Below are 134,130 nucleotides of genomic sequence, written 5' to 3' on the forward strand. Positions count from 1 at the left end.
TCTCGAACATGCTGTGTGGATGATGAAATGTCCTACGGAGGGTAAAATCGTCAGGAACACTCATAAAATAAAATTCATTCTACCAGTTCTTGCAACTGGTCAATTTCGGCCACACTGTGCATTTACCGGGAGCGGTAAAAAGGGACCACCATTCGGGTGACTGACTATCTCTTTTTATCCAATGTAATCTCCGAAATAAGTTCAGGGTAAGGGGAAAGTACATAAATATCATAACCCAGACAAGAGAACAATATTTCGGATGGTCGGAGGCGTCAACTGTGCAATTGAAACATTCCAAGCCCTGAATATTTTTTCGATGTAATGGTGGAGTGGAAACCGTAAACCAAACTCTAAATGTTTTGCATACACAACAATGTGACCGGAAGGACAGTCCAAAGCCGTCTGACCATTACTTGGTAGTCTCAGTTCGTAACCGTCAGGGAGACGGTAGAAGCGTTTGCCATGTTGGCAATAATCTTTTTCGGTGGCTGTCTGCAACCACACCGGATCCACAGTTGACTCAGTTATTTCATAGCTGCCGGGAATTTCTTGAGGTTCTAGATACTTTGGATCATCTTGATCTGAGTCGTATTCCTTGTCGAGACGTTCCTCTTCTGCAATCTAAGCAGCAAGGTTGAAATCTGCAGCAATTTCCTCGTCGGTCTCGCTGTTTTCACCCTCATTATCTTCCCCCTCCCCAACCTCTTCAGACCCATCGGCATCGTCTTCGTTACCGATGCTTTCACCCCCGCTTTCTTGCCGTTCTAGGCTATCTTTGATTGACTGGATATCTTCTTCTCGGATATCCGAAGCTTCAGGCCCAAGGTCAGCCATTTCTTCATCAACGGAAGGTTTACTTCTTTCACCAACCTCACGTTGGTAACTAGTGTGTTTCGTTCTCGGCATCCTGTCAATATTAGTGTCGTATTGATTAAATAAATCCAAATTTGACCTCAAATGATATTGAACGCTAATAGGCTCAACATCGGCAATCTCTATGTCCTCTGGAATATCAGGGTTGGTAGGACGCAAAGCCTTCTCGGCGTCAGCTAGAAACTTATGACGGTAATAAGCTTCTCTTTCTTCTACAAAGGTTAAGGGTGTACAGAGTTCAGCCTCATTGGCTTTACCCATGTTTGCATGCATTCCGGAACCAGATATTCACAAATAATGAAATAAACGCAAAATCTACTAAACCACAAACCAGTGAGAAATCGAAAAGAAAGTTAGGGTTTTTTTACCTCTTTTTCATCTCAACTCTTGAAAGCGTAACTCGGGAATTAAGTGTCCTCCGTTTACAAACACCGTTCACAACACAACTGAACAAACCCTTGACAAATTGAGCCTTGAATCGCAGAAATATAAGCGCAGTACGAGCGAAGTGAAGTAGAAATTTTTTGAAATTTTTTCGCAAAGGAAATGAAGGGTCAAAGTGCAAAAGAAGCTATTTATACTGTCCAAATGAAGCGGTTGATGTGACATTTACTGCATGCCATCCAACGACTGTGATAAACACCTTTTCAAAATTAACCTGCTTTGATGACTGACACGTGCCCCATTACCTTATTACATTTTCTCGCCAAATCCTGGGGGATAAATTTTTAAATAAACAACAAATCGTTTTACCTCCTATTTTCGGTTTCATATTTAATTCACAATAACCATGTTGGCATTTTTTCCATGCTTTATTGACCAAAATTACTACCGTCAATTTGCTCACTTGGGGGCAAATCGTAGATTTTTTCTTGTTGATTTATTTAAATTACTACCGTCAATTTGCTCGCTTGGGGGGCAAATTGTAGATTTTCTGTTTGTTTTCTAAGCATGCTTGTATGCTGCTTTGTACATACCACCACCATGTTCCATCACAAGTGAGCACGTCAGTTTTACTAACGTCCTCACTTGGGGGGCTAGTTGTACGGGATATACCGGTAGTATCATAACATGCCGGTAAAAGAGTGCCTTGCAGTTTAAAGAAATGGTTAATTATTGAATAATTCATGTCCTTACCGGCATTAGTCTCTACCACGTGGAGAGCTGCTTCTCGGAACGTGGCATGTCCCACTGACACGCGGAGGGCTGCTTAGTGCCGCGTAAGCACCTGCTAGTACCAAGGTCGGTGTGCCACCTATCTGTATAGGTGGCACCTGCTTGGTTGCGTTCTTATAAATACCTAAACAAATTCTCATTTCAGAGGTGGAATCTCTCTCTCTCTCTAAAACATTTTCTCTCTCTTCTTTCACTTTCTTCTCACAAAGGTACTAACTTTAGCATCGGAGTGGTTATTCCCGGATAACCCCCGGGTTAGCTAATCTGTATTGCTGTGTAGGTGAGCAATTGGACGGTAAACCATTACTAGCCCTCAGACATTCACGGAATTAGAATCAAGCAGGAACACTATCTCTTCCGAATTGTAAATCTTAATAAAACTTTGCTCGGCATAAAGAGGCCACGCCACCATAGACACTCCAGCATCCAATGGCTCTAAAGTCGAGTTCCACCCACAATGACTTGCACACCCACCGATTCATGACCCAACACTGCAGTCTGTGGGACCTACAACTTATAATTAGCTACATAACCCCTATCCTTAGTTGATCCAATATTTTTTTTGGAAGGTTTGAGTCCTTTGAATCTGGTGGCTTAGAGAACTTGGAACACTTCTCTTCAATATGAGGGGCCTGAACACTGAACACTGCACAAGTGCACATACAAAAATCTTGTTTAAGCCCATTGTAGCCCACTTATGAGTGTCTCACATTAGAGAAAGAGGAGAGATGGTTTCACTTTATAAGGTAGAGGAGTACCTCATACTATTGCCAATTGGTTTTAGTATGGAAGCTCCAAAACCTTATTTGTGGACCAAACTTTCCTCCTCCTTGTTTGGGTTGCCCAGACCCATTTTATATTGTTTCGAAATTTAACAAATCTCACCCCACTCCTCTCTAACCCCAAAAGCTATCTCCAATATTTGCTCAAATTGCTCCTTATAAAACACACCTCTTATTAAAGGTATTGGTTCGACTGTCAACTCAGCAAGGAGTGCGCAGTCAGCAGAATCCAGCTCAGCTACCTAGATTCTGTTATAAAAACCTTCCTGAATTTCAGGATAGTTAGTTATAGATATTTAAAGTTAGATATTTTTATTTTATGTATCTTCTTACTGAAGCTACTAGATTATATGGTGATGTATAAATACTCTTATTTGGCATGTAATAACATCATCTACATCATAATAAAATTTTCCTCATTTTTTCTCTTGTTTTTCTTTCAATTTTTCACAATTTCTCTGAAATTATAACATGTACTTTCAAACTCGGATGATTTACCAAAATATGGTTCATTTGAAACTTATTCACCATTTTGCGTCAATACTAAACTTTTTTACAAAATTGCTATCCACATAGGCTCAGAAATACGTTTGGGTGAATTTAATTATTATTAAAGACAAATTGCTACTTCAGATAGCGGTTTTCCGTAATACTCTACATAACAAGCTGCTCTATTGCAAATACATTTAAAAAAACACACACACACATACTGGCATACACACCACAACAACCCTCTCTATTTCCACTAGACCACCATGCACATCACGTCGCAGATCATCATCCACTTTGCATCCTCCTGCACACCAGCGGCCAACCCATCTAGCGTAGCCACCACCAATTGATGAACATAATGGTTCTTTGATACTTAATTACCCCCAAATTAATAAGGTATTTAGCCCTATTTTTTTCTTCTTAATTCAATTAGTTGTTAAATTTAATTAAGCTATTGTCACATAATGTCAAAATCAATATAATAAACTCAATTTTCTTTGGAAATTAAATTCTGTGTTGTTTGGTTTCGTATACAAGATTGATGGATTTTGCTTTGGTTGCTTTTGAGTATAAGCATTGACTAAAGTAGCAGTTTTAGTACATAAGTTTAGTTTTAGTACAAAAACTGTACCTCTACCTCATGTAGCAGCTTTGAGCTGAATTTTTGTAAAGAAAATAACAAAGTTATCTGAGCCTATGTGGACAACAATTTCGTAAATAAGTTTTATACCAATGCAAAATTATAAATAAGTTTTAAATAAACCATACTATACCCGAAGTACACAACTACATTTATATTTACAACTACATTTAAATTTCGACCATCAACTACATTAATATTTCAACCAATTGTTTAACGTACTACATATGTTTCAATTATTTACAACAATGTGATATTCACCCATATTTAGGTAAATTTGTTTATAAATGATAATGTAGAAAGAAAAATAAAGTTATATGTGATGAAATGCAAGAATTAGAAAGAAATGACATGTAAAAAAGGAAGGACTAATACTCTTTATTTGTTGCAAATAATTTATAAGTAGTATTCATTTATGATAAATGTTGCTAATAAACTAAAACAAAAGTAGTTTAAATCAGATTATTTTCTCCTTTTTTATACCCTTTTAAATCAGATTATTTTCTCCTTTTTTTTATTCCCCCCCCCCCTTTTTTTTTTGAATTTATCTTATTAAAACTTAACTGTAATTATTATTAAATCTAAACGAAAATAAGGTGAATAGGTCGAACAGACCCTATATGATTTTTACTAATAAAATCTTTCAGTAACTATCTTAGCGGTCAAACATTTACAAATGTGTTTGAATGGAAGGAAAAGGGAAAGGAATGAAAGAGATTGAAGGAAGAGAAGGGAGAGAATTCCAATATTGGCAACATCCAAGATCACTCCATTATTTCTAACAATTTGAGAATTCCAGAACAATTGCACAAGTAATTAAGCTTATTAGAGATTCAACAGAAGTAAAGCCTAGAAATTGTAATGTCAGCATAGCAACTTACATAAGACATAACATTGTACAATCTTCAATGTACCCATGATTCCATTAACGTAGTTAATGCAACATTAGACGATTGTCCTTCATTGAGAGCAATCTTACCCTTCTCCCTCATTTCGAGCATTTGTTTTCTTACAACATCTCCTTCCGAGCCTAAAATTTGCTTAACTCGCTTCTCAATCTCACTCGAACTCACAAACCAATCTTCATTTTCATCCATCGGTAAAGCAATCCCTATCTCCTCCACAATCAAAATCTTATTAAACCTTTGCTCGGCATAAAGAGGCCATGCCACCATAGGCGCCCCAGCATCTACTGCCTCTAAAGTCGAGTTCCACCCACAATGACTAAAAAACCCACCCACCGATTCATGACCCAAAATCGCAATTTGCGGGACCCACGACTTAGCTACATGACCCCTATCTTTGGTCCGATCCAAAAACCCTACTGGAAGGATCAAGTCTAGATCCGGATCCGGTGGGTCAGAGAACTTGGCACCCTTTTCTTCACTAGGAGGAGCCCTAACGGTCCACAAAAATCTCACCCCACTCCTTTCTAAACCAAAAGCTATCTCCAATATTTGCTCCTTAGAAAACACACCTCTACTCCCAAACCCCAAGTACACAACACTTTTACTAGGTTGCGAATCAAGCCACTTCAGACATTCATGCCTCTCTTCACCACTGTTCTCTGCACCGCCGCCACGATTAGCAAACAAAGGCCCAATACAATAAACAGGAGGAATTTGTGTACCAGGAAGACAAGTCCCCTGTTTCAAACCTTTAACAGCTTTAACCTCTAATGACTCGAAGCTATTAACAATAATCCCATCAGACTTAAGCATAGTTTCAGCAACTTTAACAAACTCATAATAACTCACACCTCGATCAAGCATAGGCTCGAGCATATGATCAGCAGGAACAGAAAACAACCCTGGAATCTCAAAAGAAGTCTTAAGATTCCTGTAAGAATCAGTGGCTATTTTGTCGAAAACCGGTAAGTTCAGACATAATGCTAGAGCAGAAGCTCCAGAAGTGTAGAAATAGTAAGTGGGTATTTTAAGTGATAGAGAAACTTCAAGAGCAGGGTAACAAAAGAAGTCAAGAATGAAGGCTGAAACAGGGGAAGAGATAGAAATTGATTCAAGAGATTGCTTGACATTGTTGCTATTACTACGAAGAAATTCGAAGATAATTTGTTCAAAATCTTCGTAATTTGATGGATCACCAAGTAGTAGGGGAACAGAAGGCAGAGAAAGGAAGGTGATCGAAGGGAACGAAGCGGAAACAGAGGAAATGTAAGATGAATATGAGCCAGTTAAGAAGGGGAAGTTAACAATGAGAATGGTAATGGAGGAGATAGAAGAAGAGTTAGATAATAGAAGTTTTCCGAGCTCAACCATGGAGATTAAATGGCCGATTCCTGGTGATGGGTAAAGTACTATTTTCTCCATTGTTTTAGGAGTTTGATCTTTGGGGTTTTTTTTTTTTTTAAAGAAGATGAAATGTGAGAATAGAAATAAGAAAACTAAGTGAATTTATACTACTCTCTGAAGCAAATGTGTGATTGTCCAAGGGTTGTGGAAATGTGGACTCGTGGTTGACATTTTATTTTAGTAAATTGAAGTTGATTAATGGATAAGATGTTGAGAGAAAATGCTAGTGATATCTTAGAAAGTGGAATGCTAAATACCCCCGTTTAAATTTATCGCCACCATCATCATTCGAGCAAACTGACAATTTTGCCCTTACTAAACCCAAACCCATCTTTGACCCTTTTTTTTTTCTCTCTCCTCAAACACCAACCACTTACCTTTTTTACCACACAACCACATATTTGGGGTTTACCGGGAAGAAATTGGCGGAGAGCTCATGCAGTGGCGGTGGCGCGATCTCAAGCGGTGGAGGCGGCACAGACTTAGACATCGGCGACGGCGACAGCTACGGCAGAAAGAAGGTAAGTAGTTTCCGATTAGTTTTTTTTTTTTTTTTATGAAATAAGTGGGTGGTAACCGGTTGCCAACACCGGTAACCGGCGACCAAATCCGGTTGACCGCGCCGGTAATCAGTTTTCACCTCCGGTTACCGGTGGTGGGCGACCGGTTTTCACCTCCGGTTACCGGCCACACCATATTAATTTTTTTAAAGAAAATTGAGCAAATTTTGAATTAGGCTCCGATTACCGTCCATGGTAACCGATTTTGGCCTCCGGGTACCGTGGACGGTAACCAGTTTTGACCTCCGGTTGACCATGGTAACTGGAGCCCAAAACCGGTTACCGTGGAGCTCCGATTGATCCTTGATTCTTTTTTCATCAAGCCACCTCGATCACTATCCCTTTCTCGTCGACTTTTGTCGTCGTTGTGGATGTGCAGTGTAGAAGGTGGTGGTTGATACGGTTGTGGTTGATGGACTAATGTTACAAAATGAAAATGGGAAAAAAAATAGTAAAGGCAAGATTGTAATTTACTTGAAATGATGGCGGTGATGATAAATTTGGACGGCGATATTTAACACCCCTAGAAATTGTAGTAGTCAAGATGTGATAATCCAGGACTCTTACAATGAAATCGCGGCCAATCATCATACAATTGCTTTGATATTTTTAGATTGACAAATCAAATTCTTATAAGATTATTCTCTTTGTCCTGCAATCATTGATTGCCAAAATTTAGTGCACATTGCTAATGTACTACTCTGTCTGTCCCTTAATATAAAGCTTTTTTTCTAGTAATTTTATTACTCACATTATAAAAAGAAATATACTTTTAATTTAGGGACAAAAGGTGTACTAGCTTGAGCTTATATGTATATGATATTTTTTTCCCTTAAGGAAATGTATATGATTAGATGTTAAGTGTAAAAAATATACATCATTTATAGGTAAATAATTGATCGTTGAAACTTAACACACATAACAATACACTAGTTTGATCTTGAATGTTACCATAAGTTTTAGATAGGTAACAAATAGTGGAAAGCATTAAACCGTCTAACCAAATACTTAGCAACAATAATTATTTAATTGAATTTGTTTTCAAGGCAAACACATTCTTACTAAGCATGCTCTTAAATTATTAACAAAAACTACTCTTTCTCACATACTATCGCTTTTATGTTTCACTAACATTGCAACATTTTCATATATGCACATGTTTTCTCTTTCTTTCTCCTCATCAGCCCCGTAGCAGGTCCAGGGCGGGTATTAAAGCTTAATTTAGTTATAATCAAGACCCCAAATATATATATATATATATATATATATATATATATATATATATATATATATAAAAGTACTCCATGTTTGAGTAATTCTCAACAGTTTTCAAAGTAGATTAAAGTCATTAAATACATCATTTAGTTTTCTATATTTTAAATTTATTGAATATTTTAAAAATTTAATTTCTGGAGTAATATAGTACTCGTAGTATCTCTTTAAATTAGTTTTTCCAAAAACCTACCCAAAGTCAAAGTAGTCCTTAATAAATATGCTAATTAACTATGAGTATCTCTTAAATTTTCAATGCTGGGCAATATCAATTCTGTTTGGCTTCGACTTTCTATCGTCACTCTCTCATCAATTCAAATTATGTTATATTTTCTAATAGTTCAAGTTTCATGTTCAATTTATCAATTTGTTCATTTTAAAACTTTATCTCTTGTCTTTTTTATATAGTTAATATAATTTGTCAAAAACATAATTAATACTCCGTATAATTTGTGTTTGATGATTTTAATTTAATTTTGTAAGGTTTTTATTCGACAAATTGAATTTAATCAAGAAAAATAAAATAAGCAACAACAATTTGTTTCATTTAGTTTGTTTTCTTTTTCTTTGGCGTGGAATAAAATGATGAATAGAAGTATGGAACAATGACTTCTTATTATTTGCTCTTATAAATAAAACAAATGATACTACAGAGTACTTTGTATCTTTTATTTTTCAGATTTGATATTAGAATTTTGGAGTTAAAATTGAAGTGGCTAGTCTTTTTTCTTCAACAAAAAAAAAAAAAAATTAAAAAAATGAAATTATAAAATACGAGTAATTTTTTTTTGTGCAAATAAAATACGAGTAATTTTCTTTGGGGATTGCCTCTCGTGATCACCAAAAAAAAAAAAAAAAAACCTTATTAATTAGGGCCTCATATCATATATTCGCCCCAGGCCACCAATATCTCAAAAACAGGTCTGCTCCTCATCACATGGTCCCTATATTTAATCCCCTCAATCTCTCCTATTCTTAAAATACATGTCCGACTTAAAAAAAAAAGAAAAAAAAAATGTCCATCCCCATGTTGCAATATTTGGAATTTTGGAGAACGGGAAAATATAACGATTTAACGAATTTCATTAAAGAAAGTATTTCCATGAAAAGTAACTTCTTACTGAGAATATATTCCCATGTAAAACAAATGAGGCCAAAGATACAATAACATACAAGTAATTAAGTTTTGGAAGTGAACAAATTTACAAAGCCGCCCCCAAGGCCCCAACTGTGGCTCCATTAGATCTTGTACAGTTGTACAGTTATTATACATTAAACAAGTCCATTATTCTGAAATACAGGTATGAAATACTTACATTTTTAAAAGTTCCGACTCATTCTTTACCCTCTTGTTTTTAGGATAAGTTTATACGAGTAATTTATAAGGAATTACATTAGGAATTTCCCCTCGTAAGAAGGGCTTTCTAATATTTATTTTTTCTTATCTTCGTCTTTTATAGAATTATACTCCGTTCGTTTTTTTATATGCATCATTTGGGAATGCACATAGTTTTAGGAGATAAATATAATATTGTGAGTGGATGAATAAATAATTATAATAAAAGTATGATGGGAACCATGAAAGAAAAAGTATATAAGAGAATAGATATTTTATTATTTAAGTGGGGACATAGAAGAGAGAGAAATGATAAAATAATTTGAGTGGGGTTTAAAGTAAGAGAGAGAAATAATAAAATATAGTATAATTTTACCAAATATAAAAGTGATGTATATAAAAAAAACACCCATAAAACGAAAGTGATGCATATAAAAAAAACGAAGGGAGTATTATTCTGCAATGACTTTCGTGGCTTACAAAACCATTGATCTTTTAGAGAAACGACAAACCTTAATATCTCTATATTTTGTCGCACTTTAATAGTCATCGGTTCATCACATACTCAGGCCCTAGGGTAAGACCATAAAAACAGACCCTCTACCCATTACCAAGGGAGTATGTAGTTGTAGATTTTCACTTTTGCTAATGTTAAACATGTTTTGGCAATCCTGTAGTCCTGTACCTTTCAATTTTTTGGCAAAGCAGGCCCCGAACACCACACTTCTACTCAATTATTGCCCAAAAACCGCAATATAATTCACAAGTCGCATTTGGTGTACTCAATTATGTGATAAGTCATTTTTTTTATCATTATAAATAAAAGATAATAAAAACTCAAAAATAGCCTCCAATATAGGCAACATCCAAGATCAGTAGACCACTCCATAATTTCAAACAAATTAAGAATTTAAGAACAATTGCACAAGTAATTAAGCTTATTAAAGATTCAAGCTTATTAAAGATTCAACACGAGTAAAGCCTAGAAATTGTATTGTCAGCATAGCAACTTACATAACATTGCACAATCTTCATTCTTCAATGTATCCATGATTCCATTAATGCAGTTAATGCAACATTAGACGACTGTCCTTCATTGAGAGCAATCTTACCCTTCTCCCTCATTTCGAGCATTTGTTTTCTTACAACATCTCCTTCCGAGCCTAAAATTTGCTTGACTCGCTTCTCAATCTCACTCGAACTCACAAACCAATCTTCATTTTCATCCATTGGTAATGCAATCCCTATCTCCTCCACAATTAGAATCTTATTAAACCTTTGCTCGACGTAAAGAGGCCACGCCACCATAGGCACCCCAGCATCCACTGCCTCTAAAAGTCGAGTTCCACCCACAATGACTCACAAACCCACCCACTGACTCATGACCCAACACCGCAATCTGTGGGACCCACGACTTAGCTACATGACCCCTATCTTTAGTCCGATCCAAAAATCCTTCTGGAAGAATCGAATCTAGATCCGGATCCGGTGGCTGAGACAAATTGGCACCCTTCTCTTCACTAGGAGGGGCCCGAACCGTCCACAAAAACCTCACCCCACTCGTTTCTAACCCTAAAGCTATCTCCAAAATTTGTTCCTTAGAAAACATACCTCTACTCCCAAACCCCAAGTATACCACACTTTTACTAGGTTGCGAATCAAGCCACTTCAGACATTCATGCCTCTCTTCACTATTATTCTCCGCACCGCCGCCACGGTTAGCAAACAAAGGCCCAATACAATAAACAGGAGGAATTTGTGTATCAGGAAGACAAGTCCCCTGTTTCAAACCCTTTACAGCTTTAACCTCCAACGACTCGAATGTATTAACGATAATCCCATCGGACTTGGGCATGGTTTCAGCCATTTTAACAAACTCATGATAACTCACACCTCGATCAAGCATAGGCTCGAGCATATGACTAGCAGGAACAGAGAACAATCCAGGAATCTCAAACGAAGCCGAATCCATAAGATTCCTGTAAGAATCAGTGGCAATTTTATCGAAGACCGGGAAATTAAGAAAGAAAGCTAGAGCAGAAGCACCAGAAGTGAAGAAAAAGTAAGTGGGTATTTTAAGTGATTGAGACACTTCAACAGCAGAGTAACAAAAAAAGTCAATAATGAAGGCTGAAACAGGGGAAGAGACAGAAATCGATTCAAGGGATTGTTTGACGTTGTTGCTATTACTCTGAAGAAATTCATAAAGAATATGTTCAAAATTTTCGTAATTTATTGGATCACCAAGTAGTAGAGAAACTGAAGGCAGAGAAAGGAAGTTGATTGAAGGAAAAGAAGCCGAAACAGAGGAGATGTAGGATGAATATGAACTACTAACTGAAGGGAAGTTTGCAATGAGAATAGTAATGGAGATAGAAGAAGAGTGAGATAATAGAAGTTTTCCGAGCTCGACCATGGAGATTAAATGGCCGATTCCTGGTGATGGGTAAAGTACTATTTTCTCCATTGTTGGAAAAACAGAGGAATTTGAAGTTTTGTTTTTTTTAGAAGATGAATGAAAACAAGAAAACTACACAATTGACTGTAATTTAAGCATGTTATTATCTGCTTTTCAAAAAAAAAAAAAAAAAAGCATGTTATTATCTGAACCAAATCGTGAACTCGTGGCTCACGTTTTTTTGTGAATTGAACTTAAATAAATGGAGATTGGAGAAGGTGTACAAGAAAATCTTAGTGAAAATCTTTGAGATTTCAGTAGTTAAGATGGTGATGTAATCCATGACCATTACAATGAAATCGTGGCCAACATACAACTACTTTCCCAATTTTAAATTCACCAGTCACTATTAAACTACTTCCTCTTACTACCAAATAAATGAAACGGACTAGTTAAATTTAACATACATGTGACTCACTAATTTGACGTTAGATATATACCAAACTACATTTAATATACTACCTCCGTAAAGGTTATGTGCAACGATTTGACATAAAACAGAGAGGAAAAATGTCTAATCGTTGCACATAACCTGTAACGGAGACAATTAGTTGTATCATTATAAGGTGTTAAAATAATGTTAACTTTTGATCTAAAGATTAATACTAATAGCTCTTATAATAATTAACAGAAACATCAAGCCTACATCCTCATTTTTTTAATTGATTTATTTGACTTTTAACCTTACTCACACACCTCACTTTGGCCATTATTTACTATTAATGAAAATCATAGCTACGTAACTACGTTGGATCTCGTTAAATGCGTCTTGATATAAATTTTTCAAATATATAATTTTTGAAGTTATAGATCCTTGTATATAAGGTTTTGTATTGAAATATGTGTAAAGTTAAAATGGAACAATTACTAATAAACCAAGTACAGTAGTAATTTTAAATTTTAAGTACCTTACTTGTCCAGCATCTAGAGTGTTATTAAGTACTTGTTACATACTCCGTAGTAAGGATTATGCTAGAGTTAAACTAGGCACTTTGTAAAATTAGTGAGAACAGGTTTTTGATTTTTTTTTTTTTTTTTTTTTTTTTTTTTTAAAAAAGTGTGTTAACTTCAGAAATCAAAGTTCATAAGATAACTTCCTATGCACAAATGATTGTCTAAACAAACACTAAAGACTATTAATTTAAATGCTGGCACAGCTTCTTACATTACACATTAATACAGTACTATCTTCAATGCTTCCATGATTCTATTAATGCAGTTAATGCAACCTCTGACGATTCTCCTTCATTTAGTGCGACCTTAGCCTTATTTCTCAATTCGAGCATACGTTTCCTTACTACATCCCCTTCCTCCGATCCCAAAATTTGCTTGACTCGCTTCTCAACCTCTCACTTGAGCTCACAAACCAATCTTCATTTTCATCCATCGGTAATGCAATCCCTATCTCCTCCACAATCAAAATCTTAATAAATCTTTGCTCGGCATAAAGAGACCACACCACCATAGGCACCCCAGCATTCACCGCCTCTAAAGTCGAGTTCCACCCACAATGACTCACAAACCCACCCACAGATTCATGACCCAACACCGCAATCTGTGGGACCCACGACTTAGCTACATGACCCCTATTTTTAGTACGTTCCAAAAACCCTTCCGGGAGGATTGAGTCCAAATCCGGATCCGGTGGCGGAGTAAACTTAGCACCCTTCTCATTACCAGGAGGGGCCCGAACAGTCCACAGAAATCTCACCCCACTCCTCTCTAACCCAAAAGTTATCTCCCATATTTGCTCCTTAGAAAACACACCTCTACTCCCAAACCCCAAGTACACCACACTCCGACTAGGTTGTGAATCGAGCCATTTCAGACACTCATGTCTCTCTTCACCATTGTTCTCCACACCGCCATCACGATTAGCAAACAAAGGCCCAATACAATAAACAGGAGGAATTTGAGTACCAGGAAGACAAGTCCCCTGTTTCAAACCCTTAACAGCTTTAACTTCTAATGATTCGAAAGTATTAATGATAATCCCATCAGACTTGGGCATAGTTTCAGCCAAATTAATAAACTCATAGTAGCTCACACCTCGATCAAGCATAGGCTCGATCATATGACTAGCAGGAACAGAGAACAACCCAGGAATCTCAAAAGAAGTCGAAGCCTTAAGACTCCCGTAAGAATCAGTGGCAATTTTGTCGAACTCCGGGAAGTTAAGAAAGAACGCTAGAGTAGAAGCACTCGAAGTAAAGAAAAAGTAAGTGGGTATTTTAAGTGATTGAGAAACTTCAACAGCAGGGTAACAAAAGAAGTCAAGAATGAAGGCTGAAACAGGGGAGGATACAGATATCAATTCAAGGAATTGCTGGACATTGTGGTTATTACTACGAAGAGCTTCATACAAGATATGTTCAAAGTCTTCGTAATTTGAAGGTTCACCTAGGAGAAGAGGAACATAAGGAAGAGAAAGGAAGGTGATAGAAGGGAACGAATTTGAAACAGAGGAAATGTATGATGAATATGAGCCAGTTAAGAAGGGGAAGTTGCAATGAGAATGGTAATGGAAGAGATAGAAGATGAGTGAGATAAAAGGAGTTTTCCAAGCTCAACCATGGAGATTAAATGGCCGATTCCTGGTGATGGATAAAGTACTATTTTCTCCATTATTAAAAAAAAAACAGAGGAATTTGAGGTTCTGTTTTGGGAAGATGAAATGAAATGTGTGATTAAAACAAGAAATTGATTGTTTTATAAAGGGAATAATTACAATAATGATAGAATCAAAGAACAACACCTTGCAAAATTAGTGAGATACAACTTATCTTAATTTTTTTTTCTCTTTTTAGTATGTTTAAGACAATTTCAATGCATAAGTTATTATGGCATTATTAGATCGAAAGAATAAAAAACATAAAAATAATTATGATAATTTTCTGTCATGTTCCATCTTAAGGTAAAACAACAGTGACTACAGTGCTACTAATTCTTGACTAACCATTGAGCAAGTGTAAACAAGTAGAAAGTAAACAAATTGGAAAAGTTATACGAAGCATTTCTTTTGATTGTTAAAAGTTATACTTTCCCTAAATACTACTGGTATATGGTTTTTAAATCAATATATCATTGTACTATTGTAGATGTTTATGACTAATTATAAACCACGTTCATTCCCTTCCAAAAAACATAAGTTATGAATGAAGGACACAATATTATTTCCACAATAAATTTAGTTGTTTATAAAAACAATGACCGTTTAAAGGAAATGGCAAACCTTAATACTTAACGCTATGTTGAGAATTTAGAGAGAATATAACTTTAACTTGCTGACAATTAAAGATAACCATTTTCTAGACTAAGCATCTTTGAAATATAAAGATTATCCTCAGCTATTTCACAAAATAACAGACTAAAGGTTTTGAAGCTCAATAATAGCTTTTAACTGAGACAACAAAACAAAATCAAGAGACCTCGACTTCAATGAGTACGATTAGCCACCCAACATGTAGTCTGGAAAAATAAAAGACTATAGCAGGCCAAAAAACTGCACAAGATTAAATGTAAGATAGAAAGACTTAGTATTCCCATTTCTTCATCTCCATGCCATCAGGAGGGGTTCCATCAACCTTCTTTGCGCCCACATCCTTCCAGTTTGTTGACAGCACTGTTCCATTTGACTCCACCTGTGAATGATAGAACAAGCAATCAATTTTCCAGAAACTATAGAATCCATTTGCAGAAGCAAACCACGTCACTCAACAGATCGGAATCAATATTTATAGAAGTTCAAAGTCTTACAAAGGATTTCTGCATAGCTCTTCTAGTGTCCTCATCAGCATCTCGATATATGTCCTGGAAAAATTTGTTCAAAGCTGCATCACCATCCAATTTTTCATCCTTCTCCTGCAAGATGAGACCCAGCTTCTACTAAGTGACAATTCAAGAAAGTATATATATATATATATATATATATATATATATATATATATATATATATATATATATATATATATATATATTGGAATGTAGAGAGAGCCACTAAACTAGTTGGCATCCACAAGTATATCTCTCTTAATAAGGGTACATTTGGTTTAGTTTTTGTGAGGCAACAGAACAGACAAAGAAAATAAATAACACACCAGATAACGCACAGCCGGGTAGCTATTCATACGAGTAGAGAACATGAATACAGGTGGATTCGAATGGAACTCTATTTATTTCCCCAGTTTATGTTTCAATCCACACCTTCACAAAATAATTAAAAAAAGAGAGAGAGCACATGCAAAACGAAAGAGTAAAAAGGTCCCAATTTCTCATTCTTTTTTCCTATTTATCTGTAGAAATCCTTCACAAAGAGCATAGGTGGCCGTACAAAAGCAGATGTTCATTAGGATAATCCAACATTAAGTATGAACTATGAAAACGTACCTCTTTCTTCACCTGAGCTTCCAACTTGTCCCAGTCCACTCCCCTGTGTTTTGAGGATGGGTAAGATGGCCTCTGTGCAGCTGCAATATTTCATAAATTAACATAATTAGAGTTCAGTTACTTGTACACAAACTACTATTAGCAAACGCAAAACATATTTTCTTAGATCAGCAAGTTAAATAGAGTACTATGGCAAGCAGAGAGCATTTCCTTTCTACTCTTCAGATAGTATAAATAACATTCATTCAAATTTGATATTAGCGCATAACTTAATCACAGTCCGGAATAATTTCTAGTAAACCTCACTTTAATCTCCATTTCAATCCTCACCCCAGAAAAACACGGGGGAGTAAGACAGCAGCACTTTCAGCATTCTACAGAAATGCTCCTAACATTATAATGGACTTGAGAAGAGGTTCATCCACAGCACAATTGACACAAAAGGCTGGATCCAGGCAAAGTTTGACTACTAATCAATTCAACCATTGACAGAAATATGATACAGGAACAAAACAACAATATTCTAGAATCTAGATAGCTGCCAAAAATCTGATAAGCAACACTATCCACTTACGAGTTGAAATGTTTATCTTTTGGGGAACAACAACATCCTTGACATATTCCAAAGACGTCCATTGAATTGGTTCAGCTTTTGCAAGACGGATTTCAATTTTTGTGGACAAGACATCATATCTGCATTTGGCGGGAATTATCTGCCAGGATACAACATGCAATACAACCCCAGTTACAATATTTCAATAAGCACATTGCTTAAGATACAATTGCTCAAAAGAAAAGCATTTGTTTCCATCTTTCATCACAGCCATAATTCTAGAAGATTTAAATCGTCCTTGGCCAATAACTTTCCAGAACCTCATATTCTCTGATTTAAGGCAGCATCAAAATCACAAAGAGAAATAAGAAGATAGCTTCAAAGTATGTGATTTACCTTTCCAAATAAGCGAGGTTGAAGATGATATGGTTCTTCACCAGGAAGATCAATGGTAACACTCAGCTGAAATGCAAATGAATATTGTAAAAGTCTCATATAAACACCCCCAAAGAATTACTATGTTTCAATTGAATACAGAAAGACTCACAATTTGTTCACCAAAGTCAACGGCAACATCTTTGGCTGGTATACCCTTTGCAAAAACAGTTACTACTACTTCCTCAGGCTTCTGATAGAATTCATGCCTGTAACATGCAGTTCATAAGGACAACCAAATTACTCTCTAACGTCCAAAAGAATAGTCAATTGGAAGGAAGAAAAATTAAAAATGAATAAATAAATATATAAATCTTGAAAAAGAAAGCTTAAGGAACCAAGAAGGACCTGAATTTTGGTTTTGATACTGGCAATGCAGTTGTTGGACTAGAATGTCCATCAACGGCAGGAGCACTGGCTGCTTGTGCATTGGTAGTATTTTCGACTGAAGGTTTTGAAAAAATGGCATTCTCTTCTGCAAGTAGCCATGAAGCACCCAAGAGTCACAAGACATAACATAGAGGTTTGTAAATTGGCTCTAAAAAAATTACTCATTCTACAAAGTTAGAATATGATATCTAAGCCAGCAGCACCATGCATGGAAACTTTTACGAACTATCAAGACTTGTAATCAAGGAGAAAACATGAGTGGAATAAAGATGTATAAGATAGAAATTTGAAAGGGAAAAAAAAAACAAGAAAAGCAATTCAACAATTTTGCTGAGCAACTTTCATGATCAATAACAGCACAATCACAAAGGGAGGTATTGAGAATTATTAAAAAAAATTGAAGAATAGTAAATACAATTTACCGGGGGAGGGTGGGGGGGGGGGGGTTAAACATAAACAAAATACTTCATACCCACAATTGAAAACATGTGCTTTTGGGAAACAGAATAAACGGGAATGTCAATATTGTAGGGCTGGATTAAGCAGAAATGCAATGCTTTGTTACAGAACCTAGATAAGAAATGCAAAACATATTAGCTATACCTGCAATACACTCATCACATTCCTTGATAAAAATTTTAAATCTTGAATCTTCAGGAGCTAAGCCAGCCCCAGCTTGGAAGGCTGTCTTGGCAGTCTGATATTCCTCAAGCTTCATACACGCAGTTCTGAGAAGATAAGATCAAACCATGAGAATCAAAACACAATATCATAAAAAAATTAGACAGAATTTTCAGGAAAATAATATTAAGTAATCTAATGAATAATACACAGAAACTAATTGTCAGTACTAGCAAGAAACCATTGTCACAATAGAGCCATAACAGTCAAACAATTTTGAAAAAGCCCGACCCCTAATACATCAAAACTCATCTCGTACATCCTATATCTCTCTTAATCTCTTTATGCCGCAATATGGTCTACAAAAAGTATGTCTATGCCCTAACGCGTCAAATTTCTTTAAGTACATGCTGAATCTCTCTTTATGACACAAGACCCAAAATATGTTTTCATGGAAAGTTAATAAGCATCTATAACAATGAAGATAGAAAACAAGAGATAATAAGGTAAAACTGTTGCAATTCAGTAAAAGAAAATCGAGAACGAACCCTTTCCGTAAGTAAGCCTTAGCCATTGAAGAATCCAACTGGATGGCTTTGTTTGCATCAGCAACAGCCTCTGTACATATAAACAATAACCAATTAATCAATTAATAAAAATTAACTAATTTCCAATACATAAAAATAGGCTCAAAGTTTAATTAAATCGCAATCAATATGTACTTTTATAGTATAGTAGTAGTAAGTAAGAATTCAATCATATTCAATAGCAAACCCGGTCAACTAAAAGAATCACATAACACAATCCACATTTTTCGTTTCTGAAAATTGAAGAAAGATATCAGCAAGAAACACAGGTCAATTTGATCATACTAAAATAAGTCAACAATTAACAAGAAAACGGGAACAATTAAGCATTGTAACGAGAAATAAATATCAAAATTCACGAATTAGTACTTTACAACAAAAGTTGACCACAAATTCAAAAATCCAATTAAAAACCCTAGAATTGAACAATTAACCAGCAAAATTCATCAAAATTTTTATAAATCAAAACTTTTTAAATACAGCAACAATACGATGAACAGTAAACACTATACTGTATCACTTAACTGATAATTTTTTAAAAATAAAATTATTCAAACAAAACAATTGAAAACAAATCTGCCATGTATAGACGATGAAATCGAAGAGAGAGAAAAGGCAAACCAGTGAAGTTAGAGAGTTTGATGTTGGCTTGAGCACGGTCGGCAAAAAGTTCGGCGTTATTAGGGTTCAAATCAATGGCTTGAGAGTAGAGTTCGACGGCTAATTCGAAGTGGTCGTCGATGAAAGCTTCCTTAGCCTTGGTCTCGAGATCCGTCGCCATTGTTGAATAGTCTTCGACCTTCGGAACTCTCTGGAAGGTTGAGAGGAGAGGAGAGAGAAAGAAAGAGAAAGAGAGAGTTTGAGAGGCGATTGACTTGACTTAAAATTGTGGATTGATAAATTAAAGAGAGGGTACTATGGGTATTTATAATATTGTAAACCTGCCTTTTGTAAGTTTTTGCCAGGAAATTAGAGGGGATTAACTAATTAATTTTAGGAAATTGCTTTGTTTTGTATAAAAATAAGGAAAGTCTTATGTCTCACGATTAGATAAGAAGTTTGATTAAAGTATTATGTGACCTAATTTGAGTGTAATTATTACTTCTTCCATCCCTTAACTATTAGGACAATTTACTTTTTACGATATGATTTAAAACGAAAATATTACTTTAACGTTGTACTTTAAAACTATGTAAAAAGATGATATTTAAAAGATTGGTGTACCTTGTATACTTTAATCAAATCTAATTCTCCGTAATAGCTTCTTTTAGCACAAATTGTACATGGTTAAGAAAAATGCGTATATCAACTTCTTTTAATGGTTTTGGAGTTTTTGTTAAATTCGTCTCGATATAAAGCATCACAATATCAAATTATAATTCAAAATATTTTTAACTTTTGTGGGTTAAATTGTGTTCTTGAAAGCGTAATATTATAGTTTTCTAATGGGTTTTATAATATAGTATATTAAAGGCATTGTTGGCCTAAAGAGTAGACTACGGAGTACTAAATACCGCCATAAAACCAATGATTATAGTTATAAAATAAATTTTTTATTTTTTTTTAAAAAAAAAAACTAATTTAGAAACCAAATAAATCTCAACTTTGATATGAAAAGGGAAAAAGAAAAAACAATAGGAGTATTTTGAACAAATCAAGATAGATAATAATTATTCCATGATTTGCATCCACCGAGTTTTATGTGGTTTGATCCTTACTAGAGAGTTGCAACCTTTAATTTAGTATTAAAAATCATATTATATGTTGTCTTTTATTCATTTGTTTTTTTGTTAGATGATTTTACAGCAATTGTTTGAAAAATGACTGCCATATTGTTTTAATTGATATATAATATGATCGGTTCATTTTATTTTAGATTTGATTAAAATTTTCAAAATTTATATTACATTGTAGATATTATAAGACTAATTGTGGCTATTTTATAACGATAGATCAAAAATTTGTTGATAATACTATTTAATACCATTAATAAAGTAATATAATTGATTATTTGAAGAAAAAAATATGTCAATTATGAATTATATAATCATTAAAATATTATGATAGTCATATTTCAAACGATTATGGTAAAATTTTCATTTTTGGCTTAAATAAAATTGATTTAAACTATCTTAACTTATCGACATATTAATATTTTCTTAACTTATTTTTAACTGATTTTAGTTTTTCTCTTTAAATGCAACCCGTTAGTACATCAAAGTTAAGAAAGGTAATTTTCCAATCCTTGATCTACATAGTGTATTTTAAACTGTTGATGTTGCATGAGACACGACCAATACTTTGTTTTTCATTTTGATTCTCTGTTTTCCTTTTGAATCTAGGTAGAGTGTTCATAAAATAACTAAGATTTTATTACATGCTTGTTATTTTAAGTAAGAATCTGAAAAAACAAAAAATTATGAAAAGGTAGATACTCTAATGTGACTTTTTAGCTGTAATAAAAAAGAAACGAAATATGCTTTAGAATTGCCATTACAAGCATTCTGATTGCAAGAAAAGTTAAATTCTAGACTTCTACCAATAGCACATAACTTGCCCTCTCTTTTCTCATAACAATTATTCCTTCCCACTTTTATTCATGAAGATCCCAAAGCCCATAAAGAAGTTCTTTGGCCTATCCTTTTAGGAATATAAGAGAGTAAATCATTGTTATACACTTTTATCACATAGATCATGTGATACAATTATATAATTATACAATTATTTTAATGATATTTCAAGATAGAATTATGTAAAAAATTAACATTTGAATATAATCTTATTAGGGAGTTTAAAGTGTTTTATTACTCGTAAGTCTTAAGTCTTACGTGTATTAAAATGTTGTGTTGTTATTGTGTATCCAGTAAATAATAAAAAAGTCTTTAAATAATATAATGAGATTTTATGAGTTTATGATGTTGAACCTTTACTCAAATTTAACATATCCCCTCCTCCTTCACTTCCTTCCATGATGGCTAGTTAGCTATCCAAACCTCTTTTCATCCTTAATTACTTTTTTACTCCCTTAGCTCTTAAATACTGTAAAAAGTTTACTTAGGATACATGTTAGTGCACAAGCTAACTTTGACTATATACGAAGTATATGTACACTGTACACACACACAGTAATGTGTTACAAAAATTATATAAAAATTGAAAATATACATTGAGTTTAACACAACAAATTATTATACATTGTTAACCGATTTTTTTATTTAGTAAACATTTGAGTCAAAAGTTAATACTCTCCATATTCCATAATTAATATAATTTGACTTTCTTACTATTCATATATGGAGCTAGTATGAGCTTTGATTATATGGAGTAGTTTATTTGTACTAATGTACTTTAAAAATAAATGTTAACTACCCTAAAATTCAATAATTATAGATATCACTATCTATTAACAATTTTTGTCAGGTGGCCCTCTTGTTTGAACATCAAACTTTAATTTAACATATTTCATATCCATAGTTCAATTGTAATTTGAATTTTGGTAGCCCTTATAAAACCTTAACATAATCTATTTTTTCTAAAATTTATAAATTTTGAGATTATTTTTCTAGTAATAAGGTAAACAACCAAATCTTTCGTGTTTTAATTATCTTCTCAAATGCAAGCAAACTCTAAAGTCAATACTCTACAAATTCAAGCTACCAAAAGCTCTAAAAATGAGATATATTTACCCCGTAAAACCGAGCTCAAATGGTTAAGTACACCATATTTTATAACTTTCTTCAATTTCTACTAAAACTCCGCACATGGAGAAATTGAAGTATTTAAAAACGAAGGGTGAAACCTGTTCATATATACTGAACTGATTGGAGCTGAAATAAACTAAATTGAATTAAATTGAACTGAGATGAGATGAATATTTTATGAGAGAAGGAAATTAAAAAGCTGAAATGAAATTAAGCTGAAGTGAACTTACTCCTCAATCCATAAAATCGAGCTCAAATAGTTAACGAGCCAATTCGTCTCATAGGCTGCATTTGGACGCATTATACACACACGAAGACCCCTTAGGGTCCTAGACACACATCTTGAGTTCTGCTGGTGCATCACTGCAGTTTCAGTGTCCCTTCCACAAAACCCTCTCATTTCCAACTTCGAAGCATCCAACCACATTTTCTTTACAAACGCCACCATTTTGGAAATTTAGGGCACTGAAATCGACGAGAAACTGCTGAAGAACATCACCTTATCTAGGTAACAAGCTCAATCTCTCTCATATTCCAAAACCCCAATTTCATCAAATTGCCACCATTTTGATATTTGTAATTCAAATTTGATTTATTGGTACCGAATTGATTAATTTTTGCTCGATTTTTTATTTTCAGGGTTAGGGTTTAGTGTAATTTTTTTTGGATTTGAGCTATTTGGTATTGAAATGTCTACTTTAACGAGTCACAAATTGTGCTTGAAAGATTCCTTTACTTTCAGCCGTCCTCGCTCTGCTTCTCCATATGCCTGTAACAGGTACCATTTTAAAATTATTTCGATTTTTTGCTATAATGTTTATATTTATATGTTGAATATAGTGTTTATTGTTTGAGGTTTAGGAGTTTGTTTTCTTGTCAGTAATTTTTGTTTATCGTTTAATTATAAAACTATTGTTGTCCTTGGAAATGATTATTTCGTATCATAGATAGATGCCGGTGACTGGTGATAGACTACATTAGGCTTTCTGTCGGAGTTCGATTGCTATTAGCTTGGGCACCTTGATTTATGAACTTGAAACTGGGGTTCCCTTTCCCATTTTTGGGTTAGGTGTCATGTTTTGTGGTTAATGATCAATATGGACCTTAGGCCTTTAGGAGATTGAGAGCATGAGGGACTTTCCCCAACTTTTTTTGGGTAAGATTATGGTTTTTGGTGGCCATTGGAGATGAGGATGACGGACAACGGGACATTTAGCAAGTGATATGGAAACATGTCAAGAGCATGATTTATAGCCTTCAATAATGGGTTTGTATGGGAGATTTTGTTTTGGTGGCTTATTTTAGATGGTCCTTTTTCGAATGCAGTTGTCATTGGAGGTTACTAAATATCCTGAAGATTCCCCCTATAGCTCAGGCAAGACTTCTCATTGGTGCTAGGAATGGGTCCATAAGTCCATTGTGATCTCTGAGCTCTAAACTTCGGGAATGTAGATTTCAATTTATACATCCCATGTGTTTCCAGGAATTATAATTTTTTTTGTGGAAATTGTGAGGGGCTTTTTAGCTTGTTTGGGAATAGAGATTTCTTTTACCTTGACTGAAATGTGTCGAATACATGAAACATGGAACTTTATTAATCCAAGGTAATAAGAATGCCAAGTTTAGGTCTTTATAGTGTGTAGATTGGGACCTTACCATTTTATGCTTGGTATTTTTATGATATGAGATTATGAGCCCAAGATTCTGTTCTCTAGATTTTTTTCCCTGCTTGTAATAAAATGTTTGTTCATCATCCAACCGTTTGTCCTTTCTTTTTTCTTTTTTCCCTTGCAGAGTGTATTTTAGGTGGAGGTCCCCGCAAGCTGCTGCCATTGCTAATTTCCATCTCCCTATGCGTAGTTATGAAGTTAAGAACAGGTAATATATCATTTTTAGTTGTAAGGGATATGTCTTGCTAAGTCTTGCCAGATAGCCTTTTTTAAAAATTTCTGAGTTTTGATTACATGTACATCTCTATTCAAGCATGTGATTCATTGAGTCTATCAGCAAGGCACAACCTAACTCTAATACATACCTCCCTCTGTTTTGAAGAAGTCAGTCAGGTATGAAATGTTTTGGAGCTTTTGGTGCACCCAGAACATGTCCCAAGTATGCTGGGCAAATTTGGTTTTACACATAATGATCTTACAACAGTCCTTGTGCATCGTTGCAAGGTCTAAGTTAGAATTTATGGGGCTTTTGTTTTAATCAATTAAGATGTATTGTCTTGTCTATCTTTTCAAAAGTACTAATAGCTTTTTGCCAAGCAACATACTTTAAGAATCTAGGGGCATATAATTTGAGAGATTGTTGATGTTCATTTGATTGGAGATTTTAATCGTTACCTAAAGTTGTTTGATTATGGTAAATAGTGTGCCAGACTGCCAGCTAGCTTGTTTCTGATGACAATGTGGCCTGGATGTTATTCAAATTAGCTGTACAGTAGTTTATCGTTTTTGGCTGAGATAATGGGGGATTGATTTTCAAAGGAGGAAAAAAAAAAAAACTCTGTACCTGCTTGATAAGCAGTGATGGGCTGAAACAGAAAAGAAGAGTCGAAAGTAGGCTTTAAGTAATTTTTATCCTACTCTGGCCCACCATATTAATGACTAGATATTTGTAATTAGTTGGCTAGCACTCGTTAGACGGAACTGTGCAATCCTTGCTGTTGAGTAATTCATTTCTCCTGAGAAAAATGTTTTCCGGGTTATTGCGATGTAGCTCTTGTTGTCGTATAGATAATAAGATGATCTTTCGATTTGCTGAAGTAGGAGCTGGCTATCCTCAGATCATAGGACACCAGGAAAGCCAATTGCTGTTCTGTATTATTGAGTTCAATAGGCAATTGCCCCAATGAACTCTGGCATGACCAACTGTTCTAGCCCTATATGCCCATTAGTCTCCTCCTGTCTTAATTTACTCGCTTAAGTGGATGCCCAGTATCAGCTTAGTTTACTTTGCAAATGAATTTGACTTTTGTATATGCTTAATAATGTTCTTGTTATGTGGTAAAGAATCAGAACTTGATAGGATTTGGGCTAGATATATACATTTCAGTGAGGCTGGATTTTAGTGAGATACAAACATGAAGATAAACCATAAACTTAATCTTTGCTGCATGTACTGATGAATGATGAGGACAATGTTATTAAATCTGTGCTGCATGTGATGATGAATGATGAGGACCATGTTACTTTTAATAAAAAGAAAAAGAAAGAGAAACAATGTGTATTTTTAAAAGCTGTGAGGTTATTGTCTCATTTTGTATCTAAAGAAGTAAATGACTATAATTACAGCATTTTCATACTCCTTCCTTTTTTACCCTTGTGAACTTCAATTAAACTTTTGGATAGCTGTTGTAGTGTAGATGTATTATAATGTTAAGTTTGGTTTTAATTTCAGGACAAATGTGGATGACATTAAGGCCTTGAGACTCATTACTGCCATTAAAACCCCATATCTACCAGATGGAAGATTTGATCTTGAGGCTTATGATGCATTAGTGAACATGCAGATCAATGGGGGTGCTGAAGCTGTTATTGTTGGTGGTACAACCGGTGAAGGGCAGTTAATGAGCTGGGACGAGCACATTATGCTTATTGGTCATACTGTCAACTGTTTTGGCAGTAGAATCAAAGTGATAGGGAACACTGGCAGCAACTCAACGCGAGAAGCAATACATGCTACTGAACAGGGGTTTGCTGTTGGAATGCACGCTGCACTTCACATCAATCCTTACTATGGCAAGACTTCCAATGAGGGTATGATTGCTCATTTTGAAAGTGTGCTCTCTATGGGGCCAGCCATTGTATACAACGTACCATCTAGAACAAGTCAAGATATTCCTCCTCAGGTGATGCATTCTCTAGCACAGAGTACTAACTTTGCTGGTGTTAAAGAATGTGTAGGTCACGAAAGAATTAAGCAATACACAGATAATAAGATTGTGGTTTGGAGTGGAAATGATGATCAGTGCCATGATTCTCGGTGGTTATATGGGGCTACTGGAGTTGTATCTGTTACTAGTAACTTAATTCCTGGCTTAATTGGGCAACTAATGTTCAAAGGGAAGAATTCATCACTTAATGCCAAGCTTATGCCTTTAATCGAGTGGCTTTTTCAGGAGCCGAACCCTATTGGCTTGAATACAGCTTTAGCTCAACTTGGAGTAGCAAGGCCAGTATTCCGCCTTCCCTATGTACCTCTTCCGCTGGAAAAGAGAATTGAATTTGTTCGTATAGTGAAGGAAATTGGGCGAGAGAACTTTGTTGGTGACAAAGATGTCCAGGTCCTTGATGATGATGATTTTATCTTGCTGGGTCGGTACTAAACTCTTTGATGTTTGTAGCAGTGCATTGTTGGTAGAATCAGGAAATGTGTGTGGAAATGCGGTTTTAGGAATATCAGCATTCTGTTTCTTCTTTCTGCTTGTTTCAGAGTTTGCTTCACTACGCTGTTAATGGTTTTTCTGTAACTTATGTAATGAGTGTCAGAATGGTAGGGGTAGATACCAAAGTTTTGTTCTTTATATTTGACTAATTTACGAGATTTTGGCCTTTGCGCTTCACTGCTCCCTTCAACTTATTCCATCCCTTGGGTCTGTGGGCATGTACAACAGCACAAGCGCTGAATTCCTCCTATGCTAATAAGATATTGCTGCAAGGATACCAGTATGTCTTCTCTTACTGATTCTTTAATAGTCCAATACTCTTGAGTACTTGTATGAATTTACTAGTTTGCCACATTATCTATTCTCATATTAGTGTCTTAAGGTTAAACGAACCTATCAAAAAGTTATTTACATTAATATGCAAAAATCACAATATAGTGCATAATTGCATTGTTTTTTTTGGACAAACATGTATATTATGAAAATGAAATGGCTAGATAATTTGAATTGGGAGGGGATAAAGGATATTGAGGTTAACGCTGGCAGGCGTGGCTCCTGGGTGGGGGTGGGTTGGCGGAGGGCGGGAGAATGTTGCTGCATTCAGGGCAATATGTTAAGGTTTTGTCTAGTTTGTGTTGGTGGCTTAATTTAAGCTGGTGCAACATAGGCGCCTGTAGGGCTGTAGCAGCTACCTCAAAACTGCATCCTTTCAAATTTGATTATGCTTAGAGTGGGTTGATAGTGGACACTGGCAAGTGACCCAAGTTGAGCTAGGTGTGTAAGGATGAGCTGTATTAGAAAAAAAATAATGAAGAAAAGGATAAGCTAGGAAAAAAAATAATAATATTATCCATTTAACTACCTGGGAATCTGGCTAAATAAAAAAAATACTTGTAATACAGTATAATTCTTTTTGTCCTTTTCTTTTTTGAAGCTTATTCATCTTGTCCTTCCCAGCTATATATATTTCTTTCTAAATCCCTTTTCTTTTTGAATTTGTGGATAATTTCTAGCCTTGATTTGCTCATTTTATTTTTTGTAGATATAAAAAGTGTTGGAATTGAGCGACTTGCCACATTAATTACTAGTAGATTGTATCTTCAGCTAGAATTGGTTATTGATATCATTGCTGATCAGTGATCACAAATTCACAATTCATAATACATGGTATTCTATTTTATTTAAACATCCAGCGAACTTAAGTAGGTTTCTTGTATCCTTTTGTTCCTTCATACTCTAACTCCAATCTGAAGTCTTGTCCTATGGGCATCCCTAGATCAGAAATTTCTGAGACAACAAAACCCCCCTGGTTGTCGGAACTCGATCTTAGTCGTAACCCTTTGTTTTTCTTTGTTACTCCAGCACCCATCTGTACTGTATATTCCTTTACCTTAACTCTTCTTTTGAGACCTAGAATGGTTATTTTATCCAAGACCAATCTCTGGCTCATTGCATATCCACTATGCACAACATGGGATGAGATTGTGCCATTGTTTGTCCCTGATTCTGCTAAAAAGCTCACCAAGCTCCATCTTTCACTCTCGCCTCCCATATTCATTTCAACCCCGTCATCTAAGAAAAGCTCCCCGGTGCTGGCTGCATGATCGCTCATAACTACCAGGAGATGGAAAGGTGTGCTCCGTGCAGCTTGAGTTGTCATGGCTTCTCCTTGCATAGCCACAATATTACCTGATATAGATCACAGGGAAAATAGGTTAGGTAGAGAAAAATCTGATCAACCTGTCCCAAACCCCCACAAATCTATATATGATGATCTCGAAAATACACAGAAGTTGGTACAAAAGGACATTTTAGAATTGAAAATTAGATTGACCTATCCAAACATAACTCGACCGACTCAGTCACATATGGAACTTTACAGACCCTGTTAATAGTTGGGGGATTCATACTGGTCCTGAGTTTCAGTCATATTACCTTCATGGATGTGAACATTGATATCGTTAGGAGGTGCACTGAGATTAATATTGCTTCCTGATGATACACTCACTGAAGAAGTGTAGTTGAAAAGATTGAACCAGTTTCCTCTTGGGAAATATGCATTAACAGATACTGCTCCAGGTTCTAGAACAGGCGAAACCATGATCCCTCTTCCGATGAGGAACTGTGAGCTAATTCCATAAGTTGCGATGTCCTCTGGAAAGGTAAAGAACAGAGGTCGCGCAATTGGGGTTCCGCTCAAGTTGGCCTCATACATCAATGTGTAGAAGTAGGGGAGGAGCTGGTAGCGGAGTCCCAACACTTTCCTTGCTGTAGTGGCAACTGATTCCCATCTATAGAGCTCCTGATAAGTAGAATCACGAGTTGAATGATCCCTCGAAAAGGGGTAGAAGGCTCCCAGCTGCATTTAAACAAACACTTCTTATAAGTAACCTAGTTGGCTAACACTACAATATGAAGTTAAGAATACAATGCAGAATACTAGCTTCATTCCTTCAATAAAAACCCATTATCTGGTCTTACTAGCTGTCTAGCCCCAATCCGAACTTTTTACCCCTTATCTGAACTTAATTGAGATGTGTGAATTTTATTGGTGTAGCAATTAGAACTTATTGAATATTATTGTATCAACTTCCTAGCCCTTATGTGAGCTTTAGTATTGAAAGTGAAAAGAATAAAATCTCTGACATACTCTGAAGATCCAAAAGTATCAGTGATATACCTGTATCCATCGACGACAAAGCTCTTCTGTTGTATTTTCAGCAAAACCACATATATCTGCTCCAATCATTGGCATCCCAAATAGTCCAAAGCTTAACATAGTCGGAATAGAATACCTCAAATCATCCCATCTCGCGGCATTATCTCCAGTCCAGTGTGCAGTATACTTCCCAGAGCCAGCAAATGTTGACCTCGAAAGTAGAAATGGCCTTTCCTTGCTGGTTGTAACGAGTGCTTCACGAGTGGCTTGAGATTCAAGAAAACCATAGAGGTTATGAACATTATAGTCCGTAACATTACCATAATGCATAGCTGTTGCTGGAATAGTCTTGCTTATAATGGGTACGCGACCTCCAGAATTATTGATCTTATATGGTGGATCATCAAGGGAAGACCCAGGGGTTGGTGCAGAAGTTATAAAGTTCGAAGCTTCATTCATGTCAATCCAGATGCCATCAAATGGAATAATATCTCGAAACCTCTTAATCTCATCAATCCAGAAATTTTTTGCAGCAGGATTCAGAAAATCAGGGAAGTAAACTGGTCCTGGCCAAACAGTTCCTAGGTAAGGCTTACCATCGCGCTTGATGAAGACATCAGCTTGCATCCCTCTGATGAGAGTTCCGTATGACTTATTTGTATTGATCCCTGTCATAAAAAACAGAACAAAACTTGGCAGATTAAAAGCTTGTGGAAGACCTGTAAACTTTCAGACAACAAAGATTCTGATAAAATCAGTCTGCTGCTGAAGTGCTGAGTTTGTCAGTTGAATTACCAGGATCCAAGATTGGAACATATCTTTGGCCGTTCTTGTGGAGTTTACTAACAAATTGCTGCATCTTGTCCTGAGGGAAGTTTACAGGATCTAGCGTAAAATCTTTGTAGGCGTCCATGTAATCTATATCAGTCCACATTACATCCAAAGGGATCTTAGCTTCTGCATACTTATCTACCACGGAATTGATCTCGTTTACATCATGATAACCCCACCGGCATTGGTGAAAACCTGAAATGTGAGAAGATTGCAAATATGTATGCTTAGTTCCCTTCAATTCATTTGCTGTTGTCAGAACTCAGAAGCAAAGTAGAGTTTGGAAGATTATAAAGTCACATTATCAAATATCATAGCAAACCTTTCATTACAGACGATGTACGTAATATACAAGAATAAGCAAGAATTTTGGATGAGTGAATGGATTACCGAAAGCCCAATAAGGCATTGGAGCAGGGCGGCCGATGAGTTTAGTGTACTGATCCACAACCGCGGCTGGTGTTGGACCAGCAAAGACGTAAAGGTCAATAATACCTCCAATCACCTTGTAAGTAATTCTATCACCAGTGTACTCAACATCCATCCCATTGCTATTCATCAGGAAAACTCCATGTGTGGAACCTACTGCCGGTGAAGACCGAACATCCATATAAAATGGGTGAGACCCATACAAGTTAAGGTCCCTATTGAAGCTAGCAATGTCTGCATTCCAGAGAGTGAGAGTCTGGCTATGAGCCAGCTGAAAGTCAGGCTTAGTGTGCTCTCCAAGACCATAGAGGTGAGCCTGTTGGGCTGGGAGGGAGGAGGAGAGTTGGAGGTACTGATCCTTGAAGACGAGGAAGGTGTTGGGATTGGATTGGATGGGAGTGGTGTCGAAGAGGATGTCGTGGTTGGATTTACGGGAGACTGAAAAACCGAAGGGGGAGGAGTGGGAAAGAGTGAAGGTAAGGTCTGAGTGAGGGTGGGAGAGGACTGTGATGTTGGATTGGTTTTGGTGTTGAAGGGTGGAAAATAGCGGTGAAGATGTTGGAGGGGGTGGGCGTGGGACGACGTCGTTGGGGATCTCCCATCTATGGTTGTTCGCGTCAGTGATTCGGATCCTCAAGGTGTCATCCTCCTCTAAGCTGCAAGGTGAGTTTGGGAGGTTAGCTTAGCCTGGAATCAGAACAAGCTGATATAAGAAATTATACAGTATATATTGTTGTGAAAATGTATAATTAATATTAATACTAATACTAATATAATGAATATAATTGGAATGAAATAAAATAATCAATCGAATAAATGAGTGCTACGTGTATTTTATTGCATATTATAAAGAAGAATTTCACATTTATATACTAATAACAATGACTTGAGTGTTACTCTATATTTGTTATTTTCGCTCTTACTGATTAAAAATTAGGAGCGTTGCATTTTAATTTCCTAGAGGATTAGTGGCTCTATTTTATTATAAATGGTTGCAATAGATTAATAAAAAAAGAACAGAAAAAATAGGTCTGAGTACCTGGCAGTGAGGCCAAGTAACTTAACATCAATGCCATAAACAGAGGAATTTCTGATAAGCTGCAACAAAGCACTCAACGACTTTCCAGAAGTATCATCAACCTTTGCATACTTAACCTCATATCCATACCCTATCATTTCATCATTTTTATGTTCTGATGCCGTTGCTCCTACGACCGTCATGCTCAACACTAGCAGTACCACTACTGCTAGTGTCGAGCAGGCGAGTTGCGGCGACACCTTAGACCGTGCCATATGCCTTATTGGCTGCTCCCTTCCTCTACGATCAATATATCTAGTTTTGGAGACTTTCAGAAAGACCAATACTGAATGATTCTTTCTGAAAACAAAGTAAATTTATAAGGAGTTGTGCTAATACAATTGGTAACAACTACTGTATGAACTATCTAGTCACAAATTTCAAGAATTGGCCCTCATTTCAAGCTTATTTTCACGAAAACAATAATAATCGAGATACAACAAAAGCCACCATATCATCAGATCATAGTCATCAGATATGGGTACTTTTTGGATTTACTATAATTAAATTGATGAATAAATAAGCAATCTGTTTTAAAAAAAGTACTCTACTATAATTAGCTGAATGAACAATAAACAATTTTAGCCATATTCAGAAATTGACAAGATAAAAGTAAATATTGTTATGGTTTGTTATAACTTTAATACAATTGTGATGATGCAAAGTTATTGAGTTATTTAATTATTTATAATTCTAATTTAATTGAAAAAAAGTACTAGTAAATGGTTTGTTTGGTCAACTTTGAGTGCAAATTCCAATTGGTGATAAGCTCTTTTGACTACTACGCACAACACCCAATTAAATAGCAACACATGTCACAGATTGGCCCACAAGCCCACTAATATCAATGTTATCCAATAGGCCCAATGGCTTTTTTTTTTTTTTTTTTTTTTTTTTTTTTTTTTTTTTTTTTGGTAATTGGCATGCTTAATGGACCATAGACCCACAAATCCACAATGAGGTAGTGAAAGAATAGCGGGACCCACAAATATTCATTTTAGTTCAGCTTAGTTCTAAAAAGTTCAGTTCAGTTCAGCTGATTTCAGTTAATGAGAACAAGCCCTAAGTCTATAATCGATTGGGAATTTACTAATTTAGGCTTAAGGCTAAGAAAAACTATCATCAGACCAGTTAATAAATTCTAGAATTGGTTAAACAAACCATATCAAATTAAAGTAAGATGGGTTGCGTTAAGCAGTTTTATTTTTCACAATAAAATTTTTCTTAAAAAAAAAAACCTTCATATAACTATGGTATTAGAATTGAAAATTTCTATTTCTAACATCATGGTTTTATATACACTTTTAATACCTCCTACCTTAAAAAATGTGAAGACATAAAATTTTGCTTGTAAACCTTTAATTAGCTTAGTCCCTTTATGTTTGCCCCAACCTTAAATTAGTTTCTATAGTTTACTTACTTCATCACTTATTAATATTTTGATAGAAAATAATAGTGGGTCCAAAATACCCTTTTTGAAAGGAAAATAGTGGTCCTTATATAATGTGAAGTAAAATAAAAACTTCATCTCAAAAAGAAAAGTAGAGCAAAAATTAAGGACAGAGGGAATAGCAGGATAAGTCTCATATATACCTTATATCATTCAATTTTAAAAAAGATTTATTACAATTTTACTTCCACATCCACAAATTAATAATAATGATTCAAGAAATCTGACAACTTTTTCATAATTTCATAAAAAATACACCATAGGATTTGCTTTAAAAGTGATAAACAAATGACATTATTATATATATATATATATATATTAATTCGTATAAGATTACAATTTCCAACCACACCATTCTTGCTAAAGGGATGCAAATATCTTCTCCCTAATACTTACTCGTACTACATAATAGCATGAAGATCTCACATGCATGTAATAATCAAAATCAGAAATGTGACACAACTTAACTTATTATTGATGAATATATATACATATGATGATTTTAATATAAACCCAATATAGCAAACAACAATAAAACTTACTTGGAAATGGATCGCCTTGAAGAAAACCTCGTTTCGACGAAAATGTCATATATAGAATACTGCTGTTGTATGTGTAATTGCTACGTACAGTTGCTAGGCTGCTTATATAGTAGGAAAAGGGACGCAAGTAAAGCCCATGGTATTGAAATACATTGTTGCTTGATATCGTACAAATGGAGTAGTGGTATTTAGGTGCGTATGTATTTAGGTTGGAAGAAATCGAAATTGGGCTCTAGTGATTAGTGAAGCTGGAAATGTGTAAAGCATTCTACAATGGAGTGCAAGCAATGTCTCGATCAGTAAATGGGATATGCCAAGATTAAATCCCAAAATCTGTATAAAAGCATTTTTTTATTTTGGAATATTTCAAAATAACCTTCCGTCTCACATCTATGTACCATTTTATATACTTCTTTCCATTTTCAATATACTTGTCTGATCATGAATAACTGTGTCAATGTATTACTATTAATAAAATGAAATTAATATTTGGAAATTTATCAGAAAAATCTTTTTAAGTGGTTAATTTAGTTACAAAGGTCCTTATATAAAAAAGTGACAAATAAGGTTATTTTATCACACTTAGGTTATGGTCGTTTGACCAAATTCCGGTCATTGACTTATTATTATTATTATTATTATTATTTTTAATTTCGGCCAAATCAACCTTCAAAAATTTCTCTCTCTTTTCTCCTTTTCCCTCCAACTCAACTCTTATTTCTCCTTTATCCCTCCTCTCCGCCAACCCTAATTATTAAGAAACATCAATTCAACAATATTCGAATTTAGTCCGTCCCATTAAAATTAAAGAAATTTGAATCACATATTCAAATCAAGTGAAAACTTTGTTGTTAATATAATGTGGGTTGAATATAATAATCCCAAAAAAGTGGAAAAAGAATTTTTAAAAAAGATTTTTTAAATGTATTTTTGGTTGGAAAAAAAGTCACTGACCAGAATCCGGTTAAAGGACCCTATTTACAACCCACTTGTGATAAAAGGACCTTATTTGCCGCATTTTTTTTAATACAAAGACCTTTACCACAAAGTCGACCTCTTAAAATGACTTTTTTGACCATTTTTCCTTAATATTTCACGAAATATATATTTAAATGAAGATAACAATATTTATATTGAGAATAATTTACGGTTAAAATTTAAAATTTGACCTTCAATGGAGAAGCATGCATACCATTAGACTATTAGAGGATTGGAAGAAAGTCTGATTATTCTTTACATTAGTAGTCCTTCTCATCATGTAAAATTTATATTTTTGCTCTTTTTAGACGGTATTTTTTAATTTATAATAGCATTAAGTGAGATATAATCTTTACAAATATTGTTAACTTAAGAATTCTGTAGTGGATACAATCATCAATTAACCTATATTAAAAGCGAATCTACAATAACACTTGTCACAATATCATTAATAATTTTCCCTCCTTTTTGCATTTTTTTTTTTTTTGCCAAATTTTAATGACTTCCATTTTATAAGCTACAATAATACTTATTTCTATTTTGACAACATATCTAATCCAATCATACTCAATTAATATATATTTTTTTTTAACATATATTCTATATACTATTAATCTTTTCGTTACAAATTTACAAACATAGATTAAAAATAAGGTATTGAAATATATCATTGTCCAAGATTATTATAATATTAAGGAGTATCAATTTTTTCCTCCAAGGGGTGTCCGTTCGGTTTTCGGTTTGGATTTAGTCCAAATCCGATCCAATCCGAAATATAATTCGGTTTTCAAATTTCCAATCCGATCCGATCCGAATTTCTCTCTTGATCCAATCCGATCCGAATTTCTCTCTTGATCCAATCTGAATTAAAATTCGGTTATTTGGATCCGATCCGAAAATCCGAATTATAATACATTATTTTTTAGCGTCTAATACAATTATGAAAATAAAGCTTTACTATAAATAAAAGTCTTCAAAATCACGATTAAAATAAATAGTTCAACGTCAAGTCATTAATTAATTAATACAAAATCTCTCTAATTTATTTTATGTAATAGTAAGTATTTGAGCTAAACTTCAAAATATACAGAAATCCATATTTATACAAGCTTAATTTTATAATTCGGATTTCGGTTTGAATTGGATCCCATTAGGGTCAATCCAATCCAATCCGAAAATTCGAATTTCCAAAAAATCTCAATCTTATCCGATCCGATTTAAAGTTCGGATTCGATCCGAATTGATAATTCGGTTTGGATTGGATTGGATTTCGGTTTTTATCCAAATTATGGACACCCCTAATCATTTGGCAATAAAATTTATTTTAGTTAAAAATAGAAAAATCATTTTGGTAGAGTAATTTGTATGAATCTTAAAATTATACACAACGTCTATACAAACAACTTCACAAAATTATTTTATTATATTATACTCCCTCCGTTTTTTATAGACTAGAATTGGATTTGCACATTTGCCGAGACACAACTTTAATTATCAACATATTTTATTAGAGATTATTAAAAATTATGATAATATATATATATATATATATATATATATATATATATATATATATATATATATATATATATATATATATATATATATATATATATATATATATAAGCTGACAATATGACAAATCCAACAACATATTATATTATCATATTTATATTGTATATTGATAAAATAAATTAAGTAAATGATGACACATGAATAGTGTAAAATATTTTAACTCAACATATATTGAAAACTTCAATCTAATTACTCTACACATTTTATGCAATATGATTATTAAAATTAAAATAAAAACCGCTACTACTCACTATGAATATATTTTTAAAAAGTTGATTACGGAATACTAATTATCCTAAAGTAATATAAAATCAACTAAATTTTCATTTAATGCCGGTCAAAGTGTGTCAACAAAAATATAAGGGCGAATGTATATGAGTTCGTATACGGGTACTAACTTTTTTTTTAAGACATATACGGGTACTAACCTAAGCTTATAATTTCATTTTCTTATATTAAACCTAATAGCTTCTAAATTTCTATTACTAAATTATTTTTTATAAAATAATTCAAAATAATAACCTTTACGCATTTGGTATAAATTAAAATTCAAGTTATTTGTCTCAAATATTTTTTTTTGAATAAACTATTGTTAAATTAACAACCAAACTTATTCCCCTCAAAAAAAAAAAAAAAAAAAAAAACCATTCTTTATAATTTTTGTTGTAAAGTTAATTATAATCGTGCATGGCATGGAACTTAACCTAGTTTCAAAGTAAAGACTTTTTAGTTGTTATATACACTTTACTTGAAGATGATAAAAATAATGGTAATTAACTAATCATACTAATCACATGGAGACATTATCTACCAATTCAATCTGGCATATTTTACCGATTAAACAAATGCTCATTGTATATTGGTAAATGGTAATAAACTAATAAAGTAATAATACAACCCTGATGCTTACATATACTACGTATAATCCATTTTTGTTTTTTTTAATTGGAATTGATTTAGGAATGCATGGGAGGTTTAACTAATGTTTGTTTTTATTTTTATTTATTTATTTATGGAATCTTTAACTTAAATTTTTTTCTCTAGGTCCTTAATTGAGGTACCACAATTTTGCGTTAGTGGTTGTGTACTTGTAAGAGTGAGTTAGGAATAAGCTTGATAGCTAGTACTCCATTATGTACGTGTGTTCATTGGAAGTTCGAAACATCTATACTATATATTAAAAAGCGTTCCTACAGAATTTAGGTGGCACGTGGCGATCTCCTCAAGGCATTCCTAAAGAAGTTTAGGTGCTACGTGGCGCTTTCCTCATTTAATCTAATTTTCACTCCATGTCTAAAAACATGGTTCTTATAAGATTTGAACCAACAACCTCAAGTTTAAATTTCAACGTGTTAGCCACTAAGCTAATACCATATTACATGTCATTCAATCAAAAATAAATATTAATAAAGATTTTTATCATAAATATAATGCAGTAACTCGGGGCATTGCCCGGGCCTAACACTAGTTACATTTGAAAAGAAAAGTCAGTAAGTCATGAACCAAAACAAACGGTGAGAAGACTTTGAAATTCAATGTTGTCATGAACCAAATCAAACGGCAAGACGACTTTGAAAAGTCAGTAGGCACACGACTTTGAAATTCAATGTTGTCATGAACCAAATCAAACGGCAAGACGACTTTGAAAAGTCAGTAGGCACACACATCATAGGATTAGACCAGTCAATCGGGTCGGAGTCGGGCCACTTCGGGTCATGGTCATTTTGGTCGGGTCACTTTAGATCACAGGCCAAGAATTGTTCACTTCTAATTTAATTAAATTTTGCCTACTTTTTAAAAATACTTGATTTTTCAAACTTCTTTGGTATTTATTTTCAATTCAACATTTTGTTCGTTCGGGTTTGATCCCAATTTCTCATACTCCCTCCTTGTTTTTTTAATTGTTACACTTTGACCGTCACAGAGTTTTAGGCAATTTAATTGACTTAAATAAAATAAGAGGTAAGTGGGGTAGTTGGAGTATTAAAAAATCGTAAAAGAAAAATAGTGAGGTTAATAATTTATTGAAAAATAATGAATGTGAGAGGAAAGATATAATAAAAAAGTAGTAGCGGATTTGGGTGGGGACCATGAGAGAAGAGATATATAATATTTTAATGTAACTTTTTGCCAAAAAAGGAAGTGTAACACTTAAAAAAACACGGCCGGAAATGAAAAGTGTAACACTTAAAAAAACACGGAAAGAGTAGTGAGAAACAAAACAAAATTTGTTTCTTTGTTAGGAATATTAGGAAAATATTTATCTCATATCTTGTACATATTTATTGTATATTTAGTTTCCTAGTTTATAGGTATAATTATCTTGAGATATCTTTTGATATTCCTTAGGAAACTATGTACTATATATGATGAATGAATGAATGAATGAGGGTCTCTAAACTATCTCTTGGAAAACCAAAAAGCAGAAAACTGTAGCTACTAGTTCTGCAGATGCGGATTATCGCTCTATGGCCATTATTACTCATGAGTTGAAGTAGTCTTGGCAAACAGGTCATTCGGGTCGGGTTCGGGTCGGGTCAAGTTCGGGTCAGCAAATGTTGGGGTCGGGTTCGGGTCGAGTCGGGTCGACTCAGGTTTCGAGTCAAATTCAGATCAGCACTTCGGGTCAAGTTCGGGTCATGCCAAGTTCGGGTCGGGTTAAGTTCGGGTCGAGTCTTTTCGGGTCGGGTCAATATTTAAGCTCAATTTTCGGGTCAATTTCGAGTCGGGTCAATTTCGGGTCGAGTCAACTCGGGTCGGGTCTATTCGGGTCAAGTTTGTGTTGGGTCACCAAAATAAATTCACTTAAAAAAAAATAGTTGGAAAAATAAAGTAAAATCGTTAAAAAAAAAAAATCGTGAGTACCTATTACTTAGAAAATAAAGAAGCCTTAAAACAAGTAGTTCACCATTTCATCCTATTCTCTTATTATTTGGGTCAATTCGGGTTAAAATTGGGTCGGGTCACTTCGGGTTTCGGGTCATTTCGGCTGCAGCAACCGTACCGGCCATGTCATCATGCTTAATCTTCCAGCTTATGCCAATGGGTACATGAGTTATCTGGAAGGTAAGTTGGACCCTTCCCTGTTTGAGCTAACTCATTTGAAATATTTGGACCTTAGTAAAAATGGTTTCTTCCAGACTATACCCAGTTCCATAGATTCCCTCACTGAGTTAGAGTACCTCAATTTATCTAGTGCTGGCTTTTTTGGTGAAATTCCTCCCCAACTCGGAAACCTTTCCAAATTAGCATCTCTTGATCTCCGTTTTTATTATGATCCTCTTAGTTTTGATGGGATTGCTGTTAACAACCTCACTGCTAAAAGCTTACGGTGGATGTCTGGTCTAACATTGTTGAGAGAACTCCACCTTAGTGAAGGTAGTAATCTTAGTGAAGCCACCGATTGGGTCCAAACCATCAACAATCTTCCTTCCCTTAGAAAACTTTACTTGGATGAATGTCAGCTTCCTGCTACATTTTCATCATCATCACTTTCATACATCAATTCCTCATCCTCTCTTCGTGTTGTTAGCCTTTCTTTTAATGATTTCAATGACTCTTCGATATTCAAGTGGTTGTTCAATTTGAGTAGAAATGGTGACCAACTTGAATATCTTGACCTTTCTTGGAACTCACTTTCAGGGCCTATTCCAAATTCATTTGGGAAGTACATGCAGTCCCTTTCTGAAAGTCTAACTGGCTAATACAAGAGGGGGGGGGGGGGTGAATTGTATTTGAGATGAAATCTAAAAACTTTTGCGAAATTTAACTAAATGAAATAATGACGAGAGAAGATATAGGCTTTTCTAAATTTCCACTATGTAATCAAACTCTTTACAAGTGAAGATTCAAACCCGTTAACAAGTTCCACAAATTAGGAACTTGTTCCCAACTCTCACAGAAGCCTTCAGCAGCGAAGCTTCCTTGACCTCACCTTACACAAACTCACAATCCCAAACCCCAAAGTGCTTCAATACAATCTGTAATTACAAATACCTATTACACTCAAGAATATATGAAGGAAAATAACTCTCTTTATGTTATTAGGTTGCTACTGGAATTTTTATGCTCAAGAGTTGTGTTTTTCTGAGATAGTTTGCATGAGTATTTATAGAGAAGGCTTAGTCATTAACCTCCACTATAATCACGTCCACATGGCAACACCCCACTAACAACTTGTGGAGTTATCTTGATAGATGGTGATCAAGAAGGAGGTTTCCTAGCCTTATCTCACTAATCCACTATCTCAACAACTTGATAAACATTAGCTTTGATAAAACCGTATAATCAGAGATTTTCACAACAAAGAAAACTGCTTGCTAACTTTATCAAAAATTTGTTTTAAAAAGATTTTATTTTAAAAAGGATTTTATTTGAAAAGATAAATTAATTATTTATATTAAAACAACTAGATAATTATCTTAGATAATTATCTTTTATTCGAAAATAGATGACTAGATAAAACTTTTATAAATTATCTTTTTCCTTAAGAAATTATCTTTTAAAACTAACTTTTATTCCAGTAGTCTTTTTAATAACATAAGTCATTGAGTTCCTTTCTGACTTTATATTATTGAGTGCTCACAATTAAAACTAGAACGTGAGATTTGCATGAGGCTTTTTAGAGAATGTTACTCCGCATCCAAGTTCCTACTCCGGAACGAACTTTGCTTGAACCCTTTATTCACCAAAGACTCAAAACATTCATTAGTTGAGTTTGTCAATTTGTCCATCAAAACCAAAAGGCTCAACAAATTCCCCCTTTTTGATGATGACAAACATTGACAAACTTAGGTAAATAAAATCATCCAGGCATGCAACAAAAATTTAAAGCAAGACATGAAAAAAAAAACAAACAAAGTAATTAAAGAACTTAGAAAAATACTAAAAAGTATTTGTTTTAACAAGACTGAGCAAAAGAAAAAATTAACAAAGACTTTAAAAACTTAGATTACTAGGACTTTATTGAGTTAACTGAACTTAGCAAAAGTTTGTACCTTCGATGTGTGAGTTCCTTGGTAAACACCTTAGCCACCATGAAGTTTGTCTTTTCCCCCTTTTGGCATTATCAAAAGATTGAAAAAAAACATTTTGCTATACTCCCACTAGACTACGTAGGGAATAGTGAGCTCAAATAATGCAAGGCAAAAATAAGTTAGGTATTAAATTATCAGCAAACACACACAATCATATGAAAAGTACGAGCCAAGTTCCCATAGACGAAAATCAAAAGCAGGAAAGAGTAGCAAGAGTTAAGAATTACAAACTGAAATCCAAATGAAACAAGCAAAAGCAAACGAAATTAAAAGTGACAAGTTCGAAATTGCAATTATGGGGAATAGGTAGGTTCATCAGCTGGGTTTATTGGGTCATTAGAAGCTTCCTCCACTTCTTCAAAAGCCACCCTGTTAATCGTCTCCAATATCTCCTGAGTGCTATGCAGTATGTTCTTCTCAGCAGCATCAACCTTGTTCTCCATCCCAGTAAAACTATTTGCCTGAGTGTCTGCCACAGCCTGCACTTGGCGTTGAAGAGAAGTCAACTGCTTTGCCATTTCCTCCAGCTTTGTGCTCACTATCTTTGTCAGCTGCTCCATTACTGCTTTCACCTGTTGAATATCAAAAACAGAAGCATTTGTTCCAGAGAAGGCAGCAAAGCCTGTAGGCTGCGACGTAGGAAAAGCTGGGGAGGGAGAGGGAGAAGTCTGTTTTGGAGGTGAAACAGGAGTGGAAGAGGGTTTAGCTTGTTTTGGGGGGGATTCATGAACAGAAGATGGCTCAGAAGCAAAAGGAACTTGTGTAGGGGTAAAATCAGGGTCAGAGTGATCTGAAGAACTAATGTCTTCAATAATCACAGGCTTTAGAGTAGAAATAGTAGGTTTGAAAATTTTCCTCTTACTCCTCCTGAGTTCCCCTTTAAAAGGGAGGTCAAGACTCTCACTTTCTGAACTAGATTCCCCCTCACTCTGAGTCTCCTCTTCTTTCTCAGATTTTGCCTCCTGTGGTTCCCCCTCAGAAATTTCTTCCTCCTCTTTGTCTTCCTCTCCTTTTTCTTTACTTTCTTCTTTTTCAGATTCACTTTCCTCCTCTTCTGACTCACTTGTATCTCCTTCTACAACCTGTGTTTTCCCTTTTCCACTATTTTTCTCCTCTCCTCCTCTAGTCAAGAAAGTAATTATCCCACTCTCAAGTTTAAGGCTCAGGCGAAGCAAATATTGCTCCGAAAGAATGTTCTCAGGTTTAATATAAGTGGGTGACTCACTTTCAACATCAATCCCAAAAGACTTAAACAACACAGTAAGGAGAGATCCATATGGAATAGTAGTTTTAGCAGCATAGAAAACCAAATGTTCAATCATCAGTTTTGGAAAGTTTATTTTTATTTTCCGAGCAAGACAAAAGATGATGGTTGCATCTAGTAAGGATACTGTGCTTCGTTTTTGCAAACGGGGAACAATGCCTCTCCATGTGAAATTGAACAGTAATTTGTGAAGAGGAGTGAGTATGTTATGATGTGAAGTCTTGCTTTTCGGGTTTCCACCTATAAATTTGATTATTCTATTCTCATCATAATGCCCAATTTGCACAATTTGTTTGTGTTTTAGGTACGAACTATAGCCAGAGGTGGGGACTTGAAACAAGTTCCCTAAATATGCAACATCAAAATGAATGTGAGTATCTTTGACTGTAGCCGTGCATACACCATTGTTGTGTTTGAAAGTATTTTTAAATTCAAACAGAAGCTTAGGGTAAATTGGATAGTGAGAACAATTTTGGAACAAATGCACCCATTCTTGATAATCAATTAAGGAGATGAATTCGGAGAACTTACTTGCCGTACACCAGTCATAATTGATGTGATAGCCGTGAGTGTAGTTCCAAGATGGAAACTTTTGAGAGCTTCGCCTCTTTCTGTCGCCTCCTTTCACGGTTGTAGTCTTTCTCTTTGTTTGAGCTTGTGGGTGAACGACGACAAGTGGGACTGGTTCAGGGGAGCCGTCAGCAGAGGAAGGTTTGGGAGGAGGTATTCGGGTTTTTAGTGGTTTCGGTGTTGAGTTTAGGTTGGTTTTCATGGTTATGAAGGTGAGTTGAAAGGAAGGAGAAGATGAATAGTGTGAATAGGAAGGAGAGAGAGTGAGGCCGGTTTTTATGAGGGTGTATGGAGAAGTCAATTTGATGTGATTGGTGAGGGTGGAGTGTTAAAGAAAAAGAGTTTAATTGGGAAGGGTGAGAAAAAGTGACGGTTTATACGGTGAGGTAGTAGAGTAGTTTTAGAGGCAGTAGGATTTTAATAGGGTGGATTAATTGCAATAGTCAAACTTAACACAATAAAAGATAAACTTTTAAAAGATAAGAAATATACGGAAAGTAAGGAGTAGTGAATATACTAGCTCCTTATCTTACGAAAAAAAATCTTTTTGTATTTTTGAATTATATGAGGAATAGAAAAAGAATTGAACATAAAAAAATAAGGAAGGAAAAAGATAAGAATAAAAAATAAGGAAAAAAAAATAATAACAAGAAGGAAAATAGATAGAAATTTTTTTTAAAAGATAGATAAGTGCAAATTGATCGTAAATTATGATGATAATTTACGTGATCATGATACAGAGAATAAAGAATGATGAAAAGGGAACTTGAAACAACATGGCTCAATATTTTTAACATATTAAAAGTATGTATAAGTGACTTTTCAATACTTCACAAATCTTTCCCCTGGGTAATTTCAGCTGTGTTATGCACACAAGATTGAGCATAGCATTGTTAGTTACATCCGATTTTACCTTAGGGGTTCCAAACAAAAATCACTTTAGCCGTAGCATCCCCAATTCCACACGCATCTTTTCAAACTTGTCTCTGCTTAAAGGCTTAGTTAATATATCAGCAATTTGACATTCAGTAGAAATAAAATCTAGCTTAATTAAGCCCTTTTCAACATTATCTTTCAAAAAGTGATGCCTTACATGTATATGCTTAACTTTAGAGTGTTGTACTGGATCTTTAGAGATGCAAATGGCACTTGTGTTATCACAATGAATAGGAACGCACTCTAAAATAATGCCATAGTCACGCAACTGTTGTTTTATCCATAGCAATTGAGAGCAACATGCAGCAGCAGCCACATATTCTGCTTCGGCAGTGGATAGAGCAACAGTGTTTTGTTTCTCGGAACTCCAAGAAACCATGCAAGAGCCTAAGAATTGGACCATACCTGACGTGCTTTTACGATTTACTAAATCTCCTGCATAGTCAGCATCAGCATATCCTCTTAGGTCAAATGAGTAACTTTTTGGATAGAACAGACACAAGTCTTCCGTCCCTTTTAAGTATCGTAGAATCCTTTTGACGGCTGTTAGATGCGATTCCTTTGGATCTGATTGAAATCTTGCACAAAGACCTACACTAAACGAAATGTCAGGTCTGCTAGCAGTTAAATATAACAAGGAACCAATCATACCTCTGTATTTTGTTTGGTCCACACGAGTTCCCTTGGGGTCTTGGTCCAACCTTGTGGTTGTTCCCATGGGAGTGTGGTTTATCTTTGTGCTTTCCATACTGTATTTTTTCAATAACTCCTTCACATATTTCTGCTGATGGATCATTATTCCTTAGTTAGTTTGCTTAATTTGGAGCCCAAGGAAGAAGTTGAGTTCCCCCATCATGCTCATCTCAAACTCACTGCTCATTAAATCGGCAAAGTACTTGCACAAGGATTCATTAGTTGCACCGAAAATAATATCATCAACATAAATTTGTACAATTAATAAATGAGTTCCTTTTGATTTTAAGAACAAAGTTTTATCAACTTTTCCTTTTTTGAAACCATTTTGTAAAAGGAATTTAGAAAGTCTTTCATACCAGGCTCTTGGAGCTTGTTTTAATCCATACAGTGCTTTATCAAGCTTAAAAACATGGTTAGGAAAGTTTGGATCCTCAAATCCAGGTGGTTGTTCAACATAGACGTCTTCCTTTAAAAAACCATTTAAAAAAGCACATTTGACGTCCATTTGATAAAGTTTAAAACCCATAAATGCAGCAAATGCAATTAAAATACGAATTGCTTCTAATCTAGCTACAAGAGCGAAAGTCTCCTCAAAATCGATACCTTCCTGCTGATTGTAGCCTTTAACAACCAATCTTGCCTTGTTCCTTACAATTGTGCCATGTTTATCTAGCTTATTTCTGTATACCCATTTGAGACCAATAACCTTTTGATTCTTTGGTTTAGGTTCAAGGTGCCACACTTTGTTTCTTTCGAATTCATTTAATTCCTCTTGCATGGCAACAATCCAATCAGCATCTTCCAAGGCTTCTTTGTGATTTCGAGGTTCCAGTGTTGATAGGAAGGCGTTGAATGCACAAAAGTTTCTCAGTTGGGATCTCGTCTGAGTTCCCTTTCTTAGGTCACTTATAATTTTATCCAGGGGGTGTGACCTTTGATGTTTCCATGGCTTTGGTTGGAATGATTGAGCTGGTATAAAAGTGTTATTTTGAGTTGCTCTTTCTTCCATTTCTTCATGGTGTTCTGCTTCTGCATTTGCTTCGCCTTCTGTGTTTTCTGTTTCTTCTGTATTTTGAACAGAGGCTTCAGTATTATTTGGAACTTCAGTAGGTTCCTTATCAGTATTTTCAGTAATTCGAACAGGCTGCTTTCTGGGAATTAATTCTTCATCTTGGTCTGTTGAACGAGTGAGACCAATTTCAAAATCTCCATCTTCATATTCCTGTATACAATCATAATTATTAGTTTCATCAAAAATCACATGTATACTTTCTTCTACACACATAGTCCTCTTATTGTAAACTCTATAAGCTTTACTATTAGATGCATATCCTAAAAAGACTGCTTCATCACTCATTTCATCAAATTTTCCAAGATTTCTTTTATCATTATTGTGAACAAAGCATTTGCATCCAAAGGCTCTTAAATGAGCAATATTAGGTTTTCTCCCTTTTAACAGTTCATAAGGTGTCTTGTCCAACATTGGTCTGAGCATGGCTCGGTTGATGATGTAGCATGCTGTGTTGACAGCTTCTGCCCAAATATTCCTTGGAAGCCCACTTGCTATTAGCATTGTTCTATCCATGTCTTCCAATGTTCGGTTCTTCCTCTCAACCATACCATTTTGTTGTGGTGTTCTTGGCGCTGAGAAATTGTGACTTATTCCCTGTTCCCTGCAAAATTCATCAAACTTGGAATTTTCGAATTCCGTACCATGGTCAGTTCTCATATGAATAAGTTGATTACCTATTGATTTTTGTGTCTTTTTCAAGAAAGTCATAAACATATCAAAAGTTTCATCTTTACTATGTAAGAATATGACCCATGTAAATCTAGAATAATCATCCACAAGAACTAAGACATATCTTTTTCCACTTCTACTTTGAATTCTAACGGGGCCACACAAATCCATATGAATGAGTTCCAATGGTTTTGTTGTGCTTACCATTTTCTTTGATTTAAATGATGATCGAACATGCTTTCCTTTGATGCAGGCTTCACAAATTTTGTCATTTAGGAACTTGATAGAAGGTAATCCGATTACCAAGTCCTTTGACCTTAATTTGTCAAGCAATGAAAGACTAGCATGGCCAAAACTTTTATGCCATAGAAGTGGATCATCCTCAATAACACTTAAACAAGATAGATTGTATTTTGGAACTTTGTTAAGGTCCACGGTATACGTGTTCCCTTTACGAGTTCCTTCCAAAACGATTTTTCCAGTGTTATTGTTGATGATTTTGCATTTTTCAGAAGAAAAGCTTACAGAGTTTCCTTTATCACAAAACTGAGAAATACTGAGTAGATTATGCTTCAAACCCTCGACTAAAAATACATTGTCAATTGCATGGGAACTTGACCTTCCTACTTTGCCAACAGCAACAATGTTGCCTTTCTTATTGTCTCCAAAGGTCACTGTTCCCCCTGTATAGGCCGTCAGTGAGAGAAATCTGGATTCATCTCCTGTCATGTGCTTAGAACAACCGCTATCGAGGTACCACTGGTTGTTCCCCCTCACTGCGACCTGCAAAAGAAATTAAGGGTTAGTAGCAGGAACCCTTTCATTCATGGGTTCCTGTGTTGACACATTTGAATCAGATTTCTTCTGCCAAACATAGTTCACATTCTTATTGTACTGTTTTGCTTTCTTAGTACATTCTTCACTGCGATGTTCTTGTTTACCACAAAATGAACAAACAGTCTCACTAGGCAAATCCACATACTTCTTTTTCTTTCCAGTAGACTTCTTCTTATGGACATAGCCTAGACCTTCTGTTCTTTTTGTCTGAGCTTCCTTTACCCACTTGGGAACACCCGTGCTTGCTGTATTTTTACTTTTTCTTGCAATTTCTAGGTCCTTTTCTAGTTTCAAATTTTTATCATTAGTATCCTTTATCTCTTTCTTAACATGCTCTAGTTCATTATTAAACATGATTAAAGGAACTTCAGTAGACCTGCAAGAATCAATGTTAGTACACAACATTTTATATTGAGTCAATTCAATATTCAGCATGATATTCTCACTCTTGACTCTTTCAAGGGATTCTTTTAGCATAATATTTTTATCTAACAATTCAAAGAATCTGCCTTGAACATAATTTCTTAAGCTATTCAGATACTTAACATGATCTCTACAAATTCCAGTTGCCTTTTCGGCTTGCTTTAGTTTTGCACATAATTCTTTATATTCATCTAAGGTTTCTAACAATAAAGAGATTAACTTATCCTTTGAGAGAGATTTCAAATAACTAGGTTGAATGACTACCTCATCATCATGCTTTGACATTAGACAGAGATTGGCTACTTCATCGTCTGTGTGTTCCTGTTCCTCTTCTTCGGAACTTGATTCTCCCCACGTGGAAATCATTGCTTTCTTGAAATTTGTTTTAGAAAAGTTAGGCTTGGAGTTTCTGTTTTGATCAGCTTCTTTTCCCTTGCCTTTCTCAGATTCCCATAATGGACACTTTTTGATGAAGTGGTTGGTGCTTCCACATTTGTGACAAGAAGACTTGGCTTTGGATTCCTGATTTCTTTTACTGTATCCTTTCTTCTTGTCTAAAAACTTGTTGTTACGGTAGAATTTTTTCAGCATTCTCACCAACATTGCAGCTTCTTCTTCATCAATGTCAGACTTCTCTTCGGATTCTTCATTAGCTCTTAGTGATAGCCCTTGACTTTTGACAGTCTCCTGAGTCTGATTGTTCGACTGGATCTCGTGGGTAATGAGGGAACCCGCAAGCTGTTCCAGATTGAACTTGGTGAAGTCTTTTGATTCCTGCACAGCTGCAACCTTTGCTCTCCATCTGTCATTGTCTGGAAGACTTCTTAAGACCTTTCTGACCTGCTCATCTATAGGAATTATCTTACCAAGACACGTTAGTTCGTTAGTAATACTTTTAAATCGAGTAAACATGTCTTTAATGGATTCTTTGTTTCCCATTTCAAAGCGCTCATACTGAGACAAAAGAATGTCTATTTTGGAACGTTTAACATCTGACGTTCCTTCATGTGTAACTTCCAGAAGATCCCAAATTTCCTTTGCGGATTTGCACCCTTTGACACGAGTATGTTCATCGGGTCCAAGTCCCCAAATTAGAAACTTTTTGGAAGTAGCATTCATTTCTAGTTTTTCGAAATCAGTTTTTTCATATTCATCCATAGGTTTAGGGATTACCTCATTGTTAGCATTCGTTTTCGTAATTTCGTAATCTCCTACTTGTATAATCCGCCATACCTGATAGTTCTTTGCTTGGATAAAGATTTCCATCTTATCCTTCCAATAAGGATAATATTTGCCGTTGAAGTATGGAGGCCTTTGAATGGATGTACTCCCGAATTCCTTTTCCTCTGTGTAAGCCATTTTCCCAGGAACTTACTCAACAGGGTTGCCTGCGTGCTCTGAGTTCCTGCTCTGATACCAGCTGAAAGTCTAACTGGCTAATACAAGGGGGGGGGGTGAATTGTATTTGAGATGAAATCTAAAAACTTTTGCGGAATTTAACTAAATGAAATAATGACGAGAGAAGATATAGGCTTTTCTAAATTTCCACTATGTAATCAAACTCTTTACAAGTGAAGATTCAAACCCGTTAACAAGTTCCACAAATTAGGAACTTGTTCCCAACTCTCACAGAAGCCTTCAGCAGCGAAGCTTCCTTGACCTCACCTTACACAAACTCACAATCCCAAACCCCAAAGTGCTTCAATACAATCTGTAATTACAAATACCTATTACACTCAAGAATATATGAAGGAAAATAACTCTCTTTATGTTATTAGGTTGCTACTGGAATTTTTATGCTCAAGAGTTGTGTTTTTCTGAGATAGTTTGCATGAGTATTTATAGAGAAGGCTTAGTCATTAACCTCCACTATAATCACGTCCACATGGCAACACCCCACTAACAACTTGTGGAGTTATCTTGATAGATGGTGATCAAGAAGGAGGTTTCCTAGCCTTATCTCACTAATCCACTATCTCAACAACTTGATAAACATTAGCTTTGATAAAACCGTATAATCAGAGATTTTCACAACAAAGAAAACTGCTTGCTAACTTTATCAAAAATTTGTTTTAAAAAGATTTTATTTTAAAAAGGATTTTATTTGAAAAGATAAATTAATTATTTATATTAAAACAACTAGATAATTATCTTAGATAATTATCTTTTATTCGAAAATAGATGACTAGATAAAACTTTTATAAATTATCTTTTTCCTTAAGAAATTATCTTTTAAAACTAACTTTTATTCCAGTAGTCTTTTTAATAACATAAGTCATTGAGTTCCTTTCTGACTTTATATTATTGAGTGCTCACAATTAAAACTAGAACGTGAGATTTGCATGAGGCTTTTTAGAGAATGTTACTCCGCATCCAAGTTCCTACTCCGGAACGAACTTTGCTTGAACCCTTTATTCACCAAAGACTCAAAACATTCATTAGTCGAGTTTGTCAATTTGTCCATCAAAACCAAAAGGCTCAACACTTTCATATCTTGACCTTACTCGTAATCAATTTGAAGGTTCCATTCCTATTACTTTTTCAAACTTGAGGGCCTTGAGAAAACTCTCATTCTTTGGCAATAAACTTAATGGCCCCCTTTTAAATGCCTTCCAAGCTCAATCATGTGGGTGTGCGAACAAGCCACTTTTAGAGCATCTGGATTTGAGTATGAATTGTTCTTGTTCAATCTAAATTATCTAAACATTTCTCACAATATGATTCATGGGGTGCTCCCTAATTTGTCAACATCCTTTGACAACCTCGAAGTTATTGACTTGAGCTCAAACTACTTTGAGGGGTCAATCCCATCTTTTGTTGGAGATAAATATGTTCGGTCAGTACGCCTGAACCATAACATGTTTTCGGATGCCACTCAACTATTGTGTCCAAAAATAGCTAGTTCGGAGCTAGAAGAGCTTGATCTATCAAACAACTTGTTATCTGGAAAGCTTCCAAACTGTTTGATGAAAATGCAGTTTCTCCAATATTTGCACTTGGAAAACAATAAATTCTCTGGAAATATACCAACATCCATTGGTGACCTATTAGAACTCCAATATTTGCACTTGCAAAATAATAACTTTTCAGGAGAGTTCCCGGAATCAATGTTGAATTGTATAAACTTAATATTTCTAGATGTTGGGTATAATTCTTTAACTGGCTATATACCACCGAGCATTGGATATGATTTTAAAGATCTCGCTTTTCTTAGCTTACGTGGTAACAACTTTATTGGAAAATTGCCTTTAAGCCTTTGTCAATTATCCAATCTTCACATGTTGGATGTTGCCATGAACCGCATATCAGGCACTATTCCAAATTGCTTATATTATTAGAACTTGGTTATATTGATGTTCGAGTTGGTGAATATGATCATGCGGTTGAATTGTTTAAGGAAGCTGCAATAATTGAGTGGAAAAGAGAAGCGCAAAGATTTGGAGAAAAATTATTAGGACTAGTGAATTATATTGATATGTCAAATAATGAGCTAGAAGGAGAAATTCCAGATGAAATCTCAAATCTTACTAATTTACTGTCCCTTGATTTATCAAGAAACAAGTTGACCGGAAGAATTCCGTCAAATATTGGGCAGCTTACTTCATTAGAACTTCTGGATTTATCAAACAATCACCTGTCTGGTGTTATACCTGCAAGCCTTGCCGATGTGAGTTTTCTTGGAACCTTAAATTTGTCGAACAACAACTTGTCAGGGAGGATTCCACTCAGCACTCAGTTGCAAGGCTTTGATCCTTCATCGTACATGGGAAACCCGTTGCTTTGTGGGGAACCCCTTCAAAAATGTGCCGATGATGAACCACCCGCAGGAGGAAATATCATCCATCAAGAGAAGCATGGACATGATAATTTTTATCTAGGGCTGTGCATCAGCGTGGTGCTCGGATTTATTGTTGGATTTTGGGGAGTTTGCGGGTCTTTAGTGGTGAAAAGATCATGGAGACATGCCTTTTTCAGCTTCTTTGGCGACATCAAAGACAAGATTTACGTCATGATGGTTGTAAATGTAGCCAAAATTTGGAGAAAAGATTGAAGGTATAGTACTTTTTATTGTTTCATATTTTCACTATTGGTACATTACTAATTCAGCCAAGCAATGAATATTCAATTTTTTTACAGGATAATTCTTTATCTGGTGCATTATGTTGTTCATCATTTTCATCCTATATTTATTGGGTAATGTTATTACTTGTCTTTTCCCTGACTAATAATTGTATTACTTATCAATTTATGGCCTAATCAATTTTCTTCTCCTGTCCAATTTGGCAGTGTCATTCTCGTATTTGTTGGGCTTCCGATCAGTGGCTTGAACAAGAAAAGATCATTGTTTACGTTGTGTAACAAGTCGATAATAATTATATGTACTTTATGTAGCTGTTGTTGTGTGCAAGTAGAATGTGTAAGTGTTGCACTTATTAAAGGGCTATGTAATAAACAGTACTTTCTAAGTTTCTATCTCTGTTTCCAGTGGCTTAGCCCACAATCTAGCAAGTTTAAGGTTAACTTCTCAGCATATTTTATAAATTTTAAGGCTAGTTAAAATCTACTTGAATTAGTATCAATCAATTACATTATACTAAAGGCGAAACTTAGAGAACACTTGGCAAAATATTATAAAAAGTTTTCCCTCCAAAACCACTTACTAAAAAAAATTATTGTAATTAAATTATGACTTTTAGTTTGTATAATAAAATCTAAAATAAATGTCCTTAAATATCAAATTGCCAATTATACCTATTACATGTTTAATTAATTTCTTTCACAATATTTCATACTTTTTACTACTAAGGGCCTGTTCATATTTACTTATTTTCATTTCAGTTCAGTTCAGTTCAGTTTTATGCATTTTAATTTTTCAGTTCAGTTCAGCTCCAATCAGTTCAGTTCAGTTCAGCTCAGTTCAGTAAATATGAACAGGCCCTAAGTCTATTTATAATAATAATATTTATATCCATTATTTTTGGTAAAATTTATTGTCACTAGAATTATTTAACAACCGTGCATTGCACGGGGTTTAATCTAGTGCATCTATAAAAATGAACTTTTATGTTGGCTTCAAATCTAGCCTTTTTATAGCGTCTCAGCTCCTAGCTACATCTTAAACAAACAATAATTTTAAACTCATTCGTATACAACAATATTAAAGCATCTTCTAAATCAATTTCAGTAACGTATAAGCCTTCCCAAACACAGAAATTGTTAATTAGAAAATTAGTGAGCCTCTTTAATCTCAAACAACCCACCTTTCAATAACGATCAATGGGAAAATTTGAAAATCACGACCCTCAACCACCGAACAAATGATAATGGTAATCACCTATCAGATGCATGGAGACATAATCTACCAATATTCATATGGCATATATTATGGACTAAACAAATGCTCGTTATATAGAGGTATTAATACTATCCTTATGCTTACACATTATTCCGTATACACTTTTTAATTTGGATTTGATTTAGAAATGAATGATATCAGTTTAATTAATGTTTGATTTTTGTTTTTATTTTTATTCTTTTGATAGAAAGTTAAACTTAAAATTTTCTCTTATAGGTCCTTAATTGAAATACCACTATGTACGTGTTCATTGGAACATTACATTTGAAAAGGGGGGAGTGAGTCATGAACCAAAACAGACGATAAGAAGACTTTGGAATCAATGTTGTCATGAACCAAAACAAACGGTAAGACGACTTTGAAAAGTCGATCAGTAGTCACACACCACAAGGGCACAAGTTGGATATATGATTGTTACGAGCAGGCTTGTCTTGTGCGACTTTATTTATACGTTCAAATCAAAGGAACTACCGAGTATTGATTTAATTTATTTTGTTTGGCAAACTAGATAATGAATATTATTAACTCTACCCCGTGAATAATCAACTAGTCTAGTTGATTAAAGTTTTGAGGGTGGTACTCAAGTCAAGATATAAAATCTAATATAGTCTACATCAATTGCTTTTGCAACTCTCTTAAAAAAAAATATATAATAATAATAAAAAAAAATAATAATAATAATAATTTAAGACTCTACCCCAGTCTTAGTCTTGACTAAAATAGCACTCTTAGTGGACCATATTTAGGAAATTTCAGTAGCTTGATCCTCGTTAGATGAACACCAAAGGGTCAAAGACTTATTTTTTTAACCAAGTTAGTTGACATTTATAAACCTAACACTAATATAAATCCATATATAATTTGATTAATTTCTTATGGCAAGGACGACATGATGCACAATAGACAATACTGCCCCATCAATATACTAAGAATTAGTTGTTAAATGTACTAAGTAGTATCTCCGTTTTCTTGATTGCAAAACTTGTCAGATCTGCCTTCTTTTAAAATGCATGGGTTCTCCAAACTTTATAAATATTATTATATCTTTAATCTCTCTAATACTCTATAATGTTATTCTTTTCATGATTTCATCCCTCTTACTTTTATATCATTTCACTAATTTAACATATGTTTAGATTTATCAACAATTTAAATTAAAGGGTAAAATTGAAAAAAATTTAGCGGGAAATTTTATTACTTGAGAATCAAGGTTTTGCCTAGTTTTATAGATGATTATTCGGTTATTCCTATACCATTTAGTTTACATAAGCAGTTCACTTAATTTCTCTTTCATAATCTATACGTGGTAAAATTTTATAAATTAATTTATCCATTTACCTAGGCTAATATCTTTCTTAAAATGTGTGACGAAGGGATGTATTGCAACTAAATAAAAACGGAAGAAATATGTAATAGTATTATTTTGTCAATTTCAACTCAAAATATTAAGATTTCGTGCGTTCAAATTGTTGTAATACAGAAATGAATAAAGTATTAATTTACTTTGATACCAAAATTTGGGCCATTAAAGACGAGAATTTTTTCTAGATGTGTGTATTACGAAGAATATATACTCAATAGAAGATATGGGGGAAACAGGTTTGGATTATCATTGTTGTGGTCCGTATCCTGTCTACTAAGCTAGTTGTATGTTGCCTAACTTACTTGACTAGAGCTAAAGTAGTGACACAACTAGTTTCCATTCATGGGATGATGGATAAATTCTACTAGTATAAAAAAAGACGACATGTAATACAACATTTACACCATTCAACTTTATGTTTTTCATCCATTAATCCCCTCAGCTCCCATAACCTTTAAATATAACAAAAACAAAAGTGCAATTCAACCATGAAAACGCTACAATACATAATCTTACTTTGTTGGGTTGTTCTGTTATGCTACCCGAGTCATGCTATCAAGTGTATCGACGGCGAGAGAAAAGCTTTGCTTCGATTCAAGCAAGGAATTGAATCTGATAACTGTGGGCTTCTATCTTCATGGGGAGATATAGAAGATTGCTGCCAATGGCGTGGTATTCGCTGCAGCAATCGTACTGGTCATGTCATCATGCTTCATCTTCGAGGTTGGATTAATGTCATTGAGTTCACCTCGGGTTGTTTGGAAGGTAAGTTGGACCCTTCCCTGTTTGAGCTAACACATTTGAAATATTTGGACCTTAGTAAAAATGGTTTCATCCAGACTATACCCAGTTCCATAGATTCCCTCACTGAGTTAGAGTACCTCAATTTATCTAGTGCTGGCTTTTTTGGTGAAATTCCTCCCCAACTCGGAAACCTTTCCAAATTAGCATCTCTTGATCTCACTCCCCAGTCCTATGAAGTCACTTTTAAAAGCTTGCAGTGGATGTCCCATCTTACATTGTTGAGAGAGATCCACCTTAGTGATAGTGATCTTAGTGAAGCCACCAACTGGTTCCAAACCATCAACAATCTTCCTTCCCTAAAGATCCTTTACTTGGATTATTGTCAGCTTCCTGCTACATTTCCGTCATCATCACTTTCATACATCAATTCCTCCACCTCTCTTCGTGTTATTAGCCTTGGTGGTAATAATTTCAATACCACTTCAATATTCAAGTGGTTGTTCAATATGAGTAGAAATGGTAACCAACTTGAATATCTTGACCTTTCTGATAACTTACTTTCAGGGCCTGTTCCAAGATCATTTGGGAAGTACATGTACTCCCTTTCATATCTTTACTTTGATGATAATTATTTTGAAGGTTCCATTCCTATCACATTTTCAAACTTGAGGGCCTTGAGAGAACTCTCATTCTATAACAATAAACTTAATGGTCCCCTTTTAAATGTCTTACAAGCTCTATCATGTGGGTGTGCGAACAAGCCACTTTTAGAGCATCTGGATTTGAGTATGAATCAGTTCTGGGGCTCTATTCCGAACACGATTAATAGTTTTACATCAATCAAAGAATTATATCTTTATGATAATCATCTGAATGGAACAATCAGTCAAAGTATTGGGCAACTTTCTATGCTTGAGATTTTGGATGTTTTTAATAATTCCTTAAAAGCTACTCTCAACCACAACCACTTCTTAAATCTCTCACGGTTGCAAATATTAGACTTGTCAGCCAACCCGGCACTAGTGCTTGACTCAATCAAAATTTTGAATCCCTACTTTCATTTGAACGTTATACGTTTGAGATCTTGCAAGTTGGGCCCTTCCTTCCCAAACTGGCTTCTAACTCAGACTAATTTCTCCTATCTTGATATATCCAATGCTCAAATTTCTGGTGAAATTCCTCCTTCCTTTTGGACAAGATCGTTGTCGCCCAATCTAAGGTATATAAACATGTCTCACAATATGATTCAGGGGGTGCTCCCTAATTTGTCAGCATCCTTTGACAACCTCAAAGTTATTGACTTCAGCTCAAACTACTTTGAAGGATCGATCCCATCTTTTGTTGGAGACAAAAATGTTGAGTCAGTACGCCTGAATGATAACACGTTTTCGGATGCCACTCAACTATTTTGTCCAAGAATAGCTAATTCGAAGCTAGTAGAGCTTGATGTATCAAACAATTTATTGTCTGGAAGACTTCCAAATTGTTTGATGAAAAGGGATCAACTCCAATATTTGCACTTGGAAAACAATAAATTCACTGGAAATATACCAACATCCATTGGTGACCTACTACAACTCCAATATTTGCACCTGCAAAATAATAGTTTTTCAGGAAAGCTCCCTAGTTCAATGTTGAACTGTATGTCCTTATATTTTTTAGATCTTGGGTATAATTCTTTAACTGGCTATATACCACCAAGCATTGGAAATGCTTTTGAATATCTCGCATATCTTAACTTACGTGGAAACAAGTTTTTTGGAAAATTGCCTTTAAGCCTTTGTCAATTATCCAATCTTCACATGTTAGATATTGCCATGAACCACATATCAGGCCCTATTCCAAATTGCATATATAATTTTACAGCGATGATGAGCGGGTCAAAAGACCTACAGTTTGATAATACTGGTGTTGACGTTGGTGAAGATTACATCGTTGGCTTGTTTAAGGAAGCTGCAATGATTGAGTGGAAAAGAGAAGAGCAAAGATTTGCAGGAACTTCATTAAGACTAGTGAATTATATTGATATGTCAAATAATGAGCTAGAAGGTGAAATCCCAGATGGAATCTCAAATCTTACTAAGTTACTATCCCTCGATTTATCAAGAAACAAGTTGACCGGAATCATTCCATCAAATATTGGGCAGCTTGCATCATTAGAATTTCTGGATTTATCAAACAATCACCTGTCTGGAGTTATACCTCGAAGCCTTGCTGATGTTAGCTCTCTGGCAATCTTGGATTTGTCAAACAACAACTTGTCAGGGAGGATTCCACTCGGAACTCAGCTACGAGGTTTTGATCCTTCATCGTACATGGGAAACCCATTACTTTGCGGGGCTCCACGTCAAGGTTGTGCAGGAGACGAACCACCACCCGCCATGACAATAAATAATGGAACAAATGTCACTCATCAGGAGGAGCATGGAATTGACACTTTTTATTTAGGGTTGTACATCAGTGTGGTGCTCGGATTTATTGTGGGATTCTGGGGAGTTTGTGGGACTTTAGTGGTGAAGAGAACATGGAGACATGCGTTTTTCAGCTTCTTTGGTGACATCAAAGACAAGATTTATGTCATGGTGGTGTTGAATGTAGCCAGAATTTGGAGGAAAGATTGAAGGTAATTATTCATAAATTTATTATTGGTTCAATATTACAGGTACAGTTTAAATCAACTAAGCAAAGATTATCTAATTTCTGCTTTCTTATTTTTTTTTTCGTGTAGGTGGGTGCCTGGGTGGTGACTTCTTTTTCTGGTGCATTCTCCAACTTGCATTTTCAACCTATTTATAAGGTAATGTCATTTATTAGTAACCGTTTCCCTGACTAATTATATTTTTTTGTTTTACGCCTTAATCATTTTTCTTCTCTTGTCTGATTTGGCAGGTTGATCCGTCTGTCGAGCTTCTGAGCAGTGGCTTGAACAAGAAAGGATTGTTGTTTATGTTTTTTACTAAGTCAATAATTAATAGTTGTGTGTATGTTTATAATTAATAGTTGTGTGTATGCTTATAATTTATAAATTTTTCTGCTAGTTACAATCCACTTGACTTATTACGCATTTTTTTAAATAATGTGTATGTTTAGTTAGTGCCTTTAGATCTTAAACAAAAAATAATTCCGAAAAAAAGTGGTTTCAAACTAAAAGTGACAGAAGTTTTTTTTTTTTTTTTTTTTGTAAAAAAAAATAAAATTAAGCGTTTACTTAGCTAAATAATCAATTTAAGGTTCTCTGTTTGTTGGCTGAATTGTATAGAATAAGCTAGTGGACAGAAATTGCTATGAAAAAACTAACAAGAATATCTTTGGCCATTACTGTGAAGTTTACTAACCATAATTTGACATAATCATATTCTTAAGTTAGTTGAAATTTATTCATACATAAGAAATACCCAATATCTACGCCCAATAATATTAATGGTCTTTCACTGGCCCAATACCCAATAATATCTGTGTCAAAAAAAAAAAAAAAAAAAACCAATATTATCAATCAATAAATAATTTCCTCTTCTCTCTGCTAATGCTACCGCAACAATGGCGGAATACGACTTAACACCACCAATGTCATCTTGTGTTTCCATTGCTGGAGTTTCTTCAAGAACGCGAATTGTACTATGATGCTCAGCTCTTCAAGAATAAAATCGACTTCCTCTACAAAACTAACATGGTTGATGGAGTTCCTCAAGGTAATTTTCTCTTTCCTAGGGTTTTGCTTTTGTTTGATTTGAGTGTAGAGTTGAGGTTCCTCAAGGTAACATCGTTGGAGGAAATTTTAGGAATTGCGTTCTGATAAACAGTATAATCTTCATATGCTTAATGATCGTTATCAGCTTTGCAAACTTTTGTTTCAATGATTTGATTGATTTGTAAATCATTCAATTATTGTCGTCTACTGTTATATTTTGTTTAATTTGATTATATTCAATGGTGATTCTAGTTGCGATGGTAGTTTAATTATGTGTTTCTTTCCGTTCTTAAACAATACTCTTGTAGAATAATGTGGTGTTTATCGCGAATTACAATGACTTACTAGTATCTTGAACTTTGTTGGTGGTTTTGTCACTCGTTTGTGTTTGTGTTTGTATGTGGGGTGGGGGGGTAGGGGATGATGTTTCATGTGGTGGAGTTGATGATTTGATTAATTGTTTGTGTGTTCGTGTGGTGGAGGAGATTTAGCTTCTTATTTCAGAATGCTAGTTAGAAGTTGGTTTGTTTTAGAAAGAGATGACAATATCACTTTAATTTTCATGTTGCTAGCATTGTTTCATGTTGCTAGATATAAAAATAAGCCTCTTATGATTTTGGTTGTTGATTCAGTTGTAGGCTTTAGTGCTTTAAGTGCTCCTTAACATTGTGTTCTTTGCTGTATTTTGCATTACTTCCTTCTGCGATTACCAATTGTATTATTTGTGTGTATTGCTGCTGTCTAGCTGTGATTATCTGTCTTCGTATCCGCTTAGGTGAGGGTTTTCACTTTTCAGTAGTCAGTACAGATGGTAGTTCATGAAGTCACTCTAAAGGGGTTTCTTGGGGGGGGGGGGGGGGGGGGGGTTGCTTTGACTTACAGTTATGGTTACTGTGTCATATTTCAGTTTGCATGCCGTTCAGTCTCCCCTTTTGTCTCAGACAGTCAGACACCTATTGCCTTTTAAACAACTTGGTGAGCCCTTTGTTCATTGGACTTGAGTTCCATTGCAGGCAGAGAATAAATGTCAAAGCATTGATTTCACTTCACATTAGCAATTTTATATTGGTTGCAGGGAGAAAAAGCCTTCTTATTGATGGCAGATCCATTGTGTCCTTGGAAGTATGCTCAAATAAGGACTCTATTTCACCCAGCCTACAAGTGATTTGTTTGTTGGGGAAGCCTGGGGAATGGTCATGCTTTCATGGTACTCAATCTGTCAATCATGGCTGAATTCAGATTGCCCTAAATTCTTCTCTAGTGCCATTAACTTTTGTATAGGTTTGAGTTTTTCTGATCACTTTTGATTTTGATATATTTTTTTTATTTCCTTTGTTTGAGCTGGTTTTGCAAAGCATTACAGAACTCTTTATCATGATTTTTGATGTGATAAGAAGCTACGAAATGCTTTTTAATGGTGAAAAATTAAAAAAAAAAAAATTGTCCTTCAAAGGACCATATGCATACAGGGGGTGTACTTTGTCTTTTGGTGAAGCAGTTTAGGTTATCTAGCGACATTCGATCAGGAAATCTATGGTTGATCTAGGATGACAATAGAAGTTGATGATGGTTTTTTGGGTGGAACTATGCATATAGCCCAGCATGGCAGAGTTTTAATTATGGTTATAAGACCAGTTGCTAATTTTATTGCTTGTTATACAGCTGAGTTTAATATCTATAAAACCTTTTCTAGGCATCTTCTTAGACCTCATTGTTGTTTTAATCAGATTGGGCCAGAGCAGATTGAGGCATTGTGTCTGTACGTAAAATTTCAATTTGAATGTGGGAACTATTCTGGTGCAGCTGATTTTCTCTATCAATACAGAGCCCTGTGCACCGACTGTGTAAGAAGTCTCAGCACATTGTGGGGGATGCTTGCTGCTGAGATTCTAATGCAAAACTGGGACATTGCGCTTTAGGAGCTTAATCGTACAAAAGAGATAATGGATTCTAAGGTCTTAATCTTTGTTCTTATCTGCTTGTTTTGTTGAGAATTAATATCTTTGTATGTTTGCATTTTTGTTGATGATTAGTTTATTTTGCAGGCTTTAACATCACCTTCGAATTGTATCAGGTACAGAGCAGGATATGGCTGATGCACTGGAGCTTATACATCTTTTTTAACCATGACAATAGCAAGACACTGATGATTCATCAACCAGGACAAGTAAGTCACTAAGTTGATCATTATATATCTGTTTCTGTAAATTTATTTTATTTATCTGTTTCCATTTGCCCTTGTCGTTTAAGAAGCTCTGTTGACTGTTGCTAATTTCACTTTTAATTTCCAAATCAACACATACTTTAGAACTATGTATGTGAAGTGAATGTTTCTCAATATATTGGCATAGTGCCATAGTTCTCTATATGTGCCTGAAAATTCAGCATATTTATCCCCAAAATGAGCATGTAACATTATCTTGCAGGTATCTTAATGCCTATTCAAACAATTGCTCCTCATCTTTTGCGTTATCTTGCTACTGCATTCATTTTATAATAGCATTAAGTGAGATATAATCTTTACAAATATTGTTTACATAAGAATTCTGTAGCTGATATGCACCCTTTATTCTGTAGTTGATATGCAGTTATGCACCCTTTAGGAGATAAAATGTCAAAGTAAAGACTTGTTACCCTTACTTGAATAAAAATATTTATGGTAATCAGATGGAGACATAATCTCCCAATCTGGCATAGTTTATCGATTAAACTAATAGTCATGCATTATACATATATTGGTAATAAAACAACCCTTACGCTTACAGTTACATATAATATATTTTTTAAAATAGAATTGATTTAGGGATGTATGAGACGTTTAACTTTTATTTTGGCAGAACGTTTAATTTAAAATTTTCTCATATAGGTTGACATACCACAATTTTGCCTTAGTGATTGTGTATATGTAAAAATGAGTTAGGAATAAGCTTGATAGCTAGTACTACATTATGTATGTGTTCATTGGAAGTTTGGAACATTACATTTGAAAAGTCAGTAAGTCATGAACCAAAACAAACGGTAAGAAGACTTTGAAAATAAATGCTTTCATGAACCAAATTAATCAAACAATAAGACGACTTTTGTCACACACACACCGCAAGATTAGACCCATCAATCGGGTCAGTCGGGTTGGGTTGTGGTCTGGTCACTTTCGGTCATGGTTCATTTAGGTAGGGTCACTTCGGGTGGTTGAGAAATGCTCAACATTAACTTAAAGTTTTTTGTTCGAGTCAACCCAACGGTTAAGACTAATTTTTTGATTTAGTTTATTTTTGACTAATTTTTAGAAATATTTGCACCGTGTATTATTAGACTGTTCAAGGATCATTTAATGTTGTGGTCCGTAGTCTGGCTATTTGCATGTTACCTTTGACTCTTTGAGCATGACTATAACTAAAGTCACACAATCAGCTCCCATTCACGAGATGATATATGAACTCTACTCGTACAAAAAAGATCTCATGTAATATTCACACATACATTTCAACTTTATGTTTTTCATCCGTTAATATTCTCCCGTATCCTTTAAATTTATCAAAAACAAAGGTGCAATTCAACCATGAAAACGCTAAAATACCTTATTATAATATACATATATGATCATACTATGTTGGCTTGTTCTGTTTTGCTACTCGATTCCTGCTATTGCAGGAGATGAGACTGAGGTTGGAGAGCATAGTAGCATCAAGTATATCGACCGCGAGAGAAAAGCTCTGCTTCGATTCAAGGAAGGAATTGAATCTGATTATTGTGGGCTTCTGTCTTCTTGGGGAGACGTAGAAGACTGCTGCCGGTGGCGTGGGATTAGCTGCAACAATCACACTGGCCATGTCATCATGCTTCATCTTCAAGGTATAAATGTATCCATGTCTTGTCTGAAAGGTAAATTGGACCCTTCCCTCTATGAGCTAACTCATTTGAATTATTTGGACCTTAGTCTCAATTATTTCAACCTGACTATACCCAATTTCATTGATTCCCTCACTGAGTTAGAGCACCTCAATTTATCTAGTGCTGGCTTTTTTGGTGAAATTCCTCCCTAACTCGGAAACCTTTCCAAATTAGTATCTCTTGATCTCAGTTCTAATGATAATGAGGGTTCTTCTGCTAAAAGCATGCAGTGGCTCTCTGGTCTCACATTGTTGAGAGAACTCTATCTTCAAGGAACTAATCTTAGTGAAGCCACCGATTGGGTCCAAACCATCAACAATCTTCCTTCCCTTAGAAAACTTTACTTGGATGATTGTGAGCTACCTGCTACATTTTCATCATCATCACTTTCATACATCAATTCCTCATCCTCTCTTCGTATTGTTAGCCTTTCTTTTAATAATTTCAATGACACTTCAATATTCAATTGTTTGTTCAATTTGAGTAGAAATGGTAACCAACTTGAATATCTTGACCTGTCTCTTAACTTACTTTCAGGGCCTATTCCAAGTTCATTTGGGAAGTACATGCACTCCCTTTCATATCTTGACCTCTCTTTTAATCAATTTGAAGGTTCCGTTCCTATTACTTTTTCAAACTTGAGGGCCTTGAGAATACTCTCATTATGTGGCAATAACCTTGATGGCCCCCTTTTAAATGCCTTCCAAGCTCTATCATGTGGGTGTGCGAACAAATCATGTCTGGAGCATCTGGATTTGAGTGTGAATCAGTTCTGGGGCTCTATTCCGAACATGATTACTACTTTTTCATCAATCAAAGAATTACATCTTTATAAGAATCATCTGAATGGAACAATCAGTCAAGGTATTGGGCAACTTTCTATGCTTGAGATTTTGGATGTTTTTAATAATTCCTTAAAAGCTACTCTCAACCACAATCATTTCTTAAATCTTTCACGGTTGAGAATATTAGACTTGTCAAACAACCCGGCACTAGTGCTTGACATCAATCAAAATTGGATTCCCTGCTTTCATTTGAACGTTATAGGTTTGAGATCTTGCAAGTTGGGCCCTTCCTTCCCAAAATGGCTTCTAACTCAAACTAATTTCTCCTACCTTGATATATCCAGTGCTCAAATTTCTGGTGAACTTCCTCTTGCCTTTTGGACAAAATCGTTGTCGTCCAATCTAAGATATGTAAACATGTCTCACAATATGATTCATGGGGTGCTCCCTGATTTATCAACATCCTTTGAGACCCTCCAAGTTATTGACTTGAGCTCAAACTACTTTGAGGGATCAATCCCATCTTTTGTTGGAGATAAAAATGTTGAGTCCATACGCCTAAACGATAACATGTTTTCGGATGGCTCTCTGCTATTGTGTCCAAGAATAGCTAATTCAAAGCTAGAAGAGCTTGACCTATCAAACAACTTGTTGTCTGGAAAAATTCCAAACTGTTTGATGAAAATGGATAAACTCGTATATTTGCACTTGGAAAACAATAAATTATCTGGAAATATACCAACATCCATTGGTGACCTAGCACAACTTGAATATTTGCACTTGCAAAATAATAGCTTTTCAGGAGAGATCCCAATGTCATTGTTGAACTGTACGTTTTTATCGTTTCTAAATGTTGGGAATAATTATTTAACTGGCTATATACCACCAAGCATCGGAAACACTATACTAGATCTCGCTTTTCTTAAGTTACGCGGTAACAAGTTTTTTGGAAAATTGCCTTTAAGCCTTTGTCAGTTATCCAATCTTCGCATGTTGGATGTTGCCATGAACCACATATCTGGCACTATTCCAAATTGCATATATAATTTGACAGCGTTGATGAACGGGTCAGAACACCTATTTTTTTATGAAGATGGTTTTGACATTGGTGAAGATAATCACATGGTTGAATTGTTAGAGGAAGCTGTAGTAATTGAGTGGAAAAGAGAAGAGCGGAGATTTGGAAAAGCTTTATTAAGACTATTGAATTATATTGATTTGTCAAACAATGAGCTAGAAGGAGAATGTGCAAGTGTTGTACTTATTAGAGGGCTATGTATGCTCTTGTAATAAACAGAACTTTCTAAGTTTCTATCTCTGTTTTCCAGTGGCTTAGCCCACAATCTAGCGAGTTTTAAAAAGTTAACTTGTCAGAGTACTTTATAAATGTTAAGGCGAGTTTAAGGTTAATTTTCCAGCTTAAAATTTATAAATTTTACTGCTAGTTACAATCCACTTGACTTAGTACGCATTTTTCAAAATTAGGTGTATGTTTAGTTAGTGCCTCTAGATCTTAAACAAACAATAATTCCGGAAAAAAAAAAGTGGTTCCAAACTAAAAGTGACAGAAGTTTTTTTAAGAAAAAAATAAAATAAAGTATTTACTTAGCAAAATAAGCAATTTAAGGTTCTCTGTTTGAGGGCTGATTTGTAATAAATAGGCTAGTGGACAGAAATTGCAATGAAAAAACTAACAAGAATAGTGCATCATTCTTACCAGGATCAATGTGAAGTTTACTAAACAATTTCTGCATCTTGTCCAGAGGAAGATTCCGTACACCAACTTGCTTCCCCTATCAGCCTATCTCCAAAATATGAAGGAAACAACCACTTATATTTCATTAAGGTTAATAGCTATGCATCGTAATTCCACTTATTTGGGTAATTAAGGGATAATCAATCAATTATCAATTACATACTACTAAAAGCGAATCTGAAGGAACACTTGGCAACATATTATTAAAAAAATTCCCGCCAAAATTACTTTCTAAAAAAATTGTTATTATATAAAAATAAAGATTGCATTTGGATTATGACTTTTTTTTATATAAATTCTAAAATAAACTTCCTAAAATATCAACTTGCACATTATAACTATAAATATTTTCTCTCACATGTTTTAATTGTTTTATTACATTTCATGCACTTTAATACCTGATGAATCCATTCATTAATTTTTTATATAATTATATTATTATCATAATTATTCAACAACCGTGCATTTGCACGGGGTTTAACCTAGTTAAGGCAACTTACAACTTAAATAAAATCAAGTAAGCTTAAAATTCGGTGAATAGAATGTACTCTGAGTTCATACATCATTCATCATTGTACTTTGTTACTATGGATTGTGGACAAACGTCAACCATTGTTAACATAAAATTTGAAAATGTGTAAAATTCAATCTCGTGCCCAAGAACAACATTCAGCTTATTTACAACAGATTACTTTTTTGAGCATGTATTTAAACTAAGGACATATATTGTGCACCTTATTTTACTTATTTCATTAAATTCAGGTCCACATAAAGTTAGTTAAGTTTATAGAAGCTACCAACTTACCAAGTTCAATACTAATTTACTATGGAGTATGTACCAACAATTATCAGCATAAAAAAAATTGATAAAATGTGTGAAATTCACACTAAACTATACGAAGTACAAAAAAAAAAAAAAAAAAAAAAAAAAAAAAAAAAAAAAAAAAAATTGTATAATCAACACACACTTTAGAACTATGTATGTGAAGTGAATGTTTCTCAATATAGTGGTGTAGTGCCATAGCTCTATATGTGTTGTCCCGTGCTATGAATGATGTTAAAAATATATTTGTAACAAAATAATACTTAAGGATATTGATGGTTAAAGTTGTTTCTCGACAAATGTGCAAATCCAACTCTAACATATAAAAAACGGAGCAGTATAATATAATAAAATAACTTTGTTTGATTGTTCTTACAAACATTATGCATAATTTTAAGATTTATACAAAGTATGCTATCAAAATATTTTTTTTTTCTATTTTTAATTAAAATAAATTTTAAGTTGGAGGAAAAAAAATGATAATATTATAATAATCTTAGATAATGATATACGAAGTATTTCAATACTTTAATTTTAATCTATGTTACTATATTTGTAACTAAAAGATTCCTAGTATATAAAATATATATTACAAAAATAATAATAAAAAAATTAATTGAGTATGATTGGATTAAATGTGTTGTCAAAATAGAAATAAGTATTATTGTAGGTTAAAAATTGGAAGTCATTCAAATTTGGCAATAAATAAATAAATAAAGAAAAAAAAAGGCGGGAAATTTTTTAATGACATCATGACAATCACTTTAGGTTCGCTTTTAGTATAGGTTAATTCCTAACACTAAATTAGTGTATTACTACCTACTACAATAACTCTTGTTGCAGTTTATCTACATAGATGATAGAACCATGACTCCAAAGCTAAGGACAGCACGATGCACAATACTATCCCATCCATATAACAGTTATTTTGGTCTTTAGAAAGGCATAAGGTCGGGTAATGAGAATCGATCCCAAAATCTATTAGAACTGAGAGGGAAACTTTAATCACTTGAGTTATCCTTCACTTTCATCTATATAATAGCCAATTATTGGTTAAATTTATTATTTACATTTGTTTTATTAAATGCAAAACTTGTAAAATTAGGCCTTCGTTTAAGTGCAACTCCTCTAAAATGGTTTCTCTACACTTTTTAAATCCTCTGCCTCTAATTCTATGCATGGTTCTCAATCTTACTTTTAAACGGAGTATCGTTTATTTCATTCGTCTCATATCACTTATTTTATACCGTATAAATTATTGACTTACTTTCTCTTTATAATCTTTAATTCCCTAACAAATCACATTTACATACTTATGTATTATTTTGCATCAATTTCATCTCGAAGTATTAGGTAGAATCCGTGCCTTGTAAAAAAGGGTATTAATTTAGCTTTGACACCAAAATTTGGGCCATTAATACATGAGAAAAATCTTCTGAATGTTTGTAGGGTATCATGTTTGAATATTTCATAGAAAATGGGAGCCGGATTCATATTTGCACGGTGCATTATTAGACTTGTTCAATAATCATTAAATGTTGCGGTCCGTACCATGGCTAATTGCATGTTACCTTTGAGCGTGACGAGACTAAAGAGACACAATCAGCTCCCATTCAAGGGATGATGACCTCTACTCGTATAAAAAAGATCTCATGTAATGTAATGTAATGTAATATTCACACATATAATTTTACTACTTTATGTTTTTCATCCGTTAATCCCCTTCCTTTTCTTTAAAAATTATCAAAAACAAAAGTGCAATTCAACCATGAAAACGTTACAATACCTTATCATACTTTGTTGGCTTTTTCTGTTATGCTACTCGAATCATGCTATTGCAGGAGCTGCTGAGACCGACTTTGGAGAGCAAAGTAGCATCAAGTGTATCGACCGTGAGAGAAAAGCTTTGCTTCGATTCAAGCAAGGAATTCTCTCTTCATGGGGAGACATAGAAGATTGCTGCCAATGGCGTGGCATTCGCTGCAGCAATCGTACTGGCCATGTCATCATGCTTCATCTTCACGGATATTTTGTCCGATATGGTGAGTATATAATTTGTGTGGAAGGTAAGTTAGACACTTCCCTCTTTGAGCTAACTCATTTGAAATATTTGGACCTTAGTTTCAGTGGTTTCGACCAGCAGCCTATACCTAGTTCCATTGATTCCCTCACTGAGTTAGAGCACCTCAATTTAGCTAATGCTGGCTTTTTTGGTGAAATTCCTTCCCAACTCGGAAACCTTTCCAAATTAGCATCTCTTGATCTCAGTTTAAATCCCGAGCTCACTGCAAAAAGCTTGCAGTGGCTGTCCAATCTTACATTGTTGAGAGAAATCAACCTGAGTCATAGTAATCTTAGTGAATCCACCGACTGGATCAACAAACTTCCTTTCCTAAGAAAACTTTTCTTGGATACATGTTATCTACCTCCTACTTTTCCATCATCAACATTTTCATACATCAATTCTTCGATCCCTCTTCGTGTTGTTAGCCTATCTTATAACATTTAAGCCTTTGTCAATTATCCAACCTTCACATTTTGGATGTTGCTAAGAACCACATATCAGGCATTATTCCAAATTGCATATATAATCTTACAGCAATAATGACAGCCTTGACAGGCATGTCATACGGACTTGATGTTAGCGGGATTGGTATTGGGGAGACCGATATGACGTATCATGAAGCTTCAATAATTGAGTGGAAAAGAGAAGAGCAAAGATTTGGAGAAACTTCATTAGGTCTAGTGAATTATATTGATTTGTCAAATAATGATTGATGATAGTTGAGCAAGGAGTTATTAGAGTAAACCATACATGAAGAACAAGGAATCTTAGAAACAAAATCGGGTTTATTAGTGATGAATTTCCATGAATTGTTCTTCAAACTATAAATATAATATTCAGCCTGCTTCGGAAAAGGATAGCTATATACAAAACATAAGATTTTATAATCATGATTCACGACGCTATCATATCCAAACCCGGCCATAATGTGGGTGCCCTCATTCTTTGGAAACAATGGCGGTAACATGTTAACAGCGCCTGTTAACGGATTATAAAGCGAAAACTGTCTACATTTATAGTTTTGAAGGGAAGAATCAACATTGTTTATTTTCTGAAAACATAGCAATCCGTGGCAAGAACCAATGAGTCGTTGATTAACCATTGGAAAGTTAGAGAGGCGAGTTACCTGGTTGACAGGGGAATGGTAATCCAAGGAGTACAAACGAGATGATCGAGGACAAAAAAGGATGATTGAGCCACTTGGATTTGTCCTGTTGCTTTCGAGAAGATGGCGAGTGTGTAAACTGGTGAAATTGGGGTGGTGGATGATATCATCAACCCAATGTCATCTATTAGTAAACCTTTCCCTGACTAATTATATTTATGTTTTACAGCTTAATCATTTTTCTGCTTAACCCAATAAGGCATAGGGGCAGGACGACCAATAAGGCGAGTATACTGCTCAGTAACCATAACAGGGGTAGGACCAGCAAAGAAGTAAAGGTCAATAATACCCCCAATAACCTTATAAGTAATCCTATCACCTTTATACTCAACATCCATCCCATTACTATTCATCAACAAAACACCATGACTGGATCCTTTAATGGGCGAAGATCGAACATCCATGTAAAACGGGTGGGCCCCATAAAGGTTAACATCAGGGGTACTACTCGGAATATCAGCATTCCACATTGTAAGAGTTTGATTTTGGGCCAGTTGAAAAGTGGGCTTGATGTGTTCACCAAGCCCATAAAGGTGTGAAGTTTGAGCTGGAAGAGAGGAGGATAGTTGGATGTATTGGTCTTTGAAGATGAGGAAGGTGGTGGGATCGCCGGCGGTTGGGGCGGTGTTGAAGAGGACATCGCCGGTGGAGCGCCGGTTGATGGAAAATCCGAAGGGTGTGGTTTTGTGGAGGTTGAATGTGAGGTCGGAGTTTGGGTCGGATAGTTGTAGGTTTTGGTTATTTGTGAGGAATGAGAAAGGGTATTTTGGGAATGTGGATGGTTTCGGGGGTGGTGGTCGGGTGATGACTTCGTCAGGAAGTTCCCACCGGTCATTGTCGGCGTCGGTGACTCGGACTCTTAGTATGTCGTTTGACTCCAAGCTGTTAATTTAAGTTCAAGACAAGTAAAAACCGCGACATTAGTTAAGTAGGAGTAATAAAGAGGGGACTTGTAATTTTATTTTGTAAGGCTATATAAAAAAAATTAAGTGAGTATCATTTTTGTTTTTTTTTTTCCTTAACTACAAGTCCATAAGCAAAACTCCCTAAAAAAAAAAGAGTACAAGTTAATGGGTACTGTATCCCTCTGTTTTGCCGTTTTGCCATTTTGAACCACATATTTGTGACATTAAGCAACAGTTTTCATAAATCATACAAACTTATTGGTACATGGTCAAATATTTTAAACACGATAGGAAGTAACTTAATATGTAGCAATATAAATGTTTCAAAAAAATTACTTCATAATATACTTGTATGAGCTTGTACATATTTTAGTAATCATATTGTATTACTAATCGATTGATCATGGATCTCAATGTATTAATAATAATTGTATGTCCATTATCATATAATTGGAGGGCGAACAGATCGGAAGGTATTACGTACATTCACATCAATACCATGTGAAAAATATAAAGCCAATACTGAAAGACTAAAGAGATCAAGAGTTGAGTTAAACCTGGCAGTGAGGATGAGGGACTTAACGTCAGATCCATAGACTGCGGAGCTCTTCACAAGCGAGAGCTTCGCAGTCAAAACTTTGCCATTAGAATCATAGTCTGCCCACTTCACCTTATATCCATGACCAATGTTTTCATCACAACCATTTTCTGATTCCGACGACGCCGAAATCCCCCTCACTAAACATAGTGAGACTAACAGTATTCCAATGTTTTCATCACAACCATTTTTGGAGAGGTATTTACAATGTTTCCTCTCTAACTTGCATGACCTTTAAAGTTAATAATGTGTAAGTGTGTATATAGCCTAAAAGAACAAAGATTTTCCCACATGGGATATAGAATGATGGAAATTATTTGTGTGGACGCGACAACGTGAGCAATATTGATAATTATTTAGGCCGACTCAAGATGGTCCAGTCTTTTGTTATAAATGAATTGAATTTGAATTTAATAGAAGTAAATTAAAATAAATTTAATTACTCAAATAAAATTGATTAAAATGGACTGAAAAATATACTACCCCATTATTAAAAGTTCGACTCACTTACTATTCATATGGTCAAAATAAAATAGCGTTTACCATATTTTATTAGTTATACGATATAAATGAATTAATTAGCATGTGAGATCTTATTAGATTTCTCTTATTATAAATAATCCAAACATCAATTTTTTTTTATAATTTTCACTTATACACAATCTGAGTTATTCATGGTCGAAGATGTTCATTAGAGACCGCGCAATTGCAAAGTGAATCGAATTTTCAGGAACATAGGTAGTATATAAGTCTAAAAGAAGATTATCTAACTCGTGAATTAAATTTATGATAAATTACCTAATAATGCATATGAAGCTAACTTAATTTGAACGATTGTTTTTCACATAATCTTTGTTATTATTTGAGAATTTTACAGTAGTCGTTTCTTGGCATTTGGTCATTGGCATTTTATGATGATGTCGTGAATTGTATGCATATAGTTAGTGACTTACTAACCAAACAGCCATCGACATTTATTTTTATCATTTGATGTTTTATCATTTGTTATCATAAAGACCGTCAAATAAATAGATGGTCATAGTTATACTTAAGTTAAAGCGTATTAATAAAGAGACCGACATAAACTATATTTTACTCCGTAAACATATTTTTCAAAGGACATACTACTGATTGATCCACACATGATATGAGAAGATTTTGCAATGAGAAGTTAGATTTGTGTGGATGAATATTGGTTACAAAATAAAATTCGGGTCATCTGGTTCCTAGTCTATTATCCCAGCTTTAGAGAAATGTCCTTATATCTGCCAACCCAGCCCCACTTATATCTTTTGAGGCTCCAACAAAAATGTCATTTTCCTACTTTATAATTAATTATTGATCATATCGACATTTATTTTACACACGTGGGAGAAGTTTTAAAAATTACTGTATTATGGCTAGCGCTCTTTGACGGGGTTTTGGGGAGTTTAAATGTGAGCGGTTTGAAGTTTGAACAGTGGCGGATTCAGGATTTCGATATGGCGAGTCACGATTAATAATAATTGATTGTTTGTTTCAATCTAAAAATTATATTTAAAAAATATATATTTCACTAAAATGATTTCAATCCAAAAATAAGACATAAACTAATATCATACATAAAAATTAAATCTTACAAATTGAAAGTACGTACTCTAAATGAATAACATGTTATAAACAAATGGTACTATAAAATTATTACATTAAATTAACTTTATGATTTTTTTTACTTGATTGATAAGATTTGTGGGAAAATATTAAAATTGGTTGCACAAACATAGTATAAATAGAAACAAGAATTATTAAAAAATTATATGGAGTACAAAAAAAAAAAAAATAACGAGATAATTTAAAAGATCGGTTATATATGATAAATAGTTTTATAGTTTTTTTACTTCATATTTCTTCCGTTTTAATTTACCAGCAATATACTTGTATTACTTTAACATGTATTTTAAAAAAGTATTAGACTAACCGACTAGATAAATGGACAAATCAATTTGAAAGAAAAAATTATCCAACATCAAAACAAACAATAACATTGATGCGAAAATCCTAGTAGGCATTTTATTGTTTAAGTTTTTACTTGAGTACATGACAACTTGAATGGTTACCTAATTAAAATGACTAATTTATAAATGAACGGTTGAAAACAGAAATTTGTACAAATGTACCAGAGGAGATAATATGATGATGGCTAAACCGTAATAGGCAATATTTTGAAAATGATTAGAAAACTAAGGCATTTGATTTGGAGAACGATATCACTACACTATTTCCTCAACCATAACCTTCAACCACAATTTTTCTATCGATGTAGTCAATTCTAACCTTTATTTGTTTCTTAATTCAGTCACATATATAAACAAATAATCTTCAATCATATGGAAAACATAAAAGCGGTATCGTACACAGAACAACATTAGAACCATAGTAACACCTTTGGATCTTCTAAACAGCAAGATTGGGATCATCTAAACAGTAAGATATATGCAACAACAAGAAGTAACATATAATACTTGGAATTTAAATCTCAAATCTCTCAAACTACATGTTTCTAGTGCAAACTAATGCTTTTTTTAATTTCAAATAGTTGAAATAACCTCAACTTGAATGTTAGATCGATGTTACAATATTTGGGTACGCACTTATCAACTTTTGTCAGAGTCATCATACTTCTCCAACCACCAGTTGTCATGGAAACAATGGAAAATCTAACATTTTTTATAACTGGTTCAAAGAACATAAAAAAAAAATTATATTAAAAGTATTCATAAATTAACAAATTACCTGAAATTATATATATAATTTTTATATTTTTGTGTCAATTTACCACATAACAAGGAAAAACAAAAATTTGAGATTTCTTATCAATATTAAAGCCGACAACACAACGTTGTCAAGAGAAAGCCAAGGGGTTGAAAATTATTCGGTTCAAATATTCTTTGTTATCTCAACAAAACTTTCCATGAATGACTCATTATATTGCGTAAGAAAGTAGATTAAGTCATACGAATGAAATGACTTAGAATTAAAGATAATTTTCACATTGAATTAAACTGTTTATGAGAGAAAAAAAATTAGGAACTGAAATGAATTGAAATGAAATTAAGAATAGGTACTAAATCGAGATATGAAAGTTAGATTAATCTACTAAATCTTGATAAAGAAGGGTTAACACTTATTAATAATAATAATAATAATAATAATAATAATAATAATAATAATAATAATAAATGGACTTCGAACACCTAAAAATACGGAGTACCAGAAATCTTGTTTACATTGAAATATAAATAGTAATACAAGATTAAAAATGACGTAAAAGTTGCTGGAATATACAAAGTTTCAGGATAAATTGGGGAAAGTAATAAAATATAAAGGTAGTATGGTTGGTTAAAGAATAAAAAATTGTAAAAATCCAAAAATAGTGGAGAGAATTGAAGGAGAGAAAATATAGATCTAATATTCTTAGGTCCACTTGATGAGAATTAATTAGCTTTCCAAATAAGAAAATTGATCAAATATTATAATAATAATAATAATAATAATAATAAAAAATTAAAAAAAGCCTATAAAAAATGTAGAACAAGTATTTAAAAACGAAGAAAGTATAAGCTAAATTCTTGTGACTTTTATTTTTATTGTTAAAGTAAAAGTTGTCTCTCAGGCTCTCAGCAATGGCTGGGTAAGTTAATACTAAATTTACAAGCAATGGAAATTTCATTAATAAAATAATTTGTGGTTTAGACAATCCTTCCAAACATATGAAGCTGAAATTATGAAGGTTTATTACAAAATGCATAGAACATGAAAACTTACTGATCTCGGCTTTATCTGATTTTATTGCATCTCAGTAAGGTACATTATACAACTGAGTACAATGCCAATAAAAATAAATACCTGAACAGGATCGAGCATTTGAAGCACAATAATAGAGAGATTTAATGGCATTACTCAGTACAATAACAATTTAAATTCATGTCCTATTAACAAGTTCAGATCAGAAATCTCAGCTACAATGAACTGCTCTTTACCATCTGGAGTTAAACTAAGTTTGGATTTGTCACATTTTCTCGCTCCAGCCCCTGTGTGTACTATGTAGCCCTTGATCTTTGTGCCTTTTCCCAAACCTAATATGGTTATCTTGTTAATGATCCATTTTTGACTCACTGCGAATTCTCCATTGACAACAGTTGAGCTGATAACATTAGTCTGTTTTGCTGTTGCAGCAATGAATTTTACAGAGGTCCATTTGCCTCCCTTCACTCCCATAGTCAACTCAACTCCATCATCCAAGAACAACTCCCCGGAGCTGGTCCCATGATCACTCATGACCACTAATAGATGGAATGGCGTCCTGCGTGCTGCTCGGGTTGTCATAGCTTTGCCTTGCATTGCCAGAATATTACCTGCAGTAATCAGAGGGGAATAGATTGAGTATTCCCCTTTATGGTGGATAGCAAAGCCAGAATAGTAAGAAATGTCACTTTATAAATTATATCCCCTGTCACATGGGCTTCACTACACATTTACACTTCAAGTATCTCTATATATAAGATGATCCACAATTTGATATGGGTAGGCTAGATAAATTAATTCAAGTCATTGGACTACTTTAACACTCAAGATGCATGTTATTTTCAGATTCTCATAGCTGAGTCCATAATGAACTGTGCCTAAATTTCCAGGTTTTAGTGTAATAGACTAACCTAGAGGGGTAGTATGGGCATTCTAGTAATATTAGTTTAGTAGGGTTAATAGCCCTTAGTATAAATAGAGAGGTAAGGGGAAAGAAAGAGATTAGGCAAAAATTGGATGAAACTTGTTGAGAGTTGTGACCTCAAGTCACTCCTTGGAGAGTTGTGAGCTAAACTCACTTTTGAAGATTGATAGCCTTAAGCTATTATCCTATCTTTTGTAACCATTCAACCATTATCAATCGAAATCCAAGCTTTAATCTTTGTTTACTTGCATTATTAAATCAAAAATATAATCCCAGAAAGTCAGTTCATTACATTTAGCTATTGTTGGACTCCAGTGGGAAAAAAAAGAGGTACGAAGTAAGAATTATTACCTTCTCGAATGTGAACATTGATATGATCAGGGGGTGCACTAAGGGTAACACACCTTCCAGTGGAAACAGTCACTGAATGAGTATAATTGAACAGATCAAACCAGTTTCCTCGAGGAAAGTAAGCATTGACAGATACCACACCAGGTCCCAGGACTGGAGAAACCATTACACCCCTACCAAGAAGGAACTGTGAGCTGATACCATAAGTTTTGATATCCTCGGGAAAAGAAAAGAAAAATGGTCGTGCTATAGGGATTCCTTTCAACTGTGCCTTGTACATCAAAGTATAGAAGTAAGGGAGAAGCGTGTAGCGGAGTCCCAAGACTTTCCTAGCCGATGCAGCGACTGATTTCCATCTGTAGAGCTCTTGATAGGTAGTACCAAGTGTTGAATGATCTCTTGAGAATGGATAAAAGGCCCCCAGCTGTATTCAAAAATTTCAAACACATTCAATTAAGTAATGTATTTTTATTGAAGATTATTGATGCAGACTTTATACTCTCACAACAAGTATTACCAAAGAGGATTTGATGACAACATCTGGTAACAAAAAAAGGGTGAATTAAAAGAAGCCTTTGGTAAGCAGAATTTTTAAATTTTTTCTTTTAAAAAAAAGAAAAGAAAAGAAAAAAAAAAAAAAAAGCAACAAAATCGCCCTTTTGGATACTTACCAAGGAGGGATTTGACAACTGCTGCCTTCTTTGAGCCATAAAATAAACAAACAAACTTCTCAACTAAACAGCTAATCTTACCCATTTCTTCTCTGTGTCTACATATACTAACTGGTGTACCTAAAATAACATTTTGGAGAAAATCCTATGCAATGATAATAATTGACATGTTCTTAGATTTACCTGTATCCAGCGCCGACAAAGCTCTTCAGTTGTGTTCCCAAGAAAACCACAAATATCAGCTCCAACCATTGGAACTCCAAAAAGTCCAAAATTTAACATAGACGGGATTGAATATACAAGATCATTCCAGGTTGCAGCATTATCTCCTGTCCAATGTGCAGTGTACTTCCCAGAACCAATAAATGTTGATCTAGAGAGTACAAATGGTCTTTTCTTTGTGAGATTAACAAGGGCAGCATGAGTGGCTTTAGCTTCAAGGTATCCAAATAAGTTATGAACGTTGTATTCATATATGTCACCATAGTGCAAAGCAGTGGGTGGGATAGTCTTGTTTATGATAGGTAGCCTATCTCCAGAATTATTGATTTTATAAGGAGGATCATCAAGTGTAGATCCAGGGGCAGGTGGAGAGGAAATAAAATTTGATATTTCATTCATATCAATCCAAAGACCATCAACAGGCAGAAGATTTAAAAATCTCTTTATTTCGTTTGTCCAAAAGGTCAGAGCAGAAGGCTTTAGAAAATCAGGGAAGTATACAGGGCCAGGCCAGACAGAGCCAAGATATGGTTTGCCACCACGCTTCAGGAAGACATCAAGTTGCATTCCCCTAATGTATGTTTCATGCGTCTCATTGGTACTGATACCTGGGATGAATTGAAAAAATGGCTAAGAGAAAATGTATCTATAGAACAATACACAAGATTATCCAGAATTTCAACAACTTACCAGGATCCAAAATCAGCACATATCTTTGTCCATTCTCGTGAAGATCGTTAACAAATTGCTTCATCTTGTTAAGAGGAAAATTAACAGGATCAAAAGTGAAATCCTTGTATGCATCCATGTAATCAATATCTGTCCACATTACTTCCAAGGGGATCCTAGCCTTTGCATATCCAGCTACCACAGACTGAAGTTCATATACATCATGATAGCCATAACGGCATTGCTGAAATCCTGTATAGTATACATACTGTTTATCAGTGTAGGAAACACAACAACTATCATAAACTTATGCCTAAGTAAGACAGATCACAAACATTGACTGCAAGGAGGCCTAATATGTCCATGACAGCAGCTCCGCTGTCAACAAAACCACTCCAGTCTTCTCATTTTCCTACTCTCAAGCTACAGAGATTTTCGTTTTCCAAACAGCAGTATTTTCAAGACGCATATGCAGTTAATTAGTTAAAGAGCAGGAGTAGATAGTTCCGGACTTTTATTAATGAAACTTAATGATTTCTAAGATAGATTGAAGTAAAATGTGTATCTGCACATACTAAGCATGAGACAGAAATCAGCAATGCCTTCTACCCAATACTGAAAGTAACTTAGTAAACTTAGAACACACCAACCAGATTATTACCAATAAACCACTACATCCATAATTCATCAAAGGAATGACTAGCACCACAAAATTATCAAATTGGTAACTTGTGCAACATTTTGCCACTCTGTAAGCAAGTAATCTCCAAACTTCCCAACTCCTTTTAGACTTTAATCCCATTTTGTCAGCATAAAGACCGTTCCTATCCGATGTAATGGTAAAATTCTCCTATGATCATCTTTTCATCAACCATGAAAATCTAATAATGTGGAAATTGATCATACAGAAATGTGCATCCAAGACTATTTTCAACCACTAGAATTTCATAGCCATCATTAACCTATAGAAGTTTTATTGATGTACTCCGTAGTAAACACTCTTTAGCTCGAAATCACATGGCAAACAAACATGTACAAATAATATAATACATACACCACAACTCAAGATTTATTAATCCTTACAACAATGCAACATACACAATGAATATTTGACAGCAACAAACAGAACACCCATATAATAAGCAGCAATTAAATATGAACAACAGAATCAAACTACCAAATTGGAGAAACAAGAAAGAGAGAAAGTGAGATATTACCAAAAGCCCAATAAGGCATTGGAGCAGGGCGACCAACAAGCTGAGTAAACTGCTCCACCACTTGGGCCGGCGAAGGCCCGGCAAAGAAGTAAAGGTCAATAATACCCCCAATAACCTTGAAAGTAATCCGATCACCGGCATACTCAACATCCATCCCATTACTATTCAACAGCAAAACACCATGAGTGGACCCCACCACCGGCGAAGACCGAACATCCATATAAAACGGGTGAGACCCGTAAAGATTAACATCCGGGTTACTACTAGGAATATCAGCATTCCACATTGTAAAGGTTTGATTATGGGCCAGTTGAAAAGTGGGCTTGGAGTGTTCCCCGAGCCCAAAGAGATGGGCCCGGTGGGCCGGGAGGGAGGAGGAGAGGTGGAGGTACTGGTCCTTGAAGATGAGGAAGGTGGAGGGGTTGGTGGGGTCAGGGGTGGTGTCGAAGATGACGTCATCGGTGGATTTGCGGGAGATGGTGAAGCCGAAGGGGGTGGTGGAGAGGAGAGAGAAAGTGAGGTCGGAGTTTGGGTGGGAGAGGTGGAGGTTGTGGCCGAGAGTGGTGGGGGGTGAGTGAAGAGCGCGGCGGAGGGAGGAGAGAGAGTGTGGTGGTTGACTGCGGTGGAGGATATCGTCTGGGATTTCCCATCGGCGGTGGTTGGCGTCGGTGATTCGAAGGCGTAGACGGTCGTTGTTTTCTAAGCTGCCAATTGAAGGAAATTTGGGAATTGGAGGGAGTTAGTGAACTGACCTAACTGTCAAATAAAGGATTCATAATTTGATTTTTTTTTTTTTTTTTGGTGAAATGATAATTTGATTAAATCAATCCCAACAAATAGAGTTTTTTTTTTAATTATTATTACTATTATTACTACCTCCGTTACATATTATTTGCAATTATTAGACATTTTTCCTCTTTATTTTATGTCAAATTGTTATAAATAATATGTGACGGAGGTAGTATTTTGATGAGCAAATAGACTTTATACAAGTACTTGTACTTTGTGACAAATTGCAAATGGAGAAAATGGAGCATGTGACCTTGGCTATTGTAGAATGTAGATGGTAAGTCATCTTGATACGGAGTAAATTTTAGTTTGATAATTCGACATGTATGGACCGTTAGAAATATGAATGGACTAATGGAGTATATGGTTCCTAAAACTATTCAAGTTTGTGATTTCATATTCAATATTTTTTTTCAATATTCTAACACACATTATTAAATTAGTTAGATTCATAACTTATAACTACATGGCTACATAGGTTGATACGTATACAAATTGTATGCTCTTAAATGCATAACGACATGGTATATTTTTGTTATACTTCATATGTAATTTTATTTCTTATTAGTCAACTTTATTTTATTTTTTTTAATAAAGAAATATTAAATTTTAAGGCAATCATAATCACATTCCACTCTAAAATGTATTATGGAATGTGCACTATACAATACAATAGACTAATAGAGTAAACCATATGAACAAGAAATCAAGGTAGCTCAATCATACAATAAATAACCAACAAAAGAGTTCACAAAGAACCTGGCAGTGAGAGAAAGGAGCTGAATATCAGGTCCATAAACTGAGGAATTCTTCACAAGCTCAAGTATGGCAGTCAACGTCCGATGGGTGCCGGAGTCAACCTTCGCCCACTTCACCGTATACCCATACCCGATTACGTCTTTTTCACCACTTTTCGATTTCAAACCCGCAACCAAACGTAGTTGTACTAGTAGAATTCCCAGTGCCAACCAAGTTAATTTCTTCTTCATTTTCTAAGTTTTGTGCATAACTTCTTGCCTGATTACTTGTTCCTTCACATTGCAATTTGCAAATGTAGTGGTTAGGACTTTGGAGTATATGAAACAGATGAAATAAATTAAATAAACATAAAAGAATGATAGATGACATATTTTATTTTTATTGTGGACGTAACATATTGTATTTTAATTGGTCCCACCAAATCACCAATCCTCTCACCTCCCTAGAAGATTTTTTATTAGTCATTTCCCATGACACTTTGATATTATGTAATTATTCATACAAATATGGTGGAAATGAAAATTGGTTTGTTGTTTATATAAGGCTTCATTTAACATAATTTGTGTTTTAAATAAGTAATTGATGAGTTACTTCACTTTCTAACTAATAAAAGAAATGACATAAAAGAAACAAGAAAAAATAGTGGAAAAAATGCCAATTTAACACAAGGATTGCCAAAATGGTACTCCTATATCCTTTGTAATGTCTTACATGATCAATATTTGATCTTATTTAATTTACTTCCATATGGATTCCATAAACATAAACCGAAAGCTTGTAAATTGAAATTCATACAAGTATTAAATTAATATATAGAAGAGATGATCATACCAAATTAATTTGCAGTAATTTAAGCAAATGTCACATTGAACCTCAGACAATTAACAAGAAAACAGTACGTAAGAATGTATATACTTAAGAAACCATAGAATATGTGTTTATTGGTGTTATGGAGAGCTATATATGGTGTCTGATCAGATCTCTTTTAAGGTGGAAGGCACTAATTAATTAAATTGCTTACAATGTGTGAAAGGCATGATGACAAAAAAGAGGAAATATAGTGAATATCTTAGGCTACTCTTGGACTTACTATACATTCCAGCAGCTGGATTTTAACGTGGAAATGTTGAATCATATAATATAGACGTTTTGTTCCAAAGTTAGAAACGTGAAGAAGTATGTTCTTCTTTCTGTTTAACTTCGTATTATGTTGATAGATTGTACGTGCGTAACCATGTAGGTTAGCATTTTCCTGCATTACCCACTAGATATTGTTAATTGTTTTAGAGATTATTGAAAATGGGTATATATCGTCTAAGATGACTGAAGAGAGTAGATCAATCTCAAAAACCGATTGACATCAAAAATACTACCTCCGGATCATATTATATGCAATTTTGAGGTATTATTTGTGAGATATAAAAAATTTCAAAGTTGCATATAATACGATCTAGAGGTAGTAATGGTAGTATTAAATTCAAGTGTTTGTTCAAAAGTCATTTACTATCTCTAATAATTCTTTTACACAATTACAAATCATAAGGTTAGGTTTGTACTTGTATAATTTGTATAAAGGTAAGTTTGTAGAATTGTAGTTTGTGATTCATTTTACTGAATTTAATTTGCGTGTTCCTTGCCAGTTAGAACAGGCCCACAGCCCATTGGATAAATAGGAAAGATTCTGAAATAAAGCCCAGCCCTTTATTTCATTACTAGCCCAGTTGCTTCACTTATAAAGCACAACATGTCTACAGCGCCTCAGAGCAAGATACAGCAAAATACTCCGTACAAAGTATATACGGAGTATAATAAAAATGGCTTATTAATCCTAAAGAAAAAAAAAATACAAAGTATATCATAATTGTTAAGTACTTAATAGTCCATACCATTGTATGGAGTACAGCGTATAAGCTAAATTAACTGACACTCTGACAGGTACAGTACACAGCTACCTAACTAGTTTACAACTTTACATACTCGTGTACGAAAAATAAGAAATGGAGAGAATACAGTATAGTCCGTACGACTACGAGTCTAGAGTTTTTGTCGTGACTCGAACAAAAATACTAAATGTTTCGGGTGAAAATAATGGGACCTTGCCGAAGGTCCGATGAAGTGGAGAAGACTAGATTCGATCCAAGTAATGTTGGGCCGAAGGTTTCCTGCACAGTAAACACACGTAAACTAGCCTCGGGAGTGTTGCCGAGGAAGGCCCCTCCGATGCTAAAGTCAGTACAGTGCGTAGAGAGAGAAGACTATGCAAGAGAATTAATTGCTTGAGGCTTTGCTTGAATGAATGTACAAATGTAATATTGATGGCTTTTATACCTCTGCATACAGTGGAGAAGTTGGGCCTTAGCCCAATTGGCTTGCCTTGAGGACTGATCTTTGACTTTAGCACAATTGGAGAGATGAACCTTGACCTTGGGCTTTTAATTGGATCATTTAATGCCTAAGCCCAATTGGACTAAATTGGACCCAAATAACTTGCCCCCCAGACCCGATTTGGAAGGATGACGGGTCGGGTTTGATTTAATCAGAAAAGGAGGGAAGTGAATGATTTAATTAATCCAAAAATTTGAATTTAAACCGTAATTAAACCGTAATTAATGAGATAATGACAGTTAAGGCGGATAATTGTGGAAGTTGGACGGATAATGGGCAGTTTAATCGCAAGGTCGTGTGTTTAACGGTTACTTAGTGGGGTATTTAAGAGAAATTGAAACGCGGACTCCCCGTATTCCCATTTCTGGAGATATAATCAGAGGCGCGTCATCTCTCCTCACTTATTCACCAACACAAACCCAGAATTCTCGAGAGAACCCAAGAACCCGCATCAAAACTTCGCAAATTCCCCGAGCATTAAGCTTAGAAACTGAGACTTGCCACTACCAATTCGTAAATCGGCAACTTTCGCTTCAGATTAAGGTAAATTCCTTTGATTTTAGTTTATTTTTCTTCGAATTCGAACTCCTTCCCTTTTTTTCGACTTTTTTCTTCGAAATTATCAATGGCGAGAGGAGTTAGGGGTAGAGCCCGTGCTCCAAGAAGAGCAAGGCCAATTCCCGATCCTAGGAACAGGATTGGGACCTGGAATGGACAAAGAGCAGAGTCTGACCCTGCTGAAGGGATTAGGGCGACTCCAATTTCCTCGGCTCCTCCTCAGAGAACGGAGGGGCCGAGCGCTTCTGGGCGGGACGATGAAGTTCCCGCTGTCCTTTGGGATATCCTCCCCGGGTTTTCAGAGTGGGAGGATGCCGAAGTAGCTTCGGCCATGATAAAGAACCGCCCCTACTCATGGTGGGTGGAGAATGCCGAACAGTATCGGTTTGCCGAACAAATTGAGTTGCATTACGGCATCCTTGAAGCTGATGGGTATTGGTGCCGAATGCCCGTGGCATCCGATAGAATCCATCGTCCACCCCCGGGGTATGTGGGGTGTACACAAGACAACTTCAGTATGGGCTGAGGTTCCCTTTGGACGTATTCGTCCGAGACTTGCTGATCCATTACAATATTTCCCTATGTCAGCTAACTCCTACTAGCATCCGAAGGGTGATGACATACTTATGGGTCTGCAAGTTCTTCAGGTATGTGCCGAACCTGCACTGCTTCAAAAAGCTTCATCGGCTAGTGCCAAATATTCAAAGTGGGCACGGAAGTCATGGTTCTGGGTGGTACCGGATTGAGTCTCGGCCCCGGTACCTAACCATGTGGCCGAACGACTCTTCAGACAAGGACTGGAGAGGTCAATGGATTTGGGTTAGGGCACCCACGGACCCGGGCCACCCTTGCGTCTTCAGCGCTCCCCGGTACCTTGCTGAGCCTGATCCCGACATGGGAAGTTTAGGTCCCCCCGCAGATAACGGCCCAGATCCAAACCTTAATCAACATAATATCTTCGGAAAGCTGCCGAACCGGGGGGGCAGCGGCCGAATGCAGCATATCCCGGAGACTTGGCTCCCCGATACGCATTATGTTTTCCAAGAGAACATGCTAGCAGTTGTCGGCCTCAGCCGAAAGTTTAAGGATGGTAAGCTTCTTCGGCTGGGGCCGAGGCTTTTAAATTATCTCTTTTTCTCCTCTCACTTCGCTTTTTTATGCTGTGCCAACCTGACTGAACTGATCTTTCCCCTTTTCTTTTTCAGAGCGGGACGAGACCAACGTCGGCATTAACTACGCTCGTCTTGGCGTCAACCGAGAACGAGTTGTAACTGATCGGGCCCCCTCTATCACTGAACCGCGGCATAGAGAAGTTCATCTAGACTCTTCCCACTTCCAAATTGAGGTTGTTGCTCTGTATCAAAGGCAGAAGCCTTGGTGGAAGAAGAGAGATCCCTGGTTTCAGCTGCTGGACGAAGAAGCTGAAGCTGCCCGTACGGCCGAAGAGGTTGCACGGGTTATTGAAGCTTGTGAAGGAGGAGAAGGGTCCTCCAGGGCTGCTGAAGAAGAAGATGCAGCTAGGGCAGCTGAAGAAGACGAGGCTTTGCTGAAGACCTCGGTGAGCTTTCATACTTAATTTTGTCTGTTTCTGTTTGTTGTTTTGTTTTTACTCACATTCTTCCTCCCCCCTTGTCTTTTACAGTCTGAAGAGAGTAATAGACACAGAGAAGGGAAAGCCCCTATTCGTCCCGAAGACCGGATACAAGAAGAGTCCTCAGACTCAGACATGGACGAGCAGCCGCTTCAGAAAAGGCGCCGAAGAATGGCCATCATCGGCCCCCATGACTTTCAGCGGAGGCCGATGACCATCGGCGTCGAAATAAGGGAACCCAAGGAAGGCAATGGATCACCGAGGGTTCCCCGGCCACCACCTCAATCACCTCCAAAGACCCCTCTGCCACCTCCCGAGATGGAGGTGGATCAGAAAACTCCCGAACCTAAGGGAGGGGTCCAAGAAGAAGTTCAAGAGAGTGCTGCTGAGCACAAGAATGAGGATGCCGTGATGCCCAGTGCTGAGGGTTTCACGGCAGACATTGCAAGAGAGGTTGAGGCTTTCGTCCTCACCCCTGAAGAAGAAGAGGTCATAATAATTGACTCTTCTGAGAAGGAGGATGCTGAGCCATCCAAAGTTAAAGAAGCTCCGTCGTCATCCTTTCCTTCCTTCCAGACTCTGCAATCTGGAGAAATGGGTTTCTCGGCCCCCCGAATTCCAATCCCAGATCACATCTGGGACCTCATATGGGGTCAGAACCGAGAAGGTGCTGCAGCCTACTTCGGCGATTTTGCTGGCACGTCCGAAGTAGATAGGGCAAGAATCTGGTCGCTGAAGGAAACTGCTGGGATGGGCGAATCCAGCAGATCAGTTCCTGACCCAGCCAGGTCTAACCAAATGCTGATGATGCAGGTGATTTTCCTTGCCTTTATCTCCTCTAAAATTCAGCTCTATTTTTTATTTTAACTTGTGCTCCTGTTTTCAGTTCGTGCACAATCAGACTCTCACTGTAGAGCTGATAGATACCCTACAAGATAGGGTAGACGCTGCCGAGCACGACAAAAAGGTAGCCAAAGAGGAGTTAAAGCTTGCTAAGCTGAAGCAAGCAGCAGCTGAAGAGAAGCAGCAGAAGGGTGAGGAATACGAGAAAAAAGCTGCTGAAGCCTTCAAAACCTTCAGCGACGCTATGGAGAAGGAAGTTTTTCCCCCACTGATGGAAGGGGAAAAATTCCTCCAAGAGCACATGGGAGTGGACATCTCCAAATTCAAGGCTACCATTGAGAGCCGAATCCAGGAAGGAGCTGCTGCACAAGCTGAAGTGCAGCAACGGCTAGAAGCTCTTGAAGCCAGCAGAATGGCTGCTGAAGAGATGCTCCAAGCCAGGGATGTCCAACTCTCAGAGGCTGCTGCTGCCGCTGAAGCTCAGAGAGCTAAGCTCCAAGAAGCTGAGGATCAGCTGATGGCCGAAAAGGAAGAAGTGGCCCAGGCCCAGACAGAGGCATCCCAAGTTCAGCAGCAGCTAAATGAGCTAAAAGGTTCCTCCTTCAAGCTCACCGATGAGCTGAAGAAATCCAAGGAAGACTTGGAGGAGACCCAGAAGAAGTTGGTTGATGCTGAGGCTCTACTCAAAGTCCGTGTCTATACCTAGGAAGAATATGAAATGGGTTTCAAAAACGGGTTCAGAGTGTGCCGAAAGGTCTGCCTTCATGCTGAGCCGAAGTTGAACTGGTCCAAATGTGCTGAATGGGTCCAGAATCCCGAAGACCCTCATATGAAGTATGCAACTCCAGTCGAAGCTGAAATCCTTAAGGCTGAGGAAGCCGAAGAAGAAGCTGAGAGAATGGAGTTGGAGGCTGAACAGAGGGAAAGGGAGGCTCGGCAGAGTGCAAAGCCTGCTTCTTCTGCTGCTGGGGCTGAGACCACCATGAGGCCCAACAATGCTGACCAGTCTGATCCTCGGGCTAAAGCATAGGAACTCGGGCAGTCGTCTTCAGAATCTTGCGGTTCATCATGCGCTCAACTTTAGACTTGCCGCTTTCTGAATTTTTGCCTTGTTTGTTTTTTGCTTCAGCTTGCCTTGTCGTACAAAACAGTTTAATTTTTTGCTTCTGTACGTATTTCGGCAGCTGTTATTTTCCGCTTGTGGGCGGCTGCCGATATAGTTTCTTCACTTATTTGAACTTGTAGCTCAATTTCTGAGCATAAATTATTAATTTGATGTTCTTTTCTTCAGCTGCTTTGTTTTTGAGTGCTTTACTGTTTCTTCAATTCTGCTGAACATAAACTTGCACTGGTAGTGCTTTTTGCCCCCCCCCCTAGAAATTGAAGTATGGCTTCAGCTGAATAAACAATTTCTTTATTTCTTAAAAATGGGTATTCGAAACACAGGGCCAACTGAAGGCAATGCTTCGGATAATGGCTTTCTGGGATACAAGGCTCAGTTAAGGCAATATCCCAGAATTGTCCATGGACTCATGTCTTTGGAGAACAAGTCTTACTAAAGTTTGACTTCAGCTGAAAGACCAGTGTTCTTTAAAAAGACGAGTTTTGTCAGCAATCTGAAACCCAGTTACCCGAAGGCGAAGGTTTCAGACGAGGCTGAATAAACAATTTCCAACTATTGCTGTTATCCTTGATTTTCTGTCTATCATTGAAAAATGGATATCCGAAACACAGGGCCAACTGAAGGCAATGTTTCGGATAATGGCTTTCTGGGATACAAGGCTCAGTTAAGGCAATATCCCAGAATTGTCCATGACTCATGTCTTTGGAGAACAAGTCTTACTAAAGTTTGACTTCAGCTGAAAGACCAGTGTTCTTTAAAAAGACGAGTTTTGTCAGCAATCTGAAACCCAGTTACCGAAGGCGAAGGTTTCAGTCGAGGCTGAATAAAAAACCCTTAAAGAGTAGATAGAACCGAGAAAACTTTGAAAGGATAAGAAGTTGCAAACATTTATATAAATGGTGGCTCCAAGGCCTTTCATTAATTCAAAATGTACTTACAAAGATTGTCCTGCCCCGAAGGGTTTACACATGATATTTTTTCAGTACATCAGCGTTCCAGTGATTTTTCAACTCAGTTCCATCCAACTGCCGAAGTCGGTATGTCCCTGGCTGAAGCTCATCATAGATTTCATAAGGCCCTTCCCATGCAGCTGAGAGTTTCCCATGGATTCGGCCTTTCTGAACTGCAGCAGCATTCCGAAGGACAAGGTCTCCACTTTTAAGAGGCCTTGCATGGACCCTTCGGTTATAAAATTTGCTGATTCTCTGCTTATAAGCGGCCATCCTGTCTCGGGCTGAGTCTCTTACTTCGTCGAGGAAATCGAGAGATTCCCTCATCAGTCGCTCATTCTCAGCCGAGAAGTGGTGCACTCGTAGGCTCTCAGAGCCAATTTCCACTGGAAGAACGGCTTCGGCACCATACACCAGTTCAAAAGGTGAATAGCCCGTTGCCTCTTTTTTAGTTGTCCGAAGGGACCAAAGGGTTCCAGGGAGCTCCTCCATCCACTTGGACTTTTGATCTTCCACCCTCTTCTTGAGGGCATTTAAGATCTGTTTATTTGCAGCTTCGGCTTGTCCGTTACTTTGCGGGTGGCATACCGCTGAATATGCCAGTTTGATGCCGAACTGATCTGTATACCGCTTCAATGGTAAGTTATCAAATTGCCTCCCATGATCGAAGACAAATACTCTCGGGATGCCAAAACGAGTGATGATATTCTGCCAGATAAATTTTCTGACAATTTGCTCTGTAATGTTCGAAGCTGCTTCGGCCTCGATCCATTTACTGAAGTAGTCCACACCAACTATCAGCCATTTTTTCTGGTACACAGCCTCTGGAAATGGTCCTAGTATATCCAGTCCTCATTGGGCAAACGAGAGTGGATTAAGGATCGGCTGAAGATCCCTTGCTGGCTGGTGGATAACTGGAGCGTATTTTTGACATTTTTCGCATTTCCGGACCAGCTCCTTAGCATCTGCGATCATGGTGGGCCAGTAATATCCAGCCCTCAATGCCTTGTGGGCTAAGGTCCTTCCCCCAATGTGGTTCCCGCAGATGCCGAGGTGAATCTCCCGTAGGATATAATCTGCATCTGTTGGTCCCACGCATTTCAGCAATGGGGCTGAGAAGGACTTTTTCATAAGTTCCCCCCTGAAGACAATGTACCTTGAGCTGGTTCTCTTCATCTTAGAGGCCAAAGCTTTATCTTCGGGAGTTTCTCCCCGAAGCTTGAAAGCTAGGATGGGGTCCATCCAACTAGGCTCTGGGTCAGCGCAACACACTTCAGGTGGTTCGTCGACACTTCTCTCTCGATGCACTTCTACATATACAGATCTGTTCAGCTCGGTAAGAAACGAACTGGCAAGTTTGGAGAGTGCATCAGCTTGAGTATGCTAACCCCTTGGGATCAGCTGAACCTCAAAAGTTTTCAGCTCTGCAATGACTGACTTGGTCTTGGCAAGATAAGCTATCATGGAGGGCTCTTTGGCCTCGTAGCTGCCGCTAATCTGATATGCAACTAGCTGAGAGTCTGTTTTCAGGCAGACATGATCGGCTTCCAGGGAGATGCACAATTCCAGGCCGGCGATTGCTGCCTCATATTCGGATTCGTTGTTCGAGGCCTTAAAAGAAAATTTTAGTGCATACTCAAAGGATTTGCCTTCGGGAGAAGTTATCACTACTCCTGCCCCCGAACCGTTTTCGGTGGAAGATCCATCCGTAAACACGGTCCAGACTTTCTTTTCATTGTCTAGCGCTTCTTGGTATGAGCATTCGGCCAAGAAATCTGCTAGAGCTTGAGCCTTAATGGCAGCCCTCGGACGGTAGCTGATGCTGAATTCGGTGAGCTCAAAAGCCCACTTGGCTAGCCTACCAGATTTTTCAACCTTGCCGAGAACTTTTTCCAACGGCTGATCAGTTAAGACCACTATCTGATGGCAATCAAAATAGGGCCTCAGCTTCCGAGCAGCTACTACTACCGCGAAAGCGACTTTCTCGAGTAGAGGGTAGCGAGTCTCGGCATCCGTCAGTGTATGACTGACAAAGTAGATCGGTTGCTGACTTTTACTTTCTTCCTTCAACAGTACTGCACTGATGGTGGCTGGGCTAACGGCCACATATAGGTACACAGTTTCTCCTTCTGCTGGGCTAGCCAGCGTTGGGATTTGAGCCAGATGCTCCCGAAGCTGTTTAAAGGCGTCTTTTTGCTCTTCCTCCCAAACGAGCTCTTTTGTTTTCGGGAGTTTCAGGGCTTTGAAGAAAGGTAACCCCTTATCCGAAGCTCTGGAAATGAACCTCGAGAGGGCTGCCATTCTTCCGGTGAGCCGCTGAACATCCCGCTTTGTTTTCGGCTCAGGAAGGTCGAGCGCTGCTTTGACTTTGGAGGGATTGGCATCAATCCCCCTTTTGCTGACTATGAACCCAAGGAATTTCCCTGACTTCACGCCGAAGACACACTTCTTCGGATTCAGCTTCATTTGATGCTTTCTTAAGGTGGCGAAAGTTTCAGCCAGGTCCTTAACATGGTCCTCAGGTTTTTTGCTTTTGACGATCGAATCGTCGACGTAGACTTCCATGTTTCGGCCCTTTTGATCGGCAAAAACTTGATCCACCAGCCTTTGATAGGTTGCCCCCGCATTTTTCAATCCGAAGGGCATCATTTTGTAATTGTACACCCCAGCGTTCGTGACGAATGCTGTCTTTGCTCGATCGTCGGGGTGCATGAAGATCTGATGATACCCCGAGAATGCGTCCATGAAACTAAGCAAGGCATGGCCACTTGTCGAATCGACTAGCTGATCGATCGTCGGCAAGGGATAGAAATCCTTCGGACAAGCCTTATTTAGGTCCGTGAAGTCAACGCACATCCTCCAGGTACCATTGGCCTTCTGAACCATCACCACATTTGCCAGCCATTCTGGATATTGGCAAGGTTCGATGAAGCCTGCCTCCAACAATTTTTTGACCTCGACTGCGATGTCTCGGTTCTTATTAGCGGAGTAATTCCGCTTCTTTTGCTTAACTGGTCGACACGTTGGGTCAACATTAAGCTTATGGGAGATGAGGTCTGGACTTATCCCGGGCATATCAGCTGCCGAGAAAGCAAACACATCTTTGTTGTCCCGAAGGAGCTGAATAAGTTCACAACGGGTGTTCGGATCAAGGTCCATCCCGATTGTTACACATTTCTCAACGTCTCCTTTGGCCAACTCAACTGTTTCAGTCTGTTGGTCCATGTCCATTGCCGATGGACTGGACTCTTCAGAATCTGGCCTGCTGCCAATGTCAGCAGGTGTCCCAGTCTTTGTGTTCTTCGGCTGGCTCTCTGAGTCTTGCGGCTCAGCTGAAGAGCTAGCCTTTTCCCTTTCGGGCCCTTTTTCTCTGGGCACAGATCCTTGGGCCGAAGCACTTAGACCTTTCGGCTTTTTTGTGCTTGGCTCTCTTTCTTTCTCCTCCTCATCCTTGTCGTCATCTGGGCGACTACTGGATGGCTTGAGGTAGTTGCACCTTCGGGCGTCCTTTTGGCTGCCCTGTATCCTTTCGGGGAAGCCGGCGTCTGAGACGTAAATCATCAGCTGATGATAAGTTGAGACGACCCCTTGGATCTCATGAATTATGGGTCTCCCCAAAATCACGTTGTACACTGAAGGAGCGTCAATGACCAAAAATTCAATCATGACGTTCCTGGCTGCCTCATCGCAGCCGATGGTGACAGGAAGTTTCACCTTCCCATCTGGATAAGTTGAAGCCCCGTTGAACCCGGATACCGGGTAGGGTACCGGCGTAAGGTGCTTGGGCTTCAGCTTGATTTGATTGTAGGCCTTTCGGAACAGAATGTTTGCTCCGCTGCCACCGTCAACAAGGACCTTACTGACGTCGTGGTTGGCCACCGTGGCGATGATCACCAACGGATCCTCGTGAGGGAACGTTATCCCCCGGCAGTCGGCGGCTGTGAACGTCATGTTCGGCACCGGCGATTGGGGAGACTGAATGTCAGCGTTATTCACCTGGTGAGTCAAAGCCCTAAGGTGTCGCTTGTGCTCCGTCCGAGAGCATATTCCTCCTGAGATAACATTGATCGGAGAGAATTTCCCCTCCGGTTTTTTACTGTTCTTCCGGGGGAAGTCGAGGTCTTGCCGAGAGTCCTTTGCAGACTTCTCGGACTCTTTTTTCTCGCGGTGATCCGCGATGTATTTTTTCAAGTATCCCTTCCGGACCATGTCCTCTATCTGGTCCTTCAGTTGGATACACTCCTCAGTGTTGTGTCCTGGAGACTCGTGGAACTCGCACCACTGATTTTTATTTTTTCGCTGATACCACTCTGGGAGTGGTCTCGGCTTTCGGTAACTCTGCTCCTCCTTCGTCACGCTGTAAATTTTGGCGCGTGGAAGAGAGAGCGGAGTGTAGGACTCGTATCTGCCTGTGTATGAGGCAAATTTTTCCTTCTTTGGTTAGATGGCCGAAGATTGCTCCGAGGCCTTTGACTTTCCCTTTGCCTTATGGCCTTGGCCTTCAGACAAGGGTATTTGTCTTCGTTTCCCTCCCCCAAATTGAGGTTGGGTTTTCGCTTTGTTCCATTCTTCGGCTCGGATGAACTTATCCGAGGCATTCAGAGCTTCCTCCAAGGTCTGCGGGGTATGCATGACCATGAAGTCTAGGAACTTCCCGGGCTGAAGGCCATTCTGCATTGCAAAAACGGCTAGCCCCTGGTCCAGCTGAGAGACTCTGGATGACTCGTTACTGAAACGGGTCAGATAGTCTCGGAGGCTTTCGGTTTCCCCCTGTTGCAGACTCATGAGTTCTGCAGTAGTCTTCTCTCGGCGGTTTGCCGTGGAAAACTTGCTCCTAAATTTGGAGGACAGATCATCCCACCCTGTTATGGAGCCTTGCTTTACTCCCTTGGAGATCCACGCTTGCGCGACCTCCTTGAGAGTGGTTGGGAAATATTTGCACCAAGTCGCTTCGGATCTGGGGCAAAGATGCATATGAGTCTCATACGAGGCCACGTGGTCCTTCGGATCCGAGGTCCCGTCATATGTGATGTGCGACGGTATTTTAACCGTGGGCACGTGCTCTTCCAGTATCCATTGCTCGAATGGCGAACTGGCGGGTAGCATAACGGCCTTGCCCTTGTTCCTGGCCGAAGGGACCGCGCTCCGCCCTCTTAGAGAGGTAGGAGTGGTTTTCGTCCCTGGCTGGGAAGTATGGGCCTCGGCCGCAGGGAACGAGAGGCGACTGTGCACGCTCGGTTCCTTGCCGCCGAGTCGGTCGAGGACACTTCGGCGAACAGTCTCAGGTTGTTCTCGGTGAGTAGATTCTGGCCGAGAAGCTGTGCTGCTGCTCTTATGCGTTTCTGGTCGGGAGGATGAGGATCCTTTGAAAAATTGAGGGTTCTTTTTCCTCTCTTTTTCATTTTTCCAGGTATCCTCTTCCCACTCTTCCAGTTCCCAGAAGGAAGGAAGCTTCCCACCATCATGGTCTAGCTTCCTCCGCTGATGCCGGGTATGCGGAGGAGTTCGATCACGAGGTGGTGGCATATTTTGTGCCCTCATTGCCTCCATGAGCACTGCCAGCGCTCTTGCCACCTCCCCCGAGCTGGGCCCCGTCAAAGGGGTCCTCGGCCGAGTATGGGAATGAGGGCGCACAGTCGATGGTTGGCTTTGGGGCACTGAATGTGTCCTATGATCGGACTCACCCCGGCTAGACCGAGAGTGACTCGACCTATGATGAGAGTTATGAATTACGGGAGAAAGGGAATCCTTCCTGTATGATCCTCCCCCCGAGCTGGCACCCTTGGGAGAGTTCCGGTCCGGCGAGGGTGATGGTGTAGGGGTTTTAGGCTTTTCGCCCGCTCCTTGACGGAGGCCTTTGCTCTTGCGGTTCTTAGCCATTGCTACTAAGATAATTGCAAGATGATATTGGTTAGAAATTTGGCTTAAAGATTTTTGAAAGTCTTCCCCACAGACGGCGCCAAATTGTTTCGGGTGAAAACAATGGGACCTTGCCGAAGGTCCGATGAAGTGGAGAAGACTAGATTCGATCCAAGTAATGTTGGGCTGAAGGTTTCCTGCACAGTAAACACACGTAAACTAGCCTCGGGGGTGTTGCCGAGGAAGACCCCTCCGATGCTAAAGTCAGTACAGTGCGTAGAGAGAGAAGACTATGCAAGAGAATTAATTGCTTGAGGCTTTGCTTGAATGAATGTACAAATGTAATATTGATGGCTTTTATACCTCTGCATACATGGAGAAGTTGGGCCTTAGCCCAATTGGCTTGCCTTGAGGACTGATCTTTGACTTTAGCACAATTGGAGAGATGAACCTTGACCTTGGGCTTTTAATTGGATCATTTAATGCCTAAGCCCAATTGGACTAAATTGGACCCAAACACTAAATACACTTACATATTCCATAAGTAGCATTGTACAAAAAAGGAATCCCCGTGCATGGGGCAATATCACCATCGTCGATATTCTTTTCCATGCATAGGTCAATTTGTATAATGTTTCAAGAATAGTACTACGTAAAAGCCTCTTTCCACTTCCCATAAGTGCATATAATATGCCCTTGCCCTTTATCTAGTCTAGGACCATAAATATGTGAACTACATACTGTCATTCTTTACTAGATTCATACTATATATATCTATCTAATTATTGTATCCTCATGATTTTACATTTTGATGGAGTCGATCATGGTCAGAAAATATTGTAGATGAGAATATATATCATGTCTAAAAGTGGGGTTGATCGTTATTGATGATTCTAATTAATTTTAAGCTATTAAGAGTATATTTTTAATAAGAGGAGATAGGAATATTTGATAGTGATTTCAATTGAACATATTTATTGCTGTAACCAAATTAAAATAGGAAAATGGATTGAACAAGGTATCACGCAACCATGTAACTAGATTCCAATTATAGTAAAATTGGCTTGGTAATTAATTAATCATTTCATATAATGTGTGCTCGTGAGCCTTCAATTTATTACATAGGAAATTCGCTCATTTAATCTTTTGATAAGCATGAGTAGAAACATTGCATAGGTAGGTCATTAGTATAAAACCACCAATGTGTGGTTCCTACAGGCGTTGGTACCTTGTATCGTACAGTCGTTTCGCGAAAAGAACATATTACACACATGTAAAGAACATACTGTTGTAATGAAAAGAACATACTATTAAAAGTAAAGAACACATATCTAAAGTAAAAAGAACATATTTATATTAAAAAAGAGTAAAAAGAACATATGTTCATGTTCTTTAATTGTCAGTGTAATGTACTTATTTGTGATATAATGTTAATTACTTATTGTGAAATGTTCTTTGATTTTTTTTTTTAAATTATGGTGAATATACATAAATCATGCTCATTACATAATATTTTCATGTTCTTTATAAATATTAGGGATGTTCTTTAGATGTATAAAAAAACATAAAATTGGATGTTCTTTACAAAACAGTTATATGTTCTTTACAAAACAGCTCTATGTTCTTTAAAAAACTGCTACATGTTCTTTTCGCGTTTTTTGCCTGTACCTTGCTAGGTACAGGCGACTGTACCTTAAAATTTTCATAAAACCACCCCAATGCTAGATTATGCGCGTATTTTTTGCAAATAGATGTGTGAAATTTATACATGTTTAGTATGTACTTTTATGTCTTTAAACGAGTCAAATGAGTTTCTATTATGGAGCTAACAAGTAACACTAAAAGTAGTTACAGGTAAACATTTATACTACATCCGTTAATTGTTATCTGCAACTTTGATGTATTATTTGAGAGATGTAAAATATTCCTAAGTTAGTTGCAGATAATAATTAACGGAGGTAGTATATGTAAAATGACAATAATTGCTCCATATATTAAGTACTTTGAATAACGACATTAACTTATTTATATTGTAGAGTAGATATATTATACATAGATCATATAGAGTAAGAGAAATCGGAACAACCCTTCTAAAAAGTGCAGTAATACTTAATATAATTATTTTACAATATCAAATTGAACAATTAAAGACAAAAAAGATATCTACATGACTAATGCATGATTAAGATTAAATAATAAAATTTAGATTAGATTTAATCCAGTTGGAGGTGGATGACATAAAATACGACAGCACGACCAAGTCACTAACTAGTTTGCCTTATAAAATATAAATCATAATGAATGTAAATCGTACTATAACTATGACAATCATACGGTGTCAGTATAATCTGATTTTCATTTATAGTAATGCACAATGTCGATAATATAATACAACTAGTATAACAAATTATGTTTTCTTGTCATATTGTTGTTAATTAATGTTCGTTTATGTTCATTGTCTGTCTAATAATACTAAAACCTAAAGAATTTAAGAGAACAACAATGCAAATGGCAAATATTAATTCATAGTATGAGTATGTAGTTTGGAAGCATTGGTCTTTAATTTATTGGGTCTTACACAGCTGCATTGATACATATACGTACAAGTACTTCACAACTATATATGAATTATTTAAGACTAATCTATACCAATTTGACTGGTCCTTAATTGCGTTTCTCATTTTACAAGTTGTGAAAAGAGTTGCATTGTTTATGCATAGACAATCATTATGTTTTATGCAAAAATCTACAGTGATCTTTGAAAAAATACATTTGTTGTTGTAATTACTACAAACTTAGAGTGTATGTACTAGTACATCAAATTAGATGCATGATATCAATAATGATAGATTAAATTGCAACAAGATTACATGATGGTGCTATTGTGAAAATGATGAATCATCTTAATTAGAAGACAGAATAATAATGGTTTTTAATTTTAGAGATATAAAAAGGGGAAATAAAAATAATAAAGGTTAGACACTTGAAATTTGACTCATTAAATCTACTTTTAAACTCTATTGGATGCAACACATTACTTATATGAAAAATTTACAAATCACATAATATAAAAGGAAGCTAAAGGCTAACAACTTGAATCCTCATATAAAACAAGAACATTAATTTAAAAGAAAAAAGATTTAATTTTTGTCCAATAACTTAGAAACTACCTTCTATGCCGCATGTCATCTTAAACATCTTAAAAATAAGAAGCCTCGATAAAAGATTATAAGATAGACACTTTCAGTTGTTTTTTTTTTTAAAAAAAACACCGACTATTTCCTTTAGTTACTTTTCCGGTCTTCCCCACATGTCACTCATTCTTTAGAGACTATTACTGTACTAATTAACCAATTATAGCACATAGCTAAGAAAAGAAACCTTGAGGCCTAATCATCCCATTATCCCAAATATTGTTATGTGAGTTCTGTCCCATATTACTCGGCGGCTGATGCGCCCCAGCCAACGTTGCTGGAGCAGAAGCATACATTTCTCTAATCCCAACACCATGACCCGACCCATTTTCCTCCATTCGGACCCCCATTTTCACATTCGGGTCACATCCCCGATTATACCCAACATTATTCTCATTGTAGTACGAGTAATAATTATTATTAGTACTATTCAGGTCATCCATACCCGATAAAAGATCCGAACACGACATCGAATTCATTGGCATCGTAAGCATCTCATGATCGTTGTAATTGTAAGAGCCTTCATTCATTTCACCACTACTAAAGCTATCATCACCAGCTACATGCTCAATCTCTATCACCTCATTACCAACCGGCCCGGACCCGTACCCTGGTCCGAGCACGGTATTGGTGGGAGACTCTTCTAACTCGGGTGGTGGGGTCGGTTCAGACCTCGCTGCAATCCTGACCCGAGGCCTAGTGGTGTGATGGATGGATGGACACGGATGATGATGATTGTTAGTGTACGTAACGATGTAGAAATTCGGGTCTATGGGGCTCCGCTCCACTTGTTTTCTTGCACTACATCCTTTGATGCTGCTACACCTATAATAGTTCCTGCAGGATAATAACAACCCCATTAAATTAATTACTCTGTAAAATAATTTAAGTTTTATTCAAATTTAGTTGTCAAATTACTAATTAATGGTTCGCAAAATTAAAAACAGACGAAAAGTAACTTTTACCTAGGATAAGGAGAACCTTTGATGGGCTTCTGTCCGTACTTGCGCCATGCCCATTTATCGCTACTTGATAACTCCTCCATTGTTAGCCTCACCATTCTTCTATCCTCAAATTTCCTGCAAAAAAAATATAACAAAGTGTTAAACCATTTACCTCAAAAAAAAAAAAAAAAAAAAAAGGGTTATATAGTGTTACTTTTTTTTATAGTTACATGGACGACCACCACAAAGAGCAGTTGAGGAATTCTGATTCGGAATGATATGAAATCTTCTTGGATAAAGATGTTGTCGCGAGGTTTGCTCAACGAGCTGATTACTTGACGTCCCGCCAGCTCCGACCACGGGTTCAGTCTTGTCACTACTTACAACAGGAGGTTGAGGGACCAAAAAAGGCCTGCACAATTTTTTTAGTTCGTCCTCTAAAGCGCTGACTTCATCAGCAGCAGGAGCAGTAGTTGCTGCTGCTCCTGATGGTAACAAAAAACCTATCGAGTTATTCATCAAGACAAATTGGTCATCATTAAAAAATGACTCTTGAGAATCATTATGATCCAACTTGATATAATCGAGCGCTGGAGTGGTGTTGGTGGCGGTGGTGGTGGTTGTCGTTGTCATTAGATTATTATCATCTGCCACAACTTGCGCTGCTCTAAGTTTAGCTTTTCTAGAACTTTCCTTTACAACGGCTAATAGAGACCAACTATCATTGATCTCCCCTTCTCCCATCACAACCATAGAAAACTTCAAAATTAAAAATGTTTGTAACAAAGAAAAAAAAAACACTTTTTTTTAAGGGTGACAATCTAAAAAATAATTTTATTTTTTAAAAAAAAGGCGCTGACTTTTGAGAAGAAAAAAAAAATATATTTAGAAGAAGGTTTGGTGGGGGACTAAGGGATGATGAGAGCAGAAAGACTAGAAGAAGACTAGGTAGGATATGACAAAGGTAGTGAAAAATGTACAAATATTTATAGTGATGAAAAAAAGTAAGTTTTAAGGTATAGCCTTTGTTTGGAGAGGGAAACCAGTGGTTTTGTAACAAAATATACTGCTTTTTCGGGTTGCTTTTTCTCTAATTTTGTCTATTTCTTTGCCTACTCACGCTTTTCTTGTACAAATATAACGTAACGCTTGCACGGTTGCTCCCACATTTATTTTGCTCTCTTTGCTCTCTTGGTGTATGCATGTTGTACTTCATAATATAAGGGAAATGGTAGTACATTAAGCTAGGGCTAACCGACTATGGCTAATGGCATCATCAATGAGATCATCAGAGGCTCGAGTGAGGGTTTAAGATCGAGGAGGGAGGGTGGCGGAGCCCTCATTGAATGGATGTTTAAGTACAGAGTACAAACATTGAAAATTAACTAAACATTACGATGTGATTTTCTCAAAATAAAAATTCCTAACATATATATATGTGCCTATGGTAATAATATTTTAATTTGTACGTGAATATCACCTAACATATTACTATTTGTGACAAATCATATTGTGACAAGCCATATGATGTACGTCGTATGTACTTCTTTTACAAATATGAAAATTAAAGGAAAAAAAAAACGTATATACATGTAAATCTTTGTGCTTAAAATTAATTCCTAATGTATAACCTACAAAAATTATAACATTTGAGATACAATCATACACACAGTATGTATAGTAAATTGGCTAGAAAGAGACAGGGGTGAAGGTACAGTTTTGATCCTTAACTTTTGTTAGACAAGATATATATTCTTAGGCAACGCGCACTCCATGCGCTCGATGTATTGAGCATGTAGGAGAATGGACCATTGTTTTGACAAGCTCTCCTTTCACAACCTTAGCTTGTTTATATTGATTTAACCCTACATGTACTTATCCCTCATGCAATTATATCATTTATAATATGGACATAACTATAGTAAGAGTATAAAAATTGTAATTGAATTAATTACTCCGTAATTGGTATGTGAGGTGATTGTTGTGGTAATCCACTCACTTACCATTTGAGCTACATACTTACTTCGTATATTATTAGTTATTACTCAAATGTTTCTATATTTTCAATTTTTCAAGGTGTTAATTGTTGCTTCATAATTAATTGATTTACGATTTGGAATTGGAAACCAATCGGCTCATCAAAAATTTAAGATAAAAAGTATAGAGTACAACAAAATTATTGCATGGATTCTTGCCAAAAATGGTAATGGTTATTGTTATTAGCCCTAATTTAGAATTGCATTTTAATTTATTAAAAAAAATAGTTGTTGTTATCAAGATACATAACGTTAAAAAAAAGATGTATAACGTAAAAAAATTAGTTAAAAAGATCTGTAGAAGTTCCCTGCTCCCTTCCATGCAACTTTTGACAAAAGATCAATATAATTTTGATCGATAAACTATAATCGTCATAACTGAATAAGCTAAGTGACACATAGATTACTTTATTTTCATGAGATGGTATATTTAAGACCAATTAATGACAAATTAGTAGCAAGATTTGAGCTGAGTAAAGATCAAACAGTGATGATTTAAAGTCAAAATGAAGTTTTTTACGATACATACTATATATATTTGTATCAACTTGGCTTCTAGTCAACTCAAAAACCTAAAATCTAATAAGTGTACAATTTTATGGAACAAAAGACTTATTTATGGCCAAATTCTTGTAATTTGCCCTAATTTAGAACTGCGGTTTGAAAATAGTTGTTCTTATCAAGATACACGTGTAACGTGAAAATATTAGTCAAAAAGATCATTTTACGTTCCTTGTTCCCCTTCAACTTTTGACAAACAAGATTGATAAAATCTGAAACCGTCATAACTGAACAAGCTAAGTGACACATAGATAACTTTTCATGCGATGGTGTATAAAAGACCGAGTAAAGACAAATTTAAAGATTATTCGAGTAACAACAAAGTTTTGAGCTCAAATGTTTGTTGTGATATAATACTTTATATATATACGTGTCAACTTAATATGATAATCTTGTCGTCATATATACAGATGTAGTCAATATATGTATATACGACATTAGATATGCATTATTAATGTCAAATTTTCGTAATTTCTTACTTGTATTGTGGTATTCTTTTATTCAACCCTAATTGCAATTTTTTCCTTTTTTTTTTTAAACGGTCTCAATTAATTAAGTTACATCTATATATGCTTTCAAAAAAAAAAATGTTACATCTATATATGTATAATTCAACTATTGATATGTTTAGTTACATATCACTACAACAGGCAATAAGAAGTAAATCAAAGTTGATAAATATAAAATAAATTTGCATGTTAAAATAAGTCTAACGAGTTAAAATAAGTCTAACGAGTTCATATATGATAATAATTTTTCTGGTATATTAATTAGGTTGAAGTTGATAAACTTTAACTCTCAAAATAGTGCATGGGTCGAGGCAAATAACTAGGGACGGAGGGAGTGAGTTGAAATGGTTTTTACTTGACTTTCACAGTATTTTTTCTATTTATTAATACTTGTAAAATTTTGACTTTTATGCTAGTCAAAACTCAACTTTGACTATTAATATCTTTAAATGTATATTATGGAAAAAAAAAATAGATATCATGAGATTATATATTGAGCCTAATAATTGATAAAATATTGATTCACAAATTAGTAATAAAGTGAGTTAATAAAATATAAATAGTGTATAAAAAGATAAAATGTTGCGTGTATAAAGAAATATAAGAAACAATAAAACACATGTTCCAACAGATGACAGTACATTGTACTATATAACATTAAAAAAAATATAGAAAATACATTAAAATAAATAAATAAAAACGCCCGCAAAAATGGAAGGAAGGTAAGAATCATCCTGAAAAGCAGTAAGGCAATAAGTAGAGCCGTTAATCAGCAATGAAGTTATGACATGAAATGGTTTTGCATGAAGGGCACATAGCGTGAAGCTAAGCAAAATGCCAAATTTTTTTTTTTTTTTTTTTTTTTTTTTGAGGAAAACAAAATGCCAAATTATAACATTATACTTGTACTCCGTGTATTATAACAAACAATCTTTAATTTTTAAAATCTGTATAAATGGGTTGATCAAAGCATTGCATGCGTTTTTTTTTTTTTAATGCAAGTTTGGTAAAGATCCTTTAGGGATAAAGTTGTTCAATTATACTGGCTTTTTGTAATAACTTTCTTGGATTCAAATAACTGATTAGCCAAGCTAAGCTTGTTCAAATCTCGTGATTTTTCTTCAATTTTCACGCACTCTCCTCAAGTATATCATTTGAATTTGCTAACGGCCAACTTGGGTTGTAGTTGTATGTAACAAACTCATCACATCAACAAGGTGTTATTCCACATTAAACGAGTGTAGTGAGGGTGGGGAGAGTATCGAGATTTGTATTTCACATTAAAGAAAGCAAATAATTATGTGCACTTTATAAGGCTAAGCTAAGCTCGCTAACAACACTTAATTAGTAAAAATACTAGCATTATAATAAGCTTTTATATAGATTTAGGACACATGTAAAAATATAAAACTATAAGTATTGGACCAAAGTTCGCATTCTCATGATTATTCATAGGCTTCCACAAGTCCACGACTCACATAACCACCCAAAAAAGAACAATTTAAAAAGCTTATTGCTTATGATTTATAGTGCTGATTATGGTACTTCATATCTTGAGAAAGGTCAAACTCCGTCCCTTTTTTCCCCGTTGCGCGTATTGATTGTAGATTGATAAGCTTGTGTAAAGCTAACTTTTACCTATTTGTTCTATTTGAGATAAAGGGATATATAGTCATATACTTCGTATAATTATAAACATTGTAACATATTTCAATATTTATCAAGAAAGTCAGTCGCATATACGGTACAGAATTATAGATTAAAAAATTTGTCTCATACAAAACTTTATATATACCTTTTTAATTTATCTCGATAATTATATACTACTACGTTGTCTGCAAAACTTTGTCTAATGATTAGTATTAGACATTGATCTAATGATTTTCTTTGCCAAATTAGGTTAAAAAAAAAAGTGTTTTAAGAAGTATATAGAAGCAATATAATTCTATTTATTAAGTTGAGATTTTGACTAAAACTAAATGGTTACTGATCGATTTGGAAAAGAAGTGATAATGTGCAACTGTCATTTCATACTGGATCACGAAAGTATATATAATCTAGACTTTTTTGTGGAGAATGAGTCAAATTACTTCACCCTTTTTAGGATCACTAAGACATTAGAGCCTAACTAAGGCCCTAAGGGACAGGGACAAACAAAGGGGTGTGGTCCATCCCCTTGGGCTATATTTATCCTCAAATTTTACATTTATGAATTATAATGCTTTTATTAGGGAAAATGATAATAGTTCTATAAAAAGCATATTAATATATATAATAGTGGGTTTCATGTCTCCTCTAATAAATTTTGCTCTTAATTAACAATCTTTGAGCCAACCATCTTTTATTTGTACTAAAGGCATGTTCTGTTCAGCTTAATTTTAGTTCAGTTCAGTTCAATTCAATTTTAATTTCCTTGTCTCATAAACAATCCATTTTAGCTTTATTCAGTTCAGCTCTAATTAGTTCAGTCCAGTTCAATTTAATTCAGCTCAGCTCCAATCAATTCAGTTCATTTCAGTTATTTTCAGTAAATCAAAACAGGCCCTAAATCAAGTATTAAGTTTAGCCAAATTCTCTCTACAAACTCATTGTCGCCCTAAGGAACTGTTCTGATTTATTGAACTGAACTAAGCTGAATTGAATAGAATTGTTTATGAGAGAAGGAAATTAAGAATTGAAATGAACTAAAATTAAGCTGAAGTGAACAGATCCTAAAAATAAATGTCTAAAACATACGTCTCAATATCAAGTTAGACAAAATATGATCAACTCTAATTTTGCGATTGATAAAACGATTCTTCTCTAATTTTAAAAAACCTCTAACTCATACCATACCATGCAAATTGATTGTCGAAGAAGGCAAGCATGATAAGTACGAGAGAATTAATTTGAAGCATGAAATGAGCCATTTTGACCTTTATTTTATTTTTTAAAAAAAAGCAAAGAAAAACAAAAAATAGATAAAAATCATTCGAAGAAAGTGATAGAAAAAGGCATGATACAGAGACCTACAACTACATTCAATTAAAGTAAATAATGTTATGCTTCAATAAATTGAGAATATATCAAATATGCTTCAATAATAAATTTTAGCCAAGGGACCACCACTAAATAAGCTAAGCTAGCTAGCTTTCTCTGATGTTAACTTCCTCTCCTCCCCATTTGCTAAAGAAAATTAATCACATAAAAACTATATAATAGTATAAAGTTGGGGAGAATCAGAATTTTTATTTATTGGTAGTCAATTTGATCATCTCGTGTCCATTTTTCTTCTTTTCTTATAACAGGTTGGTAAAAAAGACATTGGTCAAACCTATTTTATACCAATATTAGGATTAGGCTTCGAATAGATTTTTTTAGAATCACTTTGTCTGCTTGTATACAAATAATATGAGTATCATACATAACATAACATGCTTAATCACTTCAAAATATCCGTAAACAGTTACCCTTTTACCAAGTTGATTTTTATGTGATTTAGAGTGACTACACTTGTATATCATCATCATTCACCGATCTATTGTTATTAATTTATATTCATCTAATGATTTTATTACGATCAAAGTGTACTAAGAAAGTCAACGACGACAACAAGAGTCAACAACAAGTCAACGACCTAGAAGGTTCAAGTTTTATGGATCTTCCATATGAGCTTCCTTTGCTTTACGTATTTGTAGTACCACTTGAATTTTCCACCTCATATTCCAATACACAACTTTAATCTAAGTTGCATACAATACATATTTTGTAAATATAAGCAAATCAAATACATGCTAATACTTTACATAATAACATAATTTTCACATGTTATGAAACAGTAAAAAAAAAATTACTTCGTAAAGTTTAAGTCACTAAATAGCGCAAAGCTAAGGTCAAAATGGTAGTAAAAATAGAGGGATGCTAACATGATAAACAATTGTGGCCATTGTATAATCCTGACCATGTATATACAATGATAGAAGATAACGCACTATGTGCCACTATAACAAAGGCCCTGATGGTTGAGTAATAGATTGTTAAACTAACACCATTTGTTATTCTGCCTAAGTGCCTAACTATCATAGGATTCATAGGTAAGATGCTACAAATAAGCTTTTTTTTCCTCTTCTTTGCAACTCACAAAAGTTCCAAGGACTCCCAGCACTTCTTTTACTAACTTTTGAGCATAAGTAAACGCTCACTTCCATTAGCTCATTGCTCAACATACCTTATAAAAGTCAACTCCTCTACTACTAAGTGAGTGTAACCATATATACTTCTAGCTAGTTCGCTCCGAGAAACAGGTTTATAAGTTCATATAAGAGGTATCGAGTATTAATCATAACAACACACTCACAAGTCACAAAATACATACTATATATACGTACGTATTTTAGAGTATGAAACATAGATAAGTTCAGATAAGACACCTTGACGTGCCATAATAATTTTTTGTATGAGTGGATGAGAATTTTTAGTTACATGTTTTGTCAATCTCACTCAAATCACCTTTATTATCTCACATTGGTGATCCTTGATTAAAAAGAACATAGAACGTCGCTCATTTGTGTCACTTTCATTAGTACACAAGATAAGCTTGGTACTTGATGGATTTGACTCATTGCTTTATGACTTATGAGTTATAAACTCCGCAAATGAAGAGCTTTATTGGGCCCTTCTAAAGATAGTATAGGATGACAAGATTGATACTTAATGGGCCTGTGGGCCCCTAATTCTTTCAAGTCTCATTAACAGTAATTTGTTGGATACACACCATATACTTTCAGTTGTATGTGTGACAATCATTTTACAAGACTGGACATGATGGTTTTATTCTCTTAATTATTGTTATAATTATATTTGTAGGGTGTTTGGTAGATAACACAAAGTTCAAATATGAAAGGTTTGTAACCATTGAAACTGTCTCTTAGTTAATATTATTATTATCATATTAACCACGAGATGTGCTTTTAAATGAACTCAACAAGCTGTGCAATCATTAGAAATAGACCACGTTATAGCTTCAACTTACATACTTAAGAGGTTAAGTCGTTAAGAGTGCCAAAATTGTTGTTCCTAAATCCCGTCAATAGGCCATGGCCCCCAATAGCCCCCCCCCCCCCCCCGCTCCGCCCCTGACCTTGCGCTCACATTCACACACCTCATTACAATATACAATATCAGCTCATTTTCAGTGCTTTCAGGTGCATAAGATAAAGTTGACAAATGTAACACAATGAGGGACCTGCGATGAGTTTGGCAAAAAAACATGTTTAAAAAACGAGTAGCACAGGTAAAAGCAAATGCGGGAACTGCTTCCAGAAAGCACCCAATCAGCTCTTTTTACTGGAGTAGGATTTAGCAAGAGGAGCTATCAAATGATTCAACATTATCCTCAACACTTTATTTTTGAGTTTGGTAAATTAGTGCCAAAAAAGTACTACACCATATGTAGGACGGCTGGGGCTCAATACTAATAACCAAGGCTTTTTGAGAATTGTCTTTGAATGAAGGTTGATAGATACAAGCATACAACCAATTCTTGGACGGTGGGTGGGTTGGTTATATAGCCGAACAAAGCTCTCCGATCTCTCTCTCGACCTTGGTGTTTAGGATTGGCAGTTTCTGGTAGGTAAGTTGGAACAGTGAGATAAGAGTGGCTTTGATGGTGAAGGGTAGGCCGTAGGCGTATGACAGTTTTAGGTAGCATCATGGATGCAGCTGCGGTAGGTGTAGGTCTACACACGCAAATAGGAAGGAATATTTGCTTACAAAAATCTCGAGTTTGGTTTGGGGCCTTGGGTAAAGAACTAAAGATAAACTCATAAACTTTTATTTCAGCTTGAAAACCAAGAATGGACAACTTCAAAACGATCATCTTATTATACAATACAGTACAACCTAAACTTGTACAGCAATGAGTATCCTAGTCGACGTAGAACCCCTAACACCTTAGCTTCCTATCTCTTAAATAATTTCTCCAGTAGCTGCACCTTCTGAACAATTTCTATTACTACTCCGTATTAAGTTTCTTCATAGCTGCCTTCTAAGTTTGGTATTCATCATTCTTTACTTAACCTCCACCGTGGTCTATAAGCAGCGAGGAACTCCATTAATCAATCAATTAAAAGTTCCAATGCTTGCTTTCACGTTAAGCTTCATTTCAACCCGATTACATGATGTACAGCTTAAAATACCCCAATTACCTATAAAGAGTTTATCTGTGAACACCACGTAGCCACCGAGGTGAGCTTGACTTACTCATGCTTGAATAATAATCCCCTACATTTGCTACGAAAAGGGGATCTCTATCCTCAAGGCAACACTTTCCTGAGCTCTTAGAGGCAGAATTTCCCTGGCCTTCCTGTTCTAATTCCTTGCTTAAATCTTCCATGGTCTTCTTTATTGAGGCTTTGCTCATTTGACCAGGCTCAGTTGTAGCAATACCAACCATCGTAATCCTTGGGAGAAGTGGACTACTTTGAAGTTCTTCCTTCACATGACCAGCAGGTGAATCTACAAACCTAACAAAAAGAAGAGATTATCAGAGGAAAACTCCAACAAAAGCAACTCTTTTCTTCTCTTTCCACCCCCCCCCCCCCCCAACTCTTTTGTTTTAAGTGGTTTCTAGCCCTTATTTTTTTAGATGAGTAATTTCATTGCCAAAGTTTCTAGACAAAGCATCTTGTCAGATGAACAGAATAAAAATCGAATCTATAAGTCTGTTGCTCACAGAAAGTTTTGAAACAGCAGAGTAAAGAGTTAAAACCTTGAATCAGCCTCTTTATTGGCTTCACATTGAGGCTTCAGCCAAGGTAATCTTAGCCAGTCTCTCCTTGGAGAAGGGAGATCAGGTTGCTCCAGAGCAGTAGTTTGATCTTTATTTTCTGGTCCTAGCTTTGCCGAAGCTGACTGCTCTGGCAGTTCATTTAGGCTTTCCCTATCAGAATTTGCAGAACAGGTGGCTACCTTAAGTGCTCTTGACCGTGAAACAGCACTCCTGCATGAATAAGCAGATGTACATTCATTATTATATAAATAATAAATAATTAATTAATTAATCAAAAAAGAAAGGCAAGAGCCCCTCTATGCCTGTTTGTCACATTCTCCCCTTTCTTCCTACAGTCCATTTCCATCAGAGTATCAGACTAAAGAGTTTTGTTAAATAAGAAGTAGCAGATTTGATCACACACACATCTTAGTTTGAGCTTTCTAGATACTGGATCATTGAATACACCAAAGCTTCCTAGCAGATACCATGTGATTGGTCTTTTATCTTCCCACGATCCTCCACCTAGAAAAGCTGTTTAGATTTACAATCACTTGTATACACTCAAAAGTTGTCTTGCAAACTACAAATCATGTAATCCAATTCAAGTTAAATTTGAAGATACATATCTCCATATTCATACAAGAAAATCTCCTCACTAGGTGGGGAAATGGCGGTGGTGTCACATATAGACTATTTATCCACAAATGAAACCCAGACTCAAAACCCAAACAGAGTAAAGCTTTTAACTGAGTTCTCGGTAATTCGGTATACCCACCATCTCATTGATTCTCTTATCTGAACCAATATAATAATTATATGGATCATGCATAAATTATTACAAGGTCAAAAAGTGAATAGCCGTGATTGTCCAAATACTAAGTAAGTTGCGGTATACCTTGATAAAGAAAGAAGGAACACAAGCAAGATAAATAATTTGTGCTTAAAATGGTACAGGTGTTTGGGCTAATCTATATTCAACCTAAATCACTTCTTCAGAGCTGATTTAGAGCATATACTTTTGTAAACTTCTTGATCGACAGAGCGAATGAATACAGTGGCACCAATTCATGAGTGGTAACCAAGAGATAGGCAAAGGGAGGAAACAAGAAGTGATCATAGTAACAAAGGAAGTTTTTTTTTAAAACAAATCTATTTGCCCCCTGTGTAAGAATTGATAAGATGTGAGCGAATTTCATTGTTTGCCAATGCTCCATCAATTGGTGGTAGGGTTCACAAGATGGAGAGATGATGCTTGTGTGGTGGTAATTAACAAAGATGGTGAATCACAACATGATGGGTACTTTTGGCTAAATTTTACAAAGTATCATTTTATTTCTTCTCTCACCTCACTTCCAATCAAACATGCACAATGTTGGTAATGAAGCACGCATTAGTCATTCCAACTCCCACATAGAAAACAGGCTTCCACGAAAGGGATATTGAAGGACATAAGAAGCATTATGAATTATACCTCCTCTCAAAGGAGTCAACCATGTATGGAAATTTTGGCTGGATCCCAGTGGCTTTCCTCAACCACCTATTCCCCAGGAGCACTTTGTCAACAGCATATGAAAGCTGCATTTCAGCAGCCTTTGATATGACACTTAAGGGTATTCCAGGCTGGCCCATCTCATCCATCAAATCCTGTACCTATTAATAATTTTGTTAAAACTCAAAAGAAAGCAAAATTCCAAGAATATATAGAAAGTAAGATCACAAAAAGTTGTCTGCATTAGGAATAGGGAGTTGGAAATTCTTTAGCCCTTGAATCAAGTGTAAATTTGTAATCACCCAATTAGCTTGAGCTAATTATAGACCATACTGTAAAAGCAGCTTGGTGGTTCTTACTTTTCACTTGCTTCACATAATTAAATCTTAATACACTAATCCAAGATTATGTATATCCTATAGGTAATAATATGTGGAATTTTTCACAAGTACACAATGACAGAAATAAACTTCGTATAACAGGAAAAAGAGGGAGAGAAAGAAGTCCAGAGAAAAAACATATGGATGACAGGATGAAATTGAAGAATATATGAACGTACACATGAACGTAGCATAGACATTCGTTTTTTGGATAAGCTAAAGTTGGTTCTACTTTTTCTGAACTTTACTACTGCAGTGCTTATGTTGTACTTACAGATCAAAAAGAAAGACAAATATGCTCACCTCTCCAGGCTCCCATATGCTCTCTGCACTCTCTTCTATTATTTCTGCTGCAAAGTTATCATCACTAACATCGCCCCGCCGTTGAACATGACGGCTTTGAATCAAAGAATGGAAATGCTGATCAACAGATTCCTCTAAAATGTTATCCAGAATGTTTTTATCAAAAAAATAAGGAGTGTACCTGGTAGCAGAAGATTGTGATTTTACATTAACAAATTCCAATAAGCTTTAACGCAAAAAAATGATATCAAATTCCAGAACTCTAAAACATAACAAACATAACCCACTTACCTCCCTGCCAATATACCATCTCAAGGGAAGAGAGAAAAAGAAGGGGGGGGGGGGGGATGAGGAAAGTGAAGGAAAGGCATCCACATCTCCTTCACGGCCTCCACATAAGATATAGAGTTCAACTTGCTGCATTCACATATTTCATAATAGCTATTTCTACACCATTTATATACACTTCTTTGCAACCTAGACATCATCACATCCTATGATCTCATCTTAGCAGTTTAATATCCCTCGTCCTCCACTCCAAAATTACAAGTAATACTATTTAATCATGTTTTAATCCATTTCATGGTAGTACAATGATTACGCCAACTAAATAAAAACCCTGGAATCCAACATTAAACTCTGACAATAAACTGTGATTTTTTTTTTAAAGAGTTAGTCTCTAATTATTTTGCACCATATATAGAGCTTAGATATGAATCAGGTCCATCTTTTTTCCATGACTCAGGCTCAAGGGAATCAGCACTACAATGGAAATAACAGTTGCGATTCTTAAAAGGTAATGTCCTAAATAATAGGAGAGCTTACCACTTAACTCCATCAGGAGTTGCTATTGCAATATCTAGATTCTGAGCTGAGAAAACAGGAACACCGTCAATATGTCCACTGTCAGTTAATTTACTTCCTTTTAGAAGCTTGCTAGCTGCTTTCACCTACAAGAAGAAAGATTATCAGGGAAAATCTTCACAGAACTTCTCCTGAGTTGACAAGTCCAACTATACGAAGTCCAACAATGCTTTTTCACCTGCTTTGAATTTGGAACGAACTGGAAATTACGAGGTTTTTCCTGCGCATATAAGAAGTTCAGCAGTACTTTAGAGCAAGAAGATAGACCTACAAACAAAAAAAAAAAAAAAAAAAAAAAAAGAGTGTGCACACAGCACGTATACACATGAAACATGGACCAGATGAAGCAGAAAAATACATTCATAAACATTCTTGGAGAGATGAGAATGTAACTACCAATCAACTCTCCCCCATGATAGATTAAACATATGCATCACATTCTACAACCTAACTCACCTTATTGGAAAAAGCTAATAATGAATTGATGGTAGGTGATCAACATACCTTGAAATGCTCATATGCTAAATCAAGTCGGCAAGCACCCACAACGCCACTAGGAACGTTCAGCCTTTTAACATAGGAAACTAAGAAAATGAAAATTATTAGCAGGATGTACATTTTTTGGCCACTACAAAATAGCCGTAGAAAATATAATAATAAAATAATAATAATCTGATAGTAACACACTTTGCAACTTAAACATCAGTTAAGAATTCATCTTTGAGTTAAAAAAAAAAAAGAAAAAAAAGAAGAAGAAAGTTAAAAACCGAGTGAGGGTACTAAACCAAAGAAAAAAGAGAAGATTTTGCAATGAAGGTATGATCTACTCCTACAAAGAAGCATGCAAAACAAACATGATAAAATAGAACCATATGAACAGATAGGTAGATATTAAATAGCATACCAGCATCACCAAGATCCATGAAAAAACGGAAGACAGGGCCTGAGTCATTCTTTAAAATAGCCGAAAACATCTTCTTGATCCACTCTGGTGTTCTACGGATCCATAGAGCAAAAGCAGGTTATCAATTATCACAAAATGAAGCACAAAACTAAGGGGGGAAGTTTAAAGCTATGACAAGTGCTGTACGTGATAGCAAATAACAGATGCGTAGCATCAGACATTGGCATCATCCCCAAAATCTACTCTCGCTAGTCAACAACTCACATTAATGCTCTTTGATTTGACTGATTGTCTCTCCGTTACCCCTTCCTCATTCAAACACAAAAGTCTTTCCGAACTGCAACCCCCCATACAAGACGGAATAACCTAAATTTTTGGTTCATGGAATAACAATTCACACCAACTGTACTGAATACTGATGCATATCATCCTTGTGCCTAAAAGTGGGAAATGCCTTTGACTCAGCAAGACAGTATATTAAAACATGGACCAGTGCACCTTTAAATAGACTGTCAATATTTCATAATCGTGCAATACTGAAATCTCATACATGAACAATAACATGATTCTGCAACAATAGAAGTATTTAATCACTTGTTCATTCTAAACTCTTCTATTTCAGACCAAACTGAAAATAATTCAATCAGACAACATCCTGCTCTAAGTTCAAATGAGCATAAATCACAGAGTTTATGATGTAAACAGGGGACCAAGAAGGCCCTTGAGACACTATGAATTCCCTCAAACACTAGGGTTACATCCCCAATATCATAATAACCATTTTCTAATACTACATCTGTTTCTTATTATATGCAACAAATGAGTATTATTTGTGAGACATAAAATATCCCTATGTTGCACGGAATAAGAAAAGAAGATAGTTTACAGAACTTTCCAACATGACACAAATGTTTAGACACCATTAGTACATAACATCCCTACCAACCTTGCCAAATAATTTTCCTTAGTCCTTGCTCCGCACCTTAGCACAATTTGCTTACTTATTAGCACAAAAGAAGTCATCTGCTATACTAACAACTAACCATTACTAAGTAACGGCACAACCTTCTTCAAAAAAAAAAAAAAAAAAGTAACGGCATAACCCTACCTGATATAAATTGAGACTAAACATTTTGGTAGGCAAGTAGACAACCAAAAAGTCAAGTTTTAACTAGTTCATACTCCCCTCCCCCCCCCCCACCCCCCACCCCCTCTTCTCATTCGAAATTAATGGTCAATTCATCCCAACCCACAGACACTAACAATTAAAAATGCACTCAATCACAAGCCATTGGTAATGGTTGCATTTCAAGACGCGTAGTATACTACAATAATCTATCTCCGAAAAGACACCTCAATTATCAGCGCATCCAGCAATCACTCACTAAAGCAACCAATTTCCCAATTAACCAACATGGAACACTACAATTGCTATTACACATCAATGTAAACTACACAAAATTGAAATTTCAACCCATCGGTAATGGTTGCTTCCTGCCCACTGCTTCTCCCTCTCATTTCATTTCACATCCGAGTGCATGATCTAATCATATATTACAATAGCATAGCACGCCAAATAATATAGGCCACTATCATTTCAAGACGGGTAGTATACTGCAATAATCTATCTCCGAAAAGACACCTCAATTATCAGCGCATCCAACAATCACTCACCAGAACAACAAATTTCCCAATTAACCAACATGGAACACTACAATTGCTATCAAACATCAATGTAAACTACAAAAAATTGAAATTTCAACAATTCGACTAAGCAATTAAAAATGAAAATTTCAAAAATAATTACAAACCCAATTAAAGTTTAAAACTTTAGAATCAAAATCAAAGCAAATAATCAGTGAATAACTAAATTACCTCTTAGAAATGAAGGGTATATCAAAATGAGTAGAAACAGCCATAAGACCAGTTCCAGTAATATCACACATACTGAACACTTGCCCCACAAAAGCGGGCCCACTACCACCACTACCGGCGCCACTTCCGGCGGACTTCAACCCACCAATTCGAACCATTGACGGGAAACCCGACCCGGGTTCAGGCGGTGCAACCCGGTGAGAAGAACCCGAGGAAGAGGGCGAGTCATGGTGAGTTGACTCAGAAAAAGGGAGAGGAAGAGGGAGAAAAACTTTAGAAGTAGAGGGTGTAGAAATGATGGGAATGGAGTGCGTCGTTTTGGGTTTGTGGGGAATTAGAGAAGAGAAGTTGGTTGCTGTTGATTGGATGAAGTTGAAGATGAGATGATTGAAATTTTGGGATTCTGTTGTTGTTGTTGAGGATGATGATGGTGGTGCCATGAAGATATGAGGAGAGAGAACGAGAGGGTTTTACATGAAGATGAGGAGGTAATGTTCATTGGTTTGGAAGAAAGTGGAGGAGGTGTGTAGAAAAAACTTGAGGAGGTTATGGAAGAGTGAAAGACACGAGCATTTGCTTAGGAGTTAGGATAGACCAAGGATTTAGGGATTGACTAAGATGAAGTGTACAAGTCAAATCGAGCATGTTCCGCAAAAAGTAGTTGTGGCTTGTGGCTTGTGGCCTGTGGCCTTGTGAAAGTAGTTATTAATTAATTATAGGATTAATTAATTAATTACTATGGTAAGCTAATTAAAAATTTTCTTAAGAGTGTTAAAGTTATCCTTAAATTGATCGTCTTACAATAAAATTACAAAAAGTCCGTATTATACAAGACTTTGACTACCTATCCTATGAGATTCTCATGCCCGTATTACTTTTTAAAGATTAATGTAAAAAACTAGAAACCATTCCAACAAATATGAGATCTAGAATTCATTCCTTTTTAGTATAGGATTTCATACTGATCTATTTTAATTTAACAAAATAACGAACTAAACGACTCTTAAATTAGGTTCCTCCTTATTAAAGATTTCATACCAATTTATTAACTAAACAGCTCGTAAGATAGACGGAATTCCTCCTTATTACAAGATTTCATACCAATCTATTTTGATTTAACGAACTAAACGACTCTTAAGATAGGCGGGATTCCTCCATAATATAAGATTTCATACCAATCTATTTAAATTTAATGAAATAACTAATTTAATGGCTCTTAATATTAGGTTAAACTCCTTTTATAAAATTTCATACTAATCTATTCAAATCAAATGAAATAACGAAGTAAACGACTTTTAAGATATGTGAAAAAAAAAAAAAAAAAAAAAGTTTTTAAATTACTCATACTTTAAAATGGTATGAGTATTTGAGAAATATAATAGGTAGTTGGGTTAGTTTTTGACACCATTAAAGTCGTTATTACAGGTAAAAACAGTTTAATTAAGTGAGAAATGTATGTACTCGTAGTAAATCATAATCGGGTTAATTTTTTAACACCATTGAAGTCGTTATTATAGGTGTATCATTAATAATAATCCATTGTATTAGACTAGACTAGATCTTTATTTTCCCTTTCTCACTTTAGATCTATTTCACGATTGCACCTCGCTGCACTCCTCTCCCTCTCCCTCTCCGCCATTGAAGCGTTCTCTGAATTCTCCATTGAAGCGGCTTTTGTGCTTTCTCTCCTCCATTGAACCAGCTTCTGAGGTAAAAAGATTATTCCTTTTTAATAATCAGTCGAATTTCAATTTCACAATCTAGTGTTAATCGTTCATTCAATTGTCAGTATTGTCAATTTAGGGTTATTTGAGGTGATTTTGAATTATTTGAATCATTGACTAATTGTTTATATATTCTTGAAGAATTAAATGTAATTGTTGAAGTCTAGTTTGATAATTGAGTCAACTTTGGTTGCTAATGTGTTGCAGGCTTTGATTTATGATATTGAAAGATTTTTTGTGTAATCATTTTTTGCAGGGATTAGGGTTTCATATAAGTTATCTTGAATTGAATAGAAATGGCCGCTTCGGAAGAAAATAGTTCACTGTTTCCAATTTTTATATTGACGATGATGGCATTACCTTTAGTGCCTTACACAATTATAAAACTGTGCCGTGCTGCTAAGAAGAAGGCGAAAAGCTTACATTGCGAATGCGCTGTATGCACCCGGTCTGGAAAATATCATAAATCACTATTCAAAAGGGTTTGTGTCTTTGTGATCACTGTGTTCATCCGTTTTACATTGTTAATGATCTTTCAATGTAATTTTCATTTGCTCAATTTTGTTCCTGAATGTGCAGATTTCAAACTTTTCCACTTGGAGTAACATGACTCTTGTGTTGCTGTGGGTTATCATGGCCTTCTTGGTTTATTATATAAAAAATATGAGCGCGGAGGTATGTATATTTAGCAAGTGGGAATCATTGATGTTTTTAGCTGATTTAAAAGGTCACTTGGTTGATGTCATTTGCTCCTATAGAACGCTCCACATGTTGTGATTAGTGCTGAAATTTTACTATGTATCAATGTAAATTTTGCTGTCAATAGATTTGACCTTTACTTTATTTTCTCTTGCTTGGTGGTATTCAGGCTCAAGTGTTTGAGCCATTCAATATTCTTGGTTTGGAACCTGGAGCTTCTGATTCAGAAATCAAAAAGGCTTATAGGAGGCTTTCTATTCAGTACCATCCTGATAAAAATCCAGATCCTGGTATATATAGCTGTTTGTGTTGATGCTATGATAATTTTTCTCGTTGATTAGTTTGCCTACCTATTCCTAATGCCCTGGTATCTTTTGTATTCTTTGCAGAGGCTAACAAGTATTTTGTGGAGTATATTTCAAAAGCTTACCAGGCCTTGACTGATCCCATTTCTCGTGAGAATTATGAAAAATATGGTCATCCAGATGGGAGACAGGTACGTTTTCTTATATGCTGTTTAAAAGTATATTGTCTTCTTTCATTAGTTTTTTGAGTTCATGTTTTTCTCCGCCTGTCAGCCAGGTATATACTGAACATGTAATTGCAATTATTGTCTTGGATGTTTGCAGGGATTCCAAATGGGAATAGCTCTCCCTCAGTTCCTATTAAATATTGAAGGTGCATCTGGCGGGATACTGTTAATTTGGATTGTTGGAATCTGTATCTTGTTGCCGTTGGTCATAGCTGTTATTTATCTCTCAAAGTCAGCCAAGTACTCAGGGAATTATGTCATGCATCAGACACTTTTGGCTTATTATCACTTGATGAAACCATCACTAGCCCCGAGGTACTTTTCATACTTAAAGCTTTTACTATCATCACTGATACGTATCTGTTTTTATTTTAAGTTTATTTTTATGTTTCTACACTTTACCTTTTATTATCAGTGCTTTCATAGTGTCATTTGCACACCATGGCTTACTTAGCGAGTTAATGCAATGGCAACACAACCAAATGTGTACTTTACCATAGACTGAGGTTTGGAGAGTCCAGATGTGCGCAGTCTTTATCTTGCTAAGTTGCTAATCTGAACTCATAGGAACACTGTTTAGGATTGACTTGCAACAAAGTTGTTTTCTTTAGTAACATATTTCCTCTGCTCTGTAGAGTGAGGTTTGGAAGGTCCAGATGTGCGCAGTCTTATCCGTGTTAATCTGAACTGATAGGAACACTGATTATTATTGACGTGCGACAAAGTTGTTTTCTTAAGTAACATATTCTCTCTGCTCTGTTATGTTTGCCTTTGTATCCCTTTTAAGAATGTATCAAAGTGTTTGCATACTTTTCAAATGCAATTTGCTTCAACATGTTGAGTCCAGAGTATTGGTTTTTTTTTTTTTGAAATAACTCATATCTACATTTTTATATCCATTTACATGAAGGAATAAGTGTTCCTTTTGTTTTAACAGTTTTTTCATGGATGGGTCGTGGACTCGTGGGTTTTATCAGTTTTGGAGTTTTAATTTTTTGGAATGGAGAAAGTGGTAACACAGTTTCTTTTCTATGAGTAACAAACACAGTGGTTGTGAGTTTGGTGATATTTGACTAGTAGTAGTTAGTGAGAAGCAATTAAAGTGAGGAAAAGGGAGTGTGTTAAGTTGTAAAATTTACATAGAATTAGTTGCAAGGGACATCTGGATCTCCCTAATTTTATTACTAGGATATTAGCCAGTTATCCACTGCTTATGGATTGGAAGGGAAATGGAGGAAAACTAATTGGAAAAGTCATAACCTCCTTTACTATAGACTTAGAATTTGTGAAAGCTCCCTACTTACCACAAAATACACCTACACACCCTGTCAGTCCCCTCTCAAGGATCATGACTTTTCCACTGCTTATGGATTGGAAGGGAAATGGAGGAAAACTAATTGGAAAAGTCATAACCTCCTTTACTATAGACTTAGAATTTGTGAAAGCTCCCTACTTACCACAAAATACACCTACACACCCTGTCAGTCCCCTCTCAAGGATCATGACTTGAGTAAACTGTGGGTGTGTAAAATCTTGTCTAATCACTTCAATAGTTCACTGTCATTCTTAATAGGTCAACCTCTTCTTTGTTTACTCTCCCTTTAATGATCTTTACCATCTCCCGTTTGGTTCATTTGGATGCCACCTTTCAACATGCCTGAATCCTTGAACTAAAATTTTGCTTCCTACTTTCTCTTCATTAGATGTCACACCATTTAATTATTATGTCTTGACATCATGGTACACCTCTGAACTTGCATTGCTATGTTTGATTTTTTTGTGTATGTTATGTTATTCAGCAAAGTTTTGGATGTATTCATCAAAGCGGCTGAATACATGGAAATTCCAGTCCGAAGAGTTGATGATGAACCACTTCACAAACTGTTGCTGTTAGTAAGGAGTGAATTGAATTTAGACAGCAAAAACATCAAACAAGAGCAAGCTAAATTTTTAAAGCAGCATCCTCCACTAGTTAAGGTACTTTTGGGAGCTTATTTTCGAATTAATTAGGTGTGAAATATAAAATTACGAGTTGAATTCTTACACAACATATTTCTTTCTGCTAGACACAATTGTTAATTCAAGCCCATTTAACAAGGGAAACAGCAGGCCTACCTCCAACACTAAATGGTGATCTGAAACGTGTCCTGGAACTTGCACCTCGTCTTCTTGAGGAGTTGATGAAGGTAATTCAAAGCTTTCCTGTGTCCTGGCACTTGGCAAATGATAATACCACTGCATGGCATGAACCCTTGATTTTTTGTAAGAGTGTGACACCTGAAGATTAGTGTATTGTTATTCTACACACTTCTGATCCATTGATGATGCCGATGAGTGCTCCTTCTATTCCTTTTTATGGTTTCCTGTTGTCTTAGTAGGTTTTTCAATATATGCTGATAATAACTTAGACCTTTGGAATAAACTAGCAATTCCTGCATTTGATAAGCCTACTTTGTTCTAGACATATAATAGTTAGGATATTTATCCTTCTCTTCAATTATCCCAACTCTAGTTAACTTAGTATTGTCTCAACTTTGAGATGCCCCTTCCAGAAATGGTCCAAAGATATGATATGATAATAAATGGTCCAAACTCTCCGAAGTGTTTGGGAAAGGGGCACTCCAGAGGTTGGTTTATTTTAACTCAAAACCAAAGTTTTAATTATTATAATTAATTATTTGTCTATTGGATTCAAATATATATCCTTATTAAAACAAGTGCTCAATCAAGGTAGTGCTTACAAAGTTCTCTATCTTACGTGAACTCAATTTTTATCAAGGGAAAATCGGGATTTATTTTATTTTATTTTATTTTATTTTATTTATTTATTTTTAAATATAATTGGACAAAGTTTTTAAGTAGTAGTAGTAGTAGATTGACCATACTTGTTCAGCTTAGCTTCCACTTTCCACATTAAACTCATATCAATCATATATTGTTGGCTTAGGTGTCAAGTTTACAATTCTGATGTGTTACATTTCTGCCATGGTTGTTCCAGTCCTTTTTTGGGTTATTTATTTTTTTACACTTATTCGCAGATGTTCTCTTGTTTCATTAATAATTTACTTTATGATGCAGATGGCTCTAATACCACGCACAGCTCAAGGTCATGGGTGGCTTAGGCCTGCAATTGGGGTTGTCGAGCTTTCTCAGTGTGTTATTCAGGTACTCCTAGATATCCTGAACTTTATGACGACATTTCATCTTAATGTTGTATTATTCTCCCCACACCAAACTTGTCATAGTTCTAATCTTGTTTGGGTGAGAGATTCTGTTATGGAAGTGCTATACATGGTAATCTGATTGTATTGAACAGCCACATCTAATGGATGCTTCTATATTTAGGGGTATGTAATAATCATATTTGATTCTGAATGGCTTTCTTTTTATAAGCTAGTCCTGGTCTGCATTTTTAGGTTAAGAATATTCTTGGATACAGAGAGACGAAATTCAGGAGCTGAATAAAGCTTCAAGGACATAGGATTAACACTTCCTCACGTTCCATTCTCTTTAATCAAATTTGAATTATATGTAGATCGAATGCTATGCCAAAATTTGGAGTTTTTTTTACCCTGCTGTATACAGGCCTTGGCAAGGGTTAAAGCTATATCAAAAATGCCCTTGTTTCAGTTGTTTGCCCACCACACACAGTGCCTCAACAGTGATGTGTTCACAAACTCCTTAATCATGGTCTTGACTCTTGATGGTGGAAGATACACACTTCTCCTCAACATTATTGATTTTTGTCACAAAATTCCAGTTATTCAGTATATGCTCATACAATATGCAAATCTTTTTAGTGCTTTTGTTGAAGTTTTTTAACATAAGCTGCTATATGAGTCCCTAAATTAGATTAAAATGTTTAGTTCACGGTATCCAAATTTAGCTACTGTAGTTTGGAAAATGGGATCATTGAGAATGTTAACTATTTGGACGCAGAATAATTTCATATACATATATAAAAAAAAAAAAGAAGGATCAGTTACGAGATTCTGGATGGTGAATGTGTTTGCAATATGCATCCGCCAGTACCCATGACCAGTCAGCATCATATTACTGACTTGCTGTAGGTTCTTTCGTAGTTTCTGATCTTATGTAGGTTTTATATTTGCTAACTGCTGTGCGATTGTTAGTTTTTGTTCTATATGACTATATCCTTCATGCTGTGCAGATTCTGATCTATCTATGGTCAACCTTTTGTGCAGGCTGTTCCTTTGAGCGCTAAAAAAGCTGGAGGAGGGTCAACTGAAGGCATTGCACCTTTTTTGCAGCTGCCACATTTTAGTGAGGCTGTTACCAAAAAGATTGCTCGCAAGGTTTGTGGGAAATTCGAGTTGAGATTTTTATCATGTTTGTATCATTATTCAACTCATATCCCCCCCCCCCAAAATAAATAAATAAATAAATAAATAAAATGTAAAAAAGGATTTAATTGCAATAATCTACTCCAAGGTTGTTACGCGTCTAGTTGTAGAAATGATAGATCTAGCCTAAGCAGTGGTGAGCAGTTGTTACCTGGATACAATTTTCAACCTGACTAGAGTAGAGAATTCACTTAATGGATTGTCGAGGTTTGGCCCTATTAAACAATTTCATAGTGGTAGCAAGAGTTGTATGATATGCATGCAGTGGGAGGATTGGGTGTTGCAGATCACAATAGTCTCAACATGTTAAATAAGTGAAACTTTTTGCATGTATTTTGTGAATAATGAGCTACTGTAGGTAAGGCATATCTTGTTAACTTGTCTCTTTTATAACTTGCTGCTGTTAGATGTAGACCTGATCTAAGCTTTTACGTGATATATTTGCAGAAGGTGCGGACCTTTGAGGAGCTTCGAGAAATGACTCAACAAGAGCGAACAGACCTGCTTTCCCAAGTAGCTGGTTTTTCTGCCGCTGAAGTAGAGGATGTGGAGAGGGTACTTGAAATAATGCCCTCCCTATCTATGGAGGTCAAGTGTGAAACAGAAGGTGAAGAGGGTATACAGGAGGGTGACATTGTGACAGTTCAAGCTTGGATTAAACTTCAACGCCCTAATGGTTTGATTGGTGCTCTTCCCCATGCCCCTTATTATCCGAATCACAAGGATGAAAACTTTTGGTTCCTCCTTGCCGACCAGAACTCCAATAATGTTTGGTTTTCCCAGAAGGTCAACTTCATGGATGAAGCTACAGCTTTAACTACTGCTTCCAAGGCAATCGAGGAAATGATGGAAGTCTCAGGTGCCAGTGCAAGAGAAACCAGCGCAGCGGTTAGGGAAGCCGTTGAGAAAGTAAAGGGAGGGTCCCGCCTCGTGATGGGGAAGTTCCAGGCCCCAGCAGAGGGTAACTATAGTATGACATGTTTCTGCTTATGTGATTCTTGGATTGGATGCGACACTAAGACAGGTTTGAAGGTGAAGATTCTCAAGAGGACTAGGGCTGGCACTAGGGGTGGTGTCATCACAGAAGAGGGTCCTTTATTGGAGGATGGGGCTGAAGAAGAAGAAGAGGTTGAGGATGAAGAATATGATGACGATTATGAGAGTGAGTATAGTGAGGACGAACAAGATGAACAAGACACAAAGAAGGGCACCACTGCAAATGGTGATGCTCATCGGAAGAATAAGCAGTCAAGTTCTGAAGGTTCAGAGTCAGAGGATGAATAGAAACACAGATTTAATTAGAATAATAAACTTCTCTCAAACAGGGGTTTACTTTTATTAGTGCAATGCGAAAATTTACAAAATCTGAGATGCTTGATCAATTTATACATTTTTGATAGGGACCAATTATATAATTTTTATTAGATTGCGAGTAATGTTTGGAAGGTCTCCATAATTCTTTTTATTCCAGATAAGCTGGCAGTTACACACATCTTTTTTGGCAAGCTACAAAATTCATTATTGCATTTGAGCATTAAAAAAAAGAGGGGGGGAAGAAAGAAGAAAGATTTACTAGGAAAGAGGAATACAAGTTTACTCACAAGTCACAAGGAAACTGCATTCATTTCTGAAAGTAGAGTTATTTTTACACTATGAGAGTATGAGACTACATATCCTATTCCTCGTTCATAAGCAGCTCAACCATATTGCATTATGTAACATGCTATATGTGCTATATTACAGACATCAGCTAACTACATTTACTCCCTAGCTTTGGTAGAATCATCATCCTCGTCATCCTGCAGTCTCATCTAGTTGCTCGTCATGTTCCTTGTCACTATCACTAGCAACTATACCAGTATCAGAAGACTCTGCTTGCTCATTCAACTCCTTAACATTTTCATCAGAGGATTCATCAGGCAGCTTAGTTCGGACTTTGACACGCTTGCCCTTGACGTACCGATATTCCCACTTAGGCGGCGGATATTTTTGGTTCAACTTTTCATATTTGTCCATCATCCCAAGCTTCTGAAAAACAGCTCCAATCTTTGAAACAATTGAAGTGGTTGGCCGAAGACCCAACTCTTCCATATCAGCAAAAACCTACAAAAAATAAGTCATACACTCTTATTAAAGATAGGATTTTAAATAAAACTGAAGCATCGCAATGCACACTTATAGCAAGAGTCTAACCATGTATCTTTTGTGGCACTAAAAATTAAAGCATTATACAATTAGAAACATAATTTTACCATTAGTACTGTAAATATAAGAAAACCGCCTACCATCTGCTAAATTGCTCAAGTCACCTATTTTGAAGCAATAAAATAAAGTGCAATTTGTTTACTTATCCAAGAAATTCATTTCAAGAGGATGAAAGATGAAACTAAGAGACAGCGAATAAATGAGAGGAAAGTGGTTTAGTACAATGCATCGTCTTTAGCCTTAATATGTCAAGGGTAAGCTTATGTACGTTGATATTGTGTTGCGCTAATGTGCTAGATCAAATTGTTCAAGGAATGGAACTATGGAAGTGTTCATTACTTTCCAAAATAATGTTCAATGGGCAATTAATGCTCACAGACTTGTAAAGGTCACAAATTATGCAATCCACACACGTATAAAAATGAAAAAAATGCTTCACTGCACTTTCTACATGCATGTGGATCACATAAAACAAGTTTATCTAAAGATATTTCCAAGCCAAAGCAAACACCAAAATTTGGATACCCCTCACATACTCTACTTGCACCTTCTGACACAAGAATCACTGACGTGAAGGAAAAATTCATCCAGACCTATAGCCTATTGTACACACTGATACTAAGCAGTATCATCAGTCACTTAGTTGGGTCCGCTTTTCTAATCCTGATTGTGTAGTGGGTCAAAGATAAATGGGAGCTAGGAATCATAAATATCTTTAGAGATAACCTCAGTTACATGAGCATTTCATAAACAATAGCTACAACTCCATATAGTCTAGATATTTTTGGTGATTGTTTACTTTCATCTAAGAGTACACTCAGTCTGTAAAAATTAAGTCCAACAGAGTCAGGTACATATATCATATATGTGGTGACCCTAACATAATAACCAATACCATCTAAACAAGCAATAACACGTGATTACCATGGAACAAAGAATAAATTATTGGAACATAACAGCTTTTAAAATAGAAGGAAATAATAAAAAAGCTAAGGCAGGATTGAACATACATCGAACATCTTGTCGTACATCTCTCTGCTGTAGTATATGCTAATCATCTTGTCAAAGAACATGCGAGGTGTGCTTTCCAGATTCTCTGAAAATAATTTTGTCCAGAGCTCTTCAACCTCATCAAGTCTATCCTCCTCCCCTAATGCATTCATTAATGTGAAATAGCTTCCCATTGTCCGTCCTTGACCTTTGCTTAACATCCATTTTGTCACCTACATTTATGGGCAATCAGCTTGTTGTAGTGATAAAATCCTCATGTTAACTTTCAAATGATCTTTGGTACTGATTTCTACCTGAATTATTCTCTTCCATTCCTTTTCATACTCTAAGGTCTTCAATGCTTTCTTTACTGTGATGAGAGGAAATTCCAAGTCCCAAGCGATGAATGCATCAAGAGCCCCATATACTTCCTCTTTAACATTTGACAAACCCTTTATCTGTAATAATCAACATTAATATCGTTGTTCAAAAGCAGAAAAAGTAGAAAATGGAACAAACAAAGAGAAGATACAGCTGGAGAGCCCCTCTTATGTCTTCCAGGAAAGCAAACTTTCATTCATTGAAAGTATTTAAATAAGACATGGAGTTCATTCATGTGAAACATAACATCAAACCAGAAACTCAAGGGTCTCCAAACTAACTTCGCTATGATCAGAATTCAGATACATGTATCCACACCCCCGGCATCAACTGACGTGCAGACGTGTGTTGAGTGCTTTACATGGAGGAAGGAGCAGTATCCTACTATCCCTAGACATTTGATTTAGATAATTATATAAAATGCAGCAAAACAAAACCTCATTCCTAATATCAATACTCATAAATCTTGCACATGAAGGCTTAATCAACTCAAAATTAAAGCCCACATACACTTCCTCTCTTCTTACTCATTGCTTGCATCCTTCCCAACTTAAACCTTCTCTATTATCCTGATTGCATACCCTCCTTTACAAAACTTGAATAATAAGTGACATTGCAAGAATGTTACTACACAATTTAAACCTCCAAAAATTCGAAAGACGGGAATGAATTCAGTAATTCACCATCTTCATAAGCAAAATATCAGCCACAATATAATCCAGAATAACCACACCAACTCGGACAATTAATAAAAAATAATTATAGCTTCTTCGTATGGATGCCCACTAGCTCAGTTGGATAAAGTATTGAGAGTGGTACCATATTACCAATACGGCATATCAAATCCCGACTACATCGTACCCCTTTTTAGCTCCCTATAGGCCTAACCCTTAACATATAATCTAAAAAATTAGCTTTTTCCTACAACATGGCAATCCCAAAAATAACATTTTTGGTTTTTTCTAGGTATATCAAGACAATTGTATAATTCAATGAAACAACAAGAGGAGGGTAACCTTACACAATCAACAAGCTTAGCAGACTTGGATATTGTCCCGATTTTCTTCTGGGTCTTCCATACCCGAGGATATCTGGGTCTTGGACCTTTTAACCCACAAACCTAACAATTCAAGAAATCCAACAGAACTAATCAAACTTCCACCAAAAATTAAAGAAAAATTATAGCTTTAATGAGAAATATTAACTAGTAAACTTACAACCACATATCTTGAACTGCAATTTCTGGAAAGATGAATGGATTCTAAACTAGGGGTAATTATATGAGGTGGGTATCTCAAACTAAACATATTTGAACATAAATTACTGCTAAAATTTCTGGAAATTTGTGGTATTATAACGTATGGCTTGTTGAAGGGTGTGAGCAACGACATTTATACTCCAAACTCACACTATTAATTAGCAGATTATTCGCCCATTTATGGGAGTTTCGAAAAAAAGGAAGGAAGAAAATTCCCTGCTTTGCTAAAAGAATAATTACAGAAGTAGAAGTTAGCAGTAAAAGATGAGACTGAAGAGGGGTTCAAGAAATCTGGATAGCTACTTGCAATAAAACATAATAAGAGTAATTAACAATATTTTTTTTAAATATTTTTTTTTATTTTTGACAAGACGGACTATGAAAAAAACAGACAAAGAGAAAAAACTAAAAAGACCAAGATAACAAGCGACGACGCCGAGCCTGAACTGCCAACCAATGAGCCAGAACCACCCACTGACGAGGAACCTTCCGAATCTCACAAACCAAAAAATTGTCAATGATATCCTTAATATCTTGAAGCAACCAAAAGCACGAGATATCACTATTTCCCTTGTCCTGAAGTAGAGTAAACAATGTGGTACAGTCTGTGTAGATTAACAAAAACCTAAACCCACGACGAACAGCAGCCTTAAGAGCCCAAAAACAAGCCTGCAACTCAGAATGAAGGGCCGAAGAAGACAGAAAAGCTCTGGAGCCACCCCCTAAAACTGAATCCGAGTTTAAAGGACGAAAAATCCAACCAGCGCCCGTTGAATGATCCCGACAAGAGAAAGCTCCGTCCAATACGAGACAAATATCAGGAGAAGACCGGGGAAAACAGCGAACATTACAGGACAAAATGGAAGGCCCAGGACTGGAGCGAGAACCAACTGCGATTGTTTTAAAGCCCTGAAATCCTGTGCCTCAAAAGTTCTAGAAACCCATTCCTGCATTAAGTGCATAACAAAAGAAGGGGAACAAATAGCCTGTCGGAAAATCTTATGATTACGGATATTCCAAATGGCCCATAGAAAAGAAACCAAACTGACCAAGATTTCCCAGGACTTAGAACGCCTCAAATCTAACATCAAATCCACAAAACAAGACGCAAAAGACATATCCCTACGAGGAACCACCTGCGAGATACAAGGAGCAGTAGCCCAGAGGGTAGAAACAAAGGGACAATCACGAAACAAATGATCAATAGTTTCCTGCTCACTGAAACAGAGGACACAGGTCGGATCTACAGGGACTCCCCGGGACTGCAGAACACCATTAAGAGGCAAAGCATTGTGAAGAATTTTCCAACAAAAACACTGCATCTTTGGCAAGAGAGGTAAACCCCAAAACTTCTTCCACCATGTAGATGGGAAAGAAGAAATACCCCCCGAATGATCAACATGGCGACACAGCATTGCATAAGCAGATCACTTAGTAGTAAAATTCCCATCCTTTGAAAATTTCCAGTACACAAAGTCATCCATCGGCCTACTAGGGCGTTCCAAGCCCAGGATACGACTAGCAATAGAAGAATCAAACAGCTGATGGACCATAGATAAATCCCACGCGTAAGAACGCGGATTGATGATATAAGAAACATGAGACGGAACAAATGCCTCACCATTATCTCGGAAAGAGATAGGATCTCCAGGAACCCAAGAATCCTCAAGGATACGAACCCTAGACCCCGAACCAACCTTACAGGCTAAACCTTCAGATAAGACAGACAGACCTTTCAATAGTCCTTGACAACCCCACGAGGCTCCAGGAATCCTCCTTGTTTGGAAAAGACGAAGAGAAGGATACTTAGTTGTTAGAAGCCTAGAGATAAGAAGTTGGGGGTGATGATGAATACGCCAACACTGACGAGCCAACAAAACAGAATTGAACGAACTAAGACTACGAATACCCAGACCACCCATACCCTTAGGGAGATGTAACAGGGATTTAGAACGTAAAGCAAGTCCTCGAGAATGTTGATCCGACTTCCACCAGAAGCGAGCCAACAAATTATCCACTTTCGAACAAATCGACGAAGGGACATGAAACACAGAAAGCACATGATTGAAGGAAGCAACCATGACCGAGTTTATAATAACCAGTTTCGCCGCAGAGGAGAGACCCATGGAAGCTAAACCAGACAGGCGCTGAACAACCTTGTCTATAAGATAGCTAAACTCAGAGACTTTACCTCGCCCCAAATCCACAAGCAGACCTAGGTAAGAACCCAAGGACGACTTACACTGTAGTTTAAGACTTCGAGCAAGGAAGTCCCTATAGTCTGTAGGAGTATTAGGACTGAATTTAACAAAAGATTTCTGCAAATTAATCACCTGACCTGACAATAGACAAAATTCCGATAAAAGATCCGTGAGATTCTCACAAGCCTCTGGAGAAACTTGCAAAAAAAAACTAAGGAATCATCAGCAAAGAAAAGGTGAGAAATCGCAGGAGCTCCACGAGAAATACAAATTCCTTTAAAAAGAGAAGCTTTTTCAGCTTTCCTAATCATAGCCGAAAGGATTTCCATACAGAGAACAAACAAATAGGAAGATAGAGGATCACCCTATCGAAGACCACACTCAGGTTGAAACGTCTGGAGAGGATTCCCATTAACCAAGACTTGATAAGAAACCGTAGACACACACTGACGAATAATGTGGATCCAATACGGAGGGAACCCATAGGCCTGGAGCAGACGAAACAAGAAATCCCAATTAACCCTATCATAAGCCTTATTCATGTCCAATTTTATTGCTGCGAAGAATCTCTTCTTTGCCTTTGACCTGTTCGAGATAACCTCATAAGCAATCAACGCATTATCCGAAAGAAGACGGCCTGGGAAAAAAGCATTCTGAAAATCAGCCACCAAACTTGGCATAACTGAGCGAAGACGTCCAGTCAGACATTTTGCTACGTACTTGTAAATCACGTTGCACAACCCAATAGGACGGAACTGAGAGATAAATTCCGGATTATCTACCTTTGGAAGTAAAGTCAAGAATGTACGGTTCCAATCCTTCAACATATAACCATGAGAGAAGAAATGTCGAATCGCCGCAATAACCGAAGAACCCACCGAAACCCACAAAGTTTTGAAAAAACCCGAGGGAAAACCATCCAGACCAGGAGATTTACTGTCATCAATGCTAAAAATCGCAGCCTTTATTTCCTCTGAAGTAAAAGGCTCCATAAGAAAACTCTGTTGGTCAGGAGATAGGGTGGGTAAAAGAAGACTATTCCACCAATCCGAATCATGAGTGGAAGCACAATCAGTCGCCGAGTATAACTCTTTATAAAAAGTATGAATAATGGAACCTATCCTATCGAGATCGCGATGCCAACACTCAGTAGAATCTCGAAGACTCAAAATCTTATTTTTTTCTTTTCCGAGATTGTACCGAAGAAAACAAAAGACGAGAATGCGAATCACCTAGAGTATCCCACTTAAGTTTTGCTCGTTACTGCCAGAAAATATAAGCTGCATGTGCTTCCGCTACCTTTTCATTTTTGGTAGAGATGAATAAACATCTGTCCATTCGAGAGCAAAGAGACTGAGAATCCAAGGACACATCGAATACCAATTGCTTCCAATTAATACCCCAGGCTTTCTTGTGAGAAACACACCAAGCAAGGAGCCGGTCTCGAGAAACAGAAAGTTTTCGAGATAAAGCATACATAGGAGAACCAGGGAAGAACATGGAAAAATTTGACACAATAATGTCATGAACGGCTGGGGCATTTAGACACCAATTCTCAACCCGATAAGGACGTTTAATAAAATCAGTGTCAGCCGCATCATTGAGGATAATAGCAGCATGATCTGAAAATAAGATAGGTTGATTAATGAGCTTCGTGTCTGGGTAATCCCTAAACCAGGCAGATGAACCATAAGCTCGATCTAGGCACTCAAAGATAGGGTCAGAATCTATTCTGTTATTAGTCCTAGTATAATGAGGACCTGAAAAAGGAATATCCACCAAATCTAAACCCATGCGCCAATTGATAAAATCCAATTGTCCTGGAATTGAGAAATTTCCACCCAATTTATCTGGCATATACTCCACCTGATTAAATTCTCCAATAACAACCACAGTTGAAACAGATTATAAGATATCACTAATTAGATTCCAAACCTCCAAACGATTAGCAACATGAGGCGAACCATACACAAATATCACATATTTTATTGCATCTCCTTGAACTAATTTACAAAGATATACATTCTGAGAACTATAGACAGGAACTAGGCCTATAGGAGAGAACCAACATATAAATATACCACCACTAAGTCCTACAACATCTATACCACACCAACCCAAAATAGGCAAAGATGCTAATTTTTTAGCAACAATATGTACAGGAAGCATTGTTTCCAAAAGACAAACTAAGTCCAAAACATGAGAGCGGACTAAACTTGTGATATAAGGAATTTTAGGGGAGTCCGCTTGTCCTAAACCCCTACAATTCCAAAGAGCAGTCTTCATCCCGCATTTGGTGACCTTTCGCAGGAGGTCACCGATCCTTCAGAAGAAACAGGAGAAGAGGAAGTAGGCTCAGCTTTGCGCTTCTTATACGGAAGAAAGCATGGAAGGCAAGCTGAATCCGAGTGATGCTGCTGTTGGTAGTCATCTGGAATTGGCGGGGCTGAAGGATTAAGAACACCACCCGCCCTCTTGCTCGGCCCGTGTTGTCTAACCCATTCCCACATCTTCTCTCCACTCTTTCTCAATTTTAGACTAGAATAAGATCGTATCTTGCTTCCCACCTTACGCAAAGGAGAACAGGACGAAGCTTTCGGGGGTGAGGAAACCACAATATCTAAAGGTGGAGAAAGGGGCGGAGAACATTCCATAGGAACTGCCGAATCTGAATTCGAAGAGGGCGAATCAGGGCCAAACACATCATGTTCACTCGAAGCTAAATCATTAACGGGCTCAAGAGTTGAAAGAAACTCAAAAGCCTCCGAAGAGGAGTCGACAATGTACCCAGAATTTCCCGACTTATCAACTGGAAAAGAAGCTGAAAGGGACGGAGAAGGGGAAGCTGCAACCGTATTCCCATCCCAGTTGCTTGGACCTGGGCCAAAAGGATCCTCAAACATTGGGCCAGAAGGGCCCATAGGAGGAGGTGGGAAGCTTGGTAAAGCCGAACTAATTGCAGGTACCACTTGATCCGAGTTCAAAACAGCTTGAGATGCTTGATAATATGGATCTTCTGATAAACTGGGTCGGCCCAAGAGTGAGGGAGAAATGTACCCATTATAATAAAAACCATTGGTTGAAGGAGAACTAGGTTCAGACAAAACAATCCGCGATCTCAAGGCCCAACCCGAATTGTGGCTACCTACTCGATTATTGTTGGATCTCATCTGATCCGAGCCCAAGTTGGAGTAATCAAACCAACCGTTAACATCAGAAGAATCCAAAAACTGCCGCCACCCTTCACGTGAGTTATAAGAGTTCACATCCGAGTCACCTGAAACCCAATGCCCCTCATGATGCCAGCGTACTCCTTCTGGAACTGCATGGTTGACACGTGGAGTTGAGCTGTCGACATAATCTTGTGTTTCCAATTGCTGCCTTTGAGAACGATTATTGCCTAGCTGTCTCCAGCGAACTTCGTGAGCACTACTCCGAAAAACACCTGGATCAGGAGGCGGTGAAAGGCCAGGAAAATAGATGGTCATAGCATGATCATGCACTGTAGAACCTAAGTGAGAGTCCTCCGAAGGTAAAGGAAGACCCCGACCACCACTATCATAATCTGACGGCCTTGAATCTGCAGAATTCTCTAGCGGGTCCTCATCATCATAATTACCAAAAAACACTTGCGTGGTCCAATTCGAACGAACAGGACGGATTCCTCGAAGTGCATTGGAATATAAATTAGTATCAGTAGGACCATATAACACACGAGCGCCACTTTCGTGGATCTGACGAAAGCGAGCTTCTAGATGGTAGTTAATTGATGCCTGTTCCGATGTGCAAAAATTCCTACCATGTCCGACAAACCCGCACTTTTTGCAAAATCTAAAAATACCTTCATATATAAATCGAACCCACGTGACTTGATTATTAATAGTAGGAAAGTTACAACCAGGAATCAAGGGCAACGATAAGTCAACTAGAATTTTAACACGAGGGTATGGAATTGGGAACTGACCATTAGAGTCGTGCACCATAGTTACCTCACCGACATGTGACAAAACTGTAGAGGCTATCTCCAGCGTAGAATACCGAACTGGAAGGCCCTCCACTTGAACCCATAAATCCACCAAATGCAAATTGAGATTGAGGGGGACGGTGTGAGCTCGGAGACGTTGAAGAACGAACAAGCCCCCCCTGAAGTGAACCCATCCCCTAGAGTCGAGCTCCTCGACATCCTCTTGAGTACCACAAAAGAAAATATAATCCCGACCATAGGGAAAAACACGAACTAGAGCTCTCAAATGCCAAAACCTTGAAACAAGTCGTTGAACCATATAGGGGTAAAATCATTTCTATCATCCCAGCAACGACCGAAAACACTACAATTCCAATCTAAATCTAAACCGTACTCAAGAGGAGGAGGAGGGATAAAATCCTCTCCTATAACATGTGGATAGATAAAGGTAGTAGGCACTGCTGATCGAGTCATTTTTTTTTTTAATTTTTGAAAGAAAACGATAATTCTTAAGCAGAAGGAACACTACGAGAAGAAGTTAGGAAAAAGTCAGAAGGGGAAATTTGATGTGTGAGGATTTTCTTACTCTAAGAACTTTCTCTCTCTAGAGAGTTTCGGGCAATCTTAATATTCCGTCAAGGTTATAAGAGCAACTCCAATAATAAGCTAATTATCAAATTAGTTTGCTATGTCGTCTAGGATTGCAAAGCTATTCTTTCTTCTATCTAATTTATACCACAATGGTTAAGTTAATTGTCATTAAGTTTTTTCAACTTTATTAAACAACTTTATTTTAAAATAATTAATATTTCATTAGAGACAATTAATTTCTAAGCTAATTAGCTTAGCTTAGCCAAGCTAATTATTAAATTATCTTCCAATGATTTGGCTTTTAGCATGAAATTTATTAAAATTGTAAGCTAGTTTCCAAAAACAACCATTAGAGTTAGCTTTAATTTTATGTTAGAAATTGAGAACTATTTAATATGAGTAAAAACTGTTGGTATCTTTAACAATCAAGTCAAGATTAATTCTACCATAGTTCTTCAAGTGAGCAACCTTAGCTAAATTCAGGACATCATCCTTTAATTCAATATGTTGAAAACCCAACCTCTTTGTCATACTATGTCAAATTCTCATTGTACCTCTAATATTTAAACTCCATGTATTAGTGTAACTCTACCATATCTCATAATTCAATAGTTGAATACTTTGTACCATTTTCCTTTTTTATAATGGGATTTTCCTTTTAATTTGAAGAAGTTTGTATGGTATTTATAAACAATTGCTATACACTAAGAGAAAATTTCTATATGAGAAATTCAAAGTAACTAGTTTTTGGCCCGGGCGGCGATGCCCCGAGTCATTGTTTGTATGTAAAAATATTATAACAAACAAAAAGCAAGTGAAATATAAGTTGGTTGCTTTATAATAATAATATCATTTGTTAAATATTTTAAATATAATTGAACATCAATATTCATTATTTAATGTGCAGCAACCTAAATGATATATTGTATCAATTTGTTTTATTTGTCAGAGGGATTTTTTTTATTATTCAGCTATCATAATAAATTCCTTCTAGTAAACATATTTTGTGGTTAAAAAGAAAAAATCTTTAAATTATTTTGCATTTTTGGGTTATATATTTTAATTAACTATAACCTATATGAATTATGGTTGAGTAACTGATCAAAGAAATGAAACTAATTTTACAATCATATTGTTGTTAAAATATACACATATGAGTTCACCATTAAAATTTTAGAATTTATGAACATGAATAACACTTTTTAATACAATTTTATCATCATAAGATGTCATTGGAGCGGTGGCTAGTTAAAGTTTAATTTTAATGAATATGAGGTTATGGGTTCAAATATTAATGCTAATAAATTATAAATTTTTATGAGAAAACATTGATGTATAATTATTAATAGGTGACATGGCAACACGTGGCGAGATAGTTTACACGTGACAAGATTACAATTCTCGCCATTGAGTTTTGTTAGTGCGTAAATACATGTATTTTATGAGGCTTATAGCATGATAGAAGATTGTCTATCTTTATTACTACGTATAAAAATATTAGTTCATCATCACATGTTCACACTAGCACATGAATTTTTTTTCAAATGGAGAGTATGTATTTGACTAAT

At 36.1% G+C, this 134,130-nt stretch overlaps 18 protein-coding genes and 1 pseudogene across 21 annotated transcripts; 7 read left to right on the plus strand and 12 right to left on the minus strand.

Annotated features, from left to right (window-relative positions):
• Positions 1-4,766: 4,766 nt before the first annotated feature.
• On the minus strand, positions 4,767-7,363 carry LOC110729560 (UDP-glycosyltransferase 88B1-like). Its single transcript, XM_021909302.1, has one exon. It carries the CDS (start codon positions 6,291-6,293, stop codon positions 4,869-4,871), a length of 1,425 nt encoding a protein of 474 aa, XP_021764994.1. The 5' UTR covers positions 6,294-7,363; the 3' UTR covers positions 4,767-4,868.
• Positions 7,364-10,287: 2,924 nt separating this feature from the next.
• On the minus strand, positions 10,288-12,044 carry LOC110729562 (UDP-glycosyltransferase 88A1-like). Its single transcript, XM_021909303.1, is given in 2 exon segments — positions 10,288-10,778; positions 10,780-12,044. Coding segments are annotated over 2 exon segments (1,428 nt in total). The 5' UTR covers positions 11,911-12,044; the 3' UTR covers positions 10,288-10,481.
• Positions 12,019-15,022, minus strand: LOC110729561 (annotated as a pseudogene).
• Positions 15,023-15,150: 128 nt separating this feature from the next.
• On the minus strand, positions 15,151-19,777 carry LOC110729563 (protein SGT1 homolog B-like). Its single transcript, XM_021909304.1, has 10 exons — positions 19,495-19,777; positions 18,835-18,904; positions 18,269-18,393; positions 17,624-17,750; positions 17,388-17,484; positions 17,237-17,302; positions 16,862-17,000; positions 16,288-16,367; positions 15,658-15,762; positions 15,151-15,542 (listed from the first exon to the last, which is right to left on the minus strand). The coding sequence occupies exons 1-10, from the start codon at positions 19,652-19,654 to the stop codon at positions 15,435-15,437; spliced, it is 1,077 nt and encodes a 358-aa protein (XP_021764996.1). The 5' UTR covers positions 19,655-19,777; the 3' UTR covers positions 15,151-15,434.
• A 3,091-nt stretch (positions 19,778-22,868) lies between these two features.
• LOC110729568 (4-hydroxy-tetrahydrodipicolinate synthase, chloroplastic-like) lies at positions 22,869-27,259 on the plus strand. The gene is made up of 4 exons (XM_021909309.1): positions 22,869-23,082; positions 23,214-23,352; positions 24,369-24,452; positions 25,977-27,259. The coding sequence occupies exons 2-4, from the start codon at positions 23,264-23,266 to the stop codon at positions 26,902-26,904; spliced, it is 1,101 nt and encodes a 366-aa protein (XP_021765001.1). The 5' UTR covers positions 22,869-23,082; positions 23,214-23,263; the 3' UTR covers positions 26,905-27,259.
• Positions 27,260-28,063: 804 nt separating this feature from the next.
• LOC110729566 (alpha-glucosidase-like) lies at positions 28,064-32,598 on the minus strand. The gene is made up of 6 exons (XM_021909306.1): positions 31,923-32,598; positions 30,845-31,539; positions 30,419-30,649; positions 29,645-30,291; positions 28,900-29,323; positions 28,064-28,653 (listed from the first exon to the last, which is right to left on the minus strand). The coding sequence occupies exons 1-6, from the start codon at positions 32,174-32,176 to the stop codon at positions 28,163-28,165; spliced, it is 2,742 nt and encodes a 913-aa protein (XP_021764998.1). The 5' UTR covers positions 32,177-32,598; the 3' UTR covers positions 28,064-28,162.
• A 6,925-nt stretch (positions 32,599-39,523) lies between these two features.
• On the plus strand, positions 39,524-40,210 carry LOC110729470 (receptor like protein 30-like). The gene has a single exon (XM_021909204.1). It carries the CDS (start codon positions 39,524-39,526, stop codon positions 40,208-40,210), a length of 687 nt encoding a protein of 228 aa, XP_021764896.1.
• Positions 40,211-47,544: 7,334 nt separating this feature from the next.
• On the minus strand, positions 47,545-49,368 carry LOC110729471. The gene is made up of 2 exons (XM_021909205.1): positions 48,447-49,368; positions 47,545-47,831 (listed from the first exon to the last, which is right to left on the minus strand). Exons 1-2 carry the CDS (start codon positions 49,366-49,368, stop codon positions 47,545-47,547), a joined length of 1,209 nt encoding a protein of 402 aa, XP_021764897.1.
• Positions 49,369-50,633: 1,265 nt separating this feature from the next.
• LOC110729472 (protein BRASSINOSTEROID INSENSITIVE 1-like) lies at positions 50,634-52,060 on the plus strand. Its single transcript, XM_021909206.1, has 2 exons — positions 50,634-51,231; positions 51,348-52,060. Exons 1-2 carry the CDS (start codon positions 50,634-50,636, stop codon positions 52,058-52,060), a joined length of 1,311 nt encoding a protein of 436 aa, XP_021764898.1.
• A 2,966-nt stretch (positions 52,061-55,026) lies between these two features.
• Positions 55,027-58,952, plus strand: LOC110729565 (LRR receptor-like serine/threonine-protein kinase GSO2). Of its 3 annotated transcripts, XR_002512926.1 has the most exons (3): positions 55,027-58,095; positions 58,201-58,269; positions 58,362-58,952. XR_002512926.1 is itself a non-coding variant. In XM_021909305.1 (2 exons), the coding sequence occupies exon 1, from the start codon at positions 55,217-55,219 to the stop codon at positions 58,091-58,093; it is 2,877 nt and encodes a 958-aa protein (XP_021764997.1). In that variant the 5' UTR covers positions 55,027-55,216; the 3' UTR covers positions 58,094-58,095; positions 58,201-58,952. The 3 variants fall into 3 exon arrangements, 1 of the variants encoding a protein (XP_021764997.1); XR_002512925.1 differs by having other exon boundaries at positions 55,027-58,269; XM_021909305.1 differs by having other exon boundaries at positions 58,201-58,952.
• On the plus strand, positions 58,666-65,246 carry LOC110729567 (probable LRR receptor-like serine/threonine-protein kinase At4g20940). The gene is made up of 5 exons (XM_021909308.1): positions 58,666-59,161; positions 60,236-60,367; positions 60,888-61,115; positions 61,235-63,042; positions 63,589-65,246. Exons 4-5 carry the CDS (start codon positions 62,757-62,759, stop codon positions 65,124-65,126), a joined length of 1,824 nt encoding a protein of 607 aa, XP_021765000.1. The 5' UTR covers positions 58,666-59,161; positions 60,236-60,367; positions 60,888-61,115; positions 61,235-62,756; the 3' UTR covers positions 65,127-65,246.
• A 2,937-nt stretch (positions 65,247-68,183) lies between these two features.
• LOC110729474 (LRR receptor-like serine/threonine-protein kinase GSO1) lies at positions 68,184-68,924 on the plus strand. The gene has a single exon (XM_021909207.1). The coding sequence runs from the start codon at positions 68,184-68,186 to the stop codon at positions 68,922-68,924; it is 741 nt and encodes a 246-aa protein (XP_021764899.1).
• Positions 68,925-69,795: 871 nt separating this feature from the next.
• On the minus strand, positions 69,796-72,122 carry LOC110729475 (alpha-glucosidase-like). The gene is made up of 3 exons (XM_021909208.1): positions 72,106-72,122; positions 71,108-71,380; positions 69,796-70,527 (listed from the first exon to the last, which is right to left on the minus strand). The coding sequence occupies exons 1-3, from the start codon at positions 72,120-72,122 to the stop codon at positions 69,816-69,818; spliced, it is 1,002 nt and encodes a 333-aa protein (XP_021764900.1). The 3' UTR covers positions 69,796-69,815.
• Positions 72,123-74,936: 2,814 nt separating this feature from the next.
• On the minus strand, positions 74,937-81,493 carry LOC110729569 (alpha-glucosidase-like). The gene is made up of 7 exons (XM_021909310.1): positions 81,366-81,493; positions 80,535-80,806; positions 78,987-79,690; positions 77,791-78,021; positions 77,062-77,708; positions 76,208-76,631; positions 74,937-75,542 (listed from the first exon to the last, which is right to left on the minus strand). The coding sequence occupies exons 2-7, from the start codon at positions 80,762-80,764 to the stop codon at positions 75,088-75,090; spliced, it is 2,691 nt and encodes an 896-aa protein (XP_021765002.1). The 5' UTR covers positions 80,765-80,806; positions 81,366-81,493; the 3' UTR covers positions 74,937-75,087.
• A 15,353-nt stretch (positions 81,494-96,846) lies between these two features.
• LOC110729570 (probable WRKY transcription factor 14) lies at positions 96,847-99,085 on the minus strand. Its single transcript, XM_021909311.1, has 3 exons — positions 98,196-99,085; positions 98,003-98,116; positions 96,847-97,874 (listed from the first exon to the last, which is right to left on the minus strand). The coding sequence occupies exons 1-3, from the start codon at positions 98,732-98,734 to the stop codon at positions 97,211-97,213; spliced, it is 1,317 nt and encodes a 438-aa protein (XP_021765003.1). The 5' UTR covers positions 98,735-99,085; the 3' UTR covers positions 96,847-97,210.
• A 7,784-nt stretch (positions 99,086-106,869) lies between these two features.
• LOC110729571 lies at positions 106,870-114,242 on the minus strand. 2 transcript variants are annotated; one of them, XM_021909313.1, is made up of 9 exons: positions 113,654-114,242; positions 111,779-111,870; positions 111,379-111,458; positions 111,053-111,094; positions 110,836-110,960; positions 110,011-110,191; positions 109,310-109,482; positions 107,836-108,066; positions 106,870-107,590 (listed from the first exon to the last, which is right to left on the minus strand). In XM_021909313.1, the coding sequence occupies exons 1-9, from the start codon at positions 114,091-114,093 to the stop codon at positions 107,284-107,286; spliced, it is 1,671 nt and encodes a 556-aa protein (XP_021765005.1). In that variant the 5' UTR covers positions 114,094-114,242; the 3' UTR covers positions 106,870-107,283. The 2 variants fall into 2 exon arrangements, with proteins under 2 accessions (XP_021765005.1, XP_021765004.1); XM_021909312.1 differs by having other exon boundaries at positions 109,310-109,488; positions 113,654-114,240.
• Positions 114,243-115,194: 952 nt separating this feature from the next.
• LOC110729572 (dnaJ protein ERDJ2A-like) lies at positions 115,195-122,428 on the plus strand. The gene is made up of 11 exons (XM_021909314.1): positions 115,195-115,363; positions 115,634-115,859; positions 115,957-116,052; positions 116,246-116,366; positions 116,466-116,572; positions 116,706-116,923; positions 118,408-118,585; positions 118,675-118,794; positions 119,687-119,773; positions 120,814-120,924; positions 121,420-122,428. Exons 2-11 carry the CDS (start codon positions 115,674-115,676, stop codon positions 122,254-122,256), a joined length of 2,061 nt encoding a protein of 686 aa, XP_021765006.1. The 5' UTR covers positions 115,195-115,363; positions 115,634-115,673; the 3' UTR covers positions 122,257-122,428.
• Positions 122,429-122,576: 148 nt separating this feature from the next.
• Positions 122,577-126,126, minus strand: LOC110729573 (pentatricopeptide repeat-containing protein At4g21190-like). Its single transcript, XM_021909316.1, has 5 exons — positions 125,766-126,126; positions 125,570-125,668; positions 124,482-124,625; positions 124,188-124,400; positions 122,577-123,075 (listed from the first exon to the last, which is right to left on the minus strand). The coding sequence occupies exons 1-5, from the start codon at positions 125,937-125,939 to the stop codon at positions 122,767-122,769; spliced, it is 939 nt and encodes a 312-aa protein (XP_021765008.1). The 5' UTR covers positions 125,940-126,126; the 3' UTR covers positions 122,577-122,766.
• A 1,107-nt stretch (positions 126,127-127,233) lies between these two features.
• Positions 127,234-128,999, minus strand: LOC110729476. Its single transcript, XM_021909209.1, has 2 exons — positions 128,384-128,999; positions 127,234-128,144 (listed from the first exon to the last, which is right to left on the minus strand). Exons 1-2 carry the CDS (start codon positions 128,997-128,999, stop codon positions 127,234-127,236), a joined length of 1,527 nt encoding a protein of 508 aa, XP_021764901.1.
• Positions 129,000-134,130: the final 5,131 nt, after the last annotated feature.

This window comes from Chenopodium quinoa, unplaced genomic scaffold (assembly GCF_001683475.1).
Source record: "Chenopodium quinoa cultivar QQ74 unplaced genomic scaffold, ASM168347v1, whole genome shotgun sequence".
Taxonomy (NCBI): domain Eukaryota; kingdom Viridiplantae; phylum Streptophyta; class Magnoliopsida; order Caryophyllales; family Amaranthaceae; genus Chenopodium; species Chenopodium quinoa.

Bases quoted from the DNA above. Each gene is read 5' to 3' on its own strand.
- LOC110729472 (XM_021909206.1), top strand. From the start codon at position 50,634: ATGTGGGTGTGCGAACAAGCCACTTTTAGAGCATCTGGATTTGAGTAT. The intron at 51,232-51,347 runs GTAACAACTTTA...TTATATTATTAG, and splicing joins CGCTTTTCTTAGCTTACGTG to AACTTGGTTATATTGATGTT.
- LOC110729573 (XM_021909316.1), bottom strand. From the start codon at position 125,939: ATGTCGTTGCTCACACCCTTCAACAAGCCATACGTTATAATACCACAA. The intron at 125,669-125,765 runs GTAAGTTTACTA...TTGAATTGTTAG, and splicing joins GCAGTTCAAGATATGTGGTT to GTTTGTGGGTTAAAAGGTCC. The intron at 124,401-124,481 runs GTAGAAATCAGT...CCATAAATGTAG, and splicing joins AATGGAAGAGAATAATTCAG to GTGACAAAATGGATGTTAAG.
- LOC110729571 (XM_021909312.1), bottom strand. From the start codon at position 114,093: ATGGCACCACCATCATCATCCTCAACAACAACAACAGAATCCCAAAAT. The intron at 110,961-111,052 runs GTGAAAAAGCAT...TTCTTCTTGTAG, and splicing joins TCGTTCCAAATTCAAAGCAG to GTGAAAGCAGCTAGCAAGCT. The intron at 110,192-110,835 runs GTAAGCTCTCCT...TTCTGCTACCAG, and splicing joins ACTCCTGATGGAGTTAAGTG to GTACACTCCTTATTTTTTTG.
- LOC110729567 (XM_021909308.1), top strand. From the start codon at position 62,757: ATGATCATACTATGTTGGCTTGTTCTGTTTTGCTACTCGATTCCTGCT. The intron at 63,043-63,588 runs GTAAATTGGACC...ACTTACTTTCAG, and splicing joins ATCCATGTCTTGTCTGAAAG to GGCCTATTCCAAGTTCATTT.
- LOC110729563 (XM_021909304.1), bottom strand. From the start codon at position 19,654: ATGGCGACGGATCTCGAGACCAAGGCTAAGGAAGCTTTCATCGACGAC. The intron at 17,485-17,623 runs GTCCTTCTTGGT...TGCATGTTACAG, and splicing joins GTATCAAAACCAAAATTCAG to GCATGAATTCTATCAGAAGC. The intron at 17,303-17,387 runs GTGAGTCTTTCT...TTTGCATTTCAG, and splicing joins TTGACTTTGGTGAACAAATT to CTGAGTGTTACCATTGATCT.
- LOC110729565 (XM_021909305.1), top strand. From the start codon at position 55,217: ATGAAAACGCTACAATACATAATCTTACTTTGTTGGGTTGTTCTGTTA.
- LOC110729566 (XM_021909306.1), bottom strand. From the start codon at position 32,176: ATGGCACGGTCTAAGGTGTCGCCGCAACTCGCCTGCTCGACACTAGCA. The intron at 31,540-31,922 runs GTACTCAGACCT...CTCACCTTGCAG, and splicing joins TTACTTGGCCTCACTGCCAG to CTTAGAGGAGGATGACACCT. The intron at 30,650-30,844 runs GTAATCCATTCA...CTCACATTTCAG, and splicing joins AATGCCTTATTGGGCTTTCG to GTTTTCACCAATGCCGGTGG.
- LOC110729475 (XM_021909208.1), bottom strand. The intron at 70,528-71,107 runs GTTTAACTCAAC...TTAAATTAACAG, and splicing joins TCCCTCATCCTCACTGCCAG to CTTGGAGTCAAACGACATAC.
- LOC110729568 (XM_021909309.1), top strand. From the start codon at position 23,264: ATGTCTACTTTAACGAGTCACAAATTGTGCTTGAAAGATTCCTTTACT. The intron at 23,353-24,368 runs GTACCATTTTAA...TTTCCCTTGCAG, and splicing joins TCTCCATATGCCTGTAACAG to AGTGTATTTTAGGTGGAGGT. The intron at 24,453-25,976 runs GTAATATATCAT...TTTTAATTTCAG, and splicing joins AGTTATGAAGTTAAGAACAG to GACAAATGTGGATGACATTA.
- LOC110729569 (XM_021909310.1), bottom strand. From the start codon at position 80,764: ATGAAGAAGAAATTAACTTGGTTGGCACTGGGAATTCTACTAGTACAA. The intron at 78,022-78,986 runs GTAATATCTCAC...TATACTATACAG, and splicing joins AATGCCTTATTGGGCTTTTG to GATTTCAGCAATGCCGTTAT. The intron at 75,543-76,207 runs GTAATAATTCTT...TGATTACTGCAG, and splicing joins CAATGTTCACATTCGAGAAG to GTAATATTCTGGCAATGCAA.
- LOC110729476 (XM_021909209.1), bottom strand. From the start codon at position 128,999: ATGGAGCCTTTTACTTCAGAGGAAATAAAGGCTGCGATTTTTAGCATT. The intron at 128,145-128,383 runs GTCTTCGATAGG...GTCTATTGTCAG, and splicing joins GACGTTTCAACCTGAGTGTG to GTCAGGTGATTAATTTGCAG.
- LOC110729560 (XM_021909302.1), bottom strand. From the start codon at position 6,293: ATGGAGAAAATAGTACTTTACCCATCACCAGGAATCGGCCATTTAATC.
- LOC110729572 (XM_021909314.1), top strand. From the start codon at position 115,674: ATGGCCGCTTCGGAAGAAAATAGTTCACTGTTTCCAATTTTTATATTG. The intron at 116,053-116,245 runs GTATGTATATTT...GGTGGTATTCAG, and splicing joins TAAAAAATATGAGCGCGGAG to GCTCAAGTGTTTGAGCCATT. The intron at 116,367-116,465 runs GTATATATAGCT...TATTCTTTGCAG, and splicing joins TGATAAAAATCCAGATCCTG to AGGCTAACAAGTATTTTGTG.
- LOC110729470 (XM_021909204.1), top strand. From the start codon at position 39,524: ATGCTTAATCTTCCAGCTTATGCCAATGGGTACATGAGTTATCTGGAA.
- LOC110729570 (XM_021909311.1), bottom strand. From the start codon at position 98,734: ATGGTTGTGATGGGAGAAGGGGAGATCAATGATAGTTGGTCTCTATTA. The intron at 98,117-98,195 runs GTAACACTATAT...TTTTTTTTGCAG, and splicing joins CCATGTAACTATAAAAAAAA to GAAATTTGAGGATAGAAGAA. The intron at 97,875-98,002 runs GTAAAAGTTACT...ATTATCCTGCAG, and splicing joins AAAGGTTCTCCTTATCCTAG to GAACTATTATAGGTGTAGCA.
- LOC110729474 (XM_021909207.1), top strand. From the start codon at position 68,184: ATGAAAACGTTACAATACCTTATCATACTTTGTTGGCTTTTTCTGTTA.
- LOC110729471 (XM_021909205.1), bottom strand. From the start codon at position 49,368: ATGGCTTACACAGAGGAAAAGGAATTCGGGAGTACATCCATTCAAAGG. The intron at 47,832-48,446 runs GCAAGGGAAAAG...GTAAAAATACAG, and splicing joins ATTATGGGAATCTGAGAAAG to CAAGCACGGGTGTTCCCAAG.